At 38.3% G+C, this 144,179-nt stretch overlaps 1 protein-coding gene, 1 long non-coding RNA gene and 1 pseudogene across 3 annotated transcripts; 2 read left to right on the top strand and 1 right to left on the bottom strand.

Moving 5' to 3' along the window:
* Nucleotides 1-31,736: 31,736 nt before the first annotated feature.
* Nucleotides 31,737-102,280, top strand: HECTD2 (HECT domain E3 ubiquitin protein ligase 2). Its single transcript, XM_019739189.2, has 21 exons — nt 31,737-32,010; nt 45,460-45,589; nt 62,903-63,041; nt 63,749-63,851; nt 64,270-64,359; nt 67,463-67,527; nt 71,187-71,232; nt 72,404-72,513; nt 73,908-74,056; nt 74,606-74,729; nt 81,552-81,648; nt 84,900-85,007; nt 85,801-85,933; nt 86,874-86,962; nt 90,391-90,549; nt 93,681-93,755; nt 94,462-94,549; nt 94,636-94,742; nt 96,077-96,192; nt 96,792-96,935; nt 99,824-102,280. Exons 1-21 carry the CDS (start codon nt 31,873-31,875, stop codon nt 99,942-99,944), a joined length of 2,331 nt encoding a protein of 776 aa, XP_019594748.2. The 5' UTR covers nt 31,737-31,872; the 3' UTR covers nt 99,945-102,280.
* Nucleotides 97,929-99,028, bottom strand: LOC109451190 (nucleosome assembly protein 1-like 1; annotated as a pseudogene).
* A 12,996-nt stretch (nt 102,281-115,276) lies between the features above and the next one.
* Nucleotides 115,277-118,820, top strand: LOC141572796 (uncharacterized). Of its 2 annotated transcripts, none has more exons than XR_012498291.1 (3): nt 115,277-115,386; nt 116,163-116,412; nt 117,226-118,820. It is a non-coding gene; the product is annotated as an uncharacterized LOC141572796 (long non-coding RNA). The 2 variants fall into 2 exon arrangements; XR_012498290.1 differs by having other exon boundaries at nt 116,498-118,820.
* Nucleotides 118,821-144,179: the final 25,359 nt, after the last annotated feature.

Genomic DNA, 144,179 nt, shown 5'->3' with positions numbered 1-144,179 from the left:
CGGAGAGGAAGAGGCATTGACAAAGGGAGCAAGGAGTCCAGGAAGGGAAGCTGGGACCATTGGTGACAAATTTGTCAGCTCCTGGGTTTCCCCAAGGGCTGGTCTTATACCTGGCAACTAAGCCATGGTCTTTCACTAAGCAGAGCCTGAGCAGCATCCTGCCATCCAACCATGTAAATCAGGAATGGGAACCAGAGATCAAGATGAAGGCAGGTGTGGAGGATGCTGGGATGTGCTGCCAAGATCCCTCTTTAGGAACGAAGGACCATTTACTCCCAGCTGCTGGGACTGCTACCAGCACTCACCCTCAGCCATCAGCCCCCTTTGGGGATTGCCTCAGCTAAAGGAAACTGCCCAACCAAAATCACCTCTCCTTCGCAAGGGACCCTACATCTAACTCAGCAGGATAAAGGCCCAGCCCATGACCCCTCTGCAGTTTCATTCCATCTTCATGACTTGCCGTATGATTAGCTGAGGCATCTGTCAAGACTGCCTCACACCTCAGCTTCTCCCTCTGCTCAGCCCTGCTTCCTTTCCTTCCCTTCTACAGGGGTTGATTTCTTTAAACAATCTGCATGCCAATCTCCATCTCAGGGCCAGCTTCCCGAGGACCCCAAGCTATGATAACCAGGCTGGAGGGCCTCCATTTCCCAGATGAAGCTTACCCCATCCTACACCGTTAAATAGATGAGAAGACCAGATGTCTTGGGTTGCTATACATGACTGCCCAATGCACCGTTTAGGCTGAAACTGGGAAATTTGGCTCAATGACAAAAAACAATTCAAACAGGCCCAGAGACTTCTTCCTTCATTCCTGAGAGAGGCCCTGGAAGCTTAGCTTCTCAGACATTACACAATAACAACAGAAAAAAAAAAACAGTGACCCATTTCATTCAATAAGCATTCACTGAGTACAAACACTTTAACAAGCACAAAATTATTTGCTGCCATCATGGTCATCGTCAGCGTCGTCGTTACTAGTTAGTATTTCAAGTGGCATCTCCAGATTTGGTGTTCCAGGAATTGGGAAACAATTTTCTTGTGAGCTCTCTATGATTGCCTTTGCTGGTTGACATTTCACTCCCTCAAACCATTTAATGTCTCCTGCAAACGTAGAAGTTTGACTACCGATGTCCTCTGCCAGTATGTTCCTAATCGTGAGAAGTAGCTCATTCTGTTCCATTAAGTGCCCATATTCCTACCGTTTGTTTCTTGCCTTTAACTTATATTACTCTTCCTTTTCCAAATAATCCCACCACAATGATGATGAATGCTGGGGATTGAGATGTCGTGGTGGCAACCAAAAGGCTATCCAAGATACATACTAATCCAAACTTACCATGGAAGTACACACAACTCATGGGCTGGTTGGTGCTTGGCCAGAAGAACCTGCAAGGCTTGTCCATGTTTTCTTTTAGCCAGCCCTGCAGGGGGTTCTGAACTCCTTCACACTGGCCCTCAACTTGTTCCACTTTCTGGTTGTGACCTGATCAATTTTAGTGTCCTGAGTATGACCCCTTTCACATTTCTAAGGTAGAATCCGCTCTCTAGCGATTTCAAATAGACTCAGAATAAGAACAGGCCACAAAGGTTCTTGTGCAATTATCACCTCTGGGACATGGGCAAATAACCTTAGGAATAATAAGATCAATAACTTTCAATATAGACAGGAATGACACCAGGTGAAACATCACCATTACATTTAAGATGTGATGAATTGGCAAATTCTGTGTTACTTTAGTCAGTTCTTTTCGTATATACTTTGGACCAAACCTTGGAATTCTGCTACTTACCAGAGACTATCAGGAATAACATCTGCATAATTTACAATATCACGAGGACCCAACCCAATATGCTCTCTCATATTGATCCATGGAGAACTGGGAAATGGAGCATTTTATAAGGTATGAATATAGAAGTTCTATTCTTTCTGGCTGTGAATCATACCTCTAAATATAGGTTTGCATGTGTGCACTCACACAATGATGGCATCTTCCTGGTTGACTCAAAGGATTTTATTTCAACTTTTCATTTCTAAGAAGTCACTGTGCTCTCCCATTCCCATATGCCTGAGTCATAACCCCCACCTCTTTTGCTCCCTATAAGATAGCAGAGACAGGTTTACACAGCTGAAGTACATGGTATTTTTAGGCACTGCTACTAAATTTAGTTTTCTTGATGGGAATCAAAACTATCACATTATATTTCAGAACAAAGCTTCTCATCTAATAACTACCGATAAGGCAGCATGCAATTCATGCGTCTTGAATCACAGGTATTGAAAACTTAACTGGGATGCAATGCTTTGTTCTCGTAAATTTCTAGATACTCTATAAATCTATTTAGGTCATCGGTAACAATAGACCAGGTAGATAGATAGATAGATAGATAGATAGATAGATAGATAGATAGACAGATAGATAGATTTAATTTATGTGTTTGGGTGCAGTAACTCTAAATAGTTGACTTAGTAATCTACCTGTGTTTAAAATACACTATCACCTATTTTCATTTCCTTGTTAATATTATTTTATAGGACATTCAACACCCCATCACTCAGCCATGTGGTGAAGTGGTGGAAGTTGGCAGTTCAACTATGTGACATAACAATGTATATGGTAGTATCACAACAGGAAAAAGTAGACTGACTAAAGACCTGTTCAAAACGTTGAATTTATACAGGTCTACACACAGGGAGTTTTCAGATTTGTGAATGACAAAGGTATTTTGCCAGTCTATAAGATTCACTTCTCTAAGGCTAAGTCATGAACACATACAAGAAAAAGGTGTTAACATAATTTTATAGATGGTAGCACTAAGGCCTCCCCACTCTAGGCAAATTCAGTCCCTACGCCTCCCACATTCTGGTAAAATAATGAGCAGTCTGGGCTCACAGGTTATAGGTGAACACCAGGATGAAAAACAAAACTTAGGTCTGCGAATTCCTACTTTCTGTTAAAGCATGAGTGTCATAATTTCTTCCTTGTTCTTTCCCAGGAAGTCAAACCCAAAGACATGCCAATGAAATATGATTTAATCTATGATTATGCATTATCAATAAAATAACAAGGAAATTGCATGATTCATATTTCATCCCACTTCATGCCATTTAGAAGTTTCCAGTGATCATTTCTAATATTTTCCAGTGTCCGATATACTAAATGAGATTCCTTTTTCACTTTTTTCTCCCTTCTTTCTTTCCTTTCTTCCTTCCTCCGTTCCTTCCTTCCCTCCCTTTCTTCCTTCCATCCTTCCTTCCTTCTTTCTTCCCTTCCTTTCTTTTACTGAAACTTACATGATTTTTATAGGATCTCCAATTGCTAATTCCATACACGTTAAGACAGCTACAAAGAGAAAACTTTGTTCAAACATGAACAATTTTTTTTTACAGTCAGAGCTGTTTGTTCTTTTGGCATTTTGTGAACACAGCGGAAGAGACAGTGTGTTTATCAGCATCGGATCTGTAACAGATTGCCAGACTACAATGTGATTCCAAGGGTCTGGAGATCAGAGTAAATGAAAGAGTTTTCCCTTTCTAGTTTCATTTATTACCTTAATAATTAGAAGAAAGAAAGGGAGGGAACATGCAGCTGCCATATGGCAGTCACTTCCACATGCATTAAGATTCTCTTTATCATCTTTGTTTGCTGCTTGGCTGTTTATTGGCTCTTGCTTTGAGAAATGAAAACTGATCTGTGAAAACCAAGTATTATTAAAATATTCCAGGCTTCCAAAGTAATTTTGCCTATTGAAATAATACTTCCTCCAAACACAGTCACAAGAAACTTTTTCTCACAATTTTCAAGATTCACCCTGTGTATACAACTAACAACGACAACAAAAATCTTCTAAGCATCGGCTTTTGACATGGGGACATGTTTTATTATGTAGGTATGTGTACCCGTGCATGTAGGAAAGGAAGTCAGTTTGATGAGGTGCAAAGAACGCAGACCAGTGGAAACAAATCTGGGTTCTAGGCTTGGCACTGCTCTACTCTCGCTGTGTGCATGACTTTGGGCAAGTAAATTCACCTCACCAAATTTCAGTTGTCTCATCATATTAAAGACTGTACATTGACAGTGATTTTGTACATCCTTGTATTCCTTCAAACGTTGATTGTAAATTTTCATTGAATGTCATTTGGTTCATAACGACCCATGACTGTACCCTCATTGAGGAAACCACACTTGATCAAAATAAAAGTATTCACTTTTTAAAACCATTTATTGCCTTTTCTCTTGAGTTTTAATTATTACAATGACTCTGTCCTTTTTTTAACCATTTTGATTGAGGCATATTGACTCATTGCGGGTATCAACATGGAACAGCTTTATTATACAAATAACGGTTGTCAGCTGAACTGAAAAGACTGTTTACAATACTTCAGTCTGATCTCATAACTTTCAGTCTCTGTCAGGCTATTGAAAATCCTTAGTCAAAATATTAATCTCTCCCCATCCTCCAAGCACAGGCGAGAGTGGCGCTTGCACTAGCTGAGGGAGAAAGAGTCCATGAGAGTGGGGGCCAGAGAGGAGATTAGCGAAACTCACATTCTGCTCTCTTGCCCTCTTCATCGTTCCTGCGGCTGCCCCATATCTGGTAAGGGGAGAAAACGTTCTCTGTGCGACTGTGCAAGGAAAGGTAAAAGACCTCTGATTTGCTGGCTCAAATTTTTCTCTCTTTTGTGAGCAACCACCAATCAGTGGTGACAAGACAGCTGACTATTGTCATCCTGGCTGAACCAGCACATTATCTCTAGACTCCGTGGCTGTGGGTGGTGCCCACTGGTGAGAGTTGCAATCCCAAGAACCTCCCCTAGGCACAGTGAGCCCTGGTAGATTCAAATGTGTCTGCCCTCAGGACCCCAGATGGTGCCCATGCAGCATTCTTCTGATGTATGTCCGTCTTTGACCCAAGCTGTGCAATCTCTAGCAAGCTGCAGTTCCCAACCTCAGCTACAGTCTCCCACCCCCAACCATGGGACTAAATGGATATATATTCTTAATTCTCAGCAACTCACGGGGGAGGCCTCCAAGGCAAAGTCTCCTGTTCCCTCTCAGTTTGGCTATTTCTTCACTGTGTGTGGTGCAGCTCAGCAATCACTGTAGCTATCTGGACTTTCAACTGGAGAACAAGAGATTTAGTCTTCCTTTCATATACAAAGAAAAACAATTTCAGACTTTATAAATAATCCCAATTTGGGCTTCTCTTCTTTGCCTTTGAGAAGAGAAATGAGTCTAGTACTCTCTGCTTTTTACAAACACTGGACATTCCTATAAGTAAAACTTCTAACCCCCCACCCCACCCCACCTTACAACCTTCTTTGTTGGGGGAAAGAGAATGGGGAGGTGAGAATGTCAGTCCCACTAAAATGACATTACTCAGCTAGCTTGTGGGGAGATGGCTAGCACATTAGCTGGTGGTACTACACATAGAATGGAGAGCTGTGGGTGCTACACCCCGTTACAAGAAAAACAGCAATTGGTATAAAGTCTGCATGCTATTTTTAACCTCTTTTAAGACTTTGTTTTAGAACTGCCTCTAATAAATGCCCTATTTATAGATTCTAATTAATGTGAGAGTCAATACCCTGTTTATGACATTACACTACAATTTTGCCAAATACTACCATTAGGAAAAACTGGGTAAAGATACATGGGAGCTCTCTGTCTTATTTATTATAACTGGATGTGAATTAACACTACCTTGATACAAATTTCAATTAAAAAAAGATTCACCAGGATTTGTATAGGTCTTGGTTACTTTACATAAACATTTCTCTTTATATGACTTTGAATCACTTTCATTTTCAAACTCTCATCTTTCTTAAGTGTAAGGTCACATATGTTTGAAATTGTTTCTTCAGTTCCACTAGTTCCAGCCTTTTTTTCCCCCTTGTCTATATTTCAGATCTCTCTTCTTTATCCTCCACATCAAACATTCTCTTTTTTTTTATCATGTTCTTCTCTTAGTCCTTTTCCTCTGCATCCCGGAAGAGTTTGGGCATTGGTTTGCTACAGTCTATAGCATAGATTTTATTTTCTATAGTGGTAATTCTTTACTGTTGATTCTGATTATTTTTTATTTTATGCTTACATTTTTATTTCCTTTAGACATTTTTTAATCCAAGTTCTTTTCTGGCCATCACTCAGTCAGCTCCTTTTCAATTCATTATTTTGTTTTATCTTCTCATCTTTGATCTTTTGCTTCATATAGTCCAAATTTTCCACAGTTTAAAAAGTATAACATAGATGATTTCTAAATTTAACCAGTTCCTTGGAGTAGGTCTTTATCAAAAGTCAGCTTCTTTCAGCCTCTAGAAGATATTATCATCTTTCATGCCAGAGAAACATTCTCATTGTTTTATGTTATTTTAAGTTTATGATAACCTTAAAAAAAAGAGTTGTATTGAGCCCTAGAATTTGTCCATAAACAGGATGTGTAGTTTCTCCTTGTTTCCTTTTATTATTTGCCTACCATCAAAATCCTCCTCTTTACTCATAACCTAGAAGGTATTTCCTATATAACTTTCCGGATTTAGGTGCCATTTACTTGGTATGAATTTAAAGTCCTTAGGAAATGTCTTTTGGTTTTTTTGCTTGATTATCTTTCCATGAGGAGTGAAGTTTATTCCAGAATTCTTTGAAACCTCTATATTTCTTTCCCTTCCAGAAACAGTTCTTTCAGATTCAGTCCCTTGCCACTACCAAATTCACATCCCAAATATGAGTGCTCCCAGCCATCTTACATTATCCGGAATTGTAGCTCCGTGGTAGAGAAGGGGAATACTAGATGAGTCTGACAGCCTGGAAAGCAGCTCTTGTATAAGGTGCTCACTCACTCCCTCCTATTGGTGAATGCTTCTGGCTGTAAAGTAGGGGGAGTTTCTTTCTGAATAATATTGGTTGATAACGGTGTCATTAATTTATCTAAATAACTTTCTATGTTTTTCAAAATGATGGTGAGTAATCCAGAAATTTTAAACTGGGCAATAACATGACCAGATTCATGTTTTCAAAAGACTATGAAGATGACAGTGTGAAAAATGAGTCTGAAATGAGTTGAGAGTGAAAGCAGGAAGTTAAATTAGAAGGATATTGTAATGATCCAAGAGAGCCATGGCAAGACTTGGACCAAGGAAGCAGCAGTGGAGATGGTGAGGAAGCAAGAGATTTATTAGATGTTTATGAGGTAGAATTGACCTGAATGACTCACTCTGGGGTAAGCAGGTTAGTTCAAAGTAAACAGCTGTCACTGTGCTAAATGGAGAAATTGGAAGCTTCTGTGTGACTTCTTGTGAGTACATTGGAATGTTAAGTTGTTTGCTTTATGGGAGAAGGGACGCTAATGTAGCAGACAAACCAACAGTCCTTCCTAAATGTGTTTTTTTTTCTGTTTGTTGTCAATCCCTGCATGTCATGTTTATTTAATTCTGCCACAGCCAGGTGACCTTGGGGGACATTTTCTTATTTTTATGATAACAAAGAGTGAATAGCATTAGTTTGCCTTAAACAGATAATCAAAATTGGAGAAACCACAGGATAAGTTGGTGCTATTGTCTAGGTTGCCATCTAGTGATCCAAATTCTGCACAGCAGACAAGGAACCCTGAGGATGTCACAACTAAAAGTCATCCTGCAACTTGAAGTTCCTGTGTGTTGGTATCCTCACAGTCCAGGACCTAAGGTGAATGGCTGCCAAATACAATCCAGTTAACTGCTGTGTGATTTTAGACATGTAACTTCACCTCTGTGGGCCTCAGTTTCCAAGTCCATAAAATGTAAGGCTAGAGCTAGCTCATTTCTAAGGTAGTAAAAACATTGATTTAATAGTTCAGGGGCTTGTCTTTCTTTGCAAACAGGCCAAAACCGCTATCCAGGATGACACGCCTTTTTGTTTTAATTCGGTCACCAAAATCACATATTGTACAGCCTGCTTAAGGTCCTCTGAATGACCTCCGATTTGGAGAGCTCACATTCAGCAATTTAATCCCATTCCAGGGTCCCCATTGCTTCAAGTAATTGTCCATTTTGCTAACCCTAGTGATTTTTCTAGGAGCCAAAACAAATAATAAAATACTATTATAAAACTATTCAAAACACTCCAATTGGTCTTTATAAGCCATAGTGGTCATCTCAAAGATTTTAATTATTCATTCTTCTCTGAAAAGAAACGAGCATAGAACTCCTATCTATAACATTCAGTACTAGAGATATATTTTATTATTTAATAAATTCTATGCATGCACACTGCACAAATACAATGATACATAATAAAACTAACATAAAAACAGAAATATTTCAAGGATGAGATAAAGGTGAAATAAAATAATTCTATGTTATTTATTGATTTTAGAAAAAAATACATTTTGCTCTCACTAAAATAATATCCTAGTCCTTTTAAAATAAGAAAAAGAAAGTATTTTGTATTAGCCCACATATCATTATGTTGCTTTCATTTGCAAAAGTTATTCTTGCTGGGTATTTATAGAATTCAAGATTGACAGGTTTGGTTTTTTTCAAGGTGTTGCTCCACCATCTTTTTTCTATTTTTAACTTGCATTGTTTCCAACAAGAAGTCCACTGTCATTCTTATCTTTGTTCCTCTATGTAATTTGTGTTTTTACTCTAGTTCTCTTTAAAGATTTGTCTCTTTATCACTTATTTTAATTGACTTGATTAGAATGTGCCTTGGTGTACTGTTATCACCTTTCTTTTGTTTGTAGGTCAGTGAATCTATAGACATAATAGCTTTCATAAAATTTGGAAAAATTTCAGTTATTATTTCTTCAAAAAAAATTGCCCCTTTCTCTTTTATAAACTCTAATTATGTATATATTAAGCCACTTAAAGTTGTTCCAAAACTCTTCGGTACTCTCTAGTGTTTTAATGGAATAATTTTCATGCTGTGTTTTCAAGTTCACTAATTTTTTTCTTCTGAAGCATCTAATCTGCTGTTAATACCATTCAGTGTATTTTTCATCATAGACATTGTATTTTCCTTCTCTAGAAGTTCAGTATGTGTCTTTTTTATATCCTCTACACCTCTCCTGAAACTGCTCATGTTTCCCTGTATGTGCTTGAACATATGGAATATATTAATCACAGTTATTTTAACATCCTTCACTCTTGATTTTATGATCTGTGTTCTTTCTGAGTCTGTTTCTAACTGATTGATTTTTCTCCTTATTGTGGGTTATGTAAAAAGGCAGTCTTTTCTTCATGGTTATTTTCTAATTCTACCATACCTTCTTCATTTAGTAAATTAAATACTTCCATAAAGTTAATACTTCTTAACTTCAAGTATTTCTTTTCAAGGAGTAGAAATTGTATAGAAAAAAAAAACACAAAAAAAAACACGATAAATGCTTAACGCTTTCCCTCTATTTACCAGTTTTCAAAATAATGATTGCTTCCTTATCATCTTCCAAAGGTAAGGAAAGATTTTTTTTGTATAATTATGAACTCATTAAAACATATGTGATGTGTTTTAATCCATTCACTTATTCTTCTTAATTCTTGATTTGTCCCATCTTTGACCATTGGGAGCCTATTCAAATTGAGTCTTGCAGTCTTTTGACAGGACCCCGGTAGTCTTTGATAGCTTCCTTGTTATCTGGTTTGACAAGCTATTTCAGGCTTACGTGATTTTGCTAAATAGTACCAAATCCTCTTCATAGTGGTGATACCATTTTTGCATTTCCTTTTGCAATGCTGATTTCCCCACAGCCTCCCCAATAGAGTATTGAGTCAAACTTGGATTTTTGCAAATCTGATAGGTGGGAAGTGGTATCTCTGCGTAGTTTTAATTTGCATTTATCACTGTGAGTTAGGCTAGTCATCTTTTCATATATTTAAAAGCCATTTGCTGTGAGCCGTCTGTATCCCAGCCCATTTGTTAAGAGCTCCTTAGTAATCTGTAGTTTCTTTGCAAAATTATCTTAAGCCATGTGTCCATTTTGTAGTCAGTTTAGTCAAAATATAATATAACTTCTAGGTCCATTTAACTAGGTAGTATAAATTTAAACACATGCTATATGCTGGGGGGAAAAAATAGGCACTAGTGGTAGACTCTGAATTACAGAGCTCCCATTCCCACTCCTCCCTCGTGATGCCTCATGCTCTGTATGTGACACACTGGACAGATGGAGCACGACAGGGGGACAAGGTCAACCCATGCATTATAATTTAGGAATGTTTCTTTTTTTTTTCTAGTTTTTAAGATTAAATATAATACAAAATACCTCAATAAAGTTAATTATCTTTAGTGAATATAATTAGGTATAGATTTTCTTTTCACTCCCTAGGAGCTCACTTTGCACATCCCAAGTTAGAAGCAGACAGAGCCCACTTTGGAGACCACTAACCATGGGACAAAGTTCAAATGTTTTGGCTTAGCCTAATGACAGGCCCATCAGAGTGTGGCCCCTGTCCACGTTTCAGCCTTAGCTTGTACCACCTGACCCTTGCTCTAGCTGTATTCAAGTCCATGTAGTTCCACCCAAAATGCTCTCTGTTTCAGGCACCCTGCACCCTTCTCCCCTCTGACCAACAAACTCCTGCCATGGCTGCAACATAAACCTGCACAAACATGCCAGGCAGCACTGCCCCTACTCTATTGTGAAGAGATGGATCTTTGTGAAACCATCGCTGACATTCTCAGGTTGGCTTAAGCCATATCTTCCTCTAGGCTCACCATGAAGACTGAGCAAAACCACTGACAGCTTTTGGGAGAATCGAACAAGCAAAGACTGCTGGGCCTCTTCCCTTGACTCAAGACTCACTCCTCAACTCTCCTGCATTGGCAAGGCAGTTTCGGAGGAGGGGACGGAGAATGAGGTCTAGCCTGCCCCTGACGTCCTCCCCCATCCCCCCCATCACTATTGATCTGCCTGGAAAGCTGACTGAGGGGTTAGAGTCTGGGTAAATTTCTTTGGAGGCAGACAAGAAGCAAAGAGACAATGGGAGAAACCGAGCTAGAGGAAAGAGCTAAGCTAAAAACTGGGCTGCATAGGTGAGCTCTAAAATTCGTGGAGAAGTTAGGTGGAATCCAATTTAGAATGAGCTCAGGGAAGCAGCATTTCAAAGTCATCCTAGAGAGGACTCTTCAGTCTGCACCAGTCCTCGTGGGGACAACAGGGATGGAGGAGGGACTCACAGGGTCACACCTGTCTACCAGGCAGTTACCACTTTCCAGCATAGCTCAGCCTCTTATCTCTCAGTTCCTCTGGACCTGCCCAGTTGTAGCTGACCCCATCCCGACTCTCCACACAGAAAGCCCTCCTTGTCAGTTTCTCCCTGCCATTGCCCGCTCTCAGACCTATATGTAAAAACCCCCAAATCTAAGTTCTATTAGAGAGCAGGGAGGCCCTAACCCATTAGTTAACCTAAGTCTGACCGAAAGTGCTAGATAAAACCAAAACTTACACCCCCATTTAACATTTTATGTTGATTGTTCAATGGATTAGAACACAGAGGGGAGAAGAGGAGAGCAACTGGCTTCCTGACCATCGATCAGTAAGTTGAACTGGGCAAACCTAATGAACCGAGTATACTTGACTTAAAGAAAGTCTAAAAGCAAAGTGAGTGGTCAGCCTAAAACTACATTTAGACTTCAAAAATCCAGTGGAGAATTTACTTAAAATGCAGCTTCCAGGCACTCCCCCTCACCTCCCACCAGCACCTGTGATTTTGATTCCAGTAAGTCTGAGATGACACCTGGGAACCTGAATACTTAAATTTCTCAGTGAATTAGGATGCAGGTATTTTCGGACTAGACTTTGAGAAACAGTGGCCTAGGCGGTAAAAAGGGGAAATTTAAAGCATCTAAAGTTGCTGGGGTCCTCTAAGCACAGTCTGTGCATGCTGCACCCTTGGTGTGAATTATGCATTAGGTTGGTGCAAAAGTAATTGCGGTTTAGAAGGGTAAAAATAATTGCAAAAAACGCATTTACTTTTGCATCAACCTAATAGCAAACGACCCTTGTTCTGGTTGTGGACTCATCTACAACCTTCTGGCCATCATTGTCTTCCCTTGTCACTCAGCTGCAGCGAGGTGACATACAAATCTACCGACATGATTACTCAGCTCTGTCCACAGCTGTCTTTCTCATTATAAATCAATACATTGGCGTTCACTTACATTGCCATTTCAGTGGCTTTGCTTACTATGGGCTCCTCCTGAAAAGCAGAGCTTCTCTCACGATGCAGACAAAAACTGTTTCCTACCATTACAGAAACTGAGCCTTACTGTGATCAATCTCATACACTGACACGTCCAGAAGAATGTTCAGAACAGTAACTTCCTGCTCAAACCATCTGCTCTCATCCCAACAGCATCTAACCTACTCAGAGCTCCACCCCCGCCTGGCCTTTGTTCTCAACTCTTAGGGCCACCCACACTGTCACCCTCTCCCAGGGCCTTGGAGAGTGCCCACCCCTCTTTACTGAGTGCTTCTTGTTTCCTACCACCTCTTGTCTTTCAAACACCTCTGCTCCTTGCTCTCTGATCTCATCTCTTTCCCTCTACAATTTTGGTCTGCGTTGTCAATCATTCCAATCTGTCTGCTTTTCTATTCTGCCCCCACCCACTCACCCATCTCCCACTCTAGGATGGAGCTACAGAGTTTCCAGTCTCTGCTAGTGGCAGATAACAAGAGACCCCTTTTTGTTATCCTTGCTTGCTGCATGCCTGACGCCACAGAGGAGTTGGATGTGTGTCATGCCCCAGGAAAAGGGGGAGGGGGAGGAAAAACTGATCTGCCAACAGAGTTAACACCAGCCCCTTCGCTGTGTTCAATTCACTCCAGTAAACGGCACCCTGGGCTGTGACTTGGCCCCCAGCTGCTTTCCTGGGTGATACCCCTGTAAACTGCCTGAACTAACGCATTCGCATTCACACTGCATCTCCATTCAAGGAAAACAGCAAAGGAAAGGCTAAATGAGATTAGACCAATATTCCTTCCCAGGCAGTCAGGGGCTCTCCATAGAGGCCACGACTGACAGGTGGCCCTTCAAGCTGTTTACCTCAGTACGTTAGGGACAGCCCCAAACAGCTTCTTTTCTTTTGTAACCTGTTATTTAAGCCTTTCTTTTATTCCCTCTAACACATTTGTCATCCTGTCCTGCCAATTTCTGTTGTCACCATCACCGTTCTCATCGTTGTAATTATCTCACATCCTGACTACTGAGAGGGTCTGATTTCTGAGTGGTCTTCTTTCATCCCCACTAGAGTGATCTCATGACTTATGCCATCTCACTTGCAGGCTCAGAATCTGACGAGGGCAGTCAGATCCAGGTTCCTTCCCAGATTTCAACAGCTTAGCTCCACCTCAACTCACCTTATTTCCCAACACAGACTTCTCTCTTCATTCAAGTCCATCTTGATCCAGAGTCCTAAGACTTCACACTCAAACCTGCCTGCAGTGCAGGTTTGTTACAATGGCAATAGGAAGCTAATACAGGCACCTCAAAACTAGCATATACCAAAATAAATGTATTCACTTTCTGCAAAAAACTGATCCATTTACATTTCTTGTCTTGATTATTATATCTTCTATCTTGATTATTATACCATCCACACCAGAAATTAGTCACGTATCCTACATTGTCCCACTCTATCATCTTTCATTCATCACTGGGTGTTTTCAGTTCTATGTATTTAACTGTGTTAAAGAGAAAGCCATGAAAAAAAGAGAAATAATAAGTAAGGAAGTAAATAAATAAATAAATAGGCCAACCTCAGACTTTGCTCTGTTTCCAGTGGGCAACTAAGATAAGGGAGCTGGCACAGTGTGTGGTGTCCCAGGTTCTAAGGTTCCAGCTCTGAGACTTCCTCTCTCTGGCCATGTGACCTTGGGGAGGTGACTGCTCTGAACTTCAGCATCGTTAGACAATAATCATACTTCACAGGGCTTTGTGCTTTCAGTGTGTTAACAATTTGAACTCGTTGAGATAAACAGAAAATGGTTTTATTTCACTCCAGCACCTGCCTTCTACTATGTTATGTCAACTCTCCCTTCCTGGTCCTTGAACAATAGGTTTCTAGAAACTTTAGGTTATAGGAACAAATCTCACTTCCAAATGCTAAAAATGCCCAGTCCAATCCAAATACAAACATAAATGCTTCTCTGCCTCCCCTACTCTTTCTCTCCCCACCAATTCAGGTTTGACTGATGGCTCAGGGACCTGCTGTCATCTACCCTTTCATTCCTTCTTGCTCTTCCACTCCTCTTTTGTCTGCTTCTGGATCTTCCAGAGTCAGGGCAAGAGGACGAAGAAAGAGAAGAAAAGTGTCCAAGTCTTTTTACTTAGCTGGTGCCCTCTTAGCCATTGATGCCCTCTGTCATAACAGAAGACTAAAGGCTGGCACTTTCCTGGGGTCGAGATGTGTGGATTCTTTGGAGGCCTCTCAAAGACTTCTGTACTGCACAGTCCCCTAAACAAGGTATTGCATTCTTCTGCTGGCCTCTTGATCCTGTACCCAGCAACACACACCACATAACCTCTTCTAGGAAGAAGACCTTTCCAGTGGGGTCTCTGTAAGATGGATGGAGCCAGTTATCTTCCCCAACATCTAATTGGCCCAGGAAAATCTTGTGTATCTTTGCCATATCAATACCAGGCATGCCGGCTGTTACCGCCACACTCTCTCTCCCCCCTTGCATTGTGGGCAGCTCCAGCCCAGCTCCAGCCTTCAGAATCTGCAAGCAAAATCAGTTCAGTGTCTTCAGCAAAGCCAGCAGCCAGCAGAAGATGCCAATCTCTTCTTGTTGCAACACCCTGATCATTTCTGAATCCCATTTCACCTAGTTTAGGAGAAGGCGGAGCACAGAGCTTACCACAAGGTCAAGAAGTCAATAACGCTTCTGCCTCAATGACATTTTTAATCATTTCTCTCTTTACAAAGGCTATTAGAGGGGTAATGGCAGTGAGAGATGAAAGATCTGCTTGGCACCCTGTCAGTCTTGAAGGGATGTGTCTAACGGCTCCAATTAAAAATGTGGGGCTGCTATCTATTGTTATCTAATTTAGAGGCCTTATCTAAACATCCAAGACCTCAGGAAAAGTCTTTTTCAACATTCAACCTATGTAAAACAAAGCACATAATGTCAAATTCTCTATACAGAACCAGGCATTGTATATACTCAATAAATGGTCATTATTATGTGGCTGTCCTCTAAGAATGGTCAAAATAGTATAAACACGTGAGGAAATCTAATGCTAGTCCTCTCTCAACTTTGCATAATACTTACTTATACATAGCAGTATGAACCCATTATTTACTATTTCACTCAATCTTTCTTTCATGTGTATATGCATTGGATTTTTAATTACAGTGTAAACTCCTTGAAAGCAAATATGTTTTTTTCTCATATCATCAAAAATAGGGCTGAGCATGTCATAACTGCTTATGTAATATTTGTTGGTTAATTCACTCTCTCATTTTCCTTTCTTTGATCTTCAGTTATATTCAGTTTAGAATTTCATTAAATTTTTTCTTTAGTGATTGTCCTGTTGTTTTGTGGGTATGTTTTGCTATACTAAGAAAGCTATAAATTTGCTGAGGTAGATGTGACAGTGTTTGCTTTGCTGCCATCCCCTTTTCAGTTTAATCCAAGAGCAAAGGTGAATAGACAGGAATGGCAGAGCCGGGTTTCAGGAGAACAGATGAAGCCCTATGAGTACATGGTATTTAATATAGAATGAGGTCACTGGTGACTTTCTGAAAAATAGTTCAAGTCTTAGAGATTTCTTCAGGAGAAGCCAGACTGGTTGAGGTTAAGGATTATAAACCAAAGGCAGCAAGTCCAGTTCAAACTTAAAGAGAAGGAGAGAAAGAGAAGAGGACCTGCAGGGAAAAAGTGGGCCAAGGAAAGATAGGGGATATTGGAAAACGTTTATAAGTCAAAGGAAAGGCACCAATGTGGCATGTCTTAAGATTGACAAGAGGCACCAGCTTTGAGAGCCTAAGCAGAGATTGGCCTAGAAAACGTATTCTCAACTGGGGGTAATTTTGCCCCGCAGGGGACATTTGGCAGTTTGGAGACAGTTTTGATTGCCATGACAGGGGGGACAACTGGCATCTAGTGTGGAGAGACCCAAGGTGCTGCTAAACATACCACAATGCGTCGGATAGCCTGCCCACTCTCCCCCATCCCCTCCCCACCGCACCCCCATCCCATCAGCGAAGAATTATCTGGCCTAAAATGTCAATAGTGCCAAGGTTGAGAAGCTTTGGCCTGGAAAGTTAGCATGAAACAGACACCCATTAAAATTAGCACAGGTAAAAATGGGAGGTTATTAACAGGATTCAGGGGAATTTTCCAGAACACAAGTTTGAAGGTACAGCCTCACAGAAACTAGAGAGTGATTTGGAAGCCATTCCCTCCACCTTGCTCAGTTTGGGGATCCCAGGCTTCCTTTTCTGGTCTCTGCTTACTTGCTTTGTCTCCTCCTTCTACTTTGTTTCCCCAGCACATGGGCCAGGCTGCCAGTTCCGACCCTAACTTCACGGCAGTTTGTGATCCAAGTTTGTATAGAGGCATGAGTTACAATCATTGTGCTTATTTAATTTTTCAAAGGGAGACCCAGATTGGCTAGTTCTGGCCAATGGATTATCTTGGCTTTGAGTCAGATTGTAATCAACTACAGCCAGAGAGCAAGATCCTGTCCACTCAGTAGGGCTGTGGCAGGCACTGCAAGAAGTATGTTCTTTTCCTCAGAGATATAAAGAAAAGGATATTTGAGGCAGAGGGCAGATAAATCTAAGGAGTTCAAATCAGGTGGCCTGAAATCTTGATAAAATAGATGGCCAAGTCATCTGTCAAGAGTGGGGCCTCTGAGAAGAGCTTGGGAAAATGCAGAAACAGGGAAGCTGGCAAAAATAGCTGTGGTAAATTTGCTAAGGGATTGACCAGGAGGCAAAGGATAGCCCAGTGGCTCTAACGGTCCTCACTGCCACTGGACAGCTGCTTGCTTAACCCCACGAGGAAGAGAGGGTCTCCTGCCTGGGCCCATGTTCCAGAGGGGCCCAGATCACAAACACTGGTTTTGGTCTTGTAGAAAGTTGTTTGAAAGTTTGGTAAGTACTGAGCAAGTGGAAGTTATGGGAAAGAGACACTTCAGCCAAATTGGACTTCCCAGGACAGACAATGAGGGGCTGAGAGCTCACAGGGACTCCCCCACTGCCCCCTGGGAAACCAAAGTGGGGGCTGCTTTTGTTTGAAGATGACTCTCTTCAAATCACTCAAAGTGGGTATCCAAGCAAGTCTTCTCCCTCCCTTCTGCTTAGGTAGTTGGCCAGTTAGCAATTTATTGCCTCTCAGTTCCAAATACACTTTTTATGACCTGTGCTGTAATAATGTAGGTGAACACTTGTTAAGCCCGAACTCTCTGCCCTCTTTTCTGTGGGTTAGAAATGTTTGTCTCTAATGCCAAAGTAAATTTATTCTTGGCATTTAAAAGAAACACCCAAGTAACAATCTCACTGTGTTAAACCAATTTCAATTTTAGTGAACTGAAGGTATGTGTGATGGTGTGTGTGTGTGTGTGCATGTACACGGTGTGTAACTTCTTTTTCAAGTCCTTTAGATTATCCTGACACTATTGTTATTTCTTGAGAATAAGTCCTTCCGAAGTCACCCACTCATATTTTGAAACTTGCCAGGATTTGAAATAGTTTGATGCATTTTTAATGCTAAAATAATCCTTGGAGGAAAAGTTCTACACACCAAACGTTCACCCCCAAAAAAGGGACTCTAAAAATACAAATGTTTGGTGGTTCATGCCAGGAATCAAGGCTGGAGAAGAAGTGAATTTATGCCTACCCAAGTTAGAGAGGGAAAAAATATCTGCTATGTATCTCGCAGCACAACTCCATCTCCATTGTGGCTTGGAAGCCTGTGCGTCATGCCGCTGTGCGTGCTCATGAACCCCCCCTATCTTGTGAGGCATTCTGATTTTAGACAGCTTCCTGTTCAGCTGAGCAAAAGCAGGAATGAATTCAACATGGCTGCATCTGCTGAATAGCTGGGTCGCATGGATGGAATGGGCGAAGATAGAGTGAATAAGTAAATCACATTGTTAGCTAAGAGACTTTTCCCACTTTTTATAGTCTAGAAAATATATGAGTTTCTTCAAGGAAAAGTACATCACAGGACTACCTGTGCATATGAAATAGTACTGGCACCATGACTCCATGAACAGCTATTGCTACTCTGATTAGGATTAGAGACAAAGAGTAAGGTGGCAATTGAGTGTTTTAATCCCAGCATTTTATTTGACACAGTGTAGACTCTCAGTAAATGATGGGAAGAGACGTTAAGATGCCTTCCCTCACAGAGTTGGGTGAGAAGCCAATGAGATGAGGCCTATGAGATTGAGTATCAATTGATAAAGCCCTTTCTAGATGTTAGGTACTTTTGGCAAAATGGAATACACATGAAAGTGTTCTATTGTGCTCATATTTAAGTGGAAATTTGGAATAGCTGATGCTTGTTACAAAGAATGAAGGAAGTTAGGAAGGGAGATGAATTTTTACTGATCACTCTCTCTGGCCCAGGCACTTTTCATATAGTCGCATTAATCTCTCCAGAGATCCTGGATGTAGATACTTATATCTCCATTTTATAGATGAGAAAACTGGAGCTGCGAGAGACAAAGACGGTTGCCAATAGTATAGCTAGTAAGTGGCAGAGTCAGGATTTGATCCCCATCTGTCTGCCTCCAGAATCCACGTTTGGTCCCCTCCAGGGTGCTGCTTTTGCAAAAGGAAAGAATCTTGAATCACAGACAATTACCCTGCTTAGACCTCCACTCCTGCCCCATTCCATAGACCTGCAAAAGGTGAGGAGGGGGCACCAGGAGAAATTGCCTAGGCACGCAGCCCAATAGCGTCTGAGCTGGGGATGGCCCAGGACTCTGCACAAGTGTGGACTTGATGCCCAGAAGCCAGGAAGGTGCTACATTTTCTGCACAGCAAAAGGAAAAGATATTCACCCATAAAGTAATTCAGCAAATCCACAAACCACTGGATTCTGTATTTTTCAAGCTCTGTTTTTTCCCCCCCACAAATTAAGGAACATAGGAATTTTAAAAGGGATAGTAAAAGAAAATCAGCATTATACATCTAGGAAGGGGAGGATGAGAACCATACTGTGTATTACAACAGTAATCAGGATTAATATTAAGAAACCATCAATTACATATTATTATATAAATTGTATTATATATTATATATTACTATTATTATCATGGTAGAAACAAATCTTGACTAGGATGTAAATGCCTATTTGATTAGTTTGTTCCAACCTTTCTAATACATAATCTATAATAAGTTTGTGAAGTGCATTGTGAGTATACCTGGGGAAGCAAGATTATAGCGACAGGCCGAAGCACATTTGAATCTCACATGAAAGGCAACGAGCTGTCACCTGAATACACTGTGCATTTTAATTGTTAATAAAGCACTAGCTTCCTTTACTCAGGCTGCTCCTTCAATATGAAGCAACACACACACACACCTGGGAGGCTTCTATGTATTTTTCAAAGTGCTACTCAAGTGTAATGCATTTGAAAAGCCCTTCCAGACACACCTAGGTAGAATTGATGGCTTTCTCCTTTGCATACGCACAGATCCTTGTACATACTTCTGCTGTAGTTCCTTCTCACGCACACTGTGCTGTGGTTAAATACCTCTACTGCTAGACCAAAAACTCAACAAGAGGAGGAACTGTCTTAACATCTCAGTATGCTCAGAGCCTACCTCAATGCTAAGCATACAGCAGATGCTCAATAAATGTTGAATAAGACTACCTGAAAGGAACTGTTTTTTGCACTTTATCCCCTCATTTCACCTCTAGAGGGCAATGTAATCAAGATTACTAAACACCACTCATGCAGTGCCAGCTGAATAAATCGCTTTTTTAAAAAAACGTTATCTTATTTCTCAGATGTCCCTTGTATATTTTGCTATGCCTTTTTAATCAATTCTATATTTAAGTTTGAAAGAAAATTCCACAAATGAAAAAAAGAACACTTGAAACAGTCTAAGTGCCAGAGTGCCAAAGAGTCTAGCGATTAATTCCCTGGCCTGAGGCAAAGAAACTGCGAGTTGCCAATGGGGGAGATGCTCCTTATTCCTTTCAGATATGAAGCAGCTATCTCAATATTAGTGCTTTCCACATATGAACATGCTGGATCCTCCATATTAATCCCAAAGTGAAGCATCATGGCATTTAAGAAAATACTGAGGGACAAGAGAATAAGCATTTATGGGGTGAGTGCTTGAGAGAATACAAATCAAGTGCAACTTTCAATCTAAAAAGTTTCTGCGTATCTGTTTCTGAGGCATAGCAATTCTCCAGCTGGCTTTCCTTCTGTTTAGATTTCAAGCCACTGATGGGACAAGAATTCAACGGGTAGGTTTCTAATGAGACATCTCTTCTGTAAAATGTAATTCAACTTCGGGGAAAACTCCACTCGGTGATCATTGCTATGGTGCCAGATGACACCTCCTCCATGAAACTTTCCCTCACCCTCCCAGCTACAACTAAACTCTCCACCCAGTTCACTCTCATAGCTCTTTGTGCCTCCCTGCCAGTATCCTTCATGTTCTACCTCTTGTTATATTTATGTGGGTACATTCCTTTGCTCCCCTCCTAGACTGGAACTCCTGCAGGGTCAAGGCATGTTGGTTCATCCTCATCCAAAGAGTGTCTATTAATATCTGACATATAGTAGGTGTTCAGTAAATTTTGTGTAATTAAACTGAGTGGAATTGAGTTTGTGTTCCAGTAACTGTGAATCTGAAGCCTGCTTTTTTTAGTTTGTTTTCACTTTCTCTTCACACAGCTGATTTAGCAGTAGCACTTATCAGTTTTACACTTGGATAGATTTTTGTTTGATTAAAAAATATCCTGTCATAAACATTTAGAGCCGTGCCACAATTTAGCTAACAGTTACATATAGGCATACCTCAGAGATGCTGCAAGCGGGGTTCCAGACCACCATACTAAGCAAGTAGTATCACAGAAAAAGCGAGTCGTAATCTTTTTTGCTGGTGGAGGGTCTTGCCTTCAATTTGTAAAAAATGCAACACCTATGAAGCACAAAAAAGCAAAGCTCAATAAAATGAACGGTGCTTGTAACCTAACTACTTCCCTCATCCGTGTTTTTAGGGGTTGGAGGGTAAACAAAAATAATGACATTTTGGAACCAAATTAATAGTTAATGTCCTTTTTATTACTTTCCCCTGCCCATGAAGCCTATGTTTTGAATGATTTGGCATATCTAACTGCATTTATACATACAAATAAGTTTATTATCTCTCTAATGAATTCAAAGCATAAATAACTGGCAACAGTTGAGTAATTGTTGTTATAACATTGACTTGATATAATTCTAGCCCAAACCTTTTATTTGTTTTTTTCAATGGTTATTAAGTGCCTCCTGGGTATCAGGTTCTGTTCTTGGTTTGGGGGTAATGATAAACGAAAGGGACAGCATACCTGCCCAAGTGGTCCGGATGTTCTAGTGGGGCAGAAAACAGAGAAACTTGATGGCTCTCAAGATCAAGTAAAACTGTTTAGCAGTATTTGCTAATAAACGTATAAGTTAATGTAGGCTCTTTAAAGTTTGAAATAGCCTGTGGTTTCACACTGTTTCCTGTGTCTAAAGCCCTTCCTTGTCTAGGGAACCAGTGGACTAAAAGCATTCTAAGGCCCTTCTACCTTGAATATTCTGTTTGCATTTTTGACTATATCATTTTCAATTGCAATGTAAAAAAATACCACAAACTTAGCTGCTAAAGACAACACCCATTGATGATCTCACAGTTTGGTAGGTCAAATATTCAGATGGGCTTGGCTAGGTTCTCTCCTTAGGGTCTCACAAGGCTGAGATCAAGGTCAGCTGGCTGGCTCTTGTGTAGAGACTCTGGGAAAAGCCCACTTAGGAGCTTACTCAAGTTGTTGGAAGAATCCAGTTCCTTGCAGTTGTAGAGCTGAGGTCCCTGTTTCCTGGCTGGCAATCACTGGGGACTCCGTTAGCTCCACAAGGCCATTCACATTTCCTTCTTATAGCCTCCTCCATCGTCAAGGCGTCCTTCTCGCGGTGTAGCTCTTTCTGACTTCTGCTACCCGCCAGAGAAAGCACTCTACTTTTCAGGGCCCTGTGATTAGGTAAAATCCACCTGGCTAATCTCCCCAGCTTCAGGTCAGCTGTGGCACATCACAGTCACAGAGTGAGCTCTCATCACATTCACTGGGGCTGGGTATTAGGTGGGACGTCTTCGGGGACCATTTCAGAAACTCTGCCTCCCTTACTGACTAATGGAATTTCTGCCTCAAGCAATTAGTCATTTAGAGACCTCTGTTGCCAGACAGGAAGATTTCAGACCCATCCACAGATAAGGTTTTTAGAATTACATAAGATTATTTAATCAAACGGAGGTCTTTTAAAAGTGCATGACGGAATTTTACAAAAATCTTTTAAAGATTGTTTAAAGATCTCTTCTCCGTCATATCTAAAAGGTTAATCACAGTTACAATGAGCACCTTCAAGGAAAAAGAATATTAATCTTAAAGAGCTGTCATTTACTGAAATCTTTTTATGCCTAATCCTTTAAGATGTAGGTAATAAACAATACAAGTTTCTTTTGGCCATTTGTATCTGCCATTCATTAAATTTTAGTATTTCACTATTTCATCAATAGAATATAGATATGATAAGCTGATGTTTGAAAGGGCAAGATGACATAATGGTACATATCAATTTGATGCAGCATTTTTACTTCTATGGGGTTGAAGAATAAAGGAACTATTAGTTTTGTTTAAATTTTCTGATCTGGCTGTTTACTATTTGAGGCAACATTTCAATTGTCACTAGGAAATAATTACTTTAAACGCATTTTCTCCACTTCACCAGTTAAAGGCATAACAATTATTGTCATTGTGGTTGCAATGAAATAATTTCTTATGATAGGAAAGCAGAAAATGTATGATTTTAAGTTTTAAGAGCATTTATCTTTGGCAGATGTATTATGAACAAATGACTCAAACCTTCAAAATAAAATTCATTAAATATGATTTAGTTAATTTTTTAAAAATATTAACTTACTTATTTTTCTTAGGAGTTTTCCAAACTACGTTTATGATGCAAACACCTCTGCTCCCTGAAAATGATATCTATCCAAACATATTAGACGATGCCCATTGCCACCTACTTCAGAATCACCTGGAGTAGCTTATATGAAATGAGGATTCCTGGACAGAATAGAGAGCCCAAAATTAAACCCACGCCTATATGGTCAATTACTCTGACAAAGGAGGCAAGAATATACAATAGGGTACAGACAGGCTCTTCAATAAACAGTGTTGGGAAAACTGGACAGATACAGAAAAATGAAAATAGACCACTTTCTTATATTATAAACAAGAATAAACTCAAAATGGTTTAAAGACTTAAATATAAAACCTGAAACCATAACTCCTAGAAGAAAACATAAGCAGTAAACTCTTTGAAATCACTTTTAGTAATATTTTTTTGAATACATCTCCTTGGGCAAGGGAAGCAAAAGCAAAAAACAAGTGGGACTACATCAAACTAAAAAGTTTTGCACAGCAAAGGAAATCATCAACAAAACAAAAAGACAACCTAGTGAATGGGAGAACATATTTGCAAATGATACATCTGATAAGGGATTAATATCCAAAATATATAAAGAACTCATATAACGTAACGCAAAAAAATCAAACAATCTGATTAAAAAATGGACAGAAGATCTGAATAGACATTTCTCCAAAGAGGACATAACAGATGGCGAGTAGACATGTGAAAAGATGCTCAATGTCACTAATCTTCAGAGAAATGCAAATTAAAACCACAATGAGATATCACCTCACACCTGTCAGAATGGCAATTATTACTAAACCAACAAACAAGTTTTGGCGAGGATGTGGAAAAAAGGGAACCCTCGTGCACTGTTGGGTGGGATTGCAGATTGGTGCAGCCACTATGGAAAACAGTATGAAGGTTCCTCAAAATATGAAAAATAGAGTTACCTTATGACGCAACATTTCCACTTCTGGGTATTTATCCAAAGAAACCTGAAACACTAATTCGAAAAGATACATGCACCCCTATGTTCACTGCAGCACTATTTACAATAGCCCAGACATGGAAGCAAGTTAACTGTCAATCAATAGATGAATGGATGAAGAAGATGTAGTACATATATACAATATAATATTACTCAGCCATAAAAAAGAATGAAATGTTAACATTTGCAACAACATGTATGGACCTAGAGGGTATTATGCTAAGTGAAATAAGCCAGACAGAGGAAGACAAATACCATATGATTTCACTTATATGTGGAATCTAAAACACAAAATAAATGAACAAAGAAAACAGAAACAAATTCATAGATATAGAGAACAAACTTATGGTTGACAGATAGGGGTCAGGGGACTGGATGAAAAGGTGAAGGGACTAAGAAGTACAAATTGGCATTTACAAAATAGTCATGAGGATGTAAGTTACAGCATAGGGAATATAATCAATAATATAGTAATAACTATGTACATTGTCAGGCAAGTACTAGACTTATTGTGATGATCAGTTCATAAGTTATATGACCACTATGCTATACATCAGAAACTAATATAATATTGAATGGCAACTGTAATTGAAAAAAATTTTTTTTAAAGAGAGAGAGTTCCAAAAGCCAAGGTGCAAACTTCTTGGCTATGGGCTAGAGGCAGTTAGGACAGAAAGGAAACATTCATGATAAACAAAAAAACAAAATAAAATAAGGATTCCTGGGTTTACCTCAAAGTTACCACAACTAGAACTTATTTCATTGCAAGTAACACCAAACAAACAAACGAAAACAAAACAAACATACACAAACTTTTTCTCAAAAGAAACAGGAGTTGATGAGTCAAAAGAGTTAAGTGGCTTGTCAGTGTTGTTAAACATCTGGTTCTTCTTTTTCCTTCCTCTCCATTCTCCATGGTGTCTTAGAGATATCCCCAGCTTTCTGGTCACTTGCTTCGTCTACTACATCTTGGAATAGAGAGGAGGTTGTTCCTGCAAGTTCTCTATGTAAGGAAGCATCCTTGCCTAAAAGTTCCCAGAACATACTTCTTCACCTCTTGTTAACCTGAATTGGGTCATGTGCCCATTCCAGAGCCAAATACTGTGATCAAGAAATGGGATTGTGCTGATTAACTCTGAGCCATGTGCTCACTTCTACAACCAGACATGGAGACATGGTCTCCCCAGCACATTGGGTGGGGAAGGGCTGTGTGCTCACCAAAAGAAGAGGAAATGGATGTTGGGAAGACACCACAATGCCCACTATACTTCCGAGAATCTACAGTCACACAGATGGTACATTCACATTCCAGAGAGTACATTCTCAGAACACAACACGAAGGCCTACCCATCCCCACCCGATGACTTTACAACTTGACGGCCCTGATTTATGAAGTTTGAAATCTGAAGTGTGATAGTCTGCATTTCAATAAACTACCAAGAGAGTCTGCTGCACACAAACCTTTGAGGACCATTGTACTGGCTACACTGTAAACTTCTTGAGGATAGTTTCATAATTCTTGTATTCTAAGCACCCACTCCAATCTGTTACCTGCTGCACAGTAAGTGATCCATAATGGTGGTTAATTGGGGATTGAATCATTGATTTTATCAACCAGATGAAGGTGGTCAGGAAGGCCTTCTAAAATTAAAACTTTCAGTGGCACAAAATCTACAGTGGGAGAAAGCTGAGAACATTGATACTCATCCTGCGTTTTCTGGGCTTATAGATTAGAGTCTCATCAGCAGCAATGGACAAAAGAACCTAACAATGTAATAGGGCCATGACTAAGAACCCAGATTTGTCCTTAGAAATGGGTTTCCAAAAGAGGTTTGTAATCACTATGATTATCAAGGCAGTCATGGAACTTACTTTCACCATGACCTTTTTACTAATGTATTTGTACTTCCATGTGGATGGCATTTTTTTCCCCCCAAGAAGTAGATGTTTTTGTGCCATTTAATATTCTGTCACTAAGCAAAGCTACTGACAGTGAAAAGAAGGGTCAGAGGTAATAAACAATGGTCCATAATCATCAAAATGCATCCGCAGAGGCTCTGAAGCCAGGAAGCCCTAGACATCCTAGAAGGTATCTTCATGCTGGCAATCTCCACATCACAGGACACTTGGTGAAGAATATATGGTAGAGATTGAGTCACCCCAGGAAGGTTTAATGAACCTCTTTTTGGGGGGAGGAAATTTCCCATGTGAGTTCATCCCATTAGTGCTAATTCCTTCCATCTAAATAGTGATATCAGGAATCTCAATTTCGTATTTGCCTGCCGTTTAAAAATAAGCTCTAATACCTGATGTGTTTCAATAACACAGGATTTAATAAAAACTTTCCAGAATGTCCTCTGTTGCTCTCTTGATCAAAACATGATTGTCACACAGGAACATTTGCATATTCCCCAAAAGCAGAGCCTCTGTGAAGCATTTAACATTCATCTCCTCAATAATATTTGTTCAGGAGGTTGCAAAAGGCTGGGGATCTTCTGTATCTGTCATCAGAAACCTCTGGAGGCAATAGAAATTGTTAGCCAAAGATTATTAACCTGGATTGCCGTCTTAATAAAGGGTGATTATTTCAGTATCTGTAGTAGAAAATGTTCCATGAGGATGTTGGGAAACAGGGAGGTGCTGGGTAAGCCTTCAGTCCTTTGTTGTGGCCAAATCTATAAGTTTATAACATCCTACATGGTATCAAATTACAGGATCTCAAAAGGAGTAAAATGCACACCTATTCCTGTCATAAACATTTTTTTGAATAACTGTTTTTTGTGGGGAGTAAAGAGATGAATCTGCACAGTTTTCTAGACATGATTCCTTAACCTCCCTATGTATAAAACGGGAGTGAGTCCCGAAGCTACAGCAATATTCAAAGTAGTTTCCTGAGAAGAATATATGAATCACTCCATGGAAAGTGCTTAGCATGGTCTCTGGTACTCAGTAAGTGCTCGTTAGTTTACATTTATGAAAATGCATCATACTTCACAAAGCACTTCTGTATGTTTTCTCAGTTTGCTTGACATCACCCATCCAAGGATAAGAAAACCAACTCAAGGACAGAGTGGATTTGCCAGGCCCACATAGTTAAAAAATGGGAAGAACCAGAATTAAAAGCCAATTTTCACAATTCCTAATTTTACTTTCAGGTACCTTGAGTTGAAATATAAAGGCATCGCTTCTAACTCTGAAAAAGTTCATGATTTTACAAAGGTTATGACAATTTCTGAGTTATTAATCTTAGAATTAAGAAGACACATTTTACTTGATTGGGCTTGTATCTTTACAACTAAAACAACAGGTTAAGCCTGTAGAAATGCAATCAATTTACTAGTTTTGGGGTGTGTGTGTATGTGTGTGTACTGAGTGTAACAGGAATGTATTTAGCTACAAATGACAGGAAAACTAATTAACATGGATTTAAACAAGATAGGAATTTGTCTCACAAAACAACAAATCCTGATATAGTCAGTCCGAACAGGTATGCATTCCACAATTTCAGGAATGTCCCAGATTTCTTTATCTTTCCACTATTCTGCCCTATGTGTATTAACATTTATCCTCATATTTGCAGCCTCCTGGTTACAAGATGGTAGCATCATATCCACACATCATATCCTTTTAGGCAGGACAAAGGTAGCAAAACCCAGACCAATCATCCAAAGGAGTACAGCCCATCACTTGAAGCTTTTTTGTAATTCCTCTTGGAAAGTGTCTTCAGAGACCCTGATAAGCCATGTCAAGGAAACATCTTTTTTCATTTATTCTGAGCTTATCAAGTATTTCCTCAATAGCTCACTTCAGATAGAGTGCTACATGTGCAGATTCAAAGAGCAATTAGACATGGCCCTTCCTCTCTATGTCATGACCTATTGGGGTAACAGATAACTAAGATGTAGTGTAATAGGTGTATAAATGTAAGTATGCAAAAACTACTCTTTCACCACTTTATTTCTGTGTCTCGTTCAGGTCTTTACTCAAGACGCCTGGACACCGCACCAAGAAGGGCCTGCTCTCTGGTAACAGTATCTATCTGTAAATGCCAGATTTTCATTTGTCTATTAATTAAATGGTTTTTTTCTCTACAAAAAAAAAAAAAAAGTATGTACAATATGCTCTGGCACGAAAAACAATTGATTCTAATTAGGACTTTAAGAAAATGTCTTTTTTGTAAAGAATTCAAGTGAATGTTACACTAGAGGTTTCAGAGTTTTACTTGGAAAGATCACTGAAGTATTTTTATACAAAGCACTGACAAGAAAGTATATATTTTGAAAGGTCATTCTGGCAGCAATTGGAGCAGGTGAAACGCTGATGGCATGGCCAGCTGGCAAGCTATGTAAGTAATGTGGGTTAGAGATTTGAGAGCCTTGACTTAGTCAATGGCCGTGGGAATCCAGAGAGAAAAAATAGGTTCAAGAGAGGTCTGATTCAAAATATAAAGCCTGATGATCATCTACTCTATTCTTCATTCTTGGCTCTACATAACATTGTGTAATTTTTTAAAAAATCATCTTCTAAAGATAGATTTTCCACCCCACTGTGGATATTCTGAAGAATGAGTTGCACAGATTCAAACAGCAGGTCAGTATGTTGTTTTTATAAAAACAAATAAAGAAGCATTACGTGTGTGTGTGTGTGTGTGTGTGTAGATAAGGAGGGAGGGAGGGATGGAGGGATGGATGGACGGATTTTGTAAAGATATGGACTAAAATCTTGGTGATTATCTGATGTTGGGTAGGATCCAGAGTTTGTTTTCTTCATTTTGCTATTCTGTATTTTCATTTTCTGTGATGACAATGTATTGTTTATGTAGTAAAGAAAAGCTATTTTTAATAGTAAGTTTAAAAAGTCATAGTTATGAAACCTAAGGAGGAGTTCTAATAATGTTATTAACAATGTCAACACAGCAAAAATAAGTTTATTTCCCCAAGTTTACTAACTTAGAACACTTAGTAAAAATGTGAAAAAGATGTTTTCTTTAAAAAACAAGTCCACTATTTCATAGCTATTCCTTCTATAATTATTATAAACCACTCTTACTGACCTGTCAAAATGTACTTTGCTATTGTTCACTAGATGAGTATTACTAAATATGATAGAACGTTACTGTCATTTAGCCCTTCTATTAACTTGTAATTTGGTCCTTCCTTTTCTTCCATGGAAATAACCAGTTCTCTAACCTTCCCATCTCTTCCGAAACTCCTGTTCCCCATAGGTATAATTAATGAGCTCAGGTTTTCCACCCGGACTTAGAAAGGTGTAATGCTTCTCTTGCTTCACTCCGTTTTTCCAAGGCTAGAGTTTACATTTGGATGCCATCATTGTTGCCATCCTCACTGACACTTGGCATAGCTGAAAAGCATCTTCTCTACACCTTTGTACAGAACTCTGTACGTCCTGCTCCACAGCCCTCTCTCCCATCTGGGCCGCCAGAAGCATGTTTGGTAGCAGTTGGGAATGTGTCTCCAAGCCCACTAGTTCCCTTGGAACCATCACTCTGCAGCTTTCCAGCACCCCCCTTCCCATCCTGGAGTGAATGTGCATGAGAGAGGGAGGGGGTGGTGCATTGAGAGCAATATGTTTAATAGGAAATAAAGTTCAACGAATTACTTATCATTTTTGGTATGTAACTCACAGTGAATAAATCAGTGGACTTGTTTAGAATTAGATTATCTATTTTGGTGCAGTAGCAGAAATTTAAATTTCTGACTTGCCTTGTTTTGCCAATATTTAAGCATATTGAATGTGACTACATGTACAGACACACTTTTATTTAGTCTCACACATGAAAAGAGAAAGCATAAGGCATGTAATTCAAGTGGTTTCTCATCCAAGCATTTTTATCACAAATTACTAAATCTAGTTGGAAACAATAGGAAAGAGGATGCGCCCCCTCCCCCCACCCCAGTATTTATTCTAGTATCAACCTAGATTGGCAGCACAGAATATCTTGAATTGTAGTTAAAATAAAGGCTTCTGTTTATAAAATAATATTTGAGCGTTTGCTGTACCAAAAGATCAGCATACTGATCTGCTAGAAGTACAAAATAATTGTATGCTCCTTTGTATGTTCAAAGGTTTAAGAAGGAAACAAAATCCTGGAAAAGAATTCAAGAAAAATAGAAAGGGGGAGAATGCTTCAAAGACTTTTTATACATCATTTCCCTCCAAGGCAAATTAGCACTGAAATACTTTTGCTAACTATGTGGCACTTACTCCATACCTTTTGCTATTTAAAATTTAAATAGACAATGACAGCAGTTATATTAAAACTAGAAAGGCTTCAATCAGAATTTACAATTTCAAAGGTAATCTTGAGCACTAATTATTATACCCATTACATTGTTTGCTTCTTACTCATTACAAATCGGCTTGTTACAAATCCTGGGTTTGAAAAACATGCAACCTTATCCCATGATGCACTGGAACTTGTACTTAATTATGTTAAGAACTGAATTATGTAGAATAGATAACTCAAACATCTTTGGGTTTGTTTCAGAGGTATTTTTGGTTCTTATATTTGGATCTGGGTATCCTCGATCTGAAAAATCCACAACCTAAAATTCGGGAGTCTTCAATGTCTAGAAATTCCGATTTTAATAGGCTATACAGTGTATTCTTACTCCCTCCATTCTCTTAGATCAGCAGGTGTCTCAGCCACTCCAGAAGCCAGGAAACGAAAGGGATAGGGGCACGATAAGAAAGGAAATTGTTTTGGTGGTACAAGTGGGGGATTGTTTTAATATCATGATTAAGAGCTTTCCTCCTCAGTTTTAAAGTTCTTACCCATATTAACGATCTGACATTCAGAATTATGCAGCAGAGTTTGGGTCTGTCCATCTGTAACTTATAAAAGGAAAGGAACAAGGAAGGGATGGGAGGCAGCAATGGGATGCAGGGAGAGAGCAAGATGTAGGCGCGTGGGAACGGGAAGGGAGAGGCGGATTTGGCAAAGGAGGGGGACGAGAGGAACAGGAATGGAAAGTGTGGCCCGGCCGTCCCGCCCGATGCTGGGGAAGGTGGAGGCCACGACGTCTCACTCCCCAACGCCCAGGCTTTTCGTTTGTAGGTGGAGACCCTCAGGGCATTTAGAAAGGGTCGGTCGCCTAAAGAAAGGAAAGGCTGTCTCCTGAGGATGCGCAGACTCGAGACCGCCTCTCCTGGGGCAGACGGGCGGACACGAGCCAGCGGCGGCCCCGCGCAGACTGGTGGGCGCTGGGGAGGGACAGGCCACCCGCGGGTCTAGGCGCCCCAAGCCAAGGCGGCCAGTGCAGCGGGGACCGAAACGCTCGCCCGCCCTACAGGCGCCCCTCGGGCGCTCTCCATCCCCGTCTGACCCTTTTCAGGCCTCGCCTGGTCCCCGAGTCCAGACCCTGTCGTACGGACCCCTCCTCGCCATCACCCGCGACAGTCCGCAAACAACATGGCGGCCCGACGTCGGCTCTGGCGCCTCCTCCCGGGGCCCCTGGGGTTGGCGAGGGTGGCGGCGTCCGACATCCCAGACCCACGAGCGGCGAGCCGGGGGTAGGGCGGGGGCGGCCTCGGCCGGGAACAGGCGGGAGAGGCAGCGAGCGGCGTCGGCGGGCCAGGCGCGCGCGGGGGCGGGGGCGGGGCGGGGCATCCGGGCCCCGGCGCAGCGGAGGCGGCGCGGCGGCGGGTGGAAGCGGCGGCCCAGAGCCCTCTCGCGGCCGCGGCGGCAGCAGCGCCAACCCCAGCCGCAGCCCGGCCGCCGCCGGCGCCTCGCGCTCCCGCCGCCCGGCCCGACATGAGTGAGACGGATCGGGTGCCCTCGCCCGCCGCTCCGCCGGCGGTGGCGGCTGCCGCGCCCGAGGAGAGGAAAGGGAAGGAGCCGGAGCGCGAGAAGCTGCCGCCCATCGTGTCGGCGGGCGCCGGCGCGACTGCGGTAGGTGCCAGGCGGGGGCCTCCGGGTGCCCCGACGGCGGCATCGGGAGAGAGATCGATGGGGCACGCAGGGGACCGCCCGGGGAGATGCGCCCAGGCCGCCCTTCCTGGGGATCGTGGACAGCCGCGAACACTTGGCCAGCTGCACCTTCCACTCGGGAAATGTTGGGGTGGCGGGGTCCGCTGACTGTTTTGGGTTATTTTCTGGTTTGGAGGGGCCCCCTCTTTCTCTAAGGAAATGACCAGCATCTTGGAATCGGCATTATCTGTTGGATGAGGATAAGGTGGCAGGCAGGCGGGAGTGGGTTTTCCACTGAACTGCCTGCCTGCCTACCTTTGGGGAGCGAAGATTTTAACCTCTTCTTCTCTTTTCTTTCCCTTCCCCCTTCTGATTGAACGGGCTCCGCGGCGAGTTTCCACTTAATTGTGACCTTCCCGTTGCTGTCAAAGTGGTGGGAGGTAGATGTCTCGGTGATGGTTTATTTTTCGTATGGTACAGACATGTGACGTAAGGTGGGGAGGTTTTTAAAACCTTTTAATTTAAACTCAAGTTATCGAAGCTTGACAGGGATGATTTCCCAGCTGGATTTTCTTAAGGATTATTTGTAGAACGCTCTCAGGCTTCAAACTACATATTGCCAGATGATGTAATGGCACAGCCCCCCTTCCCTATTTTTACTGGTGGTTATGACTCTGGTTACTTTGGAGCACACACAAAAAAATTAACCTCTGATTTTTGAGATTTTTATTTTACATGATATTTAAATACTTTTTGAGAGTTTGCTTTGAAGACCATCACTTGTCATGCAGCTATGAGTGACAAAATAGTAAAAGTTTAGAGAGCATGATACATTTTCTTCATTCCTGCTTGCAATTCATTTCTCAAAACCTCCCTCTTAAGTGACTAAGAACTTACTAAAATAACTCACTCTCCTTTAAAGTATTGGGAATAATGTTTTGATTTGGTAGGTTTTTCAAAAATATCTAAGGACTGATAATTGGAAAATGTAGGACAAATTCTTGAAGTTAACTCAGTGCAGCAAAGTGTGGACAGTAATAAAATGACATATTTTAAAATAGAGCTACAATTGATTGTTCAATTGGAGTTAGGATTAGGAAGTACTTTGGGAAATGCTTTGAAGGAATTTCTCACCCATCTGTTGGCAGAACCAGTTGCTGTTGGTACCCTAGGCTTTCAGAACCGATCTAGGAAGTTCTTAACTTGCAAATAGCTAGTGTTTCAATACTTCAGTTCTAAGTTAGTTGATTAAAACAATGAAGGCATATGCTTACAGAAACAGTTACATGAGGCCTGTTAGCGCAATTGGTTAGAGCGTGGCGCTGATAACACCAAGGTTGCCGGTTGATTTTGGCATGGGGCACTGTGAGCTGCGCCCTCCTTTTAAAAAAAAAAAAAGAAGAAAGAAACAGTTATATGAATGGGTTTAGGCCCTCAAGTGAGCACCCTTCCAAAATCATTTATCTCAGTGTAACTGAAAAATTGAAGGTTTGGAATAAAAACTTGGAGAAATTGATACAGTGTGGACACAGGTATACAGACTGTTATCTGAAACCCTTGGGACTTTGGAAGTCAGAGATTTTCAGATTTTAGAAAGGTAATTCAGTACATATATATAATCACAGTGGGGTCTTGGCTAGTTCCACATAAGCAAGTGCAGTACATGTGTGTTCATGCCACATGATGTCAAATCAGACTGTAAGTAGCTTACTATCAGGTCAGGTCATGTTGGATTGTCAGGGAGCTCTGGTCAGGTCCACGTTTTGTTACCAGATGAGTTACAAAAACCTTTCAGTTTTAAGAGCTTATAGGATTTTGGAAGTGTGAATAAAAGAGTTGGGACTTGTACTACTAGTCAAACAGAAGAAGAGAGTTAAAGACATTTTAAAAATGTTGACTTCAGCCTTGAAAAGACATAGGTTAAATTAGAAAAGAATGAGAACAAATAGAAAAACTTGAGATTCTGAAGGCAATTTCTGCTGCCTTCCAAGGTCTCTCAGGGTTGTAGCATTGTGGTTTTTGTTGTTGTTCTTGTTTGTTTGTTTGTTTGTTTTTAAATGACGTTCAGAATTTATGGCTCTTTAAATTGATGGAGGTTTGTCATTAGCACCCTGTTTTGAATCATGACAGGAGGGAAAAGGACCTTTTCTTGGATTTTGCATCGAGAGTTAGAAGAGCAATTGGAAGATGAGGAACTTACCGATTGTGTGTGTGTGTGTGTGTGTGTGTGTGTGTGTGTGTGTGTGTATTTGTCATAGAGAGATTTCTAGAGCTGGAATTCTGAGTTACAGTAATCGAAAAGCCTTAGTCGAGAAAATATGTGCTTGGTCCTCCAGAGAACAAAGAAGCCAGGAGACCTGGGGTAATGACTGAGTTCACTAATAGGTGGGGAAGGCTTTGGTGTGGGGCAAGGAAAGATAGTTAGTGGCCTGTTGGGTTGTTTTTCAGCCTTCATGTGGATTAAACAGCTTCTGGAGGTTTGCTTAGGAACCTGATTGCCATCGGTAACTTTTTTCTTTGAGCCATTTTAGTAATTCGTTCTTTTTACCCCACGTTAACAGCTCTCTCTATGTAGATTGAGTTTGTGACTCACATAATGTAGCCCTACAGTACTAGCTTTTACTAAAAGTCATTGTATCACATTTTTATGAGAGTTTGGAAATAATTTAGAGTGATAGCTCCCTAAAATAAGTAGAAGGCCAGATTATGATGACCCTAAGTAAGCCTGAAGAGTTGGGACTATATCCTGGTTGTTTAAAGACACTTACAGAGGTTGGATTGAGGGTGCTGGAAAGAGGCGCCCTAAAGTGATTGATCCTAAGGTCACCAAAGTGTGAGGCAAGTCCATTTTAGCCAGGAAGTACTAACACAATGGTCTGAAACCTGACTGATCACAGTTACCTTGGTAGCATGTTCAAGTCCTGATTTCTAGATCTCACCCTAGAGCACCGATTTTTAGCCTTTGATGCACAGTAGAATCACCTGGGGGAACTTTTAAAGCCATGTTTGTCCAGGTCCAAATGAAGGCCAGTTACATCAATTTCTGGGGATGGGGCTCAGGCATTAAAAAAAAAAATTCCCAGGTGTAGCTAAGATGCTGTATGTACTGAATTGGAAGCTCTATGGAATCTGTATTTTAACCAATACTGCTCCCTAAACTGAGTAGACTTAGTTTACTAAGTGGACTAGTGAAAGGTATGGAGGCACAGTAGAAATGAGGTGTGATGGGGGAATTAAGACAAATGGCAATTAAAGTGGTGCTAGTTAGAGATGCCTGAGAAGCTCGAGACAGCTCTCTCAGGACTGCCAGGGTTTGGGGCTGGCCTGGCAGCTGCAGAGAGGCGAGGCAAGTCCGCAGAGTTGAGGGAATAAGGAATTAGAAATAGTGCATGGGTATGAAGGGCTGATCATGGGAATATTGAATCTATTGAGGTTGATGGATGGGACTGGAGGACGCTCCGTAATAAATTAATTGCTGATACAATACTATACAGAAGTTAGAAAAAACTGGTGAATGAGGAAGGAAAAAAATGGTCAAAGGTGAAGCAGGAATAATAGTGGCAGGTGAGGATGATGAGTTTGACTGTCTATTTCAACATTTATGTCAGGTAAACAGGAAAGCGAGGTCCTGCACCGGAGAGGGTAGCAAGGAATGAAGTTGAGTTCAAGAAAGCTAGATTTTACTTAGGTCAGGGAGGTGAAGGGAAATGGAGGAAATCAGTTTTGGATTTTAAAGCGAGGTTTGCCCACAGTGAAGGCCAGGAGACTTGTCAAGTAGGTGGAAGGTGAAAGGAAGAGTTTGAGGGAAAACGTAAGGTACATGGAGAGGATTTGACAGGAAGTCAGTAACAAGAACAAAAACTTTGTATGCGTTGTGTCAGCTGTGTATAAATGGGCTGTGGAGCTGCTGTGCCAAAGTGTAACTACCAATTATTGAACATCTATTATGTTTAGCTTCGGGCTAGATGTTACAGAAAACAAAAGGTTTTTTAACAGAAAATACAAGATTTTTGTTTTTGTTTTGAAAAGATGCCTGCCTCAGGGTAGGCAAGGCTAACACATGAAGACATCACAAAGGAAAGCAGTGTGTAAAAGCCACAATGAGCCATAGAAACAATTTGCACTATAGGAGATCAGAGAATGGAAACCAGTGTGTGCAGAACTATGCAGAAAGGCCTTGAAGTACAGGTAGTTATTTAAGCTGGCTGGCCATTGGAGGATGATAGGACTTGGATGGGCACGAGAAAGTGGGAAAAGCAATCTAGTGGGGAAAACAACATGAACAAGGCTCAAAGGGAAGAATTAGGGAGTTACAAAGCAAGCCCAAGGAAGCATGCTGGGGAACATGTGGGAGGTGAGTAAGATTGCATGGGGGCTGGGGCCAGATCACTAGGCAGAGAAATTTGGACATTTTTTTCTGTGGTTAGTGGGAAGCCATTGGAGTTTCTTAAACAGAGGAACACCATAATGAAATCAGTGGCAGTGATTAGAAGCAGTTAGACTGGAGGAAGGAGGAAGAGTGCAGAGGAAGGAGCTTTGTAGTCTATACCTGAGGTGTTGGGTGCACCTCCTAGGGTGGTGGCCATGTGATAAGGTATAAGGGATGGAAGATCTACACCACATGGAACCTCACTAGAGAGCAGGAATGAAAGAGAAGGAAGATTAATAAAAGATTCTAGAATTTCCAGGCGAGTTCTCTCAGAGAAAAATATTTACATAGAAAGTCATTCCAGCCAACATCATTGTAAATAATCATATGCGTGTGTGAACTTACATAAACCCTGCCCATGTAGGTGTTTGGAACAATCTTAATATGGAACATTTTCTGCCCTTTGTCCATTATGTTCTAAACAAGAGGTGAGCAGGTTAAGAACGAAAGCTATGGTGACAAAGGTATATTTTAAGCAATTTAGTAAACCACACATATTACAAAAATATGTATATTTCCCTAATTTTTCTTCTTTTTTTTTTAAGTATAGTTTAGTCTGTGGGTGAAGGATCCATTCTTACATTGCAAAACCGTTAGACTCCTAAGCCTTATATGAATAACTAGTTGTTCTTAAGTTGATGTTTGTAACTTGGTGACATTTTGTAAGCAGTCAAAAAATAGGTTTGGGGGAATGATTGTAATGAATGTGCCTCTTAAAAATAGAAATTAGTGAAATATTACAATTCAGTTGAATTGAAAAGTCAATCTGAAGTTTGAGCCTAGTTATTACAGAAAGTTATATTTCAAATTAACTTGGTTTTGACCCAGATGTTTTTATTAAAAAATAGGAAATTGGTTAAGGAATTGTGACTGCATCAAATCGCACATTTTAAAAGTAGTATTTTACCACATATGGATAATCTATTGATGCAATTGCTTCTTTTCCTATGTTGTAAATTAAGTGAATAAAATCTCCCATGCCACCTTGCCTTCCTGGTAAGTCCTGAAATTTCTGAGCTTCGGGACCAACATTTCTTTTATATTAAGTCCAGTTAATTTTCAGTTACCTATAAGATCAATGGTGTTGTGACGTTGTTGGTATCAGAATTTTGTTTCAGGATCCATAGCCTTATTTCCTAGTCTCCTTTGAAAGAGGTGGTTTATATCACCTAAAGAAAATAAGTCCACTTGGGCTGGTGTTAGTTTGGGAGGGAAGTTCTCACCTTGAAAGTAGCTAACTTTTCACATCTTAATGGAAGGCTGTAGAACAAAGCTAGCACTTGTGATTTAACAACCCGACATCCTAATAGGGAACTGTGAAAAACTGTACAAGAAAGAAAAACAAAATAGTCACGGGACCTACAATAATCTCCTTTGTAGACTCTAAATACAGTTGAGGCCTCTTATCTACTGTGGCCCTGATAGTTTAGGTCAGTTTTTTTAAAAAGTTGGTAAAGCACAGTAGCTTAAATGCTTTTTATTTTAACTTAAAATATAATGTATATTTTTCCAGCAATCTTTTGACACAATAGCCTTTGCTGAGTATCTCAGGAAACCACTCACTATTTATAGTTTTTGTATGCATCATAGATAGTCCCTGGACTCCTTGAGACTGAAGCACTTAACCTGTTGCCAAAATATTCATCTTTGGATTTGAAAAATGAATTTCAGTGCGGTGTGACCAAATGTTTTGATTGCCTTTGTCCCTGTATACATATCAGAAATTACCAAAGCAAGAAAATCAATTTTAATTCATCCAGACATCTTATATTCTTTGTCTATAGAGTACTTTATACCATATTTAAATTTGTTACATTTCCACAAACCCCTTCTTCCAAAATGATGCAGGGAAATTGTGACTCAGAATAATTACTTTGTTCCTTTTTTTTCTAAGATTGTAGGTTTGGGTTGGATCTAGTTTAGGAAAATCTATCTAGATCAGCTCTGTCCAGTTGGAAATATAATGTGAATTGCATATGTAATTAAAAATTTTCCAATAGCCATATTAAAGGAATAAAAATAAAGAGATAAAATTAACTTTAATAAGATATTTTATTTAACCCAACATATGCAGAAACTTACCATTTCAACATTTAATCAACGTGGATACTTAGTGAGGTATTTTACCTCTTTTTCATACTAAGTCTTTGAAAATTGTATATTGTACACTTTCTAGATAGATCAATTTGGACTAACACATTTCAAGTGCTCAATAGCCACATGTGGCAAATGGCTGTATTAGGCAGTGCAGATTTAAGTATCTTCTTGTTCTACCAAGATTTCTTAAATTTATTCTTAGTTCTAATTACTGTTTATCCCTATTGTGGCAATCCTCAAAGTGTGGTCCTCCACATCCTTTTAGAGGTCCATGAGGTCCTCTAACATGCTAAGATGTTATTTGTCTTGTCTTGTTCCAGATCATTCTCTCATGAATTTACAGAGTAGTTTTCTAAAGTCTATATGACCCATGATATTGCAAATAATTGAATGCAGAAGCATATATAAGAATCCAGCTGTCTCTATTAAACCAGATATTAAAAAATAGGTTTGCAAAATGTAAGACAATGCTATTCTTCTCACTAATATTTTTTTTGGGGGAACATACAGTTGTTTTCCATAAATTGGTTTGTTGTTATTTTAAAAGAAATTAGAACATACCTACCATAATTTTTAAGAGTGTAAAGGAGTCCTGAGACCAGAAAGTTTGAGAACCACTATCCTAATGTATGTTGAATTTCCTTTGTACTATTACTATTAATGCTTTTTATTTGGCATTATAGATGACAGGTATTCTGTATAAGTGAATTTTCCAACTATCCATGCGTTGTTGGATATTTTAGAATACCCAATCATTATTTATTGTGTGGAGCATTTTCTAAAATACACTATGTAGATTTCAAATAGAAAATGCTGAATATAATTGAAAATATCTTTGTGACTGGATCCACTGTGACACTTTGCATCCAGAGCTGAATGAACTTCTGCCAGTCTGACCTATCTAAATAGATAGATAGAATGCAACATTAACTTTCACTTCAGATAGTTTGAAATGCAAGGATTTTCAGTGTGTTTGCAAAGCTAATAGTTTAAAATATGTTATGAAGAATGAATTTTGTAGACATAGAAATTCAATTTTAAATATTTGAGTTCAGAGACTCTAATATAGTGAGAAATCATGGCTTTCAAAAGTGTTTCATGATGGAAGAGAGCCAGCAATTATTCTTCTAAGAAAGATTGCTTTAAAATGTGGAAAAAAAAATGTTTTATCTTCTAAGGCAGCTTTTGGGGATAGAAGATGAGCAAAGTAAATTTTACTAGAATTTTAAATATAATGGAACTTGGTGTTTAATACAGAAGCTGTCATGGAAAACCATGAATATCATTCTTATTGGTATCTGTTAAAAAATATGATAAATCAGAAATTTAACTCAGATGTAGTCTCTTCCTCAGTAAAGGTTGAAAGTTAGAAGTTGTGTATTAAAATAAAATTTTAAATAAGTTTATAATATTTAATTATATGTTAACAGGAACAGAGCAGGTAGTCTAAGTAGTTGTCTCCTTAAATTTTTTGAAGTTATTTTATTTCTTACATAGAATCTGTGCGATTGTATAGTCAAAAAGACCATTGAGGTCTATGTTAGGTACTTATGAAATATGACCTTTGATTAGTTATGTAATTAGTACATAAAATTTTTCTGCTGTTTAATAAATTCATTATCAGCCTCTGCCTAGAAAGTCAAGTATATTATTTGCTATGCCAGGTTTAAATATTTTGAGTTATTTTTCTCAATGAATTCTTAAAGTGTTTTCCCCTCCATGTTCCCTGTTTGTACTTATCATCAATCTATAACAGCTGGTTGGGTATCCTGCTACTATCTTATTCTTCAATACATCCAGCCCACTATTTGTAGACTGGCCATATTCCAAAACTTCATCTTTAGTGTTCTCCTTCTGTGGGCCTCAGATAACATTTCCAAAACTCACAGGAAACCAGATGTAATAACTGGTAAATCCAATTCTTAGAAGTCTTGTAATGTTTTCTCACCTTGAACTTAGTCTGAAGTTTGATGTCATGTTAATACCCCACAGCTTCTTGATTTGATTCTCTAATTTTCAGTTAATAGGTTTACCATCACATAACATGCTGCCCTGTTTTTCCTCATGAAAGTATTAGGTTATGTGTAATATTTCTCTTGTGGAAGCTACTGTGGGGCAACTGCTATATTTTGAGTGTTTGCGTTTATTAATCTATAATGCACTTTAAGCCTATGAAATTGTCCATGATTAATTTCATGCCATCTCAAGTATAAAGTATCAAGAGCACAGTCATCTAACAAACAAGAGACTTACTAGACCAAGGATTTTATTTTATGTTGTTTAAGCTTTTTTGATTACAAGGAACAGAAAATCAGGCCATTTATGCCTCCTTTTGGAAAAGGGGGATTTATTGGAATGATGCATATTGATTAGAACCAGAAAGCCAACAGGAACAAAAACTGGCTGCTCTCTGTGCCTCTTCTATTCTCTCAGTCTTGGTCAGTTTGTCACTCTTCCTTATTCCTCCATCTAAAATCTAGAAAGACCGCCTCTGATTGACATACTAGAAAGCATCAATACCCTTTATACCAGGCCACCTAATGTGTGGCCACGCAGCCTGCAGATAGCTGTTTTTCAGTTGAATGCCTGTCTCTTCTCCAATCCTTGGCCTTTCCTGCACAAAGAATAGCAGTAACACTGTGAGGACCATAACTGAATGTTGGATTTGGCAGCTGTGATAACATGCTCAGTACATCTTCCCTCAAACCTTTGTACCCTTCCAGCCACGGGCCTTTCTCCCTTCTGTAAAGCTTCTGGACAGAGCAATCCGTGCCTATTGCTTTAATTTTCTAAGTTCCCATTCATTTGCCAATCCATTTCCTAATAGTTTCTGCCACTACCATTCCTCTGAATCTGTTGTCCCTGTGACTTCATAGTTGCTGATTCCTATAGGCACATTTTAGACCTAACCACTCTTCATCATTTAACATTGTTGACTTGAAGCTTTATTTTTTCTTAGTTTTAACCCATCACCTTAGATATCTATCTCTTAGGCCATTCATTCTTAATCTTTGTCAGCTCATATTACACATGCCAATATTTCCCATGGTTCTGACCTTATGTTAGTTTTGCATAACAATTTCTAAACAACAGCAGCATAATGATAACCCTGTCAGTTAGAAAAAAATCATTATTTTGATATGCCCGCTTCTTTATGGTGAGATGTCAAAGTCGGTCTATTTTCCTGAAATTATACTTTGTTCGTTCCATTTATTTTGTAATTTATGGAAGGGTTCCTTGCCTCTAATTATGCTTCACATTCAGACCTGAACTCTTACCATTTTGCTATTGCTTTGGCCCAGGCTGCCATTCTTCATTGCCTATTACTGCTATCTCAGTTCAGACTTCATTTCTTCCAATAGGCCTGGTTTAGCTTCTGGTATTACTCCCCTTCAGTCTATTCCTTACACTGCTGCTGGAGTGATTTTTCTAAGGTATAGATATGATCATGTCACTCTCTGCTTATAAATCCTCAGTGACTTCTCTCTATCCCCTGCCAGCATAAAATGCATACTCCATAGCCTGAAGGCTCCTTGATATGGTCCCTGCCTGCCTTTCCAGTCTCACCTCACTGGGCCATTCTCTGTTTCTGATTCTTTATTTCAGCTACACTGCTCCTCAAATCCTATTGTTGCTCAGTCTTAGAAAACATCTGTGACAATCATCAATGAATAAAATGCCCTTGCTATATTGTTATTGTAGATATTTATTACTAAGTTAACAAATCTCTATTACCGAGGTGCCATTCATTAACCTCATTTTACAAATTGGTTACTTTTATTAATTACCATGTATAAATCAAATTCATAGTTCATCAAATTTGGCATTTGTTCCCACTCTTGTTTAAGATGTTCTGATAGAACAAAACATACAAATAAGCAAACTTGGCACCATGAGTTAATAAAATTCCTACTTTAAGTATCCTAATATTTATGGCAAGGAATGATTTACTTTTTCAAACGTATAGTTTATTTTGATTTTATTTTCCTATTTGATATTATTTATTGTTTTAACTTACCAAGATTATGCAAATTGTGCTGTTTACTAAGACTGTTTTATAGAAAATATTGCATCTCACTGTCTTATTTATCTCTTTCTCCGATTTTCTCTGTCCTCTGTGGGAATCTACTATAGTAACTATCACCCATTAAGGTAGTTACTATCACCCTTTGTGGCTAATATTATAAATCTACTAGAGATTAGAACTGATAGTTGTTAAATGGCTTTGTTGATTGACTCAATTACTTGTAATTTTTATTGTTTGAAAATTCCAAAATGAACTAAGCAATGCTCTTTGGGACCTTCTTTTATTAAGAAGGGGTAGAGGAAGGGAGAGGCAAATAAAATATTGAATCTTTCCTAAGATTGCTAGGACATCAAAGGTTTCCCTAAAATACACACTTAGTTTTTCTGCTTATGTTAATTTCCTCTGGTTAGGTGAGTTGCTCCTAAAGCTATTAAATGTCATTCAGTGTATATCTACAAAAGTAGAGAAGATAATGTCAGCTACAAAGGGTTGTTGGGAAAACAGGTTGATATGTGTAACACACCCACTATCACATGATAAACCCTTGATGGGTGATAGTTATTATAGTAAGAGACTCTGAGATTTAGTTATTGGAGAGTACAGATTTCAGGGTCGTTCAAACTAGAGTTTGAATTCCCACTTACCAGCTCTGTAGACTTGGGCATGGTACTTCAATTTCCTGATGGTTAAAATAGGATAACAATACATATGGCACAGAATGTTGTATGAAAGCACTTAACAGAGTACTAAATATATAACAAGTACTGAATACGTGACTTGTTGCAGTAGGTTATTATCACAGGAATAATCGTTTATTGACACCCATTGTGTTGTAGGTTATGTACAAGACCCTAGATGATATTGTCTAATTCTGAAACGTCAGATTGATAAATAAAATCTATTAGAAGACTACTTTATTTCCGTTAGGCAATATGTTTAACTTCTATAGGCTGAATCATGTAGGCTAATCCTAACACAGAAATATTAACTCAGACTTTACTGAGCCTAAATGTAGCCAAAAAGCAAGCAAAAACAACTTAACAAAAAACAACAACAAATTCTATGAGCAGCGAAAGATGTCACACATGAAAAACTGCATATACGTGGTATTTGCCTCATGGAAGTATTACTCAAGTTCTCATTTAGTGTCCATCACATCTCTGTTGCTTGTTAGCTGAATGACTTTAGGTGAGTCTCAGACAGTTCTAGTTCCCTCATCTGTGAAATAAAGGATTTAAAGAACTAATTTCTAAATATCTCTTAATTCCAGAAACTTTTTAATTCTATGTGTATAGTATTTGAAATTTATTCTTTCTGGATTCTTTTTTTATACTAATCTCTTTTGAAAAACAAAGACATAATACATTTACTTTAAAATACAGGATCTATGCACAAGATTCACCGGATGTCAAACTCTGTGATGAATAAGGAATTTCTAGTCCAGCCTGAAGGACCAGTATGAGAACAATTATAATTTCAGTAGAATAATTTAAGTAAATTATAAGCATAAATAAGAGTGATTGATTTTTGTGGAAATGATGACCACCAGAAAATATTTTGCAGAGAAGTTATGATAGAATAGCTTATGCTGCATTTACAAAGTAGCCCCAAGTTTCAGTGTTTGAAAATGATAAAGGTTTATTTATTGCTAATGGTATAATCTAATGTCAGAGTGACTCTGCTCCACATAGTCACTCAGCAAGCCGATGAATGCTCTAACATCTCAACTTGTGACCTCCATAGTTGTCACAATGCATTCCTTAAATGCATTAGTACTTCCTGGTCCACAAAAGTCATTTCTACTGTGGCCTATTAGAATTAATCATATGGCTCCACCTATTTGTAAGAGAGAGGGTAACGTGGTACAATGAATATTTGGTGAGGGTAAATGTTTTTGCTACATAGCATATGAACTGATTCTAAAAAGGTAAATGGAAATCAAACTGGTAAGTGAGGAAAGTGGAGATGAAAAAGAAACTGTGTACTGTCAAAGCAAAGAAATTATGTTTGAAGAAGTGAATGTTAAGGAAGAAGTTTACTATATTCTATTAAGCATCTGGAAGTAGGAACATAGTGTAAGCTGGAAAGAGCTGAGAATAAGCCTTGAGGTAGCTCTATAGCAGCGCTATAGCTGAATATTCCACTGGTAATGTAATGTAAATTTATTTATAATTATAAAATACAGATTAATTATACCTTATGAATTTTATAGTTATTTTGTGGAAAATGTATTAATGAGTAATAGAGTCTATGCTACAGGAAGACTGCTCTATTAGCTGCACCTAAGCATCCCTCAGTGCTTCGCTTTTAAATCCTGGTCCACTGTAAGTGCAATAGTGCTTAGAAACAGTGAATTTGAAAGGGTTTATCTCTTTACCTGAACTTTTAAAATTGCATCAAAACACAAGAAAACTTTCAGTGAATCAACCTGTGATACTAACATGCATGTAAGTATCACATGCATGTTAACTACTGAAAATATTTGTGGCAGGCAGAAAAAGAGTGTCGTCTAAATACAAAGTTAAAATAGCATTTGACATGAATGGAGCATGTACTTGGTAGAAAATGCTGTGCTGTTTTATACACATTATCTCAGTTAAACCTCACAATACTTGTGAGGAAGTACTATTATTACCCCCATTTCCAAACGTTGTTAATTTGTAAGCAGTTAGATAATATAACTACTTTCATTTTATACCAAAAACAATTTGGTCCCAGAAAAGGTAAGTCAGTGTTATATACATGTTTTATCTATCTACTTACCATATATCTATCATCAATTAAAGTGTCTATTATAAATGTTGATAATTTCTGCAATACAATAATTTCAATATAGCTAGTTGGAATTATGTTGCAATGTTAACATTTCTGTTTTTAGGGTTTGGACAGAGGATCTCAAGGCCAAATTTCCACTTTCAGTAGTGTTATTTCAACTGTTGGCCAGAAGAAAGAAGCTGCTGAAAACAGAAGTTCACCTACACATCTTGTTTTCCCTAACATCAAGAATGGTAAAAAAAAAAAAAAAAAATTTTAAAGTGCACATAGTCTGTATATCTTGGCTGAAAGTATACTTTAAATCTATTTTAAAAATAGATTTTAATTATCCAGCATTGTTCTGGTAGGTCTAGTTAATTAATATAATGAGAAAAAGAAATAAGCTGTATAAATATTTACGGAAAAGAGCAAAATTATTATTTTTAAGTGAATGTTACCTAGAGTAAGAGAATGAAATACAAAGCTTATGAATAATAAAGTTTGGTTAGGGAGCCAGACCCAATCCAAATATATAAAAATTCAATAGATTTCCTTTATTGGATCAATAATCAATTAAAAGATTTGATGGAAAACATATTAAATACTTAGAAATAAACCTAAAAGAAAATGAGCAAAACCTGTATGAAAAAAACTAAAACTTTATCAAAAGATTAAAAGGTGGTTTCACTGAAAAAACAGCATAAATATTATAGAGATGTCAGGTACACCCAACTTAATAAATTTTTCAACAGCTTTTTTGGTAGAAATGTAAGAAAATGATGCTCTGTTTGGTCAATAAGAGTAAATGTCTGAGAGGATGCAAGAAAACAATTGAGGGAGCTCGTTCCTCCGTGGCACCATATATTATAAAGCTGTACTAATGATAGCACTGCCACCAATGTAGCCAAATACATGGAGCTAGAGCAGTCAAAAATACTATATACAAAGGGTTTTAAGTTATTCAAAAATGGAATTAGGCCAACTGGCTAACCTGTTGAAAATAATAATGTTAGAGTTTTGTAAAACTACAAAAGTACTGGAAGAAAATGCAGGAGATAGTATTTATAATAAAATTCTTGGAGTGACAACAATACCAAAAGCTATAAAACAAAAAATCAGTAAGTTTGAATACGTAAGAAAATTGAAAACTATTATAGGAATTTTAAAAAGTCATAAAGTACAAACAACTCAGTTGGTGAAAAACATTCTTGACTCATAAAGATCATTAAGAAATCCGTAAAATGAATGTTCCAATAGGAAAAAAGGCAAAGGGTATGAACAGATGAATCAAAAGAGGAAATAATGGGGGCGGTTGGTTAGCTCAGTTGGTTAGAGCGCGGTGCTCTTTGCTCTTACCAACAGGGTTGCCGGTTCGATCCCCACATGGGCCACTGTGAGCTGCACCCTCCACAAGTAGATTGAAACAACTACTTTACTTGGAGCTCATGGGTCCTGGAAAAACACACTTAAATAAATAAAAGTTAAAAAAAAAAAAAAAAAAAAAGTAAATGACGAGAGCCAAAGCTTACAACTAACATTTGTTCAACACTATATGCCTGAACATTTCACATCACTGTTACATATCACCTTCAGAGTAATACTGTTAAATAAATACTATCAGTATCTTCTATTAAAAAAAAAAGAAAGAAATACGAACAATTAATACACATGTGAAAGGATCCTTAACCTCACTAGTATTTAAAGAAATACAAATTAAAACAAGGAGTTAAGGGCCGGCCTGGTGGCTCAGGCAGTTGGAGCGCCGTGCTTCTAACTCCGAAGGCTGCCGGTTCGATTCCCACGTGGGCCCTTGGGCTCTCAATCACAAGGTTGCCAGTTCACCTCCTCGACTCCCGCAAGGGATGGTGGGCTGTGCCCCCTGCAACTAACAACAGCAACTGGACCTGGAGCTGAGCTGCGCCCTCCACAACTAGGATTGAAAGGACAACAACTTGACTTGAAAAAAAGTTCTGGAAGTACATACTGTTCCCCAATAAAAATGAAAAAAAAGTCCTCTTCCCCTTCCCCAATAAAATCTTTTTTAAAAAGTTTAAAAAATTAAAAAGAAATAAAACAAGGAGTTAACATTTACCAACTCAGCTGCAGCGAATGAAAGAATTTATATCTGTATAGTTATCTAAAGGGCATAAAAATTGGCACTTTTATGAGTAGAGGGCTTGGAAATTGATACAACCTTTTTGGAGGGCAAATTACACATACACACAAATTTTTAAATGTTCATATATTCACTGACCTAGTAATTCCATTTCTAGGAATTTATTCTAAAGAAGGTCAAAGATATATGAAAAGAGTGTACATTGTCTGCAATAGTAGTATTTAAAGAGATCTAAATAAATGATTAACTAAATTATGGTAATACATATTGTAAATACTATGCCTCTATTAAGAAAAATGTGGTATATCTATAAAGTGTATAGGAGAAATGCCCTCAATACATTGTAAAATGAAAAATGCAAGTTACACACTAAGTAGAATGTGACTCCAAGTTTATAAATGTAGGCAAACCTTTTTCACTTCCTTGAGCATATAAAGAGATACGGAAGGATACCTACCAATCTGTTAATGGTTTCCTCAGGAAAGTAGGATTGGGTATATATCATTAATATATTCTATTTCTATATACTACTCTGTATTGTTTTATCACAGGAAATATACATTACTTGCATAATTTTAAGTGCCCCTTGCTTTATAACAAGACATAACAAATTTGCAAAGGTTTAAATGTCCTTCACACCTGAACAGAACAAAACAAACCAGAAATATTTAAGAACAGAGTTTCTGGTGTCCATAAACTGCATGTGGCATAAATTGTTTCTGCACATATTTTCTGTTGACACTCCAAGTTAGTGCTAGACCTATTCTGCACTCTTACAGGTTGCTTTTTACATCTCATTTATCAACCTTTGCCTTTGAAAACTTCTTTCCTCCTTTACTTACACACACATACATGCACACTTGTTCCATCACCTCAGTCTTACCCCAAGGAGGCACCAGTGCTCGTATGTCACAATCCCCCAACCCACAACACAACAAAACAACCTATAATTGTGATACGATTATAGAAATAAAGAAAATGAGTCTGAGATAGAAATTATTTTCCCATTTTAAGGGTAAGGAAACGTAAGCCACAGAGAGTTTTAAGCGACTTGCCCTGCATGAATTTACATAGTTAATGATTGACTGAGATGGGAAAAGGAAAAGAGAATCAAAGGTAGTTTTGAATAATACCTTAATTAAAAGGAGAGTTGGTGAAAGAAAAGGAAGTGAATCCTGAAGGCGATAAAAAGAACCAGGTTGTTCTATGACTTGGAAATCAAGGGAAAAGAAAATTTGAAGAGAATTTGGTCAACAGTGTCACTGGTAAGAGAGGACGAAATGAGTAAGCACTGAGACAGAGACAAGGATTTGTTGGTTAATGTGTTCATTGGTGACTTTTAAGAGAACAGTTTAGTAGAATGGTCTGTGGAGAATTCAAATTGTAAGAAGTTAAGGGGTGGGTTAGTGGTGAGGATGTAGGGCAATGTAGACTGCCTTTAGAGTAGCTTGGGCTGAAAGAGAAAAGAACAATGGAATCTCGGGTGTAGTATGGTCGAGGGAAAAGATCTAATACAGGGAGAGACTAAAGTTGCAGTAGGAACATAGAATAAAATGAACAGATAAAATAAAGAAGTGGTGTGAGGATGGGATCAAAGAAGAATATACCCATAGGGGCTGAGATACTGGTTCCAGCAAAGAGAAAAGGGCACTTTTTATTCAGACTATGCAACAGACGAAAGAGGAAATGGAGGTAGGAAACTCACTTCTCGCCTTGAATTCAGTAGTCTCCTTGGTGGATTTTATGAGTTTTCTAGGGCCGCCATAACGAAGTAACACAAATTGGTGGAGTGAAGTAACAGAAATGTATTCTCTCCTGCTTCTGGAGGCTAGAATTCTGAAACCCATGTGTTGGCAGGATTGGTTCCTTTTCAAGATTCTGAGGGAGAATCTGTTCCGTGCCCTAATCCAGTATGACCCCATATTATGTCTACAAAGACACTATTTGTAAATAAGGCCACATTCACAGATTGTATGGTTTAGGACTTCAACATATCCTTTTAGCAGACACAGTTCAACTCACAACAGAGGGTTGGGAACCTTAGGAACATTGAAATGTCTGCTATGGATAATGGTAGGGAGTCAGAGAAGGGGTGGGTAGCCATAGCCTTCATTTGGACTGTCCAGATTTCTTAGCCTCTGATCCAACACTGATAATATAATCTATTCTGTCTATACTAATATCTTCATCTCTGAACCCAGCTTGCCAACCTGTATGCCCACAACTGCCTGCCTCCTGAGTCGATGTATTGACTCTGAATATGACCCACTTATGTGAGCGCCCACATGTCTCCTTCCATTTCATCTGTGCCAGTTTGTGGAGTCTGGACTCAACCCCAACCTGAAACTGGAATATTTAAATATACCACTCTAGAAGACTAGACCTCTTAGCAGACATCCTTTCTTATTGGAACTTTTAGTGCTGACTTCTAGCTGTTCTGTCTGGATGCTACATCAATTCAGGTGTGACATGGAGTTCATATGTCAGGGTTGCTGCAGAAAGAATTATTGAATTGGAAGTTAGATTAAATCTTCAAAATGTAAGCATGTTTATAATTCCTTGATCTTTTAGGAAGCCTCTCTTACTTGCCAGTAAGATTGTTTCCTCAATGAGGCATCATTCCTGGCAGTTAGTACAGTTTTCCTTTCTCTTCTCTGGTAGCAGGACCTGTGCTGGGTATTCTCTTAACAGCTTGTCTCCCCGTCTGATCTTCAAGTGGTATTAGAGAAGCTGCAAAAGCCTAGCGTGGGCTTACCTAACAGCTGAGGGATGCCTTTCCTCCCTGTAGATCACGTGACTCAGTAGGCCTGTCAAGTTGGCTGTCCTTTTCAAGATCAGCAAAGTGTAGGAGTTTTACCTACTACAACAGCTGCTAGGGATGATGCAGCTTCAGAGAAACAATATACATGGTAAGTAATGGCAGAGGGGGCTAGCACTACATTCTCTCTTACTGTTTTGTATCCTCCATTCTAAAGTGATTATGCCCCTTTCAGACTTACTTAAAACCTCTTTAAACAGCACAGAACAACTTTAAAAGAAATGAAACAATTTCTCCCCAAACCTTTAAAAATATCTTTGCACTCTTGGTAATTCAGAAAAGGGTAGACGTGAGCTCTGACATGGACCTCAGGGGCCCTCCTCCTCTCCCAGCTCAGTCCGTCTCATGAGTTTGTTCTAGAAGGGACCTGCTGTGACATAATACACCCTCGGGAGGAATGCATCCTATGGTCTTTGCCACTCTGAAATAGCCGAGGGAAGAACAGAATGGTCTTTAGCTCAAATCGTGACTGGATCAGTGTGTGGGGGTCCTGTGATCTATTCTCAGGTGAGTACCACAGAGTTCTCACAGTTTCTCCAAGAGCAACTTGAGAGGCAGACAGCGAAACAAGCTGTTGGGAAAAACCCAGCACAGGACTTGCCCTCCAAGGAGAGAAAAGCACTTTCAGTAGCCACGTTAGGAATCCTACCCTAGAAGAACTATCTCCAAGGCCTCAAATGACCCCATCTCCAGGTTTCTTTGGAGAACAAATTGGTTTTTGGACTAAATCTCCAAGATCCTTCTCTAGGTCAGAGTGAGTACCTTGTACTTGGCTTTTCTTAACTACTATGCCTATGGGAGAGGTGTATCCATTAAGAACTTAGAATACCTTGCTGCACGCATTTGTTTACTTATCTGTCTCTTTACTGGTCTGTAAGCTCCTTAAGCTTTTATTTTGGAGAAGGAAAGGGCCATCCTTTTTTTTGAATAGGTAATACATTTATATGTTTCAAAAATCAAAACTGTAAAAATTAAGTGTTTTAGATATCTCACTTTTACCCTTTTCCCTGCTGTCTTTTGTGTTCTTTCCTTTGTTTATGCAAATGAAAACAAATATAAATGATTTTTATTTTTTACCTGATTTTCTACCTTTTTTTAAAGAAAACATAAAAGCTGTCCATCACCTATGTTTTTAGTTAATGTATCCTGGATATCTTTCTATATTGGTACATAAGAAGCTTCCTTATTCTTTTTTACAACCATATTCCATTATATTGGACATGCTATAACTTATTTAATAAGATCCTATTAAAAGGAATTCCTTCTTTTACTATTGTATACAATGCCACAGTGAATGACTCTGTACGTATGTCGTTTTGTTCATATGTAGGTGTATCTATAGGACAGTCTTAGAAGTGGGATTGTTGGGTCCAGGAGTAAACGCATTTACAATCTCCTTGACTTTTGAATTCATCTGTGTCATCTCCAGGATCCATTGCTCCTGGTACATGGAGTCTTTATTCAGTAAATGATTTACTGAATTAGGAAATATATGGAGGCACTTTTTCTGGGTTTTTGGCCAGTTTGCCCTGTTGAGATGTCAAACCCATCTCAAGGCTATAATAAATTCTCTAAGATATGCCCAATATAAAGTATCTATTCCATTAGAGATAACCTTCTATGAAAAGGACTTTGGAATATTTTTATAACTAGACCCACACAAGAACATTTCACCTATGCTTTTGTTGTGGTTTTATAAACACACACATTATTTAGCTTAGTGAAAAAATGCGTCTCCACATACCAGTGAATGTACCGCTTTATTTGGCTCCCACGGCTAACGTCCTGTGAGTCAGAGTTTTTCTCCCCCTTCATCCTTTCTCTCTCCCACCCCAATGCTTTCTTTCCAATGTTCAGAAAAGCCATCCTGTAGACAGTGATGTGGACACCACCTGTTATGACTAATCCACTCTGGTCTGTCCCCGTTTCAGCCACCGGCTACTACTAAATACGGAGTCAAAAGCAGTGCCACAGAACTGAACTGATAGAGGGATCTTTCAAATTGTAGCTCCTTTATTACCTGTTTGGTACTCACAGGTTGTAAATTAGGATATTAAATAAGAATCTGAGTCTTTGAGTTAACTACTAGCAGTAATTGTCACTCTGACCTTGGACGTTAAACTTAGGCCTCAGGAGCCTTCGTTTACTCATTTATAGAACGAGGAACTGGGGCATTTTGAGTTGTAAGTATCTTCTACACCTCCGTTTTAGGATTTAAAGAGTTACTTTTTCAACATGTTTATTTTGTTTGATCCTTGTTGAGTTTTGTTTGGCAGTGTAAATTTAGGGTTCAGTTTTGCTGCTTGTTTTTATACGTGGTAGGTTTCCCATTATTCGATAGTGAAAATAAGAGGTTTTGTAACTTGCCAAGGTGGGTTTGAATCCTGGCTCTGTAACTTACCAGCTGTATGAGCCCGGAAAAGTTATTTAATCTCCCTGTACTTGTTTTCCCATCTGTAAAATAGGATAATAGATAAGCTACCTCATAAGGTTGTGAGGATAAATGAAAAACGGCATTTAAAAGTATTCAGTTTCATGCCTTATGAAATTCAGTAAAAGTGAGTGATAATATGTACTGCTGAGCAGCTAAATTGTGGGGGAAGGATTGAAATGGGGCAGGATTTTCCATTACGCTTAACCCATGAGTAACTATACAAATTTTTAAAAATTTGAGGTGAAGCATGCCACACATATAGAAGAATGAAATCAATACTTGTATATGGCTTTAATAATAATAAAATGAATGCTCATTAACTTAGCACTCAAATTAAGAAAAAGAGCATTAACCGCCTCTTAAAAGCTCCAGTGAGCCCACCCCAAGCTCATCACCCTTCCTTTCTGTCCAGAGGTAACTACTATTCCCTTGATTTTTAAAAAATAGTTTTGTTACCAACTCAGACATAGACAACAGTATGGTGGTTACCAGAGGGGGAAGGGAGGCGGGGGGATGATGAACAGGGTAAAGGGGTCAAATGTATGGTGACGGAAGGAAACTAGACTTTGCGCTGTAAGCACACAATGCACTACACAGATGATGTATTATAGAATTGTACCCTTGATACTTATATAATGTTATTAACCAGTGTCACCGCCAAATAACTTAATAAAAAATAGTTTTATTTCCTTTGTACATGTACGTGAACAAGTACTGCTTAGTTTTGAAAAACTGAATAGCAAGCACAAAACTGGATGAGTAAGGCACAAATATTGCCACTATTAGGTGAAGTTTCCCAAGAGACGATAATATGAACAGAGTGTCTGAATTAAATCTGGCTCCAGCTTTCCCAAGAATATATAGGCCATTCTGGGGAAGTCATTGGACAAGGGCCTGAGTGAGTCCTGGAAATCAAAGGACAGCCATTGGGATATCTGACAGAGCTGTGATTTGGACTGTGGATTAGATGTCCGGCAGAAATATGGACTCTCCAGCTGTCAGGAGTACCCCAGGTCAAGGCAGTGAAGTGAGTGTCCTCAGCTGATTCAGGTAGCAGAGCAAGAAGTGGAGAGCAGGGATTCATCACTCACTGGCTGGACAAGCAGAAGTACAGATAACACTCTGGGCTCGGCTCACCTGTTCAGTCTGGCTTCAGTTAAAGAAGAAGAGTACAAAGGCAGTCAGGATCATGGTGAGGACAGGCATCAAAATCACTCCTAGGCTACTCTGTCCTAGTCTGTGCACAGCACAGCTCTCATCTTAGGCCGGTGTGATCCTGGCCCCTTGTATGAGATCTCTGTCTGTCTCTCCTTTTGTCTCTGTCTTCCCGGAAGCTTGTAGAACCAACCATGGCTTTACGTTGGGGTTTTGAAATTGCACAATGCTATGCCTTGGTGCTATGGTGCATCCCTTGGTGCAGCCCTTGTGCTATGTATTTGGTAGGCTCTTTCCATCTAGCAGTACGTGTCCATGAATTCCAAGAAATTTTCTAGAAATTTTGTATTGATGATGTCTTCCCATCTGCTTTTTCTGTGCTTTCTTTCTGAGTCTCCTATTATTCAAAAGCCAGGCTTTCTGAACTAATTTTCTTTTTTTTCACTCCTGCTTTCCATTTCTTTATCCTTTTGCTCTATGTTTTAGAGAATTTCCTCAGAACCCTTCTATTGAGTATTGTATTTCTACTAACGTGCTTTTAATTAATAAGAATTTTTGCCTCTAAGTATTCCTTTTTGAGAGCACCCTCTTATTGCCTAGTTGTATCATCTTTTATCTCTGAGTAAATTAATGATACATTTTTGGTTGGTTTGTTTTTTTCTCCTTGCATGATTTCTCATTCTTCCAAGTTGCTTTTGTCTATTTGTTTTGGTTTCTACCTTCCATATTGAAATCATCTGAAGGCTTGTTCACTCACATGCTGGCTGTAAGCTTGGACTTTAGGTGGGTTTTAGCTAGAACCCCTGCACCTGGTCTTTTCATTGGCTCCTCACATCATGGTGACTGAATTCCAAGAGCGAGCATCCCAAAAGAGACAGCCAAACAAATTGTATTGCCTTTTGTAACCTAGTCATACAGCATCACTCTGCCACATTCTTTTTTATTAGCAGGGAGCCACTGTATCTGGCCTATATTCAAAGGGAGAAGAATTACACTCCATCTTTTGATAAGAGGAGCATCAAAGAATTTAGGGACATATTTTAAAAGCACCACATCATGTGAATGTAGAATGTATATTCAGGAAGAGAAGCCAGGTCTTTGACTGTTATTTCACAACTTTTTCTCATACCCTGTTGTAGGGCAGGAATTTGTGACTAAAATCAGGTGTAGACATGATATATGCATGTTAACTTTCCATACTTCTGCAGTCTCCATTGTAGGTCGTTATATAGTTCTCTCTAATAGAGGATCTTTTAACTTTTTTGATGGGTTTATAAGTCCTGTCCATTTTGTTCTTAAGTAGTTGTAGAGATGGAAGTTAGAAATTATTAAGTCAGTGGTTTTCAAAGCTATTTCTGTATTTTTTATTTTCATAGCAAAACACTTTCTGAAAAACAAAATTTTTCCTTGAGCATCATTACATTAAGCAGAGAAAAGCTTAGCTGCTCTGAGGAAACACATCCACGTAGCACCATTTCCCTCAGGTGGCCCTTGAAGTTCTTCTCTGGAATCTTGGAAACCACTGACTTCTGCCAGTCTCTTTCATTTGATGATGTCAGCACTGAGGCCTAAGGCATCTCAATGACATGCCTGAGGTTACGGAAGTTAGTAACCTATCCAGCAGCAGGACCTAGTCGTCCTTTACTTCCACGGTGGTGATTTCCCAGTATTTATTACTTATTTAATTACAAATTATTTGAGACAAAATTTACAGTATAGCATTTTGCAACAGTGTGTCACTGGCAACAAACCTTTGTATCAGCATTTCCTCTCCAGCAATAGAGGGGTAAGAAATACAAGTCTCTATGTGGGTTGGGTGTTCCTCATACTGAACACCCAACCCACATAGAGACTCATGTTTACCTCTGATGCTGCTGTTGCCATCTTGGATGGCTGACCAGGAATAGTCTTCAATCTCCTAATCCTGTGGCCAGTTTAAAATGCCAGTCTTCCTTTTGGTTGCTACTGTTGTGGAAAGCTACATATTACTGTTTTCAACCAGAGTCAGCCTATTGGCTTCTTGAAAACACTGAGCTGGCAATGTTTGCCTGATAATCTCACACCCTTATATACATAGTTGTATTATGATCTTTACATTTTTAAAAATATGCTGCCAGCCCCCAACGCTCTTACTCTTCTTACACTGGCTTCAAATGTTTTACTTAATGTTTCTAAGCAACCAACTAAAATTGGCAACACTATATTAAAAGAAAAGGAAAATGATTGCTGCTTATCATTTTAGCACAGAGCGTTCCCAAGTATTGGCTGAATGAAACCTAAATGACAGATTTTCACTGAGAAATATATTTTGGCTTTTTTCAGTGTATTACAATATTCTATATTGCAGAAAAAGCTGCATATGATAGAACAAAGGTTTGCCTGTTCTATTTATAATATCAGTTTGAGATTTAATTAATCTCTCATCACCAGTTATTGATTTTTCTCTTTTGAATTGGATTTTAATAACCATCTGTGAGAACATGCTGAAAGCCTGTCTCTGGAAACAATGCTTTGATATTCAGGAACATGAGAGCAGCTGTGAGCTGTTATTCTTCCTTTCTTAATAGCTAATGTCACATCCTGTAGTTTGGCTTTCATTCACTAATGTGAGCAAAGGATTCTGCCTCTGACTCAAGTTCCATTAACATAGTACGTTAACATTTTGCATTACTCTTCCTTCCAAGTTACCTTCTGAACTAAAAATAAATCCCATCTGGGCCTCTGGTTCCAACATCATCCTGTTATACTCTTAGCCTTGGCATTACTATTTCTCTTATATAAGAATTTCGCCACTCTCAGGCTTTGCCAAAATCCAGCTCTCTTCCTAATTAAATTTCACTCTTCTACCTCAGCATGGTATTAATAAAAATGAGTGGGTATAAAAATGTGTATATATGTCTGTAAGTGAGTAAGTTAATTTATATTTGAATAAGTCTGTTTGTCTCTAATAGTGGGTGTTTATGGCCAGATGGGGAAAGGTGTGTAGGAAGGGATAGGAAAAGGTAAGCCTGGTGAAGAGGAAGAGAAACTGTACAGCAGCCTCAAAAGGTAATTGTAAAAAGACTGGTGTTGGAGAGAGGAGACTGTTTATCATCTATTTCCACCCCATTAATAAGGATTTCCAAACATAATTCATAAGAAATCATTTGTTGAGATGTCTAATTTTACTTGCTAATAAATCTCTGTCCAATTTGTGCTTAAAGTACAAAGTACTAGAAATTGGGTATTTCCATTATTTAATAAAGGGTATAAAAACCTTTACAGAACTGAATTAAAGAAACTTAAAAATCTATTTTACACTGTCAGCATTATTGCTGTCTCTTAAAACTGATGAATGTTTCTCAATGTGATCCTCAGACTAGCAGCGTCAGCAGCATCTGAGAACATGTCACAAATGCAAATTCTGGGGCCCCACCCCAGATCTACTGAAATACAAACTTTGGGGAGGGCCTAATAATCTGTGTTTTTACAAGCTCTCCCATGGATTCTGATATTCAGTAAAGTTTGAAAACCATTGCTGTTGAGTATAAGAAATTGTCATCTCTGTACTGTCTTCTACTATTAGAATTCACTTTAAAATATAATGAAATGTATCTGAGTCTATTGAAGTCAGTAATAGACCCAAGGATAGATGCTTGATTGGTAGAGTGTATAAAAAAGGAAAGAAGACCTTATAGCTGTGTTACTGCTGTGATGATTGATATGGCTGTTCACTTAGTTGAAAATATATCCTGATTACATTAGAGTAGAATCTAAGTCTGTATGTGTACATTTCATTGTAGAATTTGAAATTTAAAATAGTAATCTACTCTATTGGTTTGGAAGTATTAATACATGTGAAAACGTAATAAATAAAGTAAAATGCTCAGTGGATGGGCACAACAGCAGAATGGAGAAGACAGGAATTAATGAGTTGGAATATAGAACAGTGGAAATTACTCAGTCTGAACAACAGAGAGAAAAGAGACTGGAAAGAAACAACATGAAGAGATTTCCAGTCAGGATGGTAGAATAGATAAATGCTGGGCTTGCATCCTCTCCTGACCACATCAAAATTACAACTAAACTACAGAACAGCCATCATTGAGAATCACCTGAAGTATGGCTGAACTGAAGCCCTACAACTACAGACATACAGAAGAAGCCACCTCGAGACTGGTAGGAGGGGTGGAGACACAGAATGGGCTGGTCCCACATCTGTGTGTGACCATTAAAATTGGGAGGGATATCTCAACTGCAGAGGTCCTCCCTGAGGAGTGAGGGGTCCCAGCCCCACACCAGGCTCCCCAGCCCAGGGTTCCACTGCTAGGGAAAGTCCCCATAACTTCTGGCTGTGAAAACCAGTGGAGATTGTGGCTGAGTGAGATGAAGGGTAGCTGCACTCCCAGGCACCCCCCTTAAACGGCCCACACACAGACTTACTCACTGACGAACTCACTCTGGGCTCCTGCACTGGGGCAACAGGGACATACAGGGAGGAACTGAGTTGTCTGGCTTCAGGGAAATGGCTGGAGGGACAGCTTTCTTCTAGATGGAGGAGCTAGTGAAAGCCATTGTTTCTTTGTTAAGCCTTCCTCCCTCTCCTAGCATGTAGATGCAGGCTGCCACTATATCTGAGTCTCCATCAACCTAACTAACATCATTCATTCGCCTCACCCAACCCAACTTTGGGCACATCCAAGCTGCTTTCAGTGGCTTTTCCATACAAACAGCCTGTCTTGGCTCATTCTGCAGACGCTTAAAAATCTCTCAAAGGTTCACAAAACATGAACAAGTAGCATCTGGCTTTGGCGTGTCTTGTACCTCTGGCTGAGCAGCCTACAGCCTGTGGCTAAACTGGGCCTGTGGCGGGGTCCCTTCCAGGAGGGCCTGGGGCTGGCATGCCCAGTGACAAGCTTCGGACCAAGCTAGAGCATCATTCAGCTTCCTCCAAGGGCGACACACCCAAAGGGCAGACTGGACAGGTACCTGAGCCCTGCTAGAGTGAATCCTGCTCCATAGGGTCAGCCCCTGCACCACAGCTCCTCCACTGTAGTCACGGCCAGTTTTCACAACCAATCAGCCTGAGGGTCAGTTCACTCCCATTGATGTGCAAACAGCAACCAAGGCTCAACTACTACAGAAGGGCACAAACAACACACAAAGAACATACCTGGAGCACCCAGCTCAGGTAACCAAGGAAACTGCACCACTGGGCCCCACAGGACACCAACTACCTAAGACCACTCTACTAAGACAGGCAGACATAGCAGCCCTACTTAATATATAGAAATAAACACAGGGAGGCAGCCAAAATGGGGAGACAAAGAAACAGAACAAAGCGCCAGAAAAAGAACAAAACAAAATGGGGACAAGCAGTCTACCAGATGCAGAGTTCAAATCACTGGTTATAAGGATGCTCAGTGATCTCGGAGAATTTCAGCAAAGAGATAGGAAACATAAAAATAGAGATAGAGAACATAAAAAAGAACCTCTCAGAAGTAAAGGATATAACTGGACTGAAGAATATATTAGAGGGGATCAGTAGGAGATTAACTGAAGCAGGGGGTCAAATCAGCAATTTAGAAGATAAGGTAGCAGAAAACACCCAATCAGAAGAGCAAAAAGAAAAAAAAATGAGGGTAGTTTAAGGGGCCTCTGGGACTACATCAAGTGTACCAAAATTCGTATCATAGGGGTACGAGAAGGAGAAAAGAGAGAGCAAGAATTGAAAATCTATTTGAAGAAATAATGACAGAAAGTTTTCCTAATCTGGTGAAGGAAATAGACATACAAGTCCAGGAAGCACAGAGAGTCCCAAACAAAATGAACCCAAGGAGGTCCACGCCAAGACACATCATAATTAAAAGAGCAAAGGTTAAAGGCAGAATCCTAAAAGCAGCAAGAGAAAGGCATCTAGTTACTTATAAGGGAGCTCCCATAAGATAGTTAGCTGGTTTCTCAGAGATTGGCAGGAAATATTCAAAGTGATGAAAAGCAAGGACCTACAACCAAGAATATTCTACCCAACAAGGCAATCATTTAAAATTGAAGGAGAGATAAATGGCTTCCCAGACAAGAAAAAGATACAGGAGTTCATCACCACCAAACCAGTATTATAAGGAATGTTAGAGGGGCTTTTTCAAGATGAAAAAAAGAAAAGATAAAAAATATGAATAATAAAATGGCAATTACTCCATATCTATCAACAATTACTTTCAATGTAAATGGATTAAATGCTCCAATCAAAAGACATAATGTGGCAGAATGGATAAGAAAACAAGATACTTACATATGCTGCCTACAAGAGACTCATTTCAGATTAAAAGACACAGACTGAAAGTAAAGGGATGAAAAAAGATATTTCATGAAAATGGAAATGGATTAAAGAAAAGAAAAAAAAAGAGAAGAAAAAAAAATTCGGAAGCAATACTTACACCAGACAAAATAGACTTTAAAACAAATGCTATAACAAGAGACAAAGAAGGACCCAGTGTTGCCACTTCTGTGTGGAATTTATCTAAAAAACACAAAGTGCTACTTCGAGGGGATGTGTGCATCTATATATTCATTGCAGCATTGTTTACAATGGCCAAGATGTGGAGGCAGCCTTGGTGTCTGTTGATGGATGAATGGATAAAGAGAAGGTGGTACATATATACAATGGAACATTGCTTGCCTATGGATGGGAATGGGTTCTTGCTATCTGTGATGGCATGGATGGACCTGGAGGGTATTGTGCTGAGTGGAGTATGTCAGAGAAAGACAGATGCAATGTGATTTCACTTATATGTGGAATCTAAAGAACAAAATAAACAAACAAAACAGAAACAAACTCATAGGTACAGATAACATTTTGATGATTGCCAGATAGGAGGGGGATTGCGAGGGGAGTGAAAAAGGGAAAGAAATTAAGTACAAATTAGTTGTTACACAGTAGTCATGGGGACGTAGGGTATAGCATAAGGAATATTGTCAATAATATTGTAATAACTGTGTATGGTGTCAGATGGATACTAGAGTTATTGGGGTGATAGATGGGAGAGAGGTTGGGGACACAGTGAAAAATGTGAAGGCATTAAGAAGTACAAATTAGTAGTTACAAAATAGTCATGGAGATGTAAAGTATAGTTATTACCATATTATTGCCAGTAGACCTACTCTAAAAGAATGCATTAAGAGTTTCTCTAAACAGAGAGGAAACAATAAAAGAAGGAACCTTGAAACATCCAGAAAGAAGAAAGAACAGGATAAGCAAAAAATAGGTAAATACAACAGATTTTTTTTTCCTTTTGTGTTTTTCTAAATTACGGTTGACAGTGGAAACAAACTTTGTAACACTCGTGTGTTCTAAATATAGGTAAAGAAAATACTGAATTATAAACAGAAGGGTAAAGGTGTAAAATGAGGTATGATTTCAACCAGTAAAATGATAGTAGATATGTGTATATAATGTAATATCTGGAGCAACCTTTCAGAAACATTGCAAATAAATTAAAATGGAATTCTAAAAACTGTTGAAGGAATTCACAGGAAGGCAGGAAGATTTAGAGAGAACAAATAGAAAACAAAAGTAAAATGACAGACTTAAGCCCTAATATATCAATGATTACATATAAATGGTCTAAACAGATAAGCAGGACAAATCCCCAAAACTGTAAGATCTCCATGGTGTTTGCTTCTGGGCAGGTGTAAGCAGAAGGAAGCATCCAGGCTGTTTGATGGACCTGAGAACAAGAGAGCTTCAAAATAAGCAACAGGTACCCACTGGAGAGCTCAGGAAGCCAGTCTGAGAACAAAGGCTGAAAATGGGAGGGGTTTTACCAAGAGCAGGTAAATGCAGAGGGCCTGTGTTAAGATCAGAAGGGAGAAGGTACCTCCTGTGAATTCTCAAAACTGACTAAGTAGGGTGCCCTTCCAAGGCCATGGCCCCGTAAATTTGATTAATTTGAGCAGCACTGGGACAGTAGAAATTAAGGAAAGAAGATACCTGAATAAAAGTGAAGGAGGGAAACGGCCTGGAAATCGCAGAAAGCAAGCTGCCATAGCTACACCTTCTAAACTTTCAAATAATATTGGGAATAGAAAAGGAAAAAAATCAAAGTCTTTAATTTTTAGTTACAAAATTTTATTGTAATAAAGAATAAGAAACAATAAAATCCACTTGAACAATGAGAGCACATCAGAAACACATACCAAAAAATAGATAAAATCTTATTTCAAGATGAGCTAAATATTCGTTAAGAAAATGATGTGACACTTAAAAACAGAATTGTAAAACTGAGAAATGCGGTGACAAAGAATTAGAAATATTTAAAAAATTTTTAAATTAGTAGGAACACAAAAGTAAGCATAACACATCATGCCTTAAGAGAACTAGAAGACGAGAAGGAGGAAATGTTTAAAAATTTAAAAGATAAAGAGGTAAAAAGAATTTGAGGAAATTAACTAAAATTGAAACAAGCAGTCTATCCACCATATGGGTAGTTGAAGCAAGGAGGAACTGGTCCTCTATTCCTTGACTGGTTAGTGGTTTCAATAATATAATAATTCATTAAGCCGTACATTTGCTTTATGACCTTTTTGTGTATTCATTTTATTTTACAATTAAAAGTTTATAAAGTATAACAGGCAAATATTTGCAAAAAGAAAAATACATTAAAATTTTACACAAATTGATAGGAAATACTAAAACTCCAATAAAGAATTGCTGGGAATGCAAATAAATGATTTGCATCTATTCAAAGAGCTAATAAACATTAAAAACGTTGAGTCTCACTGAAATATTCCCTGAAAGACAACTTTTGGGAGAAGAGCAGGGGAAAGAAACTATATTACATCTACAGGTAAATTTTAATGTCAGGTACAGCTTAATATCTACTGTGGGTGAAGTTGGAGGTGGGAGAACGAATCTCCCCTAAGTGCCCTTCAATATGGTAGGTTTTTCTGTTATTTGACCCCAACGTGAATGCAATACAAAATATTTCATTTGAGTTAGCCTGGCATTTTATAATTTGGAGAAATTCTATGATTAATTACATTGAATGCTTTTTTATACTTCACAGTGAGAGACCTACCACCAATTTGCCTTGATGTTAGACAGAAACAGCGTCTCTCTACTGATGCATTATCATCCGAAATGAAGGCCCCAGTTCTTCCAGACCCTGTGCTTCCTATCCAGCCCAAAACTATGAAAGACTTTCAGTAAGTTTCAGCTCACTACTATATGTAGACATATAGTCATCTGCATGTCAGTGCTTTCTGTAATTTAATATTTTAGTGGGAGAAATTGAACTTGTGGATTATTATAAGATATTAGCCAAGAGTGAAGACACAAAGACTAGATGTCTCAAGTTGAAGGTGAAAACAAATGTATAAATAACCGGTAAGGAATAGATAATGTTGCAGCAGAAGAAACACTAAATGAGAGAATATGAGTCAAAACAGGCAAAGCAGGAGGTAAAGGTGGTGATAAAATAGAATGTTTCCTTTTTAAAAAATTTCATTTTATCTATGTGACACATGAACTCTAAAAGCTATGTCACTACTAACAAAGAATCCAAATGGATATTTGAAGGGCCAAAGGATAATGAGAAAGTAGAGACAATAGAAGGTAAACAAAATCTCTCAAGAAGTTTGAAATGAAGAAAGGAAAGAGTATTGAATATAAGGAGCATGTCAAGAATCAACTTTTTAAAAAGCAAGTAAATGAGAAAGTTGAAGCTGGATTAATATCTAATTCTAATTAAGAATTATAAATCCATAAACTATGTTAACATTAACTGGAACATATTTCTCTACTCAGCTTCAGTATTTCAAGTTGCATGTTTGGTGACATTTATTTGTAAAGAAGTAATGTGATTTTATCTGAATAGTATTTCCATTATTGTTAATCTATGTTTTCATTTTAGGGAAGATGTAGAAAAAGTTAACTCATCAGGGGATTGGAAAACAGTATATGATTTTTATCTAACAACATTTGATTCTTTCCCAGAACTAAATGCTGCATTTAAGGTAATATTACATAAAACACATTTTCCACTTTTAAACTTTCAAAAAAAGATACAAACTTGCCTCTTTTTCTACGCAGTATTGACTTAAGCAACTGTTTAAAATATATATATATATGTATTAATTTCTGAAATTACATGTATCAAATATTACTTAAGTGGTATCTTAAAGATTGTTTTTATTTTCACTAACTGTTAATGTTTGACTCCATTCATTCAGTTTTAAAAAAGAATGTTATTAAAATAATTTTAATACATTTATTTTCATTTTTAGCAATTTTGACCTAAAAGGTTGTGTGTTGTTGTTTTTTTGTCATACTAAGAAAATATTAGAAATTATGAAGGAACAATTATTGTTCAAATATTACTAAGAACAGTCTTTAAAATGTTATATACACTTAATTATTTAATTGAATTTGCAGAAAGATGCCACCACCTCATTTAATACCATTGAAGACTCTGGGATTAATGCCAAATTTGTGAATGCTGTGTATGATGCCTTACTTAATACTGTAAGTATTATTTATGAACACATGCAGATAGTATAATTCTTTGTCTTGTCTCTATTTCAAAAGCAGCTACATACATATTGTAAAAATCACACAAATATTGTAAAAATCACTTTGTAATATAATTATATTAGAAACTACAAATTTACAGTAAATGTAATTGGAATTCTCAGAAATTAGATTGTTTCTATTTTTCTAATGAAATGAGAATTAAGCAGAAAATACATTTATGTCCAGTCCTTGTTTAGGAAGGTTTGCTAAAGTAAAATTATGCCTCACTTACCCAGCAAAAGGAGGTAAGTTATTTGATTGTATTGGCGTTGCACTGAATCTAACTTAAGCGTGTATCAGAATCACAAGGAAGGGCTTCTTAAAATACAGAGTTTCAGATTCAGCAGGTCTGGGGTAGAGCGCAAGAATTTGTGTTTTTAGCAAGTTCCCAGGATATGTTGATACTCCTGATCCAGGGACCACATTTTTGAGAATCCCACTGCTATAGATCAGTTCCTGAAGAATTGATGATCTTTCAATCCATGAGCATGGTATATCCCTCCAATTACTTAGATCTTCTTTAATTTCTCTTGCTAATGCTTTGTAGTTTTCTGGGTAAAGGTCTGACACATACTTTGTTACACTTATTTCTAGGTACTTGATTTTTTTTTTTAATGCTATTGTAATTTCATTTTCTAATTGTTACTAGTATATGGAAATACTTTCATATATTTATCTTTATTTACTTTTCTAAATTAATTAATTCTCATAGTACATCAGATTTATTTGGATTTTCTTTATAGACAATTATGTCATTTGTGAAAAAATGAGAGTTTATCTCTTTCCAATTCTTGTATGTGTATGTATGTATGGTTATAATTCTTTTTATACACTTGCCTTATTGCACTGACTAAAAGCTTCTTGTACAATTTTGAATAAAATAAGTAATAGCAGACATCTTTGCTTATTCCTAATCTCAGTACATGAAAGGATACTTAATAGTATTTGTCACCAAAGAAATGAAGATAATATTACACATCCATTCAAAACTAGTAAAAAAAAAAAATGTTAAATACCTCACCAAGTATTGGCAATATTGTGGAGCAGTTAGAACTTTTATAGCCTGGTCAGGTAAGCATAAACTTGTACAACCACTTTGGAAAACTGCTTGGCATTATTACTAACACTATGCATATGCACATGCTGTGACCCAGAAGTTCCACTCCTAGGAAACTTCTCTGACTTCTTCTGACTTGAAATGGTGTTAATGTTTTATAGGCACTATAACATTAAAAATCTGTAACATATGGGAAGAAGCCTCTAAAATATAATACAAACAAACCAAAGCCTAACTATATTTTGAATACCATAGCCATACTTAAAAAAAACAAAACTAAGCCATGTAACTTTTGTACACAGTATTTTATGTCTTCAGTCTAAAGATTTTTAAAAATCTAAACACATCTTCAATTTTTCTTAGTTTTTGGTATTAAGGCATCATAACGAACTCAGGGATTTTAATTGATAGATATGGATACATGTGTGTGCGTGTGTGCGCGTGTCAGAGTGTGTGTGTGTGTGTTTATTTATTTCCTAACCCTGTTCACTGAAAGGGCCTGGAAGCAATAATACTCAGTAGCAATGAGCACTTCAGCATAAATGGTTTCTTAATACGTTCCTCACTAAAAGAAATCAGAGCTCCCTAGCAAAACAGCTAATTCCAGGAGTGAGATAGCTAAAGTACAAGATGAACCTGGAACATCTAATTTTTCACCCTTAAAATGATATTAGCTGTGGGTTTTTTGTAGATGTTCTTTTTCAAGTTGAGGAAATTCACCTCTATTTCTGGTTTGCTGAGAGGTGTTTTTTTGTTCTTGTTTTTAATCATGAAGGAGTGTTAGATTTTGTCAAATGCTTCTATATCTGTTGATCAGATAAGATAAGATCATATGGCTTTTCTTCTTTAGCCTGTTGATGTGATGAATTGCATTAATTGTTTTTCAAATGTTGAGCCAGCTTTACATACCTGGAATAAATCCCACCTGGTCATGGCATGTAATTCTTTTATACATTGTTGGATTTGATTCGCTAATACTTTGTTGAGGATTTTTACATCTGTATTCAGGAGAGATATTGACCTGTAATTTCTTTTTCTTGTGATGTATCTTTGGTTTGGTATTAGGCAAATGCTGACTTCATAGACTGAAATAGGAAATATTCTCTATGCTTCTATTTTTTGGAAAAAATTGTAAAGAATTGGTATCCTTCTTTTCTTAAATTTTCAGTAGAATTCACCAGTAAAGTCATCTGGGCCTAGTGCTTTATTTTTTGGAAGGTTATTAATTATTGATTGAATTTCTTTAATAGATATTGGCCTTTTCAAATTATCTATTTCTCCTTGTGTGAGTTTTGGGAGATTGTATCTCCTAAAGAATTAATACGTTTCATCTAGGTTTTCAAATTGTGGTAATAGAGTTGTTCATAATAGTTCTTTGTTATCCTTTTAATGTCCATGGAATCAGTAGTGGTTATCCCTCTTTCATTTCTGATATTAATAATTCGTGTCTTTTTCTTTCTTTGTTAGTCTGGCTAGAGGTTTATCAACTTTATTGACCTCTTACAAAAACCAACATTTGTTTTCATTGATTTTCTCTATATATAAAGTTCACTGTTTTCAATTTTATTGATTTCTACTTTTATTATATGTTTTCTTCTGCTTACTTTGGATTTGATTTTCTGTTTTGTTTTAATTACCTAAGGTGAAAGCTTAAATTAATGATTTTAGATCTTTCTTTTTTTTGTAATATATTCATTCACTGCATTTCCCTTGAAGCACTGCTTTTGCTGTATCCCACAAATTTTTGAAAAGTTGTATTTTCATTTTCTTACGAAGCAAAATATAAGCTTACAATATGATCCAGATGTCATACTCCTAGTTAGCTACCAAAAAAAGTTTTAAAAACTTATGTCCACCCAAAAACCTGCACACAAATCTTGTCGCAGCCTTATTCAAAACTGCCCCAAATTGGAACCAACCTGAATGTCCTTCAATAGGTAAATGGATAAACAGTATTTAAAAAGTACTAATTATCTTATGATTTTCTTTTGCCTACAGCCTCAAGACATTCAGAAGACAGTATTAAAGGGAATCATTAACAGCCTGTTACGAGAATGGAAAGGGTAATTGTAATTAATATGTAGCTAGTCGGTATAGATGGTTAATTTACACATCCCATACATCTTTTACATGTATATTATATACACACATATTTTATATATATATATATATATATATATATATATATATATATATATATATATATATACATACATATATATATGTGTATATATGTATGTATTTTACTCTCAGAATTGATTTTAGTTGTTATAATAAAAACATAGATCAAAAAGAAATGATAAACCATTTATAACAAAGCTTCTTAACTTGAGATTTGTGATTTATCAGGAAGATCCATATGTGGGCTTCAGAGGATCTCTGAATCCTTTAAAATTATACATAAAATTTGTTGTGTCCAAATATACATGTTGTACAAATATGGGATGGCTGAATTATATAAGTTATCCAGGATGAAATAATATGAATATTAAATTTAGCCTTGGACTTCTGGTAGCCAGAGCAAAATTTCTTTTTTTTCTAATTTAAGGAGGTGTAAGGTTAGTTACTGAAACATTTTTTTCTTGGAACTAAATTTTGAATCATATAAGGAATGACAGACAATGTAACTGATAATGTTTTGAGCTGTGAATAGGTAGAACATACAAAAATATACTTTTAAAAGTGTATCTTATTTAAATTATTTAAACAGAATTTAAACAGAATTTATTTAAGCAGAATTATCATTTAAATAATAGCTTCTATTAAAGCCAAATGAATATCACTAAATTATAAATCAAATGTTTATATTAAGCTCAATTAAAAATATTATCAAAGTAGAATTCTTCAATATAATGTTGAATATACCTTGTATATTTTAATAACATTGTTCTGATTTTCAAAGAAATTCATGGTTATTATAGAAAATTTAGAAAAACTAAAATAATATAAAAAAATTAAAAATGTTAACATTTTGCAGTTTTTGTCTAGTCATCTTTTTATTTTAATTTTTTAGTAATTTTTTATTTTTCAATTATAGTTGACATACCAGTCTCGATGTGGCTTCTTCTGTACATCCATAGTTATAGGACTTCTGTTCAGCTAGACTCAGGCAATTTTCATTGATGGTTCTATAATTTCATTGTAATTTTGCTGTGTCTAGTCACCTTTTAAAAACAATTGAAATCATAATGTATAGTTTAATGTGATTTTTAATGTAAACAGTATTTTTCCTAATTTATCACTCCAGTAAAAAATTGGCATTTTCTTTGCATTTTATATTTCTGGTTGAACACATAATGCTGCATTAAAAATGAGGAGAAAATTTTAGATTGTAAAGAGAAGTCTTAGGAGAATATGGAAATCAAGGGATCAATGGATACAACTGGGATCTCTGTCCCCTCTAATAAGCAAACCCTGAAAGCTTTCTAACCTCTGCTCTTCAAAAGTGTGCCTGAGACAGATTAAAATGATAATTTGATATGACTTATGTATCAAAGGAGCATGTGGTCTTTACACAAAACTCTTGTTTTATTTTGGATTTATTATACTAACAAGACGTAGTTTATTGAATATCTATAATGGTCTAGGCACATTTCTATCAATTTTACATGTATTTCTCACTGAATCTATAACTACAATCCTATAAAATAGATAATATGATTATTTTATTTTGCATTTAAGAAAACTAATTTACAGAGAGTTTAAGTAAATTGCCCAAGTTAACCCAATAAATACCTGAGTCAGGATTAGAACCCAGGCAGTGTAGCAAAAGAACCTGTGATCTTAACCACAATTTCTATACACAGAACTGCATATATAGTGCATAGGACAAAGAATTGGAAATTGTAATGGCACAGCTATAAAATGGAAAAAAAGTAGGATTCTCCTATCACCAGGAATTTTAACAGTTATGAATTGCCTTGAGCATTTTAAAATATTTTCAAATATAATTTCTAAAACAAAATAGTAGTCCCATTAAGAAAATAGTCTGACAATTATGTAGATAATAGACAGAAATAATTTAGATTTTATTTAAGCCTAAATAAATCATTACTTAGTTGAGATAATTCTTCCACAAAGAAATATTACTGACTAATAAAAAATTTTTATATATACTTGTGTATACACATCTATTTCAAATTTTATTACATATGTCATATTTATATTTCAGATTATGTGGCTTTACATTTTGGACAATGATTTACAATTTCATATTTATTTTGTAACTATTTCAGAAAAGTAAATAATTATTTAGTCATTTTATTTTCTTAAAGGAAATACTTGAAAGTGAACCATTATTTCCACAACATTTAATTTTGAAAAACTTCAAAATGCAGAAAACTTAAAAATGAAAACTCATTCACCCTTCACCTGGATTCACCAATTGTTAACTTTTTACCACATTTGCTTTTGCTTTGTTATCCTCTGTGTGTGTAATCTTTTTAAGTAAATGGAAGACATACGACACTTCACCCCAATTATTTCAGCATGTATTTCCTAATAACATTTTTCTGCATAACCATAATACCATATCACACCAAACAAATTTAATATTCATTTAATAATACTCTCTAAAATGCAGTCCACATTTAAATTTCCCCATTTGTCTCAAAAGTGTTCTTTAATATCTGGGTTTGGTTTTTCAATCCAGGATCCAATCAAGGATCACAAATTGCCTCTGGTTATATAGGTGAACCATTTTTAACTCAAGAAGTACTTCTGAGTATTTGTGAGTGTATTCAATAGACCTTGAGATGGCAAGAAACAAACACTCATCAACTTTGCAAATAACAAAAAGTTGGTCAAGTTTGATGATGTGAAAATCCAGATTAACATGGAAAAAAAAAATTGGTTACTTTTCAGAGGTATTCAAAATATGATTCTTTTAATTAGAAATATACTAGATGTATTTAAAGTGTGATTTGATTTGCAGAATAGACCTATAAACACAAGCATATTTTCTTTTTTTATATTTTTAAAATTTTTTCTGATTAGTTTCAGGTGTACAAAGCAACATAATGATTAGACATTTATACCCTTCACAAAGTAATAACCCCCTCAGTCTACTGCCCATCTGACACCATACATAATTATTACAATACCATTGACTATATTCCCTATGCTGTGCTTTACATCCATGACCATATACATGGTCATTATTATTACGTATATAATATATATGTACAATTATATACATATATATTTACTTATAGTTGATGATGAAAAACAGGGGCCTATAACCAAGACTACTCCACCCAGCAAGGCTATCATTTCAAATAGAAGGAGAGATAAAGAGCTTCCCAGATAAGAAAAAAGCTAAAGGAATTCATTATCACCAAGCCAGTATTACAGGAAACATATTTTCTTTTTTCAATGCATAAATATTTTTGAGATATCAGTCATCCTATACTAAAAAACAGTATTCTAAAATTGTTCATTATTTTTCAGGCTTTGTACTGTTTCCAGAGTTAGTCACAATATTTTCCTCATAAAATGTTATAGCCTAGTTAATTCAGTTTCTATGAACCAGCCTAGAGTAGGCACAGAGGAACCTAAATTCTCAGTACATTATAGATATGTTACTGTCTCAATAATAATACATATTAACTTAAACCTAGTTTCTGGTTTTTATCAACTGGATTTTCACAGAAACATTTATTGATCATTTTTTATTAGATACTGTAAGATTAAACATCTCTAATCAATTGTGCTTCTTTTTCAGTCCACGAACAAAAGATGATCTTAGAGCATATTTTATACTTTTACAGGTAAGAAAACAAAAATGTAATTGAACTTGTCTAATTCAGATCTCAATCTATGCATGTGTAAGTGACATTATATCAAATATTATTATTTTAAGCAACATTGATACTTTTTGGAATATAGTTACTTGTAACTGGAGAATTAAAGCTATAACAAATAAACAATGGGAAGCTAAATTATATTCAGGATTAAAATTTTAATTACTTCTTGTCTTCCTGCTGTGGTATTCAGAAACAAACAAAATGGAAGCACTTCTTCCTCTTCCAATCATCCTTCTTTCTCGTAACTAGTGTATTAATGGGCTACAAAACTTTCTTTTATTTCCCAAGTAGTAGGTTTCCAACTTCTCTATGTATTTTCAATAAATGCTTGAGTTAGAACTCTAATGAAAAGTCACAGTGGTTGTTTATATTTGCCAAAGCAAAGATGATGAACTTTTTCTTCTCAAAAGATACCAATTCATGGATACAAAAAATAAGATCCAGACAAATGGAAAGCAAGTTTTAGTTTTTATTATTTTTTTAGAAAGAATTATGTTATTACCGTAGCTAGCATGTTGTATTTGTGTCACTTATTACAATTTACAAAAGGTGTTTATGTATATCATCTCATTTAAAGGTAAGGAAAAATTATACTAAATAAGTTACAGTGTTTAGTTTGTACTGTGTCCAATAAAGGAAATTTTCAGGGTAAAGAGAGAGAGGAAAGGGGAGAGAAGGAAAAAGGAAAGTGGGGGGTGGGGGGAAAGGGTAAAATAGACAAAAAGGTAGTTGAGAGATGTAAGGGGTGGAATAGAGAGGGCGGAGGAAAAAGATAAAACCAGAATAAAAAGAGGAAATACATATGTAGAGGTAATAAAAGCTAGAAAATGACAACATGAAAGTTAAGTTTTTAAGTGAGTACTGTATATTAGTCAGCAATTGGTTCTGCTCACTCAGACCCAGATCTGTCTTAATTCCAAAGCCCATGATTTTTCCACTGTACCACAGCGGAAATCCAAGTCTCTATTAATTAAATAATTAAACAAATAGATTATTTTAAAGGATTTCACCTAGTATTTCATAACCTCAAATTTAGTTTCCTGAATGTACCGCTTAGCTCATTAAGCTTAGTTAGTGTCTTTCCTTTTAAATGTTAACAAAATTTTAACACAATCATCTTTAATATCTTTTTCAGAATCCTCAATTTAATAACACATCTACGTATGTCATCTATGCTCACTTGCTACGACAGATAGCTACCTTAGTGGAAGCTGACCATCACTTCCTAGTTCACTGGTTTAAAAAGTAAATAATTGTGTGATATTAAGAACTTTTGTAAACTTACAGTTTTAAATTTAGAAATGATACTTATACTTCACAGTGCTTCAAAAGGCAGTTATAAGCATATACTTTAGTATTATATAGAGGATAATGAAAAGTCTGTCTTTAATGTAAGTAACCATTTTGCTTGTGCAAGCTATTGTTGAGATTTCTATCCACTGTTTTTGACTTTTATGCAGCACATTCCTATTATTGGTTTTTCATATATTTCAAAGATGGTGACTGGATTTGCTTAGACATTACTATTTTAATTTGTATCTTTTATTTCCTATTTGTATATCAATAAATTTCACCATTATTTACATGGTACCTTCTCCTTCCCTAAAAAGTCATTGTAAGGTTAGCCATCAATATCAATTTATAAAAGTACCATACTTTTTTCATAGAACTATACTCACATTAACAATTACTTTTCTCCGTGGTTGATAAAAGTGAAAGAGGCAAAATATTTTTTAAATTAATTTTAAATAGTCGATTATCATTGTTCACAGTAGTTATGATTCTATAAAATAACTGCAAACACTGAATTAATGAATACTAAACTATTGCTCTTACAGTTAACATTGGGTTAGGCTTGTGTGAGCTTTAGGTCACATTTCATCAGTCCATCAATACATAATCTTGCTTTATCTGTATTTCTATTTAAAGACATTTAGTAGAAATTGTTGTTTAGTATTGAATTTACTGCCAACAGCACTACTACAACTCACATCTGAACAAATTTTATCTAACAAGTATATTCTCCATAAAGCATATGACATCCTTCTCGTACTTAGGAAGACTGAACAGAACTTTAGGGTACCATTTGGGTACCATTTTAAAACAGTAAAATCACTAACAAAAAGCACAAAATGTGAAAAACGTGACACTAAATAGATTGCGGAAAGGCCACTTGCTTCCAGTCTGAGAGCTAAAACAAGATGGCAGAGGACTGCCTTTTTCGACCTCAGTTGGGAATGTGCACATCAGGAAACTCAGACTTTTTGCCACTCTGCATGTCCACAAGGGACCATGAAAGCATTACAGTTATTGATTTGGGGATTACAGTTTAATTTTAGCAAATAGGCGAATTTGCAAACACCGAGTCTATGAATAATAGGATTGACTAAATGTTGAAAGCCTTAAAAATGAAATGGTTAATACTAACTTTATAGTAATGTTAATGTTTATTATTTAATTAAGAAACAATATTCCAGGTAAGATTTTCCATCTTTTCAAATATTTGGCAATTTAAGAAATAGAATTTGGGGGAATATTCTAAAATTTATGGATACAGAATGCACTTTGATATCTAACAAATATATTGCCAAAATAAAAAATTTGAATTTTGATTGGAATTATTTCAAAATCTTTACCAGATTATCCCAGAAGAGGTTCAAACAATTGGTAGAGAGATTGCTGCAATTTATTTCTTTACGCCTGTTTCCTGCAAAGCCTGAAGAATTTCCACCTATAACGAAGTGTTCCTGGTGGATCCCATCAGCATCTAAAGTGTTGGCTTTACTTAGTACGTTTTATTATTCTATCATCTTTTCTTTTGTTAACTATCAGAGACGTTTCCATAAGGATCTCAAAGTAGTATAGAGGCATTCTTACATTTTAAATCATTCCTTTAAAGTGAAGAGTTGTACTTTATTTTCTGTTTTGATAATGGAGTTCACACTTAGTTAATAAGCATGAAAAAAACCGACTATGTTTCATTGGGCATTATTCTGTGTTATGGCTATCAACTGCATATGAGCTGCTAAGTAATGCTTCCTAAGAAAATAAGAACTTCCAGAACATACTGATGGGGGGATAGTATGAGTAGATGACCATTTGCACACTCCCTTTCCCATACTGTTATAATCCCTACCATAAGTATTTTTGAAAAAACAGTGTTGAATGCATTTTGACCCCAATTGTAAAACTACCTTTTTCATTTGGAGCTACAGTTGCTTAAAATAGCAATTTCTAGATAAAAGCTACTTGGTGGACATGCAAACGTTCTTACTATTATTAGAATGAATCATGCGCGTGTTGGAAAAGATCATCATGTTAGAATTTATCTTTACAGATACTGCAAACAGTTTGGTTCACCCTCCCCTTATTCCTTACACCGATTTCTATAATTCTACATTGGATCACATTGATCTAATGGAAGAATATCACACCTGGCAGAGCTTTGGAAACTCTCACAGGTAGGATCAGAAGCTCGTTTGATGACCCACCTAAATGAAGTGTAATTCAAAATAATGACTGGATTTTAAGTTTGTATAAATAAATTTAAATATACACATACCTTTACATGTAGACTTATAAATATAGTTTAGGTATTCAGGTTTGAAATACCATTATATTTCTTAAAGCTTTCTCTGTTACATTTTGAATTTATATACATGTTACTTTGGTTTGGGTTTGATTAATAGCGTCTTTTTAACAAGGGAAAGGTTTTATCTTAATAATGCAGTTTCTTAGTAGCTTTTTAGTCTACACGCTATTGTCCAGTACAGGGGTCAACAAACTTTTTCTGTAAAGTACTAGATGGTAAATATTTTTGGCTCTTTGGTCTATTGTAGCATAAAAACAGCCTTAGACAATATATAAATGAATCAGTGTACCTGTGTCCCAAAAAACTATTTACAAATACAGATGGTAGGCCATTTTTGTCCCATGTGCCATAGTTTGCCAGTGCCTGATCTAACACAGTGATCACACACGTGTGCATGTACACACATACATTCATTCTTTTTCTCCCTTATTCTGTAGAAAAAGGGTTGACCTTTACATTCAATATTAAAAAGAATGGAAGTCACAGAGAAAGGGCTTCATCACAAATTATTTACTACAATAGTATAATAGATTTTCAAAACCCCTGACCAAATTCTTTAATATATTGCACCTTGTATCCACATTTACAGTTTAAACCAGCAGTACTATCCCAAACATAATTTATTCCCAGACCATGAGATATCCTGGAGAGTGCCTTTATTCTAAAGCAGACTAAGTCTATGGTGTAGATATAAATAACCTCAAAATCCCAGATTAGCTAATAAATTGGTTTAAAAAGCCTGCCGTCCAGGGAATCCCCCCATTGTGTGAGAAGCTGGAATAGTGCAGAGAAAACATAACACTACAGTGTGTGAGAGAAAAAAGGGCTGCAGTTGGAGAGAAAATAAAACATTCTACCAACATATACTGGAAAACAAAAGAAAGACCTCTTCCTATCAACCTGTTGCAGAACCCACTCCTGTAGATGTCTAGGAAGAGAAATAATAAATCATTAATTGCCATGAATAACCAAGGCAACAAGACAGCTCAGAAAGAAAGTGAAAAGTCTCCAGAAAATGAAGTTAAAACATATGGAAATATGTGACTTAAATGACAGAGAAGTCAAGATTGCAGTTCTGAAAAAACTCAACGAGATGCAAGAAAATACAGAAAGGCAGTTGAATGAACTCAGAAACACAATCAAAGAACAACATGAGCATTTTACCAAAGAGATTGAAATTTTAAAAAAGAACCAAATAGAATTTCTGAAGATTTAAGAACTCAGTAGAAGAAATTAAGAATGAAATAGCCAGTTTAGGAAGTAAAGTTGACCAGATGGAGGAAAGAATCAGTGACATCGAAGATAGAAACCTGGAAATGACACAGATGGAAGAAGAAAGAGACTTGAGACTTAAAAGAAATGAAAGAACTCTACAAGAACTTTCTGACTCCATCAGAAAGAGCAATATAAGAATAATGGGCATACCAGAAGGAGAAGAAAGAGAGAAGGGAACAAAGAGTATATTCAAACAAATAGTTGATGAGAACTTTCCAAACTTGTGGAAAGAACTGGATCCTCTAATCCAAGCAGCAAATAGAACACCTAATTACCTCAACCCCAACAGGCCTTCTCCAAGGCACATTGTATTGAAGCTGTCGAAAATCAACGACAAAGAAAGAATCCTCAAGGCAGCCAGGGAAAAGAAGACGGTAACCTACAAAGGAAAGCCCATTAGATTATCATCAGATTTCTCAGCAGAAAATCTACAAGCTAGGAGGGAGTGGAACCAAATATTCAAACTATTGCAAGAGAGAAATTATGAGCCAAGAATAATATATCCAGCAAAAATATCCTTTAGATATGAAGGAGGAATAAAGACCTTTCCAGACATACAGAAGCTGAGGGAATTTTCTAATACACGACCTGCACTACAAAATACTAAAGGAGGCTATTCGGCCACCATCAACAGGGACAATTTGTGGCAACCAAAACATAAAAAGAGGGAGAGTAAAGGCCTGAGCCAGAATATGGGAATGGAGAAAGTAAGCATGCTGAAGAAAATGGAATACTCTAAAGATCAAACTTTCTTTTACATAAACTTAATGGTAACCACTAGAAAACAATCCAGAACTGAAATATATACTGTAATACAAGAAGAAACAGAGGGAAACATCATAGAATGCCACCACACAGAAATAATAGACAACAAAGAAACAGGCAAAGAAACCATGGAGACACAATCTTACCAGAAAACTAAAGATAGAATGATAGGAAATCCTCACATATCAATAATCACCCTAAATGTAAATGGACTGAACTCACCAATAAAAAGGCACAGAGTAGCAGATTGGATCAAAAAACTAAACCCAACCATATGCTGTCTCCAAGAGACACATCTCAGCTACAAGGACAAGCATAGACTCAAAGTGAAAGGGTGGAAATTGACACTCCAAGCAAATGGTATCCAGAGAAAATCAGGTGTAGCCATACTGATACCAGATGAAACAGACTTCAGGGTGAAAAAGATAACAAGAGACAAAGATGGACATTTCATAATGGTAAAGGGGACTATATAACAAGAAGACATAACAGTCATCAATATTTATGCTCCCAATCAGGGAGCACCAAAATATACCAAGCAACTACTAACAGAACTAAAGGGAGAAATTGACCAAAACACAATTATACTAGGGGACTTAAATACAGCTATGGATAGATCATCCAAACAGAACATAAATAACAAAATAACAGCCCTAGATGACACATTAGATGAAATGGACATAATTGACATTCATAGAGCACTTCATCCTAAAACATCAGACCATACATTTTTTTCTAGTGTACATGGAACATTCTCAAGGATAGACCATATATTGGGACATAAAACTAATCTAAGCAAATTTAAGACGATTGAAATCATTCAAGTATATTCTCTGATCACAAGGCTTTGAAATTGGATATCAACTGCAAAAAGAAAGCAGGAGAAAAAACAAATACATGGAGATTAAACAACATACTTTTAAAGAACGACTGGGTCAAAGAAAAAATTAGAGAAGAGATCAAAAGATACACGGGAACAAATGACAATGAAAATACATCCTATCAAAATTTTTGGGATGCAGCAGAAGCAGTTTTAAGAGGGAAATTTATATCATTACAGGCCTATCTCAAGAAACAAGAAAAATCCCAAATAAATAACCTCACGTTACACCTTAAAGAACTAGAAAAAGAAGAACAAATGAAACCCAAGGTCAGCAGAAGAAAGGAAATAATAAAAATCAGAGCAGAACTAAATGAAATAGAGAACAAAAAGACAATAGAAAAAATTAATGTGACAAAGAGCTGGTTCTTTGAAAAGATTAACAAAATTGACAAACCCTTGGCTAGACTCACTAAGATAAAAAGAGAGAAGACACTAATTAACAAAATCAGAAATGAAAAAGGGGAAGTTATCACGGACACCACAGAAATACAAAGGATCATCCAAGAATACTATGAAGGACTATATGCCACCAAATTCAATAACCTAGAAGAAATGGACAAGTTCTTAGAAACATATAGCCTTCCTAGGCTGAACCATGAAGAACTGGAAAATCTAAACAGACCGATCACCAGTAAGGAAATTGAATCAGTCATCCAAAACCTTCCCAAAAGCAAAAGTCCGGGACCAGATGGCTTCACTAGTGAATTCTACCAAACCTTCAAAGAGGATCTAATGCCAATCCTGCTCAAACTCTTCCAAAAAATTGAAGAAGAGACAGTACTCCCTAACTCATTTTATGAGGTTAACATTACCCTGATACCAAAACCTGGCAAGGACAACACAAAAAAAGAGAACTACAGACCAATATCTCTGATGAATGCAGATGCAAAAACCCTAAACAAAATTCTAGCAAATCGAATGCAACAATGCATTAAAAACATTATTCATCATGACCAAGTGGGGTTCATCCCAGGAGCACAAGGATGGTTCAACATACGCAAATCCATCAATGTGATACATCACGTAAACAAAATAAAGGACAAAAATCATATGATTATACCAATTGATGCAGAAAAAGCATTTGACAAGATACAACATCCATTTATGATTAAAACACTTAATAAAATAGGTATAGAAGGAAAATACCATAACATAATAAAGCCATATATGACAAACCCTCAGCTAATCTTATAATTAACGATGAAAAAACTGAAACCCTTTTCTCTACATTCAGGAACACGACAGGGCTGTCCCCTATCACCTCTGCTTTTCAACATAGTGTTGGAAGTCCTCGCCAGAGCAATCAGGCAAAAGAAAGAAATAAAAGGCATCCAGATTGGGAATGAAGAAGTTAAATTTTCACTCTTTGCAGATGACATGATGCTGTATATAGAAAACCCTAAAGACTCCACCAAAAAGCTATTAGAAACAATCAACGAATACAGTAATGTGGCTGGCTACAAAATCAATGTACAAAAGGCCATTGCATTCCTATATGCTAACAATGAAATCTCCGAAAAAGAAATAAAGAAAACAATTCCTTTTGCAATTGCAGCAAAAAGAATAAAATACCTAGGAATAAACTTAACCAAGGATGTGAAAGACCTATATGCTGAAAACTACAAGACATTTTTAAAATAAATTGAAGAAGACACAAAGAAATGGAAAAACATCCCGTGCTCATGGATTGGAAGAATCAACATAGTTAAAATGACCATATTACCCAAAGCAATATACACATTTAATGCAATCCCAATCAAAATCCCAATGGCATGTTTTAAAGGAACAGAACAAAACATCATCAGATTTGTATGGAACCACAAAAGATCCCGAAGAGACAAAGCAATCCTCAGAATAAAGAACAATACTGGAGTATCACAGTTACTGATTTTAGCTTGTACTACAGGGCAACCATAATCAAAACAACATGGTATTGGCATAAAACAGATACACAGACCAATGGAATAGAATTGATAACCCAGAAATAAAACCACATAAATATGGACAGATAATTTTTGACAAAAAAGAAAAAAAAAAAAACTTACAATGAATAAAAGACAGCCTCTTCAATAAATGGTGCTGGGAGAATTGGAAAGCCACGTGCAAAAGAATGAAACTGGACTGCTGTCTGTCACCATGTACCCAAATTAATTCAAAATGGATCAAAGACTTAAGCATAAAACCTGAAACAATAAACTGTATAGAAGAAAACATAGGTACTAAACTTATGGACCTTGGGTTCAAAGAACATTTTATAAATTTGACTCCAAAGGCAAGGGAAGTAAAAGCTAAAATAAATGAATGGGACTACATCAAACTTAAAAGCTTCTGCTCATCTGCTCAGCAAAAGAAACCATCGACAAAATAAAGAGGCAACCAAGTGAATGGGAGAAGATTTTGGCAAACACTGCCTCCGATAAGGGGCTAATATCCAAAATATACAAGGAACTCATGCAATTCAACAACAAAACCAATGAACAACCCTGTTGAAAAATGGGCAGAGGACCTGAAGAGACATTTCTCCAAAGAGGACATACAAATGACAAAGAGACATATGAAAAAATGCTCAACATCAATAATCATCAGAGAAATGCAAATAAAAACCACAATGAGTTATCACCTCACCCCAGTTAGGATGGCTATCATCAACAAGACAAATAGTAACAAGTGTTGGAGAGGCTGTGGAGAAAAAGGAACCCTCATACACTGTTGGTGGGAATGCAGACTGGTGCAGCTGCTATGGAAGGCAGTGTGGAGGTTCCTCAAAAAATTACAAATAGAATTACCATATGACCCAGCAATCCCACTCCTAGGTATCTAGCCAAAAAATCTGAAAACATTTATCCATAAAGACACGTGTGCTCCAATGTTCATTGCAGCTTTATTTACGGTGGCCAAGACATGGAAACAACCAAAATGTCCTTCGATAGATGAATGGATAAAGAAGTTGTGGTATATATACACAATGGAATACTATTCGGCGGTAAGAAAAGATGATATAGGAACATTTGTGACAACATGGATGGATCTTGAGAGTGTAATGCTGAGCTAAATAAGTCAGACAGAAAAAGCAGAGAACCATATGATTTCACTGATATGTGGTATATAAACCAAAAACAACAAAAGAACAAGACAAACAAATGAGAAACAAAAACTCATAGACACAGACAATAGTTTAGTGGTTACCAGAGGGCAAGGGGGGCAGGGGTCGTAGATGAGGGTAAAGGGGATCAAATACATGGTAATGGAAGGAGAACTAACTCTGGATGGTGAACACACAATGGGATTTATAGATGATGTAATACAGAATTGTACACCTGAGGTCTATGTAATTTTACTAACAATTGTCACCCCAATAAACTTTAAAAAAAAAAATATCCACATAAGAATGGGTTCTTATATTAATTTCTGTAGTTGAACTTTCTGCCCTAGTCCTCCATCAATACTTCTGCCTCCTGGTTCTGGTGTTGGCCATATTTTTCACTGGTGACTATACATAAACTGAAAGTATTTGTATAAACAATATAAGTGATTTGCACGCATTATAGAACATAAGCTATTTTGAAAATAAACACACTGCACATTTAGTAAAGATACGTACTTCACAGGGCTGTCGGGATTAAAAGAAATGATGCACATAAGATCGTTTTGTAAATGGTAAGACACAATATGAAAGTAATGGTTTCTGTTTTTGGAAGGGGTACCTTAGATTTCCTTAGTATAATTTTGCTAAAAGTTTTGTTTTTTCTGTTTTCACTTGTTGAGCAGGTTTTCCTTCTGTCAGTACCCATTCGTTATTTCTATAGCGGCAAAAAAAATCATTATTCAGAGAGACTCAGAACAACAGATGATAAACATCGCAAGGGTAAGCCAGTTATGTAAGCATATTTATGCTGACTATAATCAATATAGTAAATAATTTAATAAATAAATGTCTTGTGAATTGTTCTAGCATAATCAGGAAATGTTAAAAGTAAAATCATATTGTATTCCGCCCAAAAGTGCTTAAACTTGCTTATGATATGGGAAAATGATACCCCTCATCAGCTTCTCATTATGTTATATAGCAGGAAGCTTAAATGCCTTTCACGGGTACCAAGTACTGGGAACTTACTGGACACCGTTTTGTAGATACCATATTCCAGCTCCAGGGTAACTACTGTGTTTCCCCAAAAATAAGACCTAGTTGGACCATCAGCTCTAATGCGTCTTTTGGTGCAAAAATTAATATAAGACCGGGTATGATATGATATGATATGATATGATATGATATGATATGATATGATGATATATTAGACTGGGTCTTATATTATAGTAAGACATATAGTAAATATATTAATTTTTGCTCCAAAAGACACATTAGAGCTGATTGTCCGGTTAGGTCTTATTTTCAGGGAAACACGGTAGCAGAGCATTGGTGAAAGAGTGAAGGCAAGGAGTTTTCTTAGGAGCAAACCATTCAAACCACTGAAATATTTTCTAGGTTTCATGAGAACCCAACCGGAACAACCAGAAAATTAGAAGGTATAACAAAAAGTATAATCTTGAAAAACTGAGAAATATGTCCAAAGAAGGTGAAAGATGTTTTATTGATTCTTAGGAAATCCAAATGCATGGAGGCCCCTAGAACCTGGTGTAGCAGTCAGGCTGGCTTTAGGCAAATGGTGCAACAGGAAGAAGTTGATCGCTGGGCCTGTCCTCACCACTCCCTCCCACGTGTTTTCAGCACAGCACAATTACATGATGTACGTTATCTAATAGATACGAGATTTGGTGAGCTTTTTTTAAATCAGAGCTCTAGACTGTACATTTAAATGCTCATATTTTGAGTATCTGATTCTGTAACATGATTACTCACAACTTTAAAAATTAGAGGGAAGGGTGGCTTTAGTCTTTTTAAAATAAAAAAAGACCCATAGAGTAAAATGAAATCATTTCCATATCTTGCCCAATAATATAAAAAGAATCCTAATGCATAAATTATAATACTTCAAAATAGTATAAAAATAAGAATTGTTTGATCTTCAGTAATTCAGTTTCCAGAAAGTGAGTACCAAGGGAATTCCATAGCCACACTAGCTCCCTGAAAAGAACATTTAAACAGGTATATTTAGCACCAGAATTATTGCTTAATCTTAGGTAGATATTGGCTCAGAGATTAGTCTATTCGTTTTGACATTTTTTATTAGTTTACTAGTTTTTATTGCATTTAATGTGCCTTTTTAGTATTTTTTTTTACTTTTGTCTATGATTTTTAATATTTGTAGGAAAAAACTCTAAAGAGCTAGAAGTTTAAACTCCCCTGAGCAGTGTTCTGCTGTGCCACTCACGTTAAGATATCAAATATCTTCTTTTGTGAAACTTTTCTTCTAATTAAAAGAAGGAGAGTGGCAGCCGTAGGCTGTGTCACTGGCTAAGTCTTCCACAGAGCATGGATATAAATAAGTAGAGATTGAAGAGTCCAATGGTATCATTAGTTCTTATGGGTGTTTCCCAACATTTTAACTTGTAAACTGCTATTCAACTTGGAATTAATGACTGGTGACTATTCTGACACAAGGACCACCTTACAGGTAGTTAATGTAAGCAAAAGCTTATATAGTATAATATAATCTAATGCTGCAAAAGAGATTCCCCAACCTGAAAATAATTTCTTCATTTGAAGCACTTTCTATTAAACATGAATTTCTGATAGTAGCCACTAAGCCTTGCCTTCCATTAACATCCTAGTATAAATTTGTGTGTTGCATATTTCCAGTGTGATGGCTTCCCGAGAGCTAGACTGGGAACAGAAGATAGGAAAGGATAAGAAAAAAGGTCCATGACATAGAATGCTATCCCAGAAATATGGAAATTTTTGAGCATGAAGAAGAGTACCCTGAGAAGAAAAATATTGAAAGCCTTTAGAATTGGACATTGGAGACATGAAGAAGGGCTCTGAATTAATGTTTTATTGTAGTAATCTACAAAATCATGAAAGCAGCCTTATTAGATAGATTTGGGATATTAAAGTTTTATCTACTAAAGCAAATTGCTGCATATATTTAAAATGTCTAAATGTTAGTCTTTAATCTGTACAATAAGTCATTTTCTTTGCTGCTAAAGAAGATGAGGTAGTCTGAAAAAATTTAGATAAACTAAATATGTAAGCATGTAGACTTTATATGATAAAGGATGTTTATATATTCATTATGTATTTAAATGTGTTGTTTTTTACAAACTCATTGCTTATATATTTTTTAAAATGACAGATTTTTTAAATCACCCAAATTTTCATCACCCAAATGTAACTATTATTAACATTTTGGTAAGGGCTCTTTTGAAATTTTTTTTTATCTATATTATCTTTAAAAGGCATTACTCAGTATTGTAAACACATTTTTGTTCCTTGTTTCAGTTGTACCTTCCTTAAACATTTTCCATGTTATTTACATATTTTTATGACCATCATTTTTGATGGTTGTATTATATCCCATTAAATAGATACAGATTTAGGATAGTTCTAAGTTTTGCTTTTATAGATAATGCTGTGATGAACATCTCACTGTATAAAATATTTTCTGCTATTGCTTCTCAGCCTTTTGGCTAAGATCAAGTGTAAAATATTTTCTGCATTTAGAACTCCTAGAAATGGAGTTATTAGGACAAAGGATATGAACATTGCTTAATGTTTCTGATAAATATTGAGAAACTACTATCTAAAAGTAAAGCTAATTGTGCTTTTAGAGTAAATTCCATATCTAAAAAAGCTTAAGCCAAGTTCATCATCAGAAGTATATACCTTGTTTCAGATGTTCCCACTTTATGTTTATATTTATTAAACACAAAACCTTGCCATTTAAGAAATGAGACATGGAAACTGTAATGCAACATTCTTTACTATAGAAAGTGAATTATTTTGGGTTCTCCATTTTGGGCCCCCTTTCATTACCACTGTTTCAAAATGAAATAATAATAAGGCACTTTCATAAATCAAAACTTGTGTAATTGAGTTTATGAAATTGTTTATATGAGATGGCATAGAGAAGAATATAAGTGATTTTTACTAAAGTGTTTAAATATTTTAAATGAAATTATAATTTAAATGTGAAAATGTTTACTTTCTTTTTTAATTAGCAAAGTTTGGTGGATAAAGTATCTCGAAGACAGAGACCTGATATGAATATGTTATTTCTAAATATGAAAGTAAGGAGGACACATCTGGTTAGCGATTCTCTTGATGAGGTATAGATCATTTATTCCAAAATAATATTAATTGATTACATAGTTAAAATCAGTTCTGTATTCATGATTAAACCTTATGTTCATTTTTATAAGTTTATTAGTGGTTTGTTGTTAATTCCCCAGAAAAGAATTTTATATATAACAACTTAAATGAATAATTCATGTTGATGAATATGTAACTAGATTCTAGATCCATCTTTGTTACTGGCTGGGTGTGTAACAAGTCATTTTAACTTTTCCAAGTCTCAAATTACTCATCTATAAAATTAGATGTCTGATCTACAGGGTATATTGGATCGATTTTGGGTCAAACATAGTTGGATTGTATGTACATGTATTACCAAGCTTCATGTATGTACAGTTCTTCAGCCAGATCTTTGTGTGGCTATTATAAGATAATGGCTCATTTAGTTATGTGATTTTTTTAAAAGGTTAGTGTTGAAGGCAAGTTAAAGAAAAGGAAATGAATTATTTTATATTGTAATCTGCTAAATGAAAATATTGGAGGCAGTATGACACCAGGAGGCAGTAACCTTGAGCAAGGTACCTGACCTCTCTAATTCTGTTTCTTGATCTATACAACAAACATAATAATACCTAGTTCACACAGTGTCTGGTAGATTTATTGGATGGATGGATGGATGGATGGATGGATGGATGGATGGATGGATGGATGGAGTTTTGTGACATTGTAAATAAGACATAGCCTGTGTAACACATTTCCCATATTAAAAAAGTTAACTTTCTTTTTATTGCCCTTTGTTTTCCTCTACTATATAATTTCTTCAAATAGTTAACCCGGAAAAGAGGGGACTTGAAAAAGAAGTTGAAAGTTACATTTGTAGGGGAAGCTGGTTTGGATATGGGTGGCTTGACTAAAGAATGGTTCCTTCTTCTAATTCGCCAAATTTTTCATCCAGATTATGGTGAGTATTAATTTTTATGAACAGTATTTCTTCATAATTGTTAGATTCCAGTAGTTGATCTTATTTTTAATCTACCCTATGGTTTTACAGATTTTTTTGTCAACTATAAATCTTGAAAAAATTTTTAAGGACTGTTACTTACATTTTAAAAATTGTTTAACCAAATTGGTGATCGAAATGTCCATTATCTTTTTGGGAATCCTACACAAAATATAGAAAGACTTGAAAATATACATTTACAAGGGAGCATCCACATCTTTTCTGAATAAGCCAAATGCATGAAAATTTGCCATTGAAATAGAGAACATTTGAAATTGAAAAACAAAACTATAGTTTGCTCTACACTAATATTTGATATTAATAAGAGGCTTTATACTCTTTCATTAAATAATGAGCCATTTTAATAAATTAGAACTCATTAATTTTTAAGACAAAAATAAACCTTTGATATTTAAGTTTGGTTTTATTTTATTTAGAGAAAACACCTATATAATCCTTAGTATCTACTAAGTGTTTTTCTTCAGGGAGTTTTAGTGTTTTTCTTATTCTTTATTTTTCTTTATTTTATATGTATGTATATATGTCATCTTACTGGTATTGGGAAAGAGAGATGATGTGAATAAATTGAACTCTCCAGATAGTCTCAAAATTAATTTTGATCATAACTTGTAAATTATAAAACTATAGTATTTATAAAAGAAAATCAACTGATTAATTTAGTTTCTGTCTTTTTACCCCATGTTTCCACTCTTGGTTCAGGATACCAATGCTTTTGCATGCTCTCTACGTATATTTGGTATATTTTATAATAACATGAAAGATGATTTGTAACAGAACTATTACTGAACTGTTTTGCTTCTAACAGTTGAAATGTCATGTATATTTTTACTCTGATTTGTAAATCAATCATAATAATGAAATTATGTTTCTTTTTTTCCAGGCATGTTTACATATCACAAGGATTCACACTGCCATTGGTTTAGCAGCTTTAAATGTGATAACTATTCTGAATTCCGATTGGTTGGAATTGTATCCTTTAAACTTTCCACTAGGAGGTGCTAGGAGACTAGAGATTTGTTTTAAATGTTATCTGAATTTTAGAAAACTGTTCTTATTAAGCATTTTATTCAGATTAAACATTCTTATCAAATTTACGAATAGATTTTCAATAATCTTTATTATTTGTAATATCATAGCTATATAATATCAGCAGATTTAATTAATTAAAAGGAATGACTGAAAATGTTCTCTCAAAATAAAAATAAAAATGTTTGTTTTCTGTTTCATATATTATCTAATTTATCAGAAAATTGAGACTTTTTAAAAATCAAAATATCTTTTTCATTCGTAATGAACTATTTTTCCATTCTTTCACTTAGTATTGATTATACTCAGTTTACTAAATTGAAATTATGGTGATTAAATCTAGGTCTTTAATATGTTCCCAAATCCCAAGATTCATAAAAATTAAAATTTAAGTGAAATGGGAATATTTAAAGCATATGGAATTATTTTGTAGTGTTTTTTAAATTATATAAATCCCTCTGCTATCCTCTGATCCCTATCAGATGTACTGGAGAGGGCATTCCTGCATTGGATGGGAGATTGGACAAGATACCTTCTACATTAGCTTTTTTAATTCTAACAAATGTAATTGGAAGAAAGGAGGGAAGAGTAAATAAATGAGCAAGCACTGGAGATACACAGGATAAAAGAGGAAAGAAATATCCACCTTTCAAGAAGTTTACTACTTAGATGTATGGGCAGATGACTGCCAGTGCAAGGTGGCCTGTTCTCAGAGTCAAATGACCATTTCACATTAAGAGCTAAGGAGTTCTAAGGAATGTCTTCCCACAGAAGGTAGACATTTCAATGTTGAGTCGTTCTGTCTGATTGACACAGGGCTGTAGAGAGTAGGACATACAGTGGGAGAATAACTAGAAAAAAAGACTGCATTGTACTGGACCTTTTACAGTGCAATGTGTAGGTCCACTTGATTGAAACAAAGAGCACGCTGGGAGGTACGGAATATACCACCAGAAGAACAGTTAGAACCATTTTATGGAGGACTTTCAATATCTATCTTTGTTGCATTTGTTGGGATCAATCCAGAGGAATGTATATGAAAAATGAGAGACTGGGTGGAATAAAAGTTTGCAGGGAGAAAACTATACATTGAGATGGTAAACTTAGTATGAAATTTTGTGTATATTGTCACATCTAAAGGCCCAAAGTGCCAAGTTCCACAATATAGAATGCTTGACAATTCTTAGATTTCTGTTTTTATTGTATTATTTACAGTAATCGTTTGTTGAATGTGTGAAAGCCTGAGTCATTGATGCATATCACTATACTGTGAGCTATTTGGATTTCATTTTATATATATGTTTGTCGTACTTTACATAGTTATATCAGCTTAGGTTTGGATGACATTTTGACTTGCTAATATTTGTATTGAAGGATTAGATCTTAGCTGTCACATTTTTAGAATGGTATTATACATAAAATCATGAATTTGCTAATTATTTTCTTTTGTAATAGACATTAATTTCTATTCAGTAATTACCAAAAAGGGCATATTAAGCATTTTTGCATATGTTGCATGTTTCAAGTTAAATAATTACAGGAAGTCTCACTTAATGTTATTGATAGGTTCTGTGACTTTAAGTGAAATGACATAACAAAAACAATTTTACCACAGGCTAATTTATATAAACAAGAGTTAAGTTCCTATGGCATCTCACCAACATTATAACGAAACAAAATTGAACAAAACGTTATTCAAGGACCTGCTGTAGATCTAAAATTATTATAGCCACTACATTTCATTGTTAATGTGTATTTATCTCACAAAAAAATAAACTGTAGAAAACAAGATTAATGCTCCAAAAGCATAATAATATGTAGAGAAAATGTGAGATGACAGTGGATTATGATCTGTAAGTGGTTGAGAGATCTGCTGATGGTGAGAAGGCTTAAAATTGAGAACAGGCATGATGATTGAGAAAATATATTTGGTTCTGTACATATTTCAGTTTTTAAATTTCAGGACCAAAAATTTGTTGTTCTAGTAGTTCTAACAGTATTGTGTTTCTAATACTTCATTTTTAAATATGGTAAGGCCTTAGAATTTACAACAAATGTTACAGTGAAACCTGTAATAGTAATTATAAAATGTTTTGAAGAGCTGTTGCATGAAGAGCCGTAATATAACAATTTTTTAACGTAGAGTTGCTTATACGAAAAGGGGCATTGGACGTAAAAGTAGGAGCCCTGTAGTATAGTGCAGGGTTTTCAACACATGACACCTCAGTGATTCCAGAATTCCTCATCCTCATTCCCACATCAAACACAGCAGGTTGATTTAATGAAAAGTGCTTAGAACTTGTCACTATAGTAGATGCTCATAAATGGTCACTGCAGTAGTATTGTGGTTATTGTCATTATTGCTATTGTCACAGTTATAGAAGTATATGAGAACTTCTTTTCAGTATCTGTCCCTTGAATACACTCACTGCTCAGTCTCTGTTAATATGGTTACGTATAGCATATCTATTCCTTAAATTAACCTTCATTCTGCCTTAGCAAATTGAAATAATGACTGTCTTCCAATTTTTAAAAATTGTTTGCAGTAATTCGTCCAGCCCATATGTTTAGATTTTCTTTTGAGCCTATAAAATTAATGACTTCCTTAATAACTTGATATAATAATCTTTATTTGACAGTTGAAATGTTATGAAATTTGATCTAAAACCCCTCTTTCAGCAAATGGTAGTTACATTCTGCCATATAACTGATAAATAAAATACAATAGGGCAAAGTTTATATATGTAGTATCTGTAGCTTTTTAACTTAGATACTTTGAGTAAACTCCAATAAAGGCTTTTCAGTTATTACTGTAGGAGAGAAATTGTCCTGTTAGCTTACCAACAATGTGTATGTCTGTGTCTGTGTGTGTTTGTGTGTGTGTGTGTGTGTGTGTGTGTGTATCCATATGTTTTTTCAGTTCAGCTGTTGTTGCATAGTCTGTATTTAATTTTAAAATAGTTAAAATGATGACCAAAATCAGTAGTGTGTTCTACAGTGAGTTCCACTGAGTAAATTGTTGCTGCTACTTATAAAATCACCAACATCTTTGTTTAAATTTAGAAAATATTTTTATATGTTAAATAATTTATAGAAATGTCTGAAATTGCTATCTGTTGTGATCCTAGATAAACTTTTTTAAGGAAATCATTAAATACTATCTACTGAACCCCTCCTTTTTACGTGACTTGGTAATCAAGGAATTATATTATGTAAAAAAGGGAAAAATGAGCGGAAAGGAAGTATGTGGGATTAATTAGAAAGTCAGCGTTAGATCTGAAAGAACCATGCAAGAAATAGATTGATGCATAATTCAAAACTCATTTGTTGTCATGGATTTTATGTTAATGCTTAACATTTAGTATGCATAGCTTATGGGACTAGCTGTTTATAACAGCATCACCTTGGATATTCGTTTCCCCCCCTGCTGCTACAAGAAATTATTGAGCCCTCCCATCGTTCCTAGTGATCAAAATACACCAGTCGGCATCTGCAGTGTTACCACTGACGACTTATGCCAAATTATGCCTGTAAGTATCAGTTACTAGAATCTTATTCCTTAATGCTAACATCTTCGACCTGAACAGTCTTTCTCCTGCTGATGCTATTCTTTTTAAATATGGTTTCCCCTCTCCTTTTGTAACACATCGCCTTTTTTATCTAGTTTCTCCTTCCTTATAGAGAGACATCACCCACTCTGCAGTTCTCCTCAGCTCTTATAACAGTAGAACAGGCTTTGAAGTCAGAGAGGCTGCGGTTTTAATCTGGGCTCTGCCACTTATTAGCTCTGTGAACATGGATAAGTTGTTTAACCTTTCTGAGCTCTAGTTTCTTTATGTGAACAATTGGATAATCAAACTTACATATCAGGGGGATTACATGAGATAAGAAAGCACTTAGTACTCGATCACTTCTGTGGATCCTTATTAAGATGATACTGTGCAATATCATTAACAGTGTCTTCAACAAACAGCTGTTAAATCAATACAACATAAATTTCACGGGACTGTCCCTTAGAACATTCCTCAGTTCAAAAATTAGATTTCTGGTCATCAAATTTAAGCCAAGGTTAAAATTTAGTAGATAGATGGATAGTATACACTTCCTCCTGACAATCCCTTATAATATTTTTTACTGCTTAGTTTTTATAACTGTTGGTCAGCAGAGCATTCCTTGTAATATTCTTAGCAAATACCTAGATGTTGACATTTCCTGTTGTTCATTAAGTATCTAAATATCTCTGTGTTTAATAGGCAGATGAGTTTGATGTATGGTTGGCGCCTTCCTATGAAAGTTGAGAAACCTCCCAGAACATGGGTCCAATTAGAAGACCAGGGGTTTGATATCAGACACATTTTTGGAAGTTGATTTGGGTTTTTCAGATTAAGAACATAAATTCACATTTTTTATAAGACTCAGTAGTTTGGAAAATAGTGTGATATGACGGTTTGCAAAAGTTAATAGAGTAGGCCCTGAAAGATCAGCTTTCTGTGGTCTTGTATCTACAACATACTAGCTATGACCCTGGATTCACTTCATTTTCTTATCTGTAGAACAATGGGAGTAGACTAATCTCTGAGTTGCCTTCTCATTTTAGATTTCTGTGATTTCCCTTTTTGTCTCACATACTTAGTTTTTGCCAAAATTTTTACCAATAAATTTCCTAATTTTATTATTTGTTTATTGTTAATAAATTATTTTATTATTAAAGCTATTTGAATTTGACTCATTTAGATGCAGTTTTTTTTTCAGTTAATAGATATTTTATGAATGAATATGCCAATATGTTTTAAATTATGGAGCTGAAGATTTCACTAAGCTAATTTCCTGTTCTTATATTAGCTCTTTAATAATGAATCCAAACTGTTCATATACTATGAGATCAACTATTGAAAAAACTAAGTTTCTATACATGCATCAGTAAAGATTAAAAGGAAGCAGGAAAACCGCTGCTATGTTAGGGTAGTAGAATGTGGGTAATTTTTTAAAGACATTTTATAAATGAATGATTCATTTATTAGTAAATAGCATCTATTAAAAATTAGTACCCCCAAAAAAAAATTAGTACCTAATTCCCATTTCATATATGGTAAACATATATCCTAAAAAGGTTTTTTTAGCTGCTTTTTTATTCAATTTCTTATCATTGGTATTTGTACACTCTGTTTTCAAAAAGAGAGAACAGGGAAGTGAAGAAAAACATATAGTAGATATGTTTCTTAATTTAAAGACAGTATGTGCAAGTATAAGACAAAAAGTACAGAAAGTAAAGAAAATACTCAACAATGTGTTGTTAATAAATACAGTAATTTTCCATGACCCTGTTAATGAATACTCTGATCCATGACTCAGAGCATCAGAATTGTTTCCCGACTGTCTTACGAAAATTACACTTGAGGGTTTTAGTTGAAATTAGAGGAGAGGCAAGCATAACCTTCAATCAGCAACTGTAATATCTCTTTTCCTTCTACTTAAGTCACTCTCAAATATGCTCTATTAAATAAGACCACAAACAATGTGTAAAAACAATATTCTGACTCTTCACATACTCTTTACAGATTTACAAAAATCATTCAAAACCTTATACCTAATTAATATTTTAGAGATAGCATATTACAGTTAAGAGTCTAAGATTGACAGTATAGATAGATAAAGACAATTCTCAACAAAAATTGGGGTTTGAAAATACAAGGCTGGGAATAAAAGGTCATACAGTCCCGAATAAATCAGATCTGAGTATATAACTTCATGACCTATTGATTGACCTTGGATTCTGTCATTAAAATTTAATCTTTGAAAGAAGATGGTAAATCCTTTCCCTTGGATTCATCAGTAGTCCCTGCAGCTCTTAATAAAAATCACACATTTCCCAATTATAATTTTCAGCATCCATAATTTTTTATTAATAATTGAAACAAATGACAATCATATCAACTCTATGCTTATCTAGACTTGTATAAAAATTGCTGGTTTTAATGGAATGGAAAATTTATTATGTATACAAGTATATAAGATAGTTCTAACCATTCTATTCTTTATTTTTTAATAATTTAAAACTTTAATTTTTTCATATAACTGGAAAAATTTTTTAAATATTTGGTTAATTTTTCTGTTTGTAAATCTTTGCTCATGGATAACATGAATTATCACCTACTGTAGAAAAATGTTTTTTTCAGTGTTCTCAACTTCTTGGGAGAAGAAGGCACTGTAACTGAAATATAGAACCCAATTAACATGCAGGAACTTCGTGTTTTTATGTTTCAAAGATGTATCCTAAAACAGCAGATTTCCTTAAGAATATAAGTTAAAAGTGAAAATACTGCAAATTTATAAATAGTAATGTTGCAGATAGCAGTGAATTATGACGGAAACTATGCTCTTAGATTGCTGCATATGAATAGACCCCAGAGTTATGCCTCTTTGGTTTGAACGGGATATTTTCCTCCTATATGACCTTTTCCAATGAAAAGGTAGATGGTAGAAATCATTCACAAGCATTCTGTGACCTGGAAAATACATCTCAAATATTATCTTCATTTCAATATCTGAAAGAGTTTAGCTGTCTAGCTCACATGTAACTGAGCTACAGTAGATCCATATAACTATTTGAGGTAATACTATCTGGTTTAAAAACACAGATAACAGATTTCTTTTTTTATAGGAGTTGGCCCATGGATTAAGTGAATTGCTGTCATATGAAGGCAATGTTGAAGAAGATTTCTATTCAACATTCCAGGTACTGTTGAGGGCAAATAGCTTTCTGTTAATCATGTATTTGCATGTGTGAAAAATGCCATTTGTTATTAAACAACCGTTATTAGGAAAGATGAACAGGATTAATCAACACATACTATCCCCTGTCTTAAAGGGTCTTAACCTGTTAAAGTAGAGACAGTGAAGCAGACACAGGTAAATGAACAGCCAGGGAAAGTGCTTAAGGAAATTCACCAAGGGTGAGGGTACAGCTGCTTTCTAGGCTGCTGGCGTATTCCCGATTGACTCAGTTACTTTTTCAGAGCTTTTCAACTTCTTAAAATAAGCCTCTCTCCTAGCTACAGTACAAGAAGTTAGGACTAGAAACTAATGAGTTAGACCAAAACTCTCATTTCCATTCCCCTAACACTAACTGGGAGGTGGAAATTACTGTAATTCACGAAGCTCCAAAGACCTGAGTGTTACCTAATGGCCACAGGTTTTGTGAACATCAGTAAAGTATTAAACTATGTTCAACAGGATAAGTTAAAGCCCTACTTTTTAACTTCGTAATGCTTTCCTGACACCTCAGCCTTAATACAAATATCACAAGAGCTTAGTCTTTCTGTAGTTTGTATATTTAGAAGGGGAATAAAACTGTTCTGTTTAAATTTTACAAACCCGTTCATGGAAGCCTATTATGATAGCTACCATACCAATGAACATCTTGTGTTGGAATCTCCCATCAGGTTTTTCAAGAAGAGTTTGGAATAATTAAGTCCTATAATTTAAAGCCAGGTGGTGATAAAATTCCAGTTACCAATCAAAATAGGAAAGGTAAGTTAGACACCATTTCTTAACTAAAAGGCTTTAGTGTTTACCATTTACTTTTACTATGTAATAGATGTGAAATTGCTTTTCAGAATATGTACAGCTTTATGTTGACTTTCTTCTCAACAAATCCATCTATAAGCAGTTTGCTGCATTTTATTATGGATTTCATAGTGTGTGTGCTTCAAATGCCCTTATGGTGAGTTTAAGACTTTTAATTAAGCTTTCAATTAGGTTTTGTAATATAATAATATTGACAAATAATTCCTTAAATATTTTAGTAGATAAGCTTTTAAAGTAGAAAATGTTTTCTACTTTTTAAAGGTAGAGCTAGAAATAAAACTAGTTCTTCCACTTCAGCCTTAACTCTCTAAAGGGAAAAAAAGACCAGTCAACTGCATTTTTCTCCCCTGTGCTATGTCTTTTAGGGTTATAAAAACTTTCCTGAAGCAGAGTGGATGAAGAGATCCCAGGGGCTCAAGGTCTTAATACTGAGAGACAAAGCACAATAAACAGAGTTAACACATAAGCTCCAGGGCAAAAGCCATAACTTCTTATTGACTAAGGAACATATTTATAACTGCTTCCTGCTGCTTCACGGGTCCCTCAGCAACTCTGAATTGCCTTTTACCCATAGGAAGCAGTTTGTCTCCAGAGTCATGATGGACTATGTTTGCTTTGACTTATCTTAGCCATGTGAATATGGGTCAGCTGCTTTTAGAACACCATGTGGGAGATATAAGCAAGTTTCCGAGAGAACCCATGCCCTTTATCCCAGCTACCCAGGGCAGGTTCCATCACACCATTTGTATCTCACCTCAGTTTTATTATGAGGGTTTGGAGTAAGATCTTTCATTTGAATTATTTTTCAAAGGAGAGAGCTTGTTTTAAAGTAACTTTTGTCACATGTTTCTTGTTGAAAGTACCTTTGAAAACGGAGCACATATTTATTGACCTCTAATTGAATTTTGTCTGTGACACACTGGTAGTCCTGGGGATGGAGAGAGGGAAAATTAGAATTAAATGCCATGCCATGGTTTCTATTTTTCAGTTTTAGTCTCTTTAGAGACAACCTGCGTAGGTGAAAAGAACCAGGGAATGACACAAGACAGACTGTAACCAAGTACACCCAAACTACAGTGTACACTTCCTGTGCATTATTGGAAGGGATACTGGAAGGAGGCAGGCAGATCAGTAGATGCTGAAGTAGCTAAGAGTTTCATGCTGGGTTTTGGGGCAGAGTAGTAATTTGGATTCTTGCTTAGTCATCTGCTGGTTTTTCTGGCAAATTGCTACTGTTTGCAAAAGGGGGAGGCCTACTAGTTTGACAAGATTTATAAACTTTCAGAAGCAAAAAATATTTTACCTCAGTAGGAAAAACATAAATGGAGAAGATTTTCTTTAACAAAAATGGTTTGATTTACTATAAAAGAAGTCGTAATTTTTGTACTTTGATTCAGTGAAAATAGTTCCAATTTCACTTTTTTAAAATCATCATTTTTATTATCATTTTTGGTAAATAATTACTGGCAGCTGCTTCGTCCAGAAGAGGTTGAAATTCTGGTCTGTGGAAGCCCTGAACTGGATATGCATGCTTTGCAGAGAAGTACTCAGTATGACGGCTATGCGAAAACTGACCTGACGATAAGGTGAGCTCTGTGTACTTGAGATGGAGAGGATGCAGAAGAGGGAGTGAAAGGATGTGGTTCATTTATGCATGTAACTTACACTCTTTGAATCAAGTAAGTCAGCTGAAATATTATAGAGTTCCACACTGTCTTATTTCATTTCTAGAAAATAATGTGAGAATATTAAATATGAAATCACTTAGCAGTCCCCTTCAGAGAGAGTGATATAAATAAGTTTCTACAACAGTATACAGATTTTACATTTTTAAAAATGACTTTGGTTCTAGAATTTCAAGGATGCTACATATCTAAATAGCAGTACATATTTAATAGCAGCACTGTGTTGAAAAAAATAAGAAAAATTGGATTGGCAAAAAATGGTTTTTGTGCTATCCACTGTTGGGTTACTTTCATAATTTTGTAAAAATGTTACTTTTGTAATATTGTTAGTCAAAAAATCTAATTCACATGTAAAAGCTTGTCATTCCTTAATTGCACAATAAGGGTATTATGTATATTTAGGGAAGTTGTTTCCTTAGAGCTTACATTATATTACTTTATTTTGATCTGCAGGATTTGTGTCAGGGCATTTTATATAAATTTCCTTTGTTGTTCTCTAGATACTTTTGGGATGTTGTACTTGGATTTCCTCTTGATCTTCAAAAGAAGTTGTTACATTTTACTACAGGAAGTGACAGAGTACCTGTAGGAGGAATGGCTGATTTGAACTTTAAAATTTCAAAGAATGAAACTTCTACTAATTGGTAAATTTCCAGATTGAAATTTTATTTTTAATCTATGTTTTGTTAATAATATTATGTTTAGAATTAGAGGCTTCTTTCAATCTGAAGTCATCGTCATAGAAAAATCTTGGAAGTAAACATGACCTTGAAAAGAGACAGACTATGGCTTAAGGTCCTCTATTAATTTTTGAGACATACCAATACTAATTGTTAATAATTTCTTTCCATGAATTTTTTGCTTTGCTAAGTCAACTGTTTTGTAGTCTCTTTTAGAATATAGCCTGCTTTTAGTACTAGCTTGTCTAAACTGCATTTTTATTTACAAGTGTTTTTCATTTAAAATGCTAAGGTGGGTTTTTTTGGCTATTATAATTGGTACTAGAAGTACCTCTATTACTAATTCTCTTTTGTTTTTAATCTAGTGCTGTTTGCATATGAAAGTGATGATTATGATGGATTTAAATTATTTTCTATTGTTGATGGGTTAATGCTGATCTACTTACTTCTTCCCAACCACTTGGTAATTTCTGAACCTAATTTGAGTAGACAGTACTTGGATTATAATCATTTTTTCTGCTGCCCCATATATTCCCTGAGTTCTGTCAGTTCTTCTTTTCATTTGTGAACTGGAATTTGTCCTTTCCCATTGCTACCGGTACCATTGTCAGCACTATTCTGATAGTATGGAGTTCATAAGTGCTGAAGGAAGGGGTCTAAGAAATCTGTAGAAATCTTAAATGAAGATAACAGTGTCACCAGGTAGAGGGTGGGGGAGCTGATCAAAAGGATTCAGAGCATGAACATCGTGTGTGCGTTGGGGGCAGCAGCGTTAAAGGTGTGGGCATCAGGTGTCTCAGAAATCTTCTTTATATGATTATTTTTTCATATTTGACATTTTTAGTGTAGGCTGAAATAACCAAAACAAGCAAACAAACAACAGAAAACTTGAAATAGGCTTTTGTCAAATAATGAAAACTCATCCTTTCCAGGAGAGCAGAAGGTAGACCACCTGCTTCATTGCCGCTTGCACTCCGCTGGGTCTTGACCCTTCCTGAGTCACAGCCTGGATTGTTTTCCTCATCTTCCCCTTCCCCTGATGCGCTTCTTCACCTTCATCATCATCTTGTTCTTCTTCTTCAGTAGCTTCTCCAGCGAAGTATAACGCTGACGTTGGGATTACACGTTCATGTAAAAAGTGACCCATTGCAAAGTCTGCAGCAAGGCTACTTCCGCATCATCTCCCAGATCTCCTCTCTCAGGAACTTCAGGAGCAAAACAATTAAAGGAAGAGTCCCTGGAAACTGTTTTGGTCACAGTACAAACTGTCCCATGTCCATTGTGTTTCTGCTTCTTTTCAATAGTTTTCAGAGTGACATTCTTCCCAGTCTGTCTGGACCCATAATTGCTGGTCCATCAAAAGAAGAGGGATCGGAATCATCTGGTTCTGACCTCATCCTGTATGTCTCTTCATCTGTGAATTCTTCATTGGGTTCAAAGTGAAATTCAAAGACAAAACTATAGGCTGGCCAGCGTCTGAGAACCTCACTATAAGACCTTTTAAGTGCTTCAGAATAGGTCCATCGTGTTCCTGAAACATATCACTGAGCAAGCCAACATTCTTAAAAACAGTCAGCCAAAATTCAGGAGTTCCCTTGGGGTCTTCTTTTTCTTCATCCTTTTTCTCATCTTCAATCTTGGCCATTTCTTGCAGCTCCTCCAAAACTGCATCTTCCTCATCTGTTTCCCATTCACATTCTTCTTCTGTAGGTTTATACATTGCATTCGTGATTTCGAATTGCTTATCAAATAAAGGCTGATATAGAACAGCATACTTTCTTTCAAGATCACGAACTTCCTCACAGAACTTGGCTTCCATCTGTGCACATTTAACTTGAAGGGTTTTGAGAGCATTCACTCATCTTTTAACTACACTAGGCAAGCTTTCAATGTTTCCTGTTGGTGTTCCTATTAGACTATCAGGTCTTTCTTGGAGGGCTGCAAGAATCTGTGGATTTGGCACCATCTGAGCAGTCAGCTAATGTGCTTTGATTTTTGGTTCTTCACCAGTTTCTTCTTCTACTTCCTTAACATCATCCAAATCTTGATCAAGTTCAGACTGTTCTTTGCTTTTAGTTAGATGTGGCTTGTGTGACTATGTTTGGGCAGTGAGATAAAAAGTAGCGTAGAACTTTGAAGAAGCTTCCTTTATAGGATGGTAAACAGCTAGGAGGCCTTTTTGATCTTGCTTCTTCCCTAGAATAGGGATGTGATGGCCAGAACTCTGGCAGCCACATTGGGCCATGAAACATCTTGTTAATGTCTGCTATGTTGTAAGAATTCCAAATATCGGTGGCTAGCTCAAGGAGCCAGGTGGCCAGAGCTATGCAGGCAGTGATTCAGGGCAGCAGTGGGAGGAGCCGGAGCCTTTTTATTATTTTCTGACAGTCAAGACTGAAATAATAGTAACAGTCATATTATCTGCTATTCTGTTAGGTGTTTTATGTAGATAGCTGTTTTTAATCTTTTTAACAACTGAGTTGGATAGTATACCCTATCATGGTGATGAGGAAACTGAGATTTGGAGACATGAAGCAACTTGAACAAGGTCCCACAGCTAGTAAGTGAAGGAGACAGTATTCGAATTCAGATGTGTCTGACTCCAGAAATAATGCCTCTAGGATGAAAGTTGCATGAGGGCAGAGACATTGACTGTCTTGTCGGTAAACTTAGCCCCATGCTGAGAAGGGTGCCTGATGCATAGCAGGTTCAATGAAGGAAAGAATGAGTCATCTCTTAGGACAGTAAGATAGATTTGGATCAAGTGTGTGTCCTGGTATTTTGAAAGTTGCTTAGCAGTCATTGTGTGTGTATTTTGAGGCTCAATGTCTTTAACAAAATGTTTTCCCTAGGTTGCCTGTGGCCCACACCTGCTTCAATCAACTTTGCCTTCCCCCCTACAAGAGCAAAAAAGACCTGAAACAGAAATTGATCATTGGAATTTCAAATTCAGAAGGTTTTGGACTTGAGTAACCTAGAAGACTTGAAATATATTTTATATGTAGCATTCACTTCCCTCTTATTGTGCCTTTAACCTTTTTATGTTTTTGTTTCAAAACACCTTGACAAAGCTCACCAACTTTAAAATACTGGTTTTTTAAAAAATCAAATATGAAGTATGTTTAGTGGAGGCATGATTTTCTAAAACCACAGACATTGCTTGAGTGGGGAAAAGACCAGATGGCAGAGACAGATGTGGGTTCCATCCCTCTTTTATACAGCACTTTATCATTCTCCATTAGTAGTTTGTCACAGGTATTCCACTGGGAAAACAAGGTGCGGTAAAGAATGCACTGATGACGCAGTGGAACCCAGTGGCAGGTTGCGTGCTGCCAGCACACAGTAGCAACACACATTGCTACAGTCTCATTAATTTAAGGCACGTAGCCATATTTTCATATAGAGGTAAACAACAGTACAATTGCAAATGCAGTTTACAGGGTTTTTTGATATACTGGCTTTGGTCCTATAAGATTCTTTTCAACTGTTGCTGAAAAGCCTGTAAATAACTACATAATAGCCTGAGAATAATGGGATTTTGATAGTGCCATTTATTGCTAAAGATTTATTTTTACAGAGTAAATTCAGGGTTTTAGATGTGTATACAGCTTTTACAAATCAATAAAGACGATTGTACAAGAGTGTAACTATTTTCAGACTAATTGGATTCATGGTTATATTCTTTTAAGTATTGTTAGTCTGCATGCACATTGGCAGTAAACTAGTTACTTTGAGTACTTCTGTAATATTTGTATAATGATCATTTCTTCTTAAGGGTCGGGATATTAGAAAAGAAATCAGATAACTAATCATTGGTAAATTAAGTCAACTACAAGCACAAAAGAAAACTTTTTATATATACTTTGATCGATGTACAAGGCTTATTTCTAATATTTTTTGATCACCAGTTGTACTGAAACACTAATTTTTAGTAAAGTTTAGGATAAGATATTTGACGCAAGTGAATACAATAAAAACATTTGTGTCAAAATGACGTAGCTTGGTGGAAAAATCAAGTTCAACATTTTGACCAAAATGTTTGTTTTTCACTGGATTCTGAATATAGTAAATTCAAAAGTACTCTTTTTGGACTTTCTAATAAAGTAGCATGTAAAAAGAAACTGCATTTTAAGTCGGACAGTAAATGGTTTTCTTTTCATTTACAGCAAATGAAGCAGTTTTATTAGCATGTTATAAGTACTTCCAAATCAAGATTTCTCTATTATACTTTGATAGTTTTCCTTCAGAAATCTCTGAAGATATATTTGCAATAATAATGAAGCCAGCAGTTAGTACCAGCATATGGTTCACATGCAAATAATACTTTCCCACAATTTTTTCTGAGTTATACTATTTCCTCATTGCTATGCTTCCTGCACCCAACCAGCAGACTTCTTTTCGGGTGGAGGAACTAGGTATCAGTTTGGTTTCCTGCAGTTCTGAAGGAAAAGGAGTTACGACTTGGTTTACTCTTCTCTTTGAGACAGAAGTGACTCTGCTTTTACATTTGGATACGCTATTTAAAGGATTTTCTTCTTAAAAATCTTGGAAAGCCTAAGAGAGTTAAAGTCGTCTTGGTTTCATTTTTTTTTTTTTTTTTTTTTTGCTCTGTTTTTAATCCATATGCAAATAAAACTGCTTCTCTCTTACACTGCTTGAACTAGAAAGTAAGACGTAGGTTACTACTAACTAATAAGCACAAAAGAATCATGTATAAGAAACCAGATTTAAGTGTTTTAAATAAAATGTAAAGTTTTTATTTGGTAGAGATGGAAAAAATTGTATTGGCTTGGTCTGCATGTTTAATGATGTGCTGTATATCGATAGCTATGTCATTTTTAAATAAGAAGTACACAAGCAAGCCAGATTTTTAAATGACAAAGTCCATAAATAACTGGAAAATTTTTGTTGTCTGTTGTTGAAATTTATAATCATTTAGCATTTAATTGTACATTGCCTTTATTTATTTATGCTGTTTTTTGTTTACGATGTAACAATACCTCATTTTTTTAAAAAACCACTACTGTTATATTTTGTTAATTTAAACAGCTAGACAATTCATGTAGTTGCTTTTTTATATAATCTGTTAATGAATTCTTGATTTTTGTATCTGCCACAGTAAATTAAATCATTACACGGTATTTATCAGTATTTACAAAATGTCCTGTACTTTTTAAATCTTAGCTTAATCATATTTTTGTCTGTATGATCAGAAGTTTTTAACGGTCCCTGTTTTTTGTACAAATCTGTATTGTATTAAGTTGTTAACTTCTGGATAAAAATTTTCAAATATTAAAGTTATACAATCAGTCAGGTTTCAGTTTGTTTTCTGAACATTAGGCAATCAACTAAAATCGTAAGTTTAAAATATCTTAAATATTGCAAACTATTGCCTTCATTACACTCTCTAAAGTAGTGCTTAGGAAAAGTGCTAATTAATATACATGGCTCCAAAAGATGTGTGTTGTTATTGACAGCAAGTACCACCAACTTCTTCAGTTATTTTCAGTATGAAACAATGTCTGGATCTATTCCACCGAGTGCCATAGAGACCACCCTGAAATGAACTAAGTACGACATTTCATTGGCCATAGATAGACAACTTCAGATCTTAAGTATTTCTCTCCAAAACTATCTGTCTGGCATTTTTTCCTTGCCCACATTTCCTATACTTAAGAAAAAGAGAGGGGATGATGAGAATATAGGCCAGAATGTCATGAATGATGTGATTAATGGAAGAAGACAGGTAGCTGGAGGGTGAACATGCTCAGTTCACCCAGACGGCCACACACAGCCTTTCATCCAGTGTAGTGGTTAAGAACTGCACTTTGAAGCCAGACTGCCTGGGTTTGGGTTTACTGTTCACCAGCTGTGTTTCCTCGGGCAAGTTACTTCATCTCCCTGTGCCTCAATTATCAAGTGAAAATAATTTGTAAAATGGCAATAATCTCCCTATCTCATGTGGAGGGTTGTAGGGAGGATTAAATGAATATGTGAAAACCACTTCCACGGTACCTGGCCTAGAGTACACAATATGGTGCCAGTGTGGTTGTAACACTGTTTCTGAAGCCTGGAGGATTTGACTCTCTGACATTGGGTGCAACCCCATATTAAAGAACACAAAGTGCTTTGAGGCATTAAAATTGTTAGCATATTTCTTATTCTAGAAACAGTGCTTTAGAATTTTACCCTTATGGATGTCTCACTAGGCAAGGGTTTTTAATACTGTTTTACAGATGTGTAAGAGGCGATTTTAAAATTCGAAAATAAATGAGTTTATTTTTAAGGAAACATTTCAACTCGAGAGAACATTTTCAGAGATTAACATAATAAAACCATGTTTCCACTCAGATCTAACAAATGTTAACATTTTGCCAGATTTTCTTTGTAAATAAAAAATCACAGATGGAGTTGAAGCCCCTTTTTGTGTGCTTCTCTAGTCCCAAAATACTTTCTCCTTTTCCCCATAAAACTGTGAATCCTTCCCACACTGCCCTACGTTTATATTATGCATGTGTCTCTGTAAACACTATATAGTAGTAGTATAGTTGCATACCTGCTGCCATACTCCACCTGTCTGTACACGACTTTTTACACTCGATATTGTCTTTAATATTGTATTATCCCTGATTATACATTTAGATATAGTTCACCCATTTCAATGGCGTAGTAGAATCCTATTAAATGAATGTATCCCCGTTTGTTGATCCATCCTCCCACAGACACATTCAGATATTTTCTCCAGTGTGTGCCAGGCTAAGATGAGCACACTTACCCGTGTTGAGTGTGCATGCAGAAGTCCCCCTAGGGGACAGCCCAGATGTGGAATGGCTGAGTCACAGGGTGTACGTCTTCAGCTTTACCAGATGTTGCCCAATTGCTCTCCAGAGTGGTGGTCCCAGCATTCATTTCCACCACACTGTAAGGGTTGTCTTTCCTCCACATTCTCAGCGCTTGTTGGTTTTAGCTTACCTTTTTTGCTAGTCTGACCAGTGTGTTTTAATTTACATTTCTATAGTTGCTAATGACATTGAGCACCTTTATGTACATTTACAGGCTGTTCAGATGTCTTCTGTGAATGGTCAGTTCTCCATGGCCTAATTTTTCTCTATTTTTTTCCTCATTGGTTTTAGGAGTTATTTCTTTATTCTGAACATTGATCCTTTGTTAACAGGAGCAACGTTGCTTCAATATGACTCCCAGATCTGCCAATGACTGTGACTTTGAGTAAATGATTTACTCAGTTTACCCATCTCTAAAATAAAATAATAATACATAGCTCATAGAGTTGTTAAACAAACCTAGGTAAAGTATACATAAACATATATGTGTGCTTATATACTTATATGTATATATATCATATAAGTATATGTAATATGTAGCTAAATAAGTTTATAAGTATATGTGTATATATGAATTAGATATATACATATATACTTACAAATAAAACATAAATATACATATATGTATATGCACTCGTATGTATATGCACTTATAAATATGTAAGTAATTATATTTATGCCTGATCATAAGCGTAGTATTTGGTATTAGTACAATTACTATTAACATTGTTATTATTGCAAAGATCTAGTATGTGGCCTGATTTTTATCTTTTGTAATACGAATTTTTTTTTAATTTTAATGTCCATAAAATAAAACATTTTATACAGTTAATGTTTGTTTAGATTTAACCACGTATTTACAATTTCTTTGTGTACCATTTCCTTTCTATTGTTCTTCACACCTATATCTGGGATCAATTTTCTTCCTCCTAAATTATATATGTTAGAAGCTCTTTAAATGAGGGTTTCTTGGTAGTAAATTCTTTTTTCATTCATCTAAAAATGCTTTTATTTCACCTTTATTCGTGAAAGATTAATTAAATATGCATTTCTATGTTGATGGTTATTTTTCTCTTAGGACTGTTAATATATTAATACACTGTCTTTGGGTTTCATTGTTGATATGAAGTTAGCTGTCATTATAATTGTCATCCTTGGTAGATATTTCTTTTTCCTCTGGCTACTTTTAAGATATTTCTTTTCTTATGAAACTGCAGAACATTAAAGACAATGTGAATATTGTATATTGTTTATCCTACTTAGGATTCATTATGGTTCTTGAATTTGTATCTTTCAATTCTAGAAAATTCCTCAGCCATTTTTCTCTTTGAATATTGGCCTTCCCTCTTCTCTCTAATCTCTCCTGTTAAACATATGTTGGACAATTTTGTTCAACCATTCCATCTCTCTCTATGCCTAATCTGTTGTTCAACCAACCCACTGAGTCTTTTGTTTTTTTTATTTCAATGGCTGTATTTTTCACTTCTAGAAATTCTTCTGGTTCCTTTTCAAGTCCACCAGCTCTTTTATCATACTGTTCTTTTTTTCATAAGGTTTTACTTCTTTAATAATTTTCAGCATCCTTGTTTGATACTCTTTTAGATCATTCTCCTCTTTTTAGTTCTTGAAGTACTAATTCTTGATAAGTTCATCAACTGGCTCTCAGAGTGACTTATTTTTTTGTGTATTTGTCATTTTATATTTTAGTTTATTTAATTTTATGTCCTCAATAGTGCAAGTGCTTTACCAGAATAGTTTCATGTTCTCAATCAAGGCCCTATAGGTTTCCCACACCAATTTTTGTGTTAACTTCTTGGATTATGGTTCCTTTTCTACTTGTGTAAATATGGCCCCCCTCACCTATAGTGGCACCGGTTGGGGCTTAGGAGTTTTTCTATCCCTTTTCATCAACATAGCAGCCCTTGTAAATGCTAGACTGTGTGAAGTGGGATCATTTTGGGCTCCTCACCTTGAATAGGCCTAAGGCATGTCTGTTGAATGCATACGGGCATTAAAATCCATTAGAGGGTTCATCACCGTCATGAATCACCGAATACTGCTTATACTTCTGGCTTTTCATTTCTTCCTCATTTCCTATAACTGACGATTTCTTTTCCTTTCAGTCTTGGACATTGATATTTTAAGAGTTTTGTAGATATATGTTGTCTAAAATTTATAACAGTTTATAGTAGTAAATGGCCTCTCCCATTTCCATGCAGCCTGTACAAGCATGCCTCTTGGTTATTTTTACCCCATCCAATGTGTGAAACTTTTAAGTACATTGTTCTCTGTAGATTGTTTACACCCATCTATTTTTTTGTTACCACTTGTTTATTGAGTGCTTATTATATTTAAACTGGAGGCTGATCACAGCTCCATATACCATTGCTTGATCTTTACAAACATAAGAAGCAGATATGATTCTGAATAGTTATGAAGTATTCAAATGTGTACCATATCAAAAAAATACCTCCAGGATTTTTATGACAATTTTACAACTCAGTGTTTTCATGCCATTTAGATATTACGACTCAGAACGCATGGGTATGCATACAATAGGAGCATTAGTCACCACCGAGTTAAGCTGCTAAGCTTTTCTGTAATCTGACTTGACTTTTTCTATATGCACACAAACACACAAATTACAATAGAAAAAAATACAGAATTATTTCAGTAGGGTTTCTCAAGGAGCACAATCTTGTGTTCACCACAGGTATATAGGCCAAGACTCAATAGGCCTTCTTTACTTGACTATTTCTGTCATTGGCAATCTTATTTTCCTGGTTTGCTTGGCTTATAAACATTGATCTCATTTTGACTTTTCCTTCTCTTCAGCCTCATGTCAGCAAGCTTCATCTTTATGTTGCTTCTCAGATTTGATCCTTCTTTCTACTCCATTCCTACAGTTTCATCTTTGATTTAGACACTCAGCCCTTCATAGCTAACCAGCTTCTCTAACTGTAGACTTACTCTTCCCCCATTTATCTTAAGGTCTCTACAGACAATCTTTATAAAATTCTGTTCTGATCATGTGCCGTACTATCAAGTTGTCTAAGATACCTGGTGCTTATCTGACCACCTTTCCACCCCAAAGCCTGGCATGTGTTCCACTTTTATTCTGCATATTCCCCTAAACCAACTCCCAAAAGTCTCCTGAACTCACCCTGCTCAGTCCTAGCCCTGCTCCTGATGTGCTCTTCCTGCTCCTCTCCAAATAAACAACTCCTCCCCTAGCTCTGTCCCAAACCATCTCAGGTCCCCTGCCCTCCACAACCTCCCTAGACCAGAATTTTCTCTCCCCAGCCAAATCTTGCCCTGAAACATTACCAGCCACCAAACAAAAAAGCTAGCTGGAAGACAAATCTCCCTTTTTCACACCCACCCACCTATCTTCTCACTCAAGTGGCGCTTAGTATTTTCAAACTGGTGTGCGGTTCATGTGTGCATGTCAAAAGCTTGAGAACAGAGGTATTTCCTGTGTCCCCACCTGGCACCTAGCACAGTACTGGGTTGGTAAACTGATAAAATCCTACCTGACTTGTTGACTTGACTGGGCAGATGCAACACTCATCAAATCAGTGGAGTGGACCAGAGAACTACATGGGTAAATAGTTTCACTTTTAATTAGTAGCCCATTGCCCTGACTCACACGAACTTGCTTGGACACTGGCTGTCAAGACTTCAGTGTGTCACCTACCCCTCCACCTATCACCTATTTGTCATCTACCCAACTATCTATGAATTATTGAAACACTTGAATGATTTCATTGTTGGAATCGTGCTCCTCTTCCTACATAGCAACCGTGGCCCACGAGAAAAGGCCTTTGACTCAACTCTCCACTCAGGAAGTGTGAGAATGAGAACTTACTTTCTCTCCTCTCTTTGACTGCTGCCCCCAAGGGAGGGCAGCTGCTTTTTGATTGATGAGAGCCCGGTAGCATCGGGCCATGTTTCACTGGAGTGTAGATCTACACACAGAAAAGCCACCCCAACCCTTGCTCTTCTCTCTGGTTCTCTAGGATTCTCTGGCCTGCTTGTGCCTAGGCATTGTGGGCACATAAGCTTCCAATCCCCCCTGGTCAATGGCCACCCCCACAGAGACCCACCATTCTCTAGCTCTTCCATTTGTCTCTGGCGAGGTAAGTTCAGAGGAGAGATAAGTCAGAGAAGACTAAGCTAAAGTAACAAATAGATGCCCCAAACTCAGGAGCTTCATATCATAGAAGATAATTTCTAACTCACCTAACAGTTCTGGGCGGATGTTCAGGTCAGTAGGGCAGCTCTCCCCATCCTGATGCCCAGGCTCCTTCCATCTTGTGGCTCCACCATCTCCTAGGGCATCGTTGATATCTGTATCCTGCAGGCTGAAGGAGAAAGCATGGTGGATGACCCCGAAAGATTCATGGGCCAGGCCTGAAAACAGAACACCCTGCTCTCACACTGCATTGGAGAGAACTCAGTCACAAAGTCGCAGACTGGATCCTCAGGAAGTAGATGCTGACATGAAGTTTGGGGCTACGCAAAATTTATTAGGAATCTACTTGTGAAAGGAAACAGAATTGGGCAGAGCAAGAAATCAAGCTGTAACACAGTCCTGGCAAAGTAATGGCCAGCCCCGTGGAGCAAATACTGCCGGTCAGTCTTCCTCTATTGTGCTAAAATGGGCCAGGTTTCTCTGTCCTGCCTCAGGCAGTCAGGCGGAAGGCAGTCACACCTGGATAGTGTGACGTTGAGTGAGGCATCTTTCTGCAGCCATGGACAATACTGAAGGAGCCGACAGCCAGAGACTGTCCTCCTGACTGCACTTCCTGTCCCTGAACAGCAAGACCCTCCTTGAAGGAGGATCTGGAGGCACACCTGAGTGTCAACCATACTTGACAACACCTAACTGCAAAATGCAGTTTTTCAGGAATCTGAAAAATGTAGTCCAGCTCTGGGCCTCAGAAGAGGGGGAAGCAGAGTGTGGCAATAGCAGTCAGGCACGATGTCAGCATGTTCTCTGAACTGATTTTACAAAGGAGCCTGCACTTGGAAGCTGAAGGGCACAGCAGATAGTTTTATCTTCATTGAGCCACATGTGTTTGCTCCATGTGCTAGACCCCTGAAGGGAGCAACCTGACAGGCCCAGGAACCGAACCCTAGCAAAAGTGTCCATAAAGTGCCTGGACAGGAGTACCTGCTCGATGTGGCTTCTGTCTCCAGCTTTTATCGCTGAACTGGGCTTTGAGCAGGAACAGCCCCAACTGGAGCCCAGCTCATCAGTCAGTGCCCAGGGTAAATGGGGGTGATGAAAACAGCCTCTGAGATACACAACCGCCCTCATTTATGAGTGGGCTCATCACCCCTGACTTCTGATGTGCTGAGGACCGACGTGCTGAGGACCAATAATCACTTTCTGTGTCCAAGACAGAAATCTGGAGACCTAGGAAAAAAATCCCCCAGTTTGTCCCAAATGATCTACTTTTCACTTTTGACTGTCACTTCTGAGATTCCAGTGGTCAAAAGGAAAGTTGGGAAGCTCTATGCAACGTCACATCTATAGACACAGCCACCACGCCCTCCTCTTTGATACTTCACAAGAAAACATTGGGAAATGCAAGCCAAACACAATTTCTGAGCAGCCCCAGAGGCTACTTGAGTTAGCACCTGATCATCTAGAACCATAGAAGTGGCGTGATTTCAGACACACTGTTTGTGTTTGGATCCAAGGGAGACCAAACAGCATGTCAGAGTGTCAGACACATGAGTGAAGGCGTACTGGTTATTGCTGCTGTAACAAATTACTACAGAGTAAGAGGCGTAAAACAAAACAGACGTATTATCTCATAGTCCTGGAGATCAGAAGTATGAAATGGATCTTACGAGGCTAAAATTGAGGTGTCAGAAGGGCTGCATTCCTGCGGAGCCTCCAGGGGAGAATGTGTTTCCTCATCTTTTCTGGCTTCTAGAGGCTGCCAGCCCGCACTCTTCAGCTCATGGTCCCCGTCCTTCCTCCTCAAAGTCAGCTCTGCAGCATCTGCTCATCTCTCACGCTGCCCTCCTGCCTCCTTCTTTTACTTACAAGAGCCCATGTGATTACATTGGCCTCATCGAGATAACCAAGGATCTCAACATCCTTCATTTAACCACATCTGCAAAGTCCCACTTGCCAGGTAAGGTAACAACATATTCAAAGGTTGCTGGGATTAAGACACGGACATCTTTGGGGGCCACTATTCTGCCGACCACAGACAGTTGGCCATCTGCTCAAACGGTCCAACTGAAGACAAAATGGGCATAATAATGAGGAATGGTCAAAATGGCAAAGTGAGTCTTTTCCATTTATACGCTGATTTCCTACAACAATCCAACTATCATTTCTGTGATGGTTTTTTAATTTAACTATATGTGAAGTATTTGAAAACTAATTTTAGATTTTTCTCTTCCTAAATACAGTGGAAATAATATTGAAAAGAAAACAAGCTTTATAGACTTCATGGTTTCCTCCCTTTTCTAGTTTCACCAATGCATTAAGAAGACCTCTTTTTGTTGAAAGGAATGAGATAGATGGACATGTACTGACATGGACAGATGTACAAAATATGTGGTTAAGCGTGAAAAGCAACCATTAGAGCAGCATGTTTACCGTGATCCCATTTCCATAAAAGAATAGATTTATGTTTGTTTCTCCATAGAAAATATCCACAAGAATATAAACTAACTACTGTGTTTCCTTGAAAATAAACTCCAGTGAAGCTCGTCAGCCAGATGGATGCATTTAGGATGTTATGACGATGTTCCAGAAGAAGAGGACATGACTATTTGAATAAATGTAGATTGTTGTACATGAAAAAACAAGACATCCCTTGAAAATATGCCCTAATGTGTCTTTTGGAGCAAAAACTAATATAAGACCCGGTATTATACTAATATTATATTATATTACCCAGTCTTATATTAAAATAAGACCGATCTCATATTAATTTTTGCTCTAAAAGACACATTAGAGCTGATGGTCTGGTTAGGTCTTATTTTTGGGGAAACACAGTAGTGGGGACACATAGCATTGGTGAGCTGGACAGAGCTGCTTCCGTGTGACACTCCCAGGGTGTTACCACCTGTGAGCAAAGCCTGACCCCAGGAAGTCACCAAGCCTGGTCTCCAAGGACTTTGAATCCCAGTGCCGTACCATATGGATCCAGCCACTGCACTGCTCCATTCCCTGGAAAGCTGGAAGGATATGCTTTTGTTCTACAGGGGAGGAATAAGAGCTGGAACATCTACTCCGACTCAGCATTCTTTCACAACCAAAGCATCTCCTCCAGAGCCATCTAGAGTTTCGTTCTCATCAGTCCCAACTTTCAGACTCCCCAGTGAGGGAAGACAACCAGCTATTCTCTGAGCCAGAGGGGTAATCCTATCACACCCAAGAGCACAGAGAGGCCCTTAGGAAAGGAGCTGCTCCCCCCGCCCGCCCCCCACACAGACACATTTCGTATAAGGGTAGTTCCCCATCCCCTCGGACCACCATCAACAATCCTATTTGGGATGACAGGTGTTGGAGTGCAGGGCTGATGGGAGACCAGATCCCAGGAAGCTGCATCTTTCAAAGCAGACCTTTGTTCCTTCTGAGTTCTTACGTTCAAATGTCTGGAGACTACAGTGAACTGCTTTTTGTACCTCGAAAGCTTGATTTGTTCAAGGCTTTCTTCTTTCTTGCCTCTTTTACTATGACCAATATTACAGCCTGGCTGCAAGGGAGGACGCTCCCTTCTTAGAGGAACCAGAAACCTTCTAAGCTGGGTCAGAACTCAGAGACCACCTAAGAGGGAATATAGTCACACCATTGAGAGCTTTGTACTCAAGATCGCAAAGTAGATAAATGACCGTAGGGCCCCCAGAGCTCTGGGAGTCATCTCAGGAGAGTAACTGCTTTCGCGCATCAGATTTTCAGTTTCACTATGCAGGGTGTGCTAGAAAGCAAGAAAAGGCAGGCCGTCCTAAGGCCCAATCACCTTGACAGTCTTCCCTCCCTCCTCCACCCCCTGCAGTGGAATGACTCATCCCAGCATCTCCCTGCCCTTCCCGAGGCTTAAAGATTTCCTGTGTAGGGGAGTGAGCAATGGAAGGTGCTAAAATAGGCCAAGAGCCAAGGGGAGGGGAGGATGAACAGAGAAGGAAGGGAGGGGAGAGGAGAGGAGAGAAAAGGAAGGGAGGAATAGAGAGGAAAGAAGAGATTGTGCACCCATGTTTTCACCTCTTCTATTGTCTGAATTTTTAATGTATCGCTGTGAATGTGCAGTAAAAACTAAGCGGATTTTCTTTACGGTCTTGTGCCTGTGTGAGCGTGTGTGCGTGCATGAGTGTTTGTGTGTGTATGTGCATGTGGGCTCATCAGCAGAGGGAAGGGAGATTGGAAGAGAATTCCTGCCCTTGCTACAGAGACCTGGATGGCACAGGCAGGAAAGAGCCCTGCAGCAAAGTACAGAAATCAGCTAAGAGAGAAGCTGCTTCATTTGACACTGGCGTGAGGGACTCAGGGCTCTGGCCACCTGGCCTCTGTCTTGCAATTCACCCAAGGCCTCTTTGCAGAATCTCAGGGCTTCCAAAACCCTAAGTAGAAACAGTCACCCATCCAAGCCAGCCCCCTCAGGGCACGGCTTCAGAATGAGTCCAGGGGGAGGAGGGGATAAGCTGCACCTCACTGTCACACACCTGGCAGGCCACACAGGGCCCTGCAGTAGCTCCCCTGGCAGCTCAGCTTTTACCAAGCCACTCTTCTTTTTTTCAAAATTTCTTGGCGCGCTGACAGCCATATGCCAACTTGCAACAAAGCCTGAGGTTGCATCATGACTGGCCCTAGACAGTTTGAAAGGGTTTGGCACCCGTGGCTCCTCAGAGCCAGGAGGCCCAGAGGGATGGAGGCTCCCTTTATGTCTCTGCTCACTGTGCCTGATACCTCTAACCCAGCTACTGCACAGCACTGACTTAACACTGTGTGGTTAGAGAGGGGATGGGGTGGGTGGAGGGCAACACGATGGTGTTTCTGGTGTCTCTGAAAGGGCAATCCAGAAAAGAACATGGGCCTGATGGGTGCCTATAAAGCATTTGGGACTTGATTATTGGTTGGCATCAGCTATGGGAGCCTCTTATATCCCTTACCCACCCCACTGACCTCCCAACTCCTCCCTAGGTCCTTGTCTAGGAGGTGAACCCCTAAAACCAGATCTCCACCCCTGTACCTTCCACTACTGGGACCTTTGTCCCTGTTCACTACCCTCTGCCTATAAGATCTCAGGAGGCTTCCTGTCAGTCTCAGTCCCAAAACTCTGCCCAAGGACTCGATAGCCAAGCTTCTCTGGAGTTCAGCTCTGGGCTGCCTTCTCTGCTCCCTTGACATGTGGGCACAGAAAACACGGAGATAAAATAAAACCCCAGCCCTGCCCTGGCAAAGCCCCTGACCTGGCAGAGAGATGGGACCTCTGTGTACTAGGCTGCAGGAGAGAAGTATCAAAGCCATGGAATCCCAAGAAGGGAGCGATGGTTTCTAAGTGAGTAGACCCGAGACAGCTAAGGGAGGGTCAGAGGGTAAAAAGGCTGATGAGCAAGGACTCCTGGTCAGGCAGATGAGGAGTAAACCTTCCACTTCCTGCTGCATGACTGTACACGTTAACATCTCTAAGCCCAGTCTCAGCAGTAAAGTGGGGTAATACGCACCTCATCAGACTGTGAGAACTCATTGAAGATTGTGTACTTGGTGCTCGTCCCCTTGAGGATGCTCGGTAGGCATTACTTTTATTTCCATGGAGGAGGAAACAGTGTGAACTCTGAACCTAAGGCCTCCCGTTGAGTTTAGGACATGGGTTGTGGAGTCAAAAGAACTGGGCTTGAATCCTGACAAAGGGTGTGGCCTTCCTGAAATTCAGTTTCCTCATCTATAAAATGGGAAGGATAATAGGACCCAACTCAGAGGACTACTGGGAGGACTAAATGGAACAAGCTTATAAGAAAATTAGTTCACGGCCTGGCATTTAATAAGCATGTAATAAATATCAGCTACTGTCACAGCTTATGGGTTCATGCAGCCTAGGCCCACGGGTACATGTCACTTACTGGGCCAAATCTCAAATGGCCTATTGGCGGGACATGGGGCGAGGTCTCTTGAGGGCCACACAAAGAGCAAACACAACCATGGGTTTCTGATGAGTCCTTTCATCAAGATACCATTCTGCGAATGTCACACGGGCTTTATGGAAACTTCTATTTACTCAGCTGATTTCACCACCCTGCCTGTTGGCCCCACCTCCGTCCCATGAATTCCAACCTGTTTGTCTGAAACTTTCTTCCTGACAGATTGTTTACAAGCTCAACTCCAAGTAATCAATGGTGTCCACCCACTTTTCAATTCAGTCACTCTAAAGACCAGTCAGGTTGGACTTTGATCTTGCCTCTGACTGTTATGGTAACACAATAGTAAATAATGTCTGTCCAGCATATGCAGCATCTTTGCCACACACTGTCACACTCAATCCTCACAACAATCCCGTGAGAACGATGGGCCAAGAATGTCCCAGCAGGTTAACAGTAAACAGACTCAGGGGCTACTCTAGGTTTTCTAAATCGTCAGTGCTTTGGGTCAGTGATCTGGAGAGGGATTATCTTGGGAACACCCTGCTGTGGGGTGATTGGGGGTAGCTTGGGGAACTGATAGCCGCCCCTGGGGACCACAAGACCTTCTACATCATCTAATTCAACTTTTTCATTTTACCGATGGAAGATGTTGAAGCCCAAGGAAGGGAAGCAACTGACCCAGGGTCATGAGACAGTGCAGAGCTGGGAACAGGACACTAACATTTTGTTGATGACCTAATAGGTGCTTAAATTAAATAAACTTTAAAAAGTTTCTTTATTGCCGAACTCGTCAGTCTTGATTATAACAATGTGCATTAATTTCTAAGAGGCAAATTATTTTTAAAAGTTTTTCCAAACTTTAAGTCTTTTTTTCTCCACAAACACTTATTAATGTCTTGATAAATAACACAGGTGGGCAACGTTGGTCTCATCTTGCCTATCTATTTGCATCTAAAAAAAATCATTTCTTAACGCCAAAAATCAATCGTGATTAAGAAGATAAAAACAGGGACCTCTGCTTGAAAAGAAAAAAAATAAACCCCAAGAAAGACTCATATGAGCATGAGATTACCTTGGCTGCGGTCCTTCCTCCAACACCCTATGCCTGACAGGTTTCCCACCTATCAACAGGGAAAGCTTGAGGGAGTGCACCAGACCGTATTTTTCAAAGATGGCTATAAAACTATCTCCTGCCCCACATTCTCTCTCCCATAATGCAAGGTTGCCCCACCTCCATCAGGAGACAGAGTTGATTTCCCTTCCTCTTGACCTCAATGGCCTTGTGAACTGCTTTGACTAACAGAGTATGGCAGGAAGTGATACTCTGTGACCTTTGGAGCTGAGTCATGAAAAGTGATGCAGCCTCTGCTGTGCTCCCGGGACGACGCACAGCCATGTAAGAAGTCCACCTACCCTGAGACTGCCACACTGTGAGGAAGCCCAAGACACATGGAAAGGCCCAGGTAAGTGCTCTGATCTGCAGCCCTGGTCTTCAAGTCATAGGAGCCAAGGCACCAGACATGGGAGTGAAGGCATCTCCAGATGGTTACACCCCGACCTGTTCAGTCACGCCAGCCTTTGAGTCTTCTCAGCTGAGCGCCCACATGTCATGCGGCAGAGACAAGCCATCTCCTTTGTGCTCTGTCTAAAATTCTGACCCAGAGACTCTGTGAGCACAATAGAAGAGGTTGTTGTTCTGAGCCACTACGTTTTGGGGTAGTTTGTTATGTAGCAATAGTGACTGGAAGAGGAAGAGTGTGTAATACGGACATGACTGAGCATATTTAAGGGAGGGTTTATGTTGGTATCAATATTGTCTTTTGTATCGAATGGTGATTCTCTCCTGTATGCTTTTTTTATTGGCAATCAACCAATCGATTGGGGAGTCATTTATTCAATGATACATATTAAGATCCAGCTACTGTTTGCAGGATCAAAGGGACAAAGCACAGAGGTGGTACCACCTCCACGGAGCGCCTAGTCCGTGTGGACACGTAATCAAATGCTCGTATTACACAACTGGAAATACTCAGCAGGCGGGAGGAACTGGGGGTGAAAAAGGCAGAGAAACCCCTTGGTCACCAGGAGATAAATAAAGCTCTGGGTGCTTGAAGCCACGGAGACAGTAAGTCAAATGGCTTGAAGCCGGAAATGACTATCCAACCAGCTGTGAATTTGAAAATCCCATATGTGGTATAACATTAAGCTGCGATTTTGGAAATTCTTTCATCTTTTTCAGAAGCATCTCAGGAGCCCGCCCTTCCTCTTGGAAGGCAGCCAATTCTCTGCAGAAATCACTTCATCAGCAGGAACTGAGGCATTACGCATGCAACTGTATAATTCTAGAAATGTAGCATAAGAAATAGTCTCTCCTGGGTGAAGAAAGTAACATCGCAAAGCAATGTTTCCGTAAGCACCAGCTGGGCTTTGGATGCACTTCCTCCCGCCCCTTTTTCCCCTTTGAAATGTCAGAATCATAGCATCTGCAGGTGAGTGTAATGTGGCATTGTTGATTTACTTAACAGGATGATGATTTCACTTCTGAGTTACTGGGATTTTTTTCATTATCACCAGTAACCATGGCACCAGTGGCATCCTTTAGATGTTCAATTGAACTTATAATTACTCACTGAGTATTTGTACAAGACACTGCATTGGAGGTTGAAGATAGAGTAATGAACAAGGCAGGCATGGTTCCTGCCTTACGTAACCCACACTCTAGCACGGATGGCAGAAATTAGACAAACAATTATAAGAGTAATTAATAGGTACTACAAAAGGGTGCCAGCAGGGGCCAGGAAAGTTCTCTCTAAGCAGACAATCAAAGGAGGAGTAAGAGGTGGTGGAGGAAAGCAGAGCTGGTGGAGGAAAAAGCATGACCAAGGTCTGGCCACTAGAGAGAACTGGAAGCATTTGAAAAAAACTGAAGGAAAACCAGTGGATGGAGAAAGCATGAGGGAGAGTAACATGAGATGAAGGTGAGGGTGGGCAGGGCTGGGCTCAGGCAGAGGCTGTGAGCATATTGAGGGTTTTGGACGTTGTCTAAAGCACAATGGGACACCACTGATGTATTTTAAACATGGCAGCAGTGTGATCACAGATTAGTGTCTCGGAAAAATCACTCTGGCTTTAGAAAAGTCTGAGTTGGAGAGGACCAAGAATGATGTTAGAGAGGCCAGGTAAAGGCTACCGTGATAGTCTAGGCAAAGAATTGTGCTATAGATAATGTAGAAATAGGAGTTGGGAAGTGGTGAACTCTGACTTTGGTTTAACAAAACACTCTGATGGCCTTTTCATTGTAGTAAGAAGTGGTCCAGAGACGGAAGAGTTAGACCAAGGGAACTAGGTTCCTGACCTAACAATGTAAGAAGTTGACGTCACCATGGGCAACCTCAAAGGAAAGCATGAGGAAGCACAAGCATGGGGAGACATTGCTAGAATGGGAGTAGAGAGGGGGCCCAGAACATGGCAAGAGGCCAGGATTCCTGGAGAAGCAAAGACAAGGAGAAGTCTCAGGTGACAGGGATCGTAGAAGGACATGTAAGAACCAGGATGTGTGTTTTGTGCTGTGTTGCTACAGTTTAACAAGTTCTCTAGCCATACCACCCCTGCTTCTCATTTCCTCTGAATCCCCTGAGAGCTATGTGCAAGCAGTGTTTTGAGGAAATGAAGGGAAATGGGCATATTCCATGTGTGGGTGGGAACATCAAGAGAAAAGCAAGTAGCCTTGAGAAGCGGATGTTGAGACATTACAAAAAGAGGAAATTAGGGCAAGAGGTCACCGTGAGTCCTTTCCAGAGAAAGGCACAGGACACCAGGGCTTTCCACAGTGTGTGGGAAGGGGGTTGTAGTCAGATACCACAGGTCAGATAAAATATGAAGCACACACTGTGGGAGGGCCTGAGATTCTGATTTGAAAACCGACTATGAAAAGTGGTTGAGCTTTCCGGCATTAACGAACTCCCTACAAGAACATGCCTCTCACAAAAGCTCGCCTTCATCCCTCTATCCCTGTGCAGAAGAGAAGAAGAAACACAGGAAGAGGTGCCTCTCGCACAGCCTCCATTCCTATAATGGGCGTGAATTGCCCAGATGCTATCAAATCACCACTCCTGTAGCCACGCACAGAGGTGGGTTCTGTGTGTTGGCTGCTCCACTGTCCCTGCCAGCCTACAGGAGGAAATGCAAAGCTTCCAGAAGGATGCCCCTTAGACAGAAGCAGCAACTTTAAAAGCCTCCTGCATCAGGATGAGTGGGAAACCACCTTAATAAACACATTTGGGATAAACAGAAAAGCAATTGAGACAAACATTTGAATATGAACTTGATATTAGTGACATTTAGGAATAAATTATATTTATGTGATAATGGCATTGTATGTGGGTAGGTTGTATTTTGTTTGGGGGTTTTTTGGTTTTAGTTATTTCTCGTTATAGACATATACTGAGGTAGTTATGGGTGAAATAATATGCTATGTCTGGGATTTGCTTTTAAAATGCCTGGAAGGAAAAAAACACACAGAAGTGCCCCAGACCCAGATGGTTTCCCAACAGTATTCTACCGCCACTATAGGAACAGATCACTGCAATGCTATTTAAACTATTCAGACTACTGAAGATGTATTCAGTCATTTAACCTTCACAACAACCCCTAGGAGGCAGGGAGTATCCTCACTTTATATATGAGGTCACTAAATCAGAGACATGTAGAATCTAGCCCAAGGTCACACAGGTGGAGGTGGTCGAGACAGATTTGAAGCGAAGCAATGCAATCCCAGCTCAAATGCCGCTAACCTAGGGCTACCACATATGGTCCCTGTGAATAGCACCCCCTGGAGTTGTGCAGAACACAGCACAACCTTCGAGAATGTTCATGTGGGCCTACCTTAACCTCTATGCTGTTCTGCCTTTCCTGAACGAATACATGAGTGAATAGATGCATGAAAAATGAATGAATGCATTCTCTTCATTGCTTCGTACTAGTTTTGCCCTCAGTAGATGGGTTCCCTCAATCCTGCCTTGTTCTCAAGAAGGCTGAATGCAGAGGTACCCATGCCAAGACTGCACTGACTCAGTTCCAGCAAGCTCTTTGCTAACTCTGCTTTACTGCTTGGGAACAAATCAATTGTAAAAATTGTCTGTTGGGAAATGAAGTGATGTTGGCCTGGTTCCTTTTGGCTCCCCTGGCTTCCTCCAACTGAGAGGGACAGCAGTCAGCCCCTGTCAGAAACCCTGGCCTGAGATAAAGGAAAAAACCACCAACACAGTGGGGTGGAAAAGAAGCAAGAGGCCCACCTGCCCCATGTTACTTCTTATGCTTGAAAATCCTGCCATTGGCTTTTATTGCCTGGATTAAGGCCCAGTCAAAATGTGAATCTGTAAGCAGAGGGTGAGACCACACATATAACCCTTGGTAATACTTGCCCATGAACACGGATTTCTTCATCAATGAACTAAGAGAGAGTAGGACCAAGAGGAATGAAGTCCAGATGGGTATGATGAGAGGAGCAAGGAACCCCCAAAAGACCCAAGTGTGCAGCTGATTGTTGAAAGGACTTTGCCTCTGTCTGGTGCCATTTTGGAGGGAGGAATGGCCTGGGAAGATGGGGCCAGGCAGCAAGTGAACATTGGGAGACCAACAGAATAGGATCTGGAAGACTGGAAGCTGTGGGAAGAGAGAAGACTGAGACAGGGTGATGATGGATGTGTTGCTTGTCATTTTTTTTATGTCCAGCACACTCTCCCACATTCTTTCTTGTGGATTCTTGGGGAATTCCTCCCCATTTCATAAAGTCTCTGGTGAGGCTGTCGGTTACAGTGTCTGTCCCAGGTCTCAATGAAATGAGCACAAGATCCAGGCTAATCAATGACTCTTCCATGAAATTGCTACATGAACATTGAGAGTCTATATAGAGGTCAGCTGTCAATACCTTTTTTGTTAATTTTTAAATTTAAGTTTCCAAACATATTCAAACTTACAGAAAAGTAGCAAGAATAGTACAATAGAATTTAGTATGCTCCTCACCTAGATTAACATTTTGCCAAAATTGCTTTATCATTCCCTTTTTTCTCTTCCCCTTCTCTGCATATTCTCTGCATTTTTGTTATTGTTACTGTAATTATTACTGTATTTGAGAGTAAGCTGTAGACATATGGATCCTTTATCCCTATATACTTTGGATGTATCTGTTAAGAACAAGGATATTCTTTTACATAACCACAATATAAAAATCAAATTCCAGGAAGTTTAACATTGAAACAATACTATTACCTAGTATACAGTATATAACAATTTTTTCCCATCCAAGATCTAATGAAAACCCACATTGGCATGTTGCATTTAGTTTTCATAACTGAAAATGAGACTCTTATTTAATTTGAAGAGCTCCTTAGCCTTTCTTTGTCTTTCATAACATTGGCATTTTTAAAAAATATAGGCCAGTTGTTTTATAGAAGTTCTTGAATTTAGGTCTGTCTGATTGTTTGCTCATGATTGGATTAACTTTTGGCAGGAGTAACCAGCAGAGGAATGAAGCCTTATAGATACAAGGTGGGAAGATAGGTGGAAAAAGAAACCCAACTTTGATGAGCCCCTTGATCCAGTGTCCCTGAAGCCACCAGCAGCTCTGAACCTTCCAATTACATAAACCAGTAAATTTCTTTTTCTTCCCCTATTCCTCTCCTTCCTCCTCCTCCTCCTCCTCCTCCTCCTCCTCCTCCTCTTCCTCCTTCTTCTTCTTTTGCTTACATTAATTTCAGTTGAGTTTGTGGCTACTCTGATTCACTCATACCTTAGTCAATAATCTTGGGCCACACAGTATCCTCAAACAGCCCCAAATCAACAGGACCAAAGGAAGTCTTACCAGAAGGACATAACCCAGGCATCCCAAATGAAATTGACCATAATCCCTAGTAACAAGCCATAGGCCACACAGTAGTAACTGCTTTCACTTGATTTCCACCTGAGAGCCTTTGCCTCTGGAGAAAGCATATGTGTGTGTGTGTGTGTGTGTGTGTGTGTGTACCATATTTCCCTGAAAATAAGACCGGGTCTTATATTAATTTTTGCTCCAAAAGATGCACTAGGGTTTATTTTCAGGGGATGTCTTATTTTTTCATGTACAACAATCTATATTTATTCATGTACAAAAATCTACATTTATTCAAATACAGCCATGACATCTTCTTCTGGAATATCGTCATAACTCTCCAATACTGGAATTCCAGCTTGAATTTCTTGCGACTCCATTTCCTGTAGAACCATTGGCCCCAATCTCTCATGTCCAGCAATAGAGCTCTCCTTAAATGAGCACTTCTTGTCCACGTAGCCTGTTCGTTGGCGACACAGCTGTCAGTGATTTTATCCCATGAATTCTTCACCCAAGTCATGACCTCTAGCAGGGTAGGCTTCACAAAGTTTCCACATTGATTTCTCTCAATTCTATTTTCAATGTAGTCATTGATTTCCATGCGCAAATCATCCGTGAATGGCTTGTTTATCTCAATATCAAAAGTCTGGAGATAGGCAGTCATTCCTGCGGGAATAATTATTTGATCTATTCTTCTCTCTGCAAGGAAGTTCTTCATGTCTTTAGCATGGTGAGTGCTGGCTGAATCCCAGACTAGTAGACCTCTTGGGCCACCTCGCAAAACAAGTGAGAGCATTAAATCGACCCACTTCCTTATAACTGCTTGTGTGCACCAGGCTTTTTCGGTTTTATGAACATAAATGCCTGAAACATGTTCAACCTTATCTTTCTTACCCTTAGTGATGATTAGAGGTGGGGCTTTCTTTCCATCCAGATGAATTGCCAAAATACAGGTAACATGTGCATTTTCGTAACCATTGGAGGGAATGTAGATTGACAAGGCACTCCTCTGATCAATTGTCACTTGAGATCCTTGGCCCATAAACACTGCAGTTTCATCTATAGCAATCATATTGGAGAGTTAGTATTTAGAAAAGTAGATGCTATCCACAAAGGACTTGAATGTAAGTGCACATTTAATAACTTCAGTATCTTCCAGCTTGAACAGTGTTGTTCAATCCTAGAGACAGTTCATATCACTGAAGGAAGCCATCCAGCCAGTGTTGTGATGCTTTTATTCTTCTGGGGATATTTCTAACTGTGGTGCCATTGCAAGGGCAAATGCTTGAATATCAGCCGTGCGTACAACCAAAGCCTTTGCTCTCCTGTCAGCAATCCATTCACAGATGATGTCTTCCAGCTGAAATAATGGTTGCCAACCTGATCCACACTTGTACTTCTTAGCATTTCCCTCGTCCACCTGTTGTCTGAGGTTATCGTACTCTGCTCGCCATTTTTGGACCATTTGGAGATCCAACTTCTCTTTGCAGAAAGCCGTAAGATTCTTGCTCCAGGAGTCTTCCACAATTCCTTTCTTGTACTTGATGGAATAGCTCTTTCTTTTTGCACTCATCTTGTATGGGGGTCAAAATACTATTCCCTTTAAATCTACCATTAAATCAAGTGTTAATTGAAGACTTACGTGACAGGAATGGCAACAAAAATGATGACAGTTAAGAATGACGGTCTACACAAAAGCAACAAAAAATTACAAGCACCAAAATTCAGAAAACGTTCCTTTATTTCACACAAGTGCATGAAGTATGTCCATTACAACACATGACGCATTGAATTATGAAGATTCATATTAGACACAACCACATCCATTCGTTATCAAGTGCACACGTTATTTGTGCATTGTGTATGTATTCCGATTGGTCATTTGGCAATAAGTCTCAAGTTCATCTGTTTACACAGGCATTTACCTCGGGTCCAAAGGTGCTTGCTTGGGTATTTACAAATAATTATAATTTATATTATCATTTATTTTAAGTATTAATGTCAATAATATTGTTTATTTATATTTAATTATATGTTAATATTATTATTTTATAATTCAATGCATCCGTCATGTGTTGCAATGGACATATTAAATGCGTCTATCTGGCTGACGATCTTAACTGGGGCATAGTTTTGGAATAGGGCTTATATTACGCGCATCCTGAAAAATCATGCTAGGGTTTATTTTCCTGTTAGGTCTTATTTTGGGGGAAATTATATATATATATACACACATACATATATCTATTAGGTTGGTGCAAAAGTAATTGCGGGTTTGGCAATTATTTGTAACCTTTTAAACCACAATTACTTTTGCACCAACCTAAGATATCCTGCTGTGGTCTGTCCAAGGCCTAGTGACACAAAGAGGGACCTGGCTTATCTACAGCAATAGTGTCTTTCTTTTCTCTCTGCCTCTGCTCCTTCTCCAGGACTTTCCAACAGGCGCCTCCCTTCTCCTCTCCTTTGTCCATCAGCCTTTGGTCACCAGATGTCCTATCTCCATTCACCATTTACCTATTATGTCTCATTACTATCTCATTGTAATTAGTACAATTATACAGAAGCTTTAGCCTCTGGAAGATGAGATTGAGTGTGTGTAGCCAGTTCTCCTGTGAAGGCATTTGGCTAATCTATCCTCTCGCTTCACCCTATTGGATTCTTCTCCTTCCTGAGAATTGTATGACACGGGATCTGACTATTGCTTCTAAATTCTTGCTTTTGTCAGTTATAGTTGGCTATATTTACCCTATCTATATCCATACATGGAAAGACTATTAGTTTGCTAGGGCTCTCACAACAAAATGCCACAGACTGCATATCTTAACAGAAATTTATCTCCTCACAGTTCTGGAGGCTAAAAGTCCAAGATCAAGGTATAAGTAGGTTTGCTTTATTCTGAGACCTCTCTCGTTCATGTGCTAATGGCCTCCTTCACACTGTGTCCTCACATCATCTTCCCTCTAAACATGTCTATGTCCAAATTTTCTCTTCTTACAAGGACACCAGTCATATTGTATTAGAGCCCACCCTGATGGCCTCTTTTTAACTTAATAACCTCTTTAAACCTCTTTGGGTATCTATCTCTAAATACAATCACATTCGGAAGCACTGGAAGTTAGGAGATCAACACATGAATTTGGGGGGTGGGGGGGAAGAACAATTTAGCCCATAACAAAGAATACACATTATATGACTTAGGAATACATTTAACCTGTATTCAACTTGATCCAATTAACAATTATTTAAGCAATAAAGACATTTTATTATCTCACATAAAAAAAGTGTGGAGATGTTTTGTTCCCACAATGGTGCATTGGTATGAAGATATTATTAAAAACGTAGTTTCTTTTCCCTTGTCCCTATTCCACCTTTCATGTATTTGGGTTTTTTCCCTGTACTTGTCACAAGATGGCTACTACAGCTCCGAATATTATCAAAATACTCTCCCCTTGCAAGTTATTGGTCAGAATTGAGTCATATGGCTATTCATAGCTGCAAAGGAGGCTGACAAATCAAGTATCAGACAAAGAAGAATTGATAGTATGCAGAAAAGAGTTAACGTAGCAGGCCTGAGACTGTTATTTTTAGGAAGGTCTACTTATAAGATTGGCTCTTGGTTGGCATCTGGGAACTTGGATTTGGAGAGAGTTCCCACCATTCCCAGAACTTATAAGAGTAGTTCACTGTGCCAAAACTATGTGTGCAAATAATATGGTTTATGTTGAACACCGGCTTTCCTTCTGGGATTCTGGAATGCTGTTATGTGCTAGGAAAGTAATCTCTTTGTGACTAGCCCCCAATAAAAACCTTGGGCACTGAGTCTCTGAAGAACTTCACTGATAGATAATATGTCACCTTATTATCATAACTCATTGGAGGAATTAAACATGTCCTGTGTGATTCCTCTGGGAAGCTTGGAAGCTTGTGCCTGGGTTTCTCTGGACTTTGTTCCATGCACCTTTTCCTGTTGCTGATTTGACTTTGTAGCCTTTCACTATAATAAATCTTATCTGTGTGTACATATATACTGAGTCCTGTAAGTCTTCCTAGCAAATCACTGGACTTTGGGTTGGTCTTGGGACCCCCAAAACAGATAGTTACCACAATCTTAGATTTATTACTTGGGGCTGGCCACACTGGGGGGTTGTCAGTAGAGAAGAGGAATGGAATGGCTGTGTAGAATGACAACACTGCCTATCAGACATTAATACTTCATTGACAGACACTTACTGGAAGCTCATGGACACCTGAAGACATCCACAGAGTTTTTGTTACTTGTGAACACAGATTCTTGACTCATTACAAAGATGTATCACAATTGGAAAAGAAATCTAAATTGTAAGAAACCTTACTGATAATCTCATTCAAATCCACCTTCCTTACTCTTTTATTCTATGGGAACAGAGGCCACTGCATCAAGGAGAGGCAGTATAGGGGAAAATTCCAAATGCCAGTGACAGGATGACAGCATATTACCCCATCTAAGGAAGGTTGCACTCTGAATAAGGATGAATGGTCTCACACTTACAAGTGTTGGAGTGTCAATGGATGGCCTTAAGAGACACGGAGTTTCTGGTTCCTACCAGAAACGATGTGACCAGTGTCTAGAATTTGCACCAAAAGTATTGAAATTGGAAGTTCAGTAATTGATTCTTATATCACAGAGTGAGCAGGAGCGATGACTCCCAAATCTATTTTCACTCTGATATTTTCTCAGTGTGAATAACCACCTGGGCTATATCCATGTGAGAAGGAGAAAATAGAAATGACTTCATACAACTGAACATCCAAGTGTTTGCCACACACACACACAGCAACCCACCCAACATTCTAAAAAGTCATTCTAAGCCCCAGCTGGTAAGAATGAACTGTTGCAGCTCTAGATGGGAATTTAAAACTCCAGGTCATCACAGAAACCAGCCATAACCACACTGAGCCTTACTCAAGTCAATTAATAAATCCTGATGCCTGGGAAATGAGAGTGAGAGTGAGAGTGAGAGAGAGAGTGAGAGTGAGAGAGAGAGAGAGAGAGAGAGAGAGAGAGAGAGAGAGAGAGAGAGAGAGAGAGAGAGACAGGGAGAGAGAGAAATGGTTCTGCCTAGGCATTTGACCTACATAGGCTGAGATTTCTAAGCTCTCTTCTCTGTGCAGCTGTCCTCCCAGAAAAATGATTTCTTACTGCACAGAGTGCTCTGCACACTGGAGGTGCCTCACAAATACTGTACAAGGGGATGTGGATTTTCCTGGAGAAGGCTCTAAACCACCAGTGCTGTCGGCTGTTCCATTTGTAACATGGCCAAAGCTACTTAGTTAAGCTACCATGTTTCCCCGAAAATAAGACCTAGCTGGACAATCAGCTCTAATGCGTCTTTTGGAACAAAAAGCAATATAAGACCCGGTCTTATTTTACTATAATATAAGACTGGGTCTCATATAATAATATAATATAATATAATATAATATAATATTATATTATATTATATTATATTATATTATATTATATTATATTATATAATATAATATAGTACAATACCAGGTCTTATTTTACTATAAGACCAGGACTATAATATAATACAATATAATATAATATATATGATATGATACCGGGTCTTATATTAATTTTTGTTCCAAAAGACACATTAGAGCTGATTGTCCAGCTAGGTCTTATTTTGGGGGAAACACAGTAGGAGCCCTGAAATAGCACACACCTGCCATGCAGGTGATGTTTATTTAAAAACTTTCAAGTAAAGTGTACATCCTTGAGGCTTCTTTCCAAAGTACAAGGGTTGAAGGATGTGACCAGTGTCTGGAATTTGCACCGAAAGTACTGCTCTCCCTTGAGACTTCTTCTCCCATAGATACACATACACACACACTCACATGAACACTCAGACACATATATACATGTGTACACACATGTACACACATTAACACTCACATGCACACACAATGACACACACTTTCTTCTTTTCTATTTTATGCAAGTTTTTTAAATAATTACAAAGGTAACAGGCTTTCTGTCATAAGGCAAATATTACAGAGATAATCACTTTAAAGTAATAATCTTGATCCTTCAATGTAATCAATGTTAGCAACATGGGGTGTATCATTCTGTATCTTTCTCTAAACTGATGCAAACATATAAACAGTCATCAAAGATTTTCAGGTTTAGAAATAGCATCATTTGCAAACTTGTTTTTTTCAGCAACTTGCATTAACTTAACACTCTTTTGGGGGCATTCCTTCAACTCATGACATATGGATGGACCTAAAACTCTTTTTAATAGCTGCATGCACACACACACTTAATCCATATCTACTTATGCCAACATAGATGTGTGTATAATTACACACACCCCCACCCACACACACACACACACACAAACACCCTACCTATCCCCAAGGCTATTCATGCTAGCCCTCCGCCTGCCAAACATGAGGGTACTGCTGTGTGGTTCCTCTCGCAACCACCTTTCAGACCTCACTGGCTTGACTCTCATTGGTGGTTAAAAGCATTCCACCTGGCTGAGGCTGAGCATCTGAATTCGCAGCCCCGACCCAGGCTTCCAGGGGTAAAATCTTTAGCCTGGGAACACGGACCAAGCTCAGGGCCAGGCAAACACATTTGGAGGCTGCTGTGATGATGGGAGGGGAGAGAGGAAATTGGCCATCCCAGTAAGAGGCAAGGGGTGTTTGGAGCAGCAGCTGACCCCTAAGCCTGGGGAGCAGAAACCTGGGTTCCAGCTCCAGCCCTGACATTCACAACCCTGACATTGCTTGTGTGACCTCAAGCAAGCCTTTAGCCTCACTGGCCTCTGTTTCATCTTCCATAAAACAAAGGTGTTAGCACTGATATTCCTAAGGCCCTTCTTGCACAAACACTGTGTTTGGTCAATGAGTCTTGCTTCTCTCTCTGTGCTGGGAGCTCCCTCCCACATCTATCTTCCCCTGGGACCCTGCTCCTTGTACCCTCAAGGCTGAGGGCCACTGGGAGGATGCTGGTGAGGCCAGGGGAGAGGCTGAATCTGACCAGATAGGCGGGCACAGAGGCCGTCCTGGAGGCCACAACCAGGCTAGGGTTTCCTAGGCCAGGGAAAAACGTCACCACCTCCTTCTCAGGCAAGAAGTGCCCTCCCTGTACTTTGGAACCATGCTGCAGGGTAATTATACTTGGTGACACCAAGCACTTTTTCATCTTAACTTTTTTTTTTTTAAGGTAATATTTCAGCAAATTCTGAGCACTTCCTACTTTGCTAAGTGAGTGCCTGTCTGATCTTCCCTTGTTGAACTTGGCCCCTAAGTGCAGCATCTACTTCTACTACTTACTCATCTCTGTATCCCCAGGGTCTAGATGGTTCCTGAGATATACTAAGAGCACAATAAATATTTCTATGTCTTACTAATTTATTCTAATTACAAATGTGGTACACTCACATTGTTTAAAAAAAATCCCAACAATACATCAATACATGAATGAGTAAACTTAGTAAGTGCAAAGATTTCTATAATCTCTTTCTCTCTGTCTCTCTGTCTCTCTGTCTCTCTCCATATAAATTAAAATTCCTGTTCCTAATTCCCAGTCTTCCGTGGTCCTAGTTCACTCATTCATTATTTCCTTCATTCACCAAATAGTTGTTGATTGCTCAGTATGTACTAGGAATGGTGCTCATAGAGATATTTAAAATACTAAACTGTAACTAAACTTTCTATCATCATCCCCTTTTCACAGGTGTTTTAACCCTCAAAATGAACAGAGGGCGTGGAATGAGTCATCCCCAGATTCAGATAGTTGCACCTCAGTCTCCCACCAGCACTGACCAGCTCCCTCCCTGCCTCCTGCCCACACACCTCCACCTGACTGGCAGCCATCTTGGGTTGGGAAGAGAGAAAGGGATAGAAAAGAGAAGAGAAAAAGGAAAATGTGTTGCCTGGTGACTTTGGGTTTTCTTGGAATAGACAGCTGGAATAAATGCCACCTGAGAACACTAGGGCTGTGGGTCCTCTCCAACCAAGCACACCCAGCACCACAAATGTCAGCCCCTGCAAGAAAACTCTAAGCACTTTGTGGATATCCACCTCCCAGACATATTTAATCCCAGTCTTGCTCAACTGGTCTCAGCCTTAACTGTTTAACTGGGCTGGTCCCCCAGCAGAATCTGTGGCCACCCTCAAATCAGGTTACTGGCACAGCCCTGGGTATTGACTGATTCAAAGATTACAGTTGAATAAACAGGAGCATGTTAATTTTTAATTTCACTTTGTTGATTGATACAAAGAGGCATCCTCATTGTCCTATAACCGATAATTACCTGGTCAAAAAAAACATGCAATCGTTGCCCTGCAATGAAAGTCCACTCGTCTGGCCTGAGTTGGGCTTTTTAAAGCAACTCCCATATTGATTTGGCTTCAGTAAACAGAGAAGTAAGGGATCCCAGGAGTGGACAACATGAGGCCTCAGCTGAGCAGTACAGTCCTCTAAGGATTACAGAGGATCCCAGTGGAGGGAGGACTTTGAGGTTTGGGTTTTGGGGTAGGCATGGGGCCTTCCTTCTAACAAAGGAGAGACTGTGATAGAGCAAGTGTCTCTCTCCATGGCCCCCATTCATAACAAACCACCACCTATCGCAGATACCTTTGTGTCCTGGAGCCCAGGTTCTTCTTTGCAGTGAGTGACTTCACCACAGCATAACGTGAGGGCAGAAAACAGCAGCGACATGTCACCTCATCCTCACAGGAGCTCTGCTGTTCACTACATCCCTCTGTTCACATCGATGTCATGCTGTGCCTGGGAGGTCACAGTTAGCAGCCCCTAGTGTGGAGAGGGGAACTGAGGTTAATGGGCTGCCCAAGGTTGCACAGTTCTCCAGGGGGCACAATCACTTAATGCAAAGATCTGCCACATATTTTTCTCTTCTTTTTCCCTTTTGCTTCTTAGGGCGAAAGTGGTTTTAGTCTGAAAACCATAATGAATTTAACATAGATCAAGAAAAGCCACAGAAACAATTTTTCCCATCTGGGAAGGAATAGATTCTTCTATTTTACACCGTTTGTCTCTCCTGTCACTAACTGCAGAGAAAACATTCTAATACTTTCCTTTGTGGCCTCAAGCCATTTCCCTGTTGGAAAAAAATAAATAACAGAAATTAAAAAAATGTTCAGAGCTTTAGTAAAACTTGAATGTTAGTCAGAGACCCACTGAGCAGGGATTCACTCAGTGGGTTATTTTAAATAATTCACTCCATAATAAGACTGGTTGAGCACATGTGATATAGATATATATATCACTTCAACTTCATTCACAGATGTTGGCAAGTGACTAAAAAAAGAAGGGAAATTTTGTTCAATGCTCACAGACAAATATATCAAATTATACAAGCCCCACAGAATTTGAGAACTGGTAGGAGACTAAGAAATTGGTAGACTAAGTCAGGGCTTGCAATCTTTTTCTGGGGAGCTACTTCTGAGTTGCCTTAAATTTTATGATTACAGGAGACATAATTTTTGATGTGGCTGGAGAAGGAAAGGGTGGAGTTTACTAAGCACATAATGCTATCTACCTGCTTTAAAGTCTCACTGCCTATATAGCATGTCTATGGAACATTAGTCTCCTGGGCTTCTCTACAAAGGTTTGCAGGGTCATGCATGTTTGGGAAATGCTGCACGTCATACCTTACCTTTAGATGTTTGCAATGCACATCCACATAATAAATGTTGTTGCCCTGAGAAGTCTTGTAATAAAGAAAACCTCCTTAACTTTGTTTAAGCCTAGTTCTCAATCTTATTTTATGATTATATCAGGTAGGATACAGGTGCAAGTGACGGAAACTCTTGACTCCAAACTGGGATAAACAATAAGATGGGGATGCTTCACAAAACACATTCAGTGAGGTGGGGCCGGCTTCGGAGACGTTTCCTCAGGTTTTTCTACTCTGGCATCCTCATGGTCAGTTTCCTCGTGAGGTGAATAGTGAGATGGCAGTGCCAGGCCTGATAGACATTCAGGCCTGATATATGGCAGAGGAGGAAGAGATTATTTTTTCATGAGGAGAAATTTTCCCACAAGGCTTCTGGTATTTGTTCAGGGAGCCCTGACATTTGGTCAAACATTATTCTGGGTGTTTCTAGGAGACTGTTTCTGGGTGAGAATAATATTTGAATTGGTAGACTGAGTAAAGCAGATAGTCCTCCCCAATATGGGCGAGCTCACCCTATCCAATCCAAAGGGTGAGGAAGAACAAATTTCTGGCTGACTGTGTAAGCTGGAACATTGATCTTTTCTGGCCTTGGACTTGAACTGAAACACCAAATGTGCGTGAGTCTCAAGTCTACTGGCTTTTAGACGAGAACCTACACCATCATCTTTCCTTGTTCTTAGGCTTTTGGAGTTGGGCTAGAACTACACAACAGCTCTCCTGTATCTCCAGTTTGCTGACTGCAAATTTGGGGCTTCTCAGCCTCCAATTCCTTGTAACAAATCCAGACAGAGAGATGATAGATAGATAGATAGACAGACAGACAGATAGATAGATAGATAGATAGATAATCTGTTGGTACTGTTTCTCTGGAGAATTCTGACTAATACATACCCATGAATGTCTCTCAGAACTTTAGCTCCTCCGTACACTTTGGGAAACACTAGAAAGCTTTCTGGATAGAGTTCAAATTCTCTCATATAGCATTCAAAACCCACTATGGTTTGGTTCCATACTATTTTCTAGTCTCTTGTGCTATTCTCCTCTTCAGGTAAACAAAATGCTCTTTTAGACTCTAACGCTATTCGCTCTGCTGGTTGCCCCTTTCCTATCTATCAAACACCTATTTAGCTTCCGCATGGCTCAAACATCACATCCCTATGAGTCCTTCAATGAACATCAACCTCCTTCCCCACAATCCACCCTCAATCTGGTTCAGGGCAATCAGATTATGTCCTGGCTCTGCCATTTACTAGCTGTGGAAACTTGGGCATGTTACTTAACTAACTTTGTGTTACTCAACCCCTTTTCTTTCTGGAAAATGGGGGTCGCATAAATACCTACCTCACGAGGTTGTGATGAGGATTAAACAAGCCAATACCTGCAAGAGCTTTGAACAATGCCTGGTGCATGGTACGTGCTCTATAAATGTTAGGGATCATTCTGGAATCCCACCACACTTTGTAAAAGTGCACTCCACACAGTAATGAGTTATTTGCTTACACATCTGTCTCTCCAACTAAATCATCAGCTCTTCAAAGACAGGAGCTCTATGTTGCTCCTCTTTGAGACTTAGCACAATATGACTAATGGTCAACAATTGTTTGGTGAATGAATGGCTGCACCTAAGGAAACTGAAAATTCCAACAAGGTGAAATGAGTTACACAACAACACATAGACAGGAAGTGCCAGAATTTGGGTCTCCCACTTCTGAAATCAAGAACTCTGCATGCCACCCTGAGAGTCCTTCCCACCATGTGACAGCATTCCTGTTGTTCAAGTCAACAAACCTTTATTAGACACCTAGTATGTGCCAGGAATCCCTGGTGAAGAAGATACAAGCCCTGCCTTCAAGGCATCAGATAGCCTTCCCTGGACCAAAGACCCCCACCCCCACCCCACCCCGGCTGGCCTCCCTCCTCCAGGTTTCTGCCCCTCCCACCCATTCTTTAGGGCACCATCAGCACCATGTCTTGGGCTTACATACTCCAAAAGCCATGGGCATCCTGGGAATAATGTGCACACTCCTGGCCTGCCATTGTAGTCACCCATTCATAATCTAACTTCATTTACCCACACAGGCTCATGTACCGCCACTGGCCAACACAACCTTTCTCACTGTGGGGATAAGACTTCTCATCACCCCACAAACCACACAGCAGGCTTGTTTCCATCTCCACACCTTTGTTCATTTCATGCCTCACACCTGACAAACTTCTTTTGCTTCTCAACCTGTAACTGGTGTGACCTACTTCATTAGCTTGGAATATAAACATAGTCACTTTTTTTTTTTCAGTTAATCCTCTGGAGGTCTTATATGTTCTTATTAGAACCATATTTCCCTCTTTATGTTCTTCTAAAATTTGTACAAGAATCTCAGAGGCTTTTAAAGTATAAATGAAACAACTAATCTGTTCATTACTGCCATTCCTTCTTGCCTCCTGCAATTGAAAGATTGCCCTAAACCACTTCAGAATATTTGATGCCCTGAGGTCATCAACCTGCCCTAGATCACAGGTTATAGTTCCTGTGATCACACCTACATGCTGAACCATGTCCCCAAAAATTGATTCTAGTGACTTCTAAAGTCATCTGTATGTCTTCTGTTGAGCCTAAGTCACAAAGCCAGACTCCTCTTTCCCGCATGGTGAGTCCCCCTCTGGAAATATTAGAGTGATTTTCTGTCAGTCAGTCGAAAGTACTGGCCACCCCACTCTACGTTCGTCAGATTCCCCTCAGTCCCAAACTCTGCAAAAGGAAATTGTACTCTTATCCTTTCCCACCAAGAAGAATCCTGGGTGTCGTATGCAAATTGACCCAAAATTCTTCAGAGTGCTGCCAACCAAGGGGAGAAGCAGCTACCATTAAGCCACAAAAGAAAACAAGTCCCCATTACACCTTTCTCCCAGGCCAATAAGTGTCTGCTTATATTTGCTTAACTAAGAGACACCATTTGAGTGACTCTTCATGCACCAAGGTTACCAGCTGTGTCCATTTCTCAAAGGTATGCTGGCAGCTTCCTACTCCAAGTTGTTTTTTAGATTGTTCCCTACCTAGTAACATATTATACAGCCATCTCATGTCTCATACTTCAAGGTTCTGAGAAAGTTTAAAATATTGTCCCTCTTCTAAAATTCTTATCATGCTTATATATAGTCCATATCTTGATGTATTCATTTATTAAACAAACATTTATGAGCACTAACTATGTACCAGGCCCAGGCACTAACTGTACCAGGCCCAGGCACTGGGAATGCAAAATTAAATGGGTCACAGTCTCTGCCACCAGAACCTACCAAGCAATTGGATTTTATATTGGCCTGTGTCGGTCAGTGTGACAGTTGCCAGAGCCCTGCACCCATAGCTGTAATGCCAGAAGGCCCACTCACTCTATTACAGTTAATCTGGTGGATGGTAGATAAGGTTACAGCTTCTATCAAATTACAGCCCCGCTTCTGCCTTCCCAGTATCATTACCCCTTTCTGCTCCCAAGCTTGTCAACACCTGCTCCATTTGAAAAGACTGAAAAAGGATCTCCTACCATCCTACATAAGTATCTATAAGTGATAAAGCTAAAAGCATCGTAGCTGAGACATACACACTCAGGATTGGATTGGATTTCTGAAAAGGATATAATCTGGTATATTCATCAAAAAAACTAATTCAACTCAACAACTGTTTATATAGCAACTGCCATATGGCCTCATGAGTAGTCAGATTCAATCAACATTTTGGACCTTCCCTGTTTATGTTGAGCCTAACAATAATCCTAATATACATAGAGTTGTGTTGAATGAAGGGGAGATAAAAGGAAAAAGAAGGGCTGGGAGTAAGTGGGTATATCCCTACAAAAAAGATAGCTGTTTGAAGTTGAGTGAGAGGCTGGATATTAATAAAACTTTCACCAGGCTCAGGGGCCCAAGTGGAGGAAACATTACAGGTTTCTGAGTGAGTGTAAAATCCAGGAGAAGAAATAAATAGCGCTTAGTAACTACAGAAGAGCCGGATTCGATGCCTAGCCAAAAAGGACCGGTTTCACCAAGAGCTGACACTGAGCAAATGTGCTGGCCAAAGTGGGCACTAAGTGGAATGAATGCATACAGCCAGGCCAAGCTGGTCTCTGAGACGTTGGCAAGTACCTGTAAATTGCCTGCCTACATATCACATATGCCCTGAAATTCCTCACTGGGAAGTCAAATTTAGCTCTGGAGGGGGTCATATGCTTCAGATGATTCACCACAAAACAAGTTTAGGGAAGGAGGAAGAAGGAGTCAAGTCTTAGGATCCAGGTCACAGGCAAGAGAAGGAAAATTCCTCTCAGTTCCTTGGGGCTGGAGGTGACCCACAGTGAAAGGGGTAGCCTTCCAGGTAATGTTATCCCAGGAACTGACCAAGAGATAAGATAAGAATTATTTGTCTACTGGAGGGACCACAAAGTCTCTGAAAAAGGGCCAGTTGGCAGGGAGAAGGCAACCACACTGTACACTTTGGCAGGGTCCTGGCTGCAGCCTGGCTCTCCTCTAAGTGGTGGTGTCACCAGAAGCTCACGGTGATGTCCAAGAAAGGACTCAACCCAGAGCAGCGGTTCTTGTCTCTACACAAACAAGAATTCAAGAGCGAGACAGATGCAAGAAAGCAGAAGTGGTTTATTGAAAATGAAAGTACACTCTTGAGAGGAAAGTTCTGTCGAACCCAGAGAACAAGTTGCAGCAAAGAAGTCATGATAGGGGTGCTATTTATCCTCCCTGGGCAGGGGAATTGGTGACATCTCATTAACTTGGTTCGTTCATTTCCTTCCCCTGGCAGGACCCTCCATTTCTGGCTTTTTCTTCCTTATATGGTTCCTTCGGAACTGTCATGGCGTCAGATGCATGATGGGAGTCATAGTAACCACTATGTAAATGAGATTATAATGACATTATAATTAGCTGTAGGTCAGGTCCCTGTCATTGGGATCAGCCCAGCTGGATGAAACTGGTTCTTGTTTTTCTCTAGGTGCAGGTACTGGATACAGCTACTTGTTGCTTGTATAACCAGTGAGGCACCTCATGTTGTACGCTGGAGGGGGGTTGTCAATTTCCTAGGCTATGTATCCTGCCTCAGTGGGTCCCACAGATGCCCTCGTGGCCCTGAACTGGCTGGCATTGGTGGGCTGAGAGTGAAACCCTGCCTGTGTGAACTTAAGGCAATGTACAGTTCTGAAATCTTAGCTTATTGTGAAGGTGACCCTGACAAAGAACCCTGGGAACAAGGATTGGCCAAGACATGCTGATCCAGGCTTATGCCTCAAGCATCGATGGAGTTCTGACAATAGAAAGAAGTCATTTTTGCCCAGAGACATCATTTTGGGTAGGAGATAGGCCAGCTTTCCAAGTCATTCAGGCAATTAAAAGAAACATTTCTTTGGGGGTAATCGGGATGGTTCTAAGGCAACAGATTAGAGTATTAGAAGGGGTAGGGTTAAGAAGCAACAATTATCAAATATCTGCTATGCACCGGCTGTTCTGTATGCATTACCTCTCTTAATCCTGAAAAGCAAAAGAATGCTATAAAGGAAACTGACTTCTCTGCATTTGACAAATAAGGGAACAGACTGAGAGGGAAAGAAAGAGAGCTGCCTACAGATGCTAGTGAATGGCTGGGTCAGGACACAAAGCCAGTTCTCTTTTTTTGGCAGAGTCTGTGTTTATCCCAATTAGACTGATGCTCTAATTCAACAACAACAAAAATATTAAATGTCTACTATTTAATAAGGTCCAGAAGTTGAGCCCTGTGGGCACATACCAATACGAACAAGGCAGTCCCTGCCTCATTGGCTAATGGGAGACACAAGATCTATAATTATAATGGCTGGAAACTAACAGCATTTATAAAAGTTAATATTAACAGCTCCTCAACCTCATCGTACACCCTCCTCCCCTCAGTCACTGGGTCGGACTAGACTGGTCTTGCTGGTCTGCACAAGTCTAGCTCACCCTGCCTCGGAGTCTCTATTTGCTCTATTTGCTCTTCCCTCTGCCTGTCCTGACCTTCTCCAGCTCCAGGAGTCCTTTCTCAATCTCCCTCACTCCCTTCACACACACCCCCTCGCCCCTTTTCCCCATCCCTGGCTTTATTTTCTTCCTAACACTTAATTGCAGGCTTTAAAGTCCTACTGTCAGGGTTCCAGTCCTGGCTTCACCATTTTCTAGCTGCATGATTTGGGGCAAATTAGTAACTCCCTCAGCTACAGTTCCCTGTCTGTCAGCAGATAATTATGGTATGTAATGCAGAGGGTTCTTGTGAGGACAAAAGAGAATAATTAATGAAAATACTTAGAGCAACGACTGGCACACATAAACTGCTTAATACATGACAGCCATTGTTATTATTTGTTTGATTATTGTGTTTCTTCCCCACTGAAATGGAAGCTCCATGAAAGCAAGAGCTTTGTCTGCTCACCACATCCTCAGAGCCTGGCACCTATAGGCCCACAATAAATATTTATTGAATGGATAGCTAACCTTTTATGTGCCAGGCACGGTTTACCCAACTTAAGCTTCACAATAACCCCATGAGGCAAGAACCGTTATTATCCTCATTTTACAGATAAGATTCAGGAAGGTGAAATCCATTTTCTGAGACCACATCACCAAAGCACGGTGAGCCAGGATTCAGACCAAGTAGCTGCACCGACCTGTGCCACTGACTCACAAGCCAAGGAGGTCACAAAAGCGCACTGAGAAAAAGAGAAGCAAAGGGTGCTGGGCACTCAAAGAAGAGGGAGACTTGGTTGTTTTGTGATCTTTGATTTAGGTATCCAGGAAAGGCTAGGTGGAAGAGGAGCTTTCTGAGTGGGTCTCTGAAGGATGGGCAGCATTTATAGGTGAAGATTGAAGAGGAAAGCATTTCCGGAACAGAGAGAATGAAGGAGGCAGAGCACAAGCTTGAAAACAAAAAAGTTCTTTACATGTTTAAGAATTAACAAATTGACTAGGACATGATGCTCCCGAGTATGACACACGGAATCACTGCTAGCCGTTGTCACTGCTGGAGTTAGTGCGTATTTGTACAGAGGTAGCAGGTGAGGTGGAATTATGCAATGCCAGCCGCTTCTGTGTCCAGAGTGGAGACAGAAAGTCACCTTGGAGCACTCATATTCATGAAAAAAGTCACCTGAGTGAACTTTTATACAGGAAAAGGCAGGAGCAGGGACTTTTTCCTGTGGTCTAGCCAAGGTTTCCCCTTCCTTCCACTTTGTATGTAGAGCCCTGAGGCAGTGAGGCCTGGAGAGGACGAGAAGCAAGAGCAAAGGAGCCGTGCTAGGTAGGAAGGGACTACAGCCACACCCCTCTTCCCAGAGTGGAAAGGTAGAAGTGAACAGCCCTGACTATAGGCCTCTTCGCAGGTAAGAGCACAACAGCCCCAGGAGGAACTTGTCACAAGGTTAAGGGGGCCCCGGGCTGGTGTCCTGAGTTTAATACAAAGTTAAGGTCATTGGTGTGTCACAGGGTGAGGACACAGGACACAGGGTCCGTTGGACCCCAGCCACCCTGACCAGTATCATGTTTTGGAAGCATCCACCAAGCACATGAGAGAACTGAGAACTATGACCCTGGGACCAAGAATGCCACCTCACTATGACCACTCAGCTCTCTGCATCACTGGACGAATGTCCCAGGAGAGTGAGGGATGAACTGCTATAACCAAAATCATGACACTTAGAATGATAGAGCATTCCAGTTATCTCTTTGTCTAGATTTGGAAATGGTATTCGTAGCCACTTGTGATTTTTGGCTGATTGTGAAGGAGGATATATATTCAAAAGGAGGATATTCGACCTTTTGATGCTAAGAGCAGAGGAACTAGAGCAACGAAGTGCAAAAAAAGAGATTGAGATGTGATCACATTTGTGCTTCAACCTAATGATGTGGTTACAGTTTTTCAGAAATGAGAAAGACGTCTCCCAGCAGCATCCTGCAGCAATAAGGCAGGTGACTGATGAGTTGCAATATGGAAAGAAGAAGGAGGAGCCTGAGAGAAGGGGACCTTGGCCACAAAGGGTGCATCAGGTGCGACCCTAGATGAGGAGCAGGGTCCGGACAGCAGGCAGAGGTGTGAAAGCAGGCTGGTGCCATGGGACACACACTTCATTAATGCCCGGAGCCTGCCCTGGCCATCAGGTAGCCCCCATTTTCCACTTCAAAGATTATAGAGATATTCAGAAGAGATTTAAAGTGCCACATAGGAATTTCATTTTTATACAAGGCAGACTCTCCTAACACAGATGATCTAGAAAGGTTGTGAAATTGCTTTCCATGAAGATAAAATAATAATTATAATAAGACTGATTCTCATAGGTCATCAGGAAAGGTGTGGGTGGGGCAGTGGTTGTCAAAGAGTTTTAGTCACAGAAATCTTTATTAGAATAAAACCTTACGCAGAAGCTCAATACTTAAATGAGAGAAAGATAAGCATTTTGAAGGGAATCAGCGGCATGACCCACTGAGCCACTTGCTCGTGTCCATAAGAGCACTCCCATGAGGGTTAGCTGATGCCCAGTGTTCCAGGCTTAGCCATTTTTTGGCACTTGGTCCCCAGCCTGCATAACACCCTTCGGTGATGGGCAAGCTAAATTGGTGCCACTCTTACATATTAACACCTCCTGCAGCCAAGCTTGACTTGAGCCACTCTCAAAGCATCCTCAGAGAGGAGAGCCTCTTCAGAGTCCCACTGTGCCAAGTGCCATAGATGCCATCCCAAGGTTGACTCTGGAGAGCCAGACTCTGCTCATGGAATAATCAGAGATGAAGCTGACAGGCACCAGCTTAGGCCCCCGTGACAAGGCCCCATGATCTGTTCACCACTGGATCTCCCAGCCTGGCACAGCACTTGGTACGTGCAAATGCTTGCTGAATGAATGAAAGAATCTCTGAGTCAGGAGACTAGGATTTGCTCTGTCTCTGTCATTAATTAACATGTAACTCAGGACAAGTCATTTCTACTCTTTGGACTTCATTGCCCAATTAAAAAATTATATAGTGGGATCACATAAGTTGTTCTGTGGGACTGAGAGCTTCTCAAGAAGTGAAATATTGTTCACTAAAAAATCAACACTTTAACTCCGTAGGAATCCATTCATTTTTGTTATTTGGGTATAAATTTGTATTCTGCATAAGTTTAATTGGGGGGAAAAAGTAGGGAAGAGCTTACCTTTAAATGGTTGGAAACTATTGAACCACATGATCTACAGGATTTCATCAAGTGTTAATATTTTTTGAAACTTTATTTCCTTCCTGACCTACTCATAGCCTACTCCAAAGGAATGATGAAGTCAAACTGAAAAAAAGTGACATCAATTTCCACTTAGTTCCAACTCCAGGTGAAATTGTGAAAGAGATTAAGGCAGGTTCCTGTGCCCTCTGCAAATCCCTTATTCGGGCACTGCCCACCCTTGGACATACTATTGTGTTGGACCAGTAAACAGCTGGAGCACAGACTTGTACAGGCCTCCACACCAAATCTGTTTTTCATCATATCCCCCTCAGAATCTATTATGTCAACTAATCTGTTGGATTAACAGAGCTGTGCTCATGCCTTAGAATCATAAGCTGGAAGGGACCTGCTAAGTCAGTTGGTGACCAAGGCCCAGAGCAGGGATGTGTCCAAGGCCAGAATCTAAATCCAAGTGCCCCAGTTCTCAGACCAGTGTTCATTCCATTAACCAGTAGTTTACACCCCTGACTGTAAATGTCAATCTCCTGGAGGGCTTTGTAAAGTACTATATACTCGGGCTCCATCCCTGGAAAGTGAGATTTAATTAGTCTGGAGTCAGATCCAGGCATCACTAAATTTTTTAAAGACGTTAGTCAAAGTATAATCCACATACAGAAAAGTGAATAAATTATAAACATATGTTAGTGAATTTTCACAAACACCCATGAACCCAGACCAAGAAACAAGATCTCCAGCACCTAAAACTTTCACCAAAGATAATTGCTATCCTGATTTCCCACGCGTAAATTACTTTATGTGAATGAAATACACAGAATGTCCTCTTTGTGTCTGATTTCTTTTGCTCAGAATTATGCTTATAAGATTCATCCATATTGTTTGCTATAGTTATAGTTTGTTTATTCTCATCGCAGTACAGTATGTTGTTGTGTGAATACACCACAGTTTGTGATCCATTCTACTATTCATGTGTCCATCACATCAACACATCACATTTGGGTAGTTCCCAGTTTGGGGATAGTATAAATAGTATACATTCTAGCACATATCTTTTGGTGAACATATGTAGTATGCATTTCTTTTGAGTGTATACTTAGAAATGGAATTGTGTCACTGGGTATGCTTACATTCAGTTTTAGTATATACTGTGAAACAATTTTTTCAAGTGATTGTATCAATTTATATCCCCTACCAGAACTGTGTAAGAGTTCCAGTTGTTCCACATCCTTACCCACACGTGGCATCATCAATTTTATTAAGTAGTCATTCTGGTGAGTGCGTAAGGGTATTACATTGTTTTAAGTTCCCCTAATGAATCTAATGGAGAGAAAAGGATTAGAATCTGTGCTTTATTCCTACACTCATGACGACGTGGGGCTTATGAAGATAATACTCTTGCTTTTATTATAACTCAATGTTTTTATGATATTCTACAAGCCAACCCAAAGTGTTAGGCCACTAAATTAATTTTTAAAAAACTTTCCCTAATTTATACAAAAATTGAACTTGTGAATCATAGTTTACTTAATTTTAATTTCTGCAGTAAATTTATCTTATATTTTTGGCATCCACTGTTGTTTTCCACTAGTAAATACTGGCAGTCAACAAAATAAACAACTGGGAAATGAAACAATAACCTCTTCCAATCCTCACATGGAATTCTAGAATATGTAATTTGCTTCTATAAGTTTTTTGGTTTTTCGTTTTGTTTTGTTTTGTTTTTACCCCAGCATTTCCTGCTAAGTTTATAAGTTTTTTATGCTAAAGAGGCCTGTCGTGTTCTTTATCCTCCTGTTTGGGATTCCACCTTCCTCACAGCTGGGAAAAGGCAGCCCTGTGTACCACGTGATCCTCTTCCAACTGCAATTCATTGGATCAAGAGTAAGCACCTGACTCACATTGGGCCAGTCACATCCTCTCTCCTTCATGAATCGGGAATTAAGATTTAAAGGTTGAGTCATTTATTTGGAGCCATACAGGTATGTGACCTTGGCACCAAAATTGGCACCAAGTTCCTTGAAAGCCCCATAAAAGCTGGTATGATATTAGCATGAGCAGAGCTTAGGAGCATATAACTACCAGAGACCTTGAGAGGAAAATTAAATATGGATTGTACAAAACAATTTTAATCTCAAAAATTTAAACTATTTTTGTTCTCTGTTACCATGGCAGGACTAAGGGAGATGGATGTCAACCTCTTCTTGTCATTAAATCAGAAAGATATGGAGCCTGAAAGAGAGGACCAGACTCAGAAAAAAAAACCTCTTAGCATGTTAAGAAGAGTAATCCTAAAGAAGTCCTCTTGAATAAGGGTGATAAATGGAAATTAATGGTTCAGACACCACTAATACTAATTTAATATGCATTAAATATCATTGATTTTGGTATTTGATATCATTAAATATCATATATCATGATTTTGTCATTTGTGCTGTCTTTCTGGTCTATTTTAATGAATGCATTATGATTCATAAGTTTTCATCAGCTCGTCTATACTCACTGTCCATTTAGTATCGTTTTTCTCATACAGTTCTAAATCCTTCAAATGTGAATTCTCTACTCATGTGGCTATTTGGTAGTAGACCTCCAAAGTTGGAGATGATCTATTGAATTAACAGAAAAGTTATGCTGAAATCAGCAACGGTCCATTTAGCAGCTTATTGGTTTATTTTTGACAAGTGTCTGTATCAGTCAAGATAAGCTAGGCTTTGCTACGGTAACAAAACTCCAAAATGTTAATAGCTTAAACAATAAAGATGTGTTTTTTGTTCACACCACATTGGATGTGGGTTGGAGAGGAGCTCTACATATGGCTTGCCCACTTGCACGTAGAGGCTAAGGCGTCAGTCAGCATTGTTGGCACTTTTGCCGGTGGAGCTTTGGGGTTGCAATATTTTGTTCACACTGCATTTGATGTAGGTGGGAGAGCAGCTCATCATAGTAACCCATGACAGTGGCAAACAGAGGTTCCATCACCATGTGGACGTCCACAAAGACTACAGCACAGGGAAGGGGATCAGGAGAATCATACGCTGACTTTAAAAGCGCCCACTCACATAGTTTTGACTAAAGCGTGTTATGTGGCCATGCCTGTGAAAGGAAATAGAGAAGTGGAGGTCCATTATGTGCCTGGAAGAACTAACACATGTGTGACTCATCTTAACACCTAATGTAGGGTGCCTGATTACCATGTTATACTGTGTGCTTATAATACAGCCAGCTTTTCTGCTGGTAAAGTTGCTTCTCATTTGTGTGATGGAGTTAAACAATTCATGGTGTTCCACAGGGGCACTGGCACCTGAGTTCATTTGAAAATGCCTGGCTTACCCCATGATTTCCAGTAAGATGGGAAGTTATTGGGAGCTGGCTGAGGCCTACCCATATCACACCACACAGAAGACCTTGTTCACCACACCTTAGGCCAGTCCGCTTTCGAGACCATGGTGTCAATGGAATATTGTAAGTCTGGACACTAGTTTGCATTTTGGTGATGTTGGAACCAAAGAAATGAAGCGAAATAAAAGGAACGCTCTGAGAGAAGAGAATCCAGCTTGGTATTTCAAGTCCTGGGGACGTGCAGTACCACACAGGCCACCACACCTAGGGCAGGGGAGGGAGCGAACACCATGGTGTTATGTCATAAACCAGTCATCAGTCTAAAAGCGTCACCTTCCTTTCCTGAGTTGTCAAATGAAGAGGTTGGAAAAGAGCAGTTTTCAAGTATAAAACCCTTTACAGAAATAAATTATATTCAGAATCCCAGTGTATAAAATGAACACAAAATGATGCTAAAATGAGGGTGAAGGACCAGCCCCACACCACTTTCTACCTGACATCAGATAGACCCTGAAAAAACCTTCTTTAGAGCTCCCATGTACATGATTTTAAAATGTCAGGATCATGTAATCTCTAAGATCCTTTCCTGTGATTCTGTTATTCTAGCTTTGACACCAGCACTTCCTGGTTCCAAATCTAAAGAAACAGCTTGCACTCAATCCTTTTCTGGCCTGGTGCCGGAGAAAGCCTGGCCCTGGGTCCTTTCACTCCTCCAGGCACCAAACGGCTCTCCCTTGCCTACTCCTCGTGCCCTGAAAACCGTTACTGCAATCCCAAACCTCCATCCCCAAAACTGCCAATGACACTGACACCTTTTGCCTCTACATGCAAGAGGGCAAGCTATGCCTGTGATTTAGAAATCCCACAAGCCAAGGAGGGCCTTCTCTTTCTGTGCCCGGGCTGCATTTTCATCCACTTCTCTCCTCATTAAGTGCAGCTTTTTTGTCATCCAAGTGTCATAAGGGTTGGCAAACTGCTTTGGAAGAAGGCTCTGGCCCCTCTGAGAATCCCTTGGTAATTCTCCAGGTAGTTAAGGAGGACTCTGGGAGACACTGGGAACGCCTCTGGAATGTGAAACAAAGCGGCTTTTATTCGGGCTGCCTTGCTGCTGCTGTTTCCGCTCAGTGAAGGGGCTGATTGTGC

Source organism: Rhinolophus sinicus, linkage group LG07, assembly GCF_036562045.2.
Source record: "Rhinolophus sinicus isolate RSC01 linkage group LG07, ASM3656204v1, whole genome shotgun sequence".
Classification (NCBI taxonomy): Eukaryota; Metazoa; Chordata; class Mammalia; order Chiroptera; family Rhinolophidae; genus Rhinolophus; species Rhinolophus sinicus.
The sequence above is the reverse complement of the archived record's forward strand: the minus strand, read 5'-3'. Positions and strand labels throughout refer to the sequence as shown.

Bases quoted from the DNA above. Each gene is read 5' to 3' on its own strand.
- HECTD2 (XM_019739189.2), top strand. From the start codon at position 31,873: ATGAGTGAGACGGATCGGGTGCCCTCGCCCGCCGCTCCGCCGGCGGTG. The intron at 85,008-85,800 runs GTATAGATCATT...TTCTTCAAATAG, and splicing joins TTAGCGATTCTCTTGATGAG to TTAACCCGGAAAAGAGGGGA. The intron at 85,934-86,873 runs GTGAGTATTAAT...CTTTTTTTCCAG, and splicing joins AATTTTTCATCCAGATTATG to GCATGTTTACATATCACAAG.